The sequence below is a fragment of the Silene latifolia genome, chromosome 6 (genome assembly GCF_048544455.1).
Source record: "Silene latifolia isolate original U9 population chromosome 6, ASM4854445v1, whole genome shotgun sequence".
Taxonomy (NCBI): domain Eukaryota; kingdom Viridiplantae; phylum Streptophyta; class Magnoliopsida; order Caryophyllales; family Caryophyllaceae; genus Silene; species Silene latifolia.
This window is the reverse complement of record NC_133531.1, coordinates 486,628-630,806: the sequence shown is the minus strand read 5'-3', so window position 1 is coordinate 630,806 and position 144,179 is coordinate 486,628. Positions and strand designations below refer to the sequence as shown.

At 35.1% G+C, this 144,179-nt stretch overlaps 11 protein-coding genes and 1 long non-coding RNA gene across 20 annotated transcripts; 4 read left to right on the top strand and 8 right to left on the bottom strand.

Moving 5' to 3' along the window:
- Nucleotides 1-3,812: 3,812 nt before the first annotated feature.
- On the bottom strand, nt 3,813-7,250 carry LOC141585843 (putative trehalose-phosphate phosphatase D). 2 transcript variants are annotated; one of them, XM_074406901.1, is made up of 9 exons: nt 7,134-7,250; nt 5,771-6,022; nt 5,542-5,682; nt 5,318-5,389; nt 5,113-5,193; nt 4,858-5,016; nt 4,693-4,770; nt 4,488-4,557; nt 3,813-4,389 (listed from the first exon to the last, which is right to left on the bottom strand). In XM_074406901.1, exons 1-9 carry the CDS (start codon nt 7,140-7,142, stop codon nt 4,154-4,156), a joined length of 1,098 nt encoding a protein of 365 aa, XP_074263002.1. In that variant the 5' UTR covers nt 7,143-7,250; the 3' UTR covers nt 3,813-4,153. The 2 variants fall into 2 exon arrangements, with proteins under 2 accessions (XP_074263002.1, XP_074263001.1); XM_074406900.1 differs by having other exon boundaries at nt 4,014-4,389; nt 4,858-5,193.
- Nucleotides 7,251-29,628: 22,378 nt separating this feature from the next.
- LOC141585842 (uncharacterized) lies at nt 29,629-34,841 on the top strand. Its single transcript, XM_074406899.1, has 5 exons — nt 29,629-29,705; nt 30,928-30,986; nt 31,065-31,146; nt 31,253-31,316; nt 31,642-34,841. The coding sequence occupies exons 2-5, from the start codon at nt 30,961-30,963 to the stop codon at nt 31,731-31,733; spliced, it is 264 nt and encodes an 87-aa protein (XP_074263000.1). The 5' UTR covers nt 29,629-29,705; nt 30,928-30,960; the 3' UTR covers nt 31,734-34,841.
- Nucleotides 34,629-36,412, bottom strand: LOC141585841 (ethylene-responsive transcription factor RAP2-13-like). Its single transcript, XM_074406898.1, has one exon. It carries the CDS (start codon nt 35,828-35,830, stop codon nt 34,889-34,891), a length of 942 nt encoding a protein of 313 aa, XP_074262999.1. The 5' UTR covers nt 35,831-36,412; the 3' UTR covers nt 34,629-34,888.
- A 22,121-nt stretch (nt 36,413-58,533) lies between these two features.
- Nucleotides 58,534-64,575, bottom strand: LOC141585840 (putative WD repeat-containing protein C2A9.03). 4 transcript variants are annotated; one of them, XM_074406896.1, is made up of 9 exons: nt 63,684-63,899; nt 63,229-63,402; nt 62,514-62,600; nt 61,735-61,820; nt 61,055-61,122; nt 60,139-60,273; nt 59,948-60,058; nt 59,485-59,682; nt 58,534-59,364 (listed from the first exon to the last, which is right to left on the bottom strand). In XM_074406896.1, exons 5-9 carry the CDS (start codon nt 61,055-61,057, stop codon nt 58,864-58,866), a joined length of 948 nt encoding a protein of 315 aa, XP_074262997.1. In that variant the 5' UTR covers nt 61,058-61,122; nt 61,735-61,820; nt 62,514-62,600; nt 63,229-63,402; nt 63,684-63,899; the 3' UTR covers nt 58,534-58,863. The 4 variants fall into 4 exon arrangements, with proteins under 4 accessions (XP_074262997.1, XP_074262995.1, XP_074262996.1 ...); XM_074406894.1 differs by lacking the exons at nt 61,055-61,122; nt 61,735-61,820 and adding an exon at nt 64,176-64,575 and having other exon boundaries at nt 63,684-63,903; XM_074406895.1 differs by lacking the exons at nt 61,055-61,122; nt 61,735-61,820 and adding an exon at nt 64,176-64,314 and having other exon boundaries at nt 63,684-63,915.
- Nucleotides 64,576-68,292: 3,717 nt separating this feature from the next.
- LOC141585839 (heat shock cognate 70 kDa protein-like) lies at nt 68,293-70,447 on the bottom strand. The gene is made up of 2 exons (XM_074406893.1): nt 70,190-70,447; nt 68,293-69,941 (listed from the first exon to the last, which is right to left on the bottom strand). Exons 1-2 carry the CDS (start codon nt 70,404-70,406, stop codon nt 68,293-68,295), a joined length of 1,866 nt encoding a protein of 621 aa, XP_074262994.1. The 5' UTR covers nt 70,407-70,447.
- A 920-nt stretch (nt 70,448-71,367) lies between these two features.
- LOC141586458 (heat shock cognate 70 kDa protein-like) lies at nt 71,368-73,036 on the bottom strand. The gene is made up of 2 exons (XM_074407675.1): nt 72,743-73,036; nt 71,368-72,173 (listed from the first exon to the last, which is right to left on the bottom strand). Exons 1-2 carry the CDS (start codon nt 72,957-72,959, stop codon nt 71,368-71,370), a joined length of 1,023 nt encoding a protein of 340 aa, XP_074263776.1. The 5' UTR covers nt 72,960-73,036.
- Nucleotides 73,037-97,103: 24,067 nt separating this feature from the next.
- LOC141586456 (uncharacterized) lies at nt 97,104-97,469 on the bottom strand. The gene has a single exon (XM_074407674.1). It carries the CDS (start codon nt 97,467-97,469, stop codon nt 97,104-97,106), a length of 366 nt encoding a protein of 121 aa, XP_074263775.1.
- A 582-nt stretch (nt 97,470-98,051) lies between these two features.
- LOC141658442 (uncharacterized) lies at nt 98,052-100,162 on the top strand. Its single transcript, XR_012549265.1, has 3 exons — nt 98,052-98,098; nt 99,195-99,282; nt 99,927-100,162. It is a non-coding gene; the product is annotated as an uncharacterized LOC141658442 (long non-coding RNA).
- A 6,292-nt stretch (nt 100,163-106,454) lies between these two features.
- LOC141585838 (heat shock cognate 70 kDa protein-like) lies at nt 106,455-109,332 on the bottom strand. Of its 3 annotated transcripts, none has more exons than XM_074406890.1 (2): nt 109,032-109,332; nt 106,455-108,155 (listed from the first exon to the last, which is right to left on the bottom strand). In XM_074406890.1, exons 1-2 carry the CDS (start codon nt 109,246-109,248, stop codon nt 106,504-106,506), a joined length of 1,869 nt encoding a protein of 622 aa, XP_074262991.1. In that variant the 5' UTR covers nt 109,249-109,332; the 3' UTR covers nt 106,455-106,503. The 3 variants fall into 3 exon arrangements, with proteins under 3 accessions (XP_074262991.1, XP_074262992.1, XP_074262993.1); XM_074406891.1 differs by having other exon boundaries at nt 109,137-109,332; XM_074406892.1 differs by having other exon boundaries at nt 108,794-109,142.
- Nucleotides 109,333-111,059: 1,727 nt separating this feature from the next.
- LOC141585837 (uncharacterized) lies at nt 111,060-114,779 on the top strand. Of its 2 annotated transcripts, none has more exons than XM_074406887.1 (6): nt 111,060-111,251; nt 112,659-112,734; nt 112,920-113,096; nt 113,214-113,312; nt 113,446-113,688; nt 114,124-114,779. In XM_074406887.1, the coding sequence occupies exons 2-6, from the start codon at nt 112,663-112,665 to the stop codon at nt 114,529-114,531; spliced, it is 999 nt and encodes a 332-aa protein (XP_074262988.1). In that variant the 5' UTR covers nt 111,060-111,251; nt 112,659-112,662; the 3' UTR covers nt 114,532-114,779. The 2 variants fall into 2 exon arrangements, with proteins under 2 accessions (XP_074262988.1, XP_074262989.1); XM_074406888.1 differs by having other exon boundaries at nt 111,121-111,251; nt 112,644-112,734.
- A 1,559-nt stretch (nt 114,780-116,338) lies between these two features.
- LOC141585844 (uncharacterized) lies at nt 116,339-119,174 on the top strand. The gene is made up of 6 exons (XM_074406902.1): nt 116,339-116,942; nt 117,229-117,299; nt 117,403-117,579; nt 117,948-118,046; nt 118,124-118,366; nt 118,466-119,174. The coding sequence occupies exons 2-6, from the start codon at nt 117,231-117,233 to the stop codon at nt 118,736-118,738; spliced, it is 861 nt and encodes a 286-aa protein (XP_074263003.1). The 5' UTR covers nt 116,339-116,942; nt 117,229-117,230; the 3' UTR covers nt 118,739-119,174.
- Nucleotides 119,175-132,151: 12,977 nt separating this feature from the next.
- Nucleotides 132,152-137,061, bottom strand: LOC141585835 (2,3-bisphosphoglycerate-dependent phosphoglycerate mutase 1-like). 2 transcript variants are annotated; one of them, XM_074406885.1, is made up of 8 exons: nt 136,784-137,061; nt 135,159-135,428; nt 134,772-134,995; nt 134,028-134,146; nt 133,788-133,944; nt 133,311-133,412; nt 133,111-133,230; nt 132,152-132,488 (listed from the first exon to the last, which is right to left on the bottom strand). In XM_074406885.1, the coding sequence occupies exons 2-8, from the start codon at nt 135,424-135,426 to the stop codon at nt 132,444-132,446; spliced, it is 1,035 nt and encodes a 344-aa protein (XP_074262986.1). In that variant the 5' UTR covers nt 135,427-135,428; nt 136,784-137,061; the 3' UTR covers nt 132,152-132,443. The 2 variants fall into 2 exon arrangements, with proteins under 2 accessions (XP_074262986.1, XP_074262987.1); XM_074406886.1 differs by lacking the exon at nt 136,784-137,061 and adding an exon at nt 136,716-136,751.
- Between the last annotated feature and the right edge of the window lie 7,118 nt (nt 137,062-144,179).

Genomic DNA, 144,179 nt, shown 5'->3' with positions numbered 1-144,179 from the left:
CTAAATGTTTTCTTGTTCTCTTTTGTATTTTGGCGTTTGCTTCCAAAATGCATGCTATAATCATCATTTTGCAGCACCCATATTTGTAAAATGGATTCAGTTGTCAATTTTTAAGGTGTACGTAAAGGCATTTTATGCTGCATGCATACTATGTTTTGATTTATTAGCTAAATACACTTCACTTCAAAATTTCAGTAGCTAGTTTTTCAAAATGTTCTTATAATGCGAATATATTGTCGTACGACTCGATCACAATATCAAATATATCGTCCGATACTCCATTGTTAGTCAATTTTGATCGATGTGTTGTCAATTTGTCACGATTCTGTTTTTAAAACACCGAAATATGATAAATCAACTCGACAAAGTTAACATCATAGCCTTACGCCCTTACATATATTTGTCAAATCTAATCGTCGGTGATAAAGGTGACAAATAGATATGATATGAAAGTATATATACTCTGTAGTCTGTATTAAGACTGTAAACTCAATCTCCCTTCTATCTGATTACAAAACAATCCTACTTAATGACAATGTAGGAAGAGTAAGTATTTTGTTCCAAGTTTACTTGTTCTAATTTCTAAAGACTAGTATTGATTAAATCCATCACGGTACATGTCCAAGTACTTAAACCGAAATACTAGGTATATATCGTAGTCTTATGATGGAAAGATTGCATGGTAAAAAGAAAAAGAAAGGTTAAAGTTAAAAGTTTGCGACTGATGTTACGAACTCTTATTTGCCAATTGCCAACATAACTAACGTTCGAAGGGCCTTCAACTTAAAGTCAAGCGTCAACATCCTTGTTACATTAGACATCTAGTCTCTTAAAGACACTTTAGATGCTATTGATTTGGATTTGTTGTACCTAACTTTTTAGCTAGTTTTTTTTATCAACAGTAGTCTCTCATAATTCTGTGTCACGACAAAGGTTATACTATGCAACTGTTATATGGTATAATGATGGAAAAACGATTATTTTACGATGAAAAGTAACCATTAAAGTGACGGTTCCATGTCAGAACAGTTTGGTGTAGTGAACTCTAGACCTAATTAATCATATGTTTTGACCAATTTATTACAAATAGCTCGATTTTAACTAACTTATATTTTGTTTTTAAATCGCTTTTAATGTAAGCATAGCAGATCCACAAAGAGCACAACTGTGTATTGGTACCTCGTGCATATATGATAGATTGTAACCTACATATATCAAGGCAATTGATACATTTTTACCCAACAAGGCATAATCTTAGGCTACCATGCTCTTATGAGGGTTTGAACTTGAGACTAAATGTTATCCACTAATACCAGGCTACAATAATGCTTCCTTGAGGATTTGAACCCGGGACTAAACTGATATTTTAACCAAATAAACCAACTCATATGCATTATTCGATCAATTATACATTTATACACTTTGGACAGGTGATGCTATCTTATTTATGAGAGTTGATACTGTCACAACTCTTATCAACTACTCCACGGGCTTTTCTATTCATGTGAGAGAGGAACCGTAGAGAAGTTGATAAGAGTCGTGGCATCATCAACCCTCTTTTTGATTATTATTAGCTATTATTTGTTTTCTTACAAAAAAGTTAACAAGTTACCAATACGATCTACAGGCTCTGTTCTTTTCACTGATATGAGCTTAACTGAACTAAATGGAGCTCAGCTGAACTGAATGGAGCTCAGCTGAACTGAATGAAGTTTAAGTAAGAGATAATTTATGAAGAGATGAACTAATCTAAACTAAATAGAGCTGGATAAAGCTGAATAGAGTTGAACTGAAATTAGCTGAAAATAAGCAAGACAGAACAGATAATCTAGTTGTCGTAATTAAAATTGAAACTACGATATGCCATTCTTGCAAATTGTCTCATAATTTTTTTTATATGGTACTCAAAACTCAAAAGAGAGGAGAAAAAATATCCGTTTTTAGTAGAATTTTGGCACCAAAATACTTAGATACCAAAAATTGTCATTCTTAACGAAAATTAAGGTGCGATGCAAGCATGTTATACTATGTTAGTGCTTGTGGAATACAACCTCTTTTCTTTTCAAGTATTTATTAATAAGTAAATTTTGGCAGAAAATCTGAACTAACAAAAAGAGGATCCACTTTTTATATTAAAAATTCGGCAGTTTGCACTTGATCTTAATTAGAAAAATCTATTAACTTTTACTTTTGCTTTATTCTTGGTGCAATCTTGTTAAAAAATAAAAATTTGATCCCATAGTATGTCAGATTAGCTACATTTTTTAAATATGAAATTTATTTAATCAATGTCTCACAGTATGAGACGGTCCAATTATTTAAAAAGATAATTCATGTATTAATATTAAATAATTTTTTTTTAAATAAAAATGAACCGTCTTGCAATATGAGACTGTCTTATTATATCATTTGTGTTATTTAATATGAAATATACTACTCTAATGTCTATGGTAAGTTGGTAAGTGATACTTCTATGTCTTTTGTAGATATCATAACTTTGCACAAGAATTTGGAATATTTCATCTTTTTTTACATACAATTAGAAGTTGTTTACTAGATTATGGATCTCTTTTTGTTCCTAATATCTTATGTTTTTCTTTTCTCTTTTTTTCTATGGGCAAAAAACACATTGTTTTGTAGAAAGAAAAATGCAAGGAATATAGGTGACTAAATAAAAAACAGAAAAATTATGTAAAGTGAAGCTTCTATTGCCTAGTGACCAATGGCATAAAATTAGAGTTTTTTTTGGCTTTTGACCAATGACAATTTGAACATAAGAGAAAAAACATTTTTAGTGATTTTATTTTTAGTTCTGTTTTACTGAGTATTATTTCAACTCGAGCTCTAGCGTTCACAACACCCAAATCATCATTGGAATTAGATTTGAATATTTGGAGTTGCGGGTTGCCTATTAAGTATTAATGGATAACATACGCATCTTCATCAATCAGAAATTAAAAAAGCAACTTTTTTTTCCTAGAAAAAATTCTGAAATTCGAGATTATATGTCCAAATTAAGCGTATTTCAAGTTAATAACCTTGTCTATATTAAAAGGTCACGTGTTTTTTACTTTGTAAATGGTTACTTGTACACGTCTTCTCCTAATTAAAATGATTAAAATAAATATAGGAAATTCGAAATTACGGTTTGATGTGACAAATAAGTTACTTGACAAAATAAAAGTTATAAACAATTGCTTTCAAGTATGGACAAGTGTCAATGTTCTATATTCCATGACCACTTGAAACATTTGTTTATGGACCTCTTTGAATTCAATATGGCATCACCTACAACATTTTCCCGTACAAGTTGCTATGTGGTTAATCAACATTACTAGTAAACTTAAATGAAGTTTTTAACTCTGTAAATGCAGCGGTATTAAAATTTATGAGGGACTGTATTACCATTTTAATGTTTGTACCCGGCTTAAATTTGGATGCAATCGAATGGCATACACGTTTTTATGTAATAGAACTCCATTGTTGAAGGTTTGTGATGGTATACTCTTGTATATTCCTTGGAATTTGCTATCTCTAGACAACCATCAATTGTTTTCTCTTATGTAAAAGCATCAAAGGATTCATTGGTTGACATGCCATGGGTTACTTTATGCCATAAGAATACACAAATTCTCATTATAGACGGACACTATCCGTCTATACGTATAGACGGACACCATTTCCCTTCACAAAATACCCATTTACCATAAAGTGGGAAGCACATGGGAGTGCCCCACCTTGTCCCCCCTACCCATTTTATTAGAGGTCTTTACCCGTCTGTTCGCCCCACCCGTCTATACCAAGACCTACTGATAAGAATAATTCATTTATGATTTAAAAAAAGTTGACAGATACCATATCAGATCGAACATTAAAATTTCCACTAATACTTTTTTTTACTGTGGAAATCAATAATTACAATAACCGGAAAATTCTGATCTAATTCTAGATAAATAGAACCCGGAATCGAGGGAAAATTGATTTTCAAAATTCCCTTTTACTCCCTACATACATACTATTTCATTACGGTTATCGAAAATAAAAGAAATACTAGTAATTACACATAAATTAAACCCCTTTTGAACAAAAATAGTTAGGGGGTTGATTAATTACTTCTTATTAAAAAGACAAGCATGTCCTTGTACTCAGCTACTCATGGCTTCCGGTAGTAACAACGTTCAGATACTTGCTTCCATTCAACTAGTCGTTCCAAAAACCGCATCACTTCAGTAGGGTCTTGTAATGTGTAAGCCGCGTTTGTTTCTTTAGGAAACTTTGAAACAAGGATCCCGAATCCTTGTTTCCTTTTCCTTAACACCTTAAATGCATCTTCGTCAGTTCTATCATCTCCTATGTAAATTGGTAAGACATCTTTCGAGTTTGCAAAACCTATTCAAATAATCAATTTCAAAGGGAGAATTAATCATATGTAAACTTACTTAATATAAAGATTAAATAAAAAAGACTTATATTTTATAACAACATACCAAGTGCCTCCAACAAAAACTCAAGTGCATTGCCCTTGTCCCACTTAATGGTTGGTTTGATCTCCAATACCTATATAATTCACAACATAAATATCATGAGAATTTCATCTTAAATATTTACTCTTTCTGTCTCTAAACCAATGATCAGGACGGAAGGAACACGCTTCTATTAACCTTATAACTATATTAGATTAAATTATATTACCTTTCTTCCGGTAGTCATTTTCAGCTCAGGGTAGTCATTGAGCACCTCTTTTACATGCTCAGCTAGTTCAGGCCATTCCTGAAATTACACATACATATATATAGGTAAGTCTCCCTTTCAATAATAAGTAATGTTACGAGATTATTCGTTAAGACCGAAATTTACCTTCTCGTCTACGCAACGGAAATGGACAGAAAGACAAAACTTGTTACTTTCAACATGAGCTCCTTCAATTGTACTTGTTTTTTGTACCAACTTCTCATACACCTCAGTAATCATTGGTAGGAATTCGCTGGCGGGTTGGCACAAAATCGACTTGTCGTTCTGTTTCATTCGAGAACAAAATGTATATTTATTAGAATGTAAATATATAAAAGAGAAATTCCCATAAATTAAGAAAAAATTAACTAAGATGCATACTTTGTCATTAGTAGGTCCTTCAATGTCCATTCCGTGACTACCGGCATAGTAAAGTTCTTTCAACTTGACAAAATCATAAACCTATAAAAAGACCCACCATGATTAATTAACAAAATGTTCTCGATATCATTATAATCATGGTAAACAATGACTGGAACAGAGGAAGTACTCGTATATGTTAATGATTTCGAAAAATGTAATGTACCTTGTCTTTGCCTCTTCCACTAACAATTGCAGTTGGAAAGTATTTTGCCACTTCTTTTACGGCTGCTCTCATCTGATAAACACAAAACCATTATTTTATTATACAAAATCAATAAATCTATTTAAATATACAAGAATATATGAAATGTACATATTGTCTAATATATGTCTATATTCAATCTGTATGGTGTTTTTTTTTTTTCCGTTGACCAGGAGTATCCCTACCTCATTAGACATGAAGGCTTTTTCCGGGTCTTGAACAATGGGAGAAAGCGTTCCGTCATAGTCTAAAAACATGACTATTTTCTTTCCTTTGGATGCCTTGACAATGTTATCAAACATCTCCAATGCCGAAGGATGACTAACCTGTTTAAAATTAATGTAACTCGATAAGCAAGCGCTAAAGTTGTTGAATTGATAAATATGGTAAAACGGTTTTAATTTATTGACCTACCATCCAGGAGTCGCGTTCAGGTGATGACGGGGGTGATTTAGCAGGGGAAGAAGCCCTCATGGAATCAACCCAAGCATTAATCTTAGGTGGAGCTTGAGTTTCGAGTTTTTTCACCACTCTGCGGTACCTGTAGCGCCCAGCAGTTGAACTGGGTGGTTTAGGTACCGCATGGTTAAAGACCGGCATGACAGCTAATTTGATGCCGGTCTTAGCATCTTGAACAACTACATTCGAGTTCGTCATTTCTTTCTTCTGTTATGAAATAAATGGATCTTTCTTAAAATGAGAGAAATATAAAGAGAGGAAACAGAGAGAGAGGAGAAGAACAGAGGAGAATGAATGAATGAAGAGAGTATTTAGTTTTTTAAAGAAAGACTCACACACAAGTATAACAAAGGGTGAAGGGAAGAGGAGTCAATTTATAACTTGTTTCAAGCACTAACGGACGAAACTACCTCTTCCTTTCCAGCTCTTATCATACTTTATTTTTTGTTGCATAAAAATGGACCCTACTTTTCTATGTTCTCTTTGGGTCCACCCACCACCATTTTACTATTTTTTAATTCGGTTCTACGTTATCAGGTACTATCGAGTTTAGATATATACTAAGTATCATATCTATAGGAAACTAAAAGACCGTGTAACTGTGTAAGAGAGTTATAATGAAACTCGGTAGGATTAGATGAAAGTAATTAATCGAGTCGTGGAAATTAACTTGGTAAAGTCATAAAGACGGTAAAAGAACTTATTCAAAGTTTTTAACATTATCACAGTCGACTCAACTGGTAAGTCATAAGGGATGGACCAGATGGTACTCACGACCTTACTCAAACCCGTTAACATTATCACACTCATACCCGTTTAACTACATTTCCGTTCTTTTTATTTGCAAGGTTTTTCATAGAGACAGCTCCTTTATTTACCGTTGCCAAAATAAAAAAAGAATTGACTATGAGTGTGCTACTTCACGTGGAATTACCAAGCAATTTCCATATTTCCATAAAACATAAGTACAAGGGTGCAAGGGTGTGATTTCAATGTCGGTTTCTAGATTTTTAACTTATTAAGTTTAGAGGCAAATGGCAATATAAAGTCTTCTAGTCTTGTAGTGGTGACATTTGAGTACTTAGGTGTAAGAATTCGCGGGTTCAAATCGACTCCCCTATATATAAACCAACCCGACACAATATAGGGAGTAATAAGACTAAAATTCAAGTACATTTAAAAATTCAATACATTATGATGAACATGACTATTGTGGTATAACTAGATGCGATAAAAACATCGAAAATAATGTATACGGAGTATATAATTAGGCAAAATTAGAATAGAGTAAAAAGAGATTATAGATCGAAAGTTTTACCGCGTCCATGGAATTGAATATGCTTCAAATTGGTGAATGTAGGCGGCAGATTCTTTCTAATTAGGTAAAAGGAGGTTGCACGAGTACACAAAAGGTAGAACAAAACCTATGTGAATGTTTGAAGGTATTGTATGTCCTAGAGAAGGTATGGGTTAGTATTTATAGTGGTTGAGATCATGTCTTCATTATATGCAATATATGGTTAATTTAACTTATCTTAATGAGTTGTTTTTGATTGATTTCATTACCTTTCCCAAAATACGTGAATTACTATTAGGATATTAGGAAAGAAATAATGTTAAGATATCAGAATATACTAAGAGCGGCAATAATAGTCCGGTTTTATTGTAACCTAGACTAAATTATTATGGGAAATGAGTTGGCGCCACTGGGTGACACCCAATCTCGGCGTCACTTTTTCACTTGTAATAAACTAGTATAGATCCCGCGCATTTGCGCGGTTTTTTAGATAAGGATATTAAATAATTTAACAATTATACTATTGGTATTTAATAGTGTAGATCCCGCAAATTTGCAGTATATATAGAGGATTTATTTTTAGTTATATTTAAATATTTTAAATTGATACATCATTAATTTGTCATATTTGTCATAAACCTCGTCGTATTTTGATATGAGAAAAAAATGAACTATGAACTAATCAAGAGAATTTAGTAAAGTTATAAAATATGTTTAATGATTTTTTTTCTTTAACATAAAACTAATGATTACAAATAATATTTTTTTCTCAAATTATATTAATGATTTTTTTTTGTGATGAAGCTAATTATCTCAGTTTAATGTTTTTTTTTTATACAAAATGTGTCAAGTCATTTTCTCATATATAATAATACATAACTAAAATTTAGAAATTTATAGTTTACAAAATTATAGTAAATTTATCTTATTTTAATTAAAATATTACGTATAATTTAGATTTTAAAGAAAATACTATTATTTGATTAAAAGGTTATATTTTGATTAAATGATAATAATTTTAAGAAAGAAGTATTTTTGTTTCCTAATATAGCTTGATACCTTTTGGAAGGAAAACTTTAGAGAATTTTATTCTCTTAGTATATAGGAGGATGGGGACCCCTTTAATAAAGGATATATGTGAGAGGGTGACACTCAATTTCGGCGTCACCCGGTGACGCCCTATCATTATCCATATTATAAAATGAAATTTGTGTTTATTTATGTTAGTTATATTACTTATATACACAATTATCATAATACATTTACTCATCTATTAAATAAATCTTGTTGATTACCATTCGAGATTCGCAAAGTAGTGAATTGTTTGTTTGATCTAAATCACATGAATTGAAATTTCACACGCGCACTCTTATTTTTCTATAATGATAAATCCGCTTACCTCATCTCTCTAGGTATGGGGAAATTCTTGTAAAATTGAGTCGGGATTGGGAATATTAAAATTTTTATTACGTGTGTATAGAATTTTTTTGTCACACTGACAAATCGAATACATCGTAATTTTTGTTTAAAATCTTCCTAAAAAACACAGGATTGTCTTAGGTGTATAATTAATCTCATATATAGTAAATTTGGCAAATTTCCAAATAATTTGATTTGGAGGATGAAACCAAAAGCTAAAAACTAGTGGTCGGTCAAAATATCAATTATCATCACAAACATATAAAGACGAGGTAACGAATCAAAGTTAAGGAAACATGTGAATATGTGATGTAAACTAACAAAATTTTACATATAAAAAGGTTGACTGATAATTTGATCTCAAGTATGTAGTCGGCCATTCAGTTTCTACCAATCATCATCTCTCAATAATAACATGAGCACTAGCTACCTTATTATTAGGTAGAGATCATTGTATTATTCCATTTGCTCAAAACTTTAAATGTAATGTTGTATACGTGAAAACTAATTTTCTAAAATTGTACATATTAGCATATCTTAGTTAGCACGGTAGGTGAATCTTTTCTTTCATGGACATAATTAATCATTGATCATAACACGGAAATTTTTTAAAGTATTAAATAATTTTTTTACTTTTGGCAATGTATAATCTTAATCGATGTTTTTGTCGGGGTTTGAAGTTGAGACTCTTAAGTTCTTCATCCGAATTTAACAAATAAGCCAACTGGTAACATAAGTTCAAATTTGAAGTTAAAGATCAACACCTTTATAATCATACTCAATTACTCATCATATATCATATGAAAGCAAGCTAAAAAAACGATTATTACTAATTGCATGTAATGCTATAATAGAAATGTTAATTTCGAAACCGTTTGATATACTATATAAATATCCATGCTACCTACCTAGATGCCTAGATGGTATGCGTATGTCTCATGCAATATTAAACGTACGATAGTAGTTCAATTATGAAACGTACCCCCACTTACGATAGACAAATATTAACAATGAACATATTTGCTTTCCCAAATTTGACACCCTAAATTAAAACCAAAAAATGTTTCCCGCCCCTTGTAATTTGCAAACTATCTACTACGAAAACTATGGTTGCAAAACAAAACCGTATGCATTAAGCATTAATACTTTTTATCGCATTTTTTTAAGACCAACTTCTCTTACATAATATTTACGTGTTCAATTGGTCATGACTTTCATAATGTCCTTTCGTCCATCAATTTCATGTTAGGTTCACTAGAGAAGATATTTTGATATTAGCGAGAAACTGTCTTTCATTAAAAATTGTATTATGATTTATACAATGATGAAGCCATGAGGATCTTAACTTAATTAGAGGCGGGCGAGTAATAGTATAAGATAAATTTGAAAAAAAATTCAAAATTTTTAACCAAATTTCACGAAATTTCTATCGTCCAGTGAGTAAAAGCGTCCCTGCTATCCCTACCTGGCCTAACTTCCCCACTGGATTTATATTTGAAAGAAAAAGTTAAAAGATCACCAACTACTTTTTTTACTTAATCAGACTATAAGCAGCTAGCACGAAAGTTCATGTAAGACCGTTAAACAATGTATAAGATATATAGCCCATATTCTTTGTCTCACTTAATGATATTGTATATATTTAGCAAATTTGTTGTACCATACAAAGTTTATATATAAGAACAACCGATGTAACTAAGTATGTATACATCCAATTATTGGAATCATATTTAAGGACCATGTGCTTTAAGTCACTTTGGGACGGAATTAAATTCCCATGCCCATAATTTGACATTGTGATGTTTTTTTTTCTAAGAATTCCCACGTAAAAGGCTAAAAAGCTAGAAATTAAAATTCAACTATGCTCGATAAAATAAGTGGAATGTCAATATATATTCTTGACATTGAAATGAAAAAAGTATTTTATTTCCTTTAGAAGAAAAATAAATTTAAGAATTTAGAGTATAATATGGAAAAATTTGGTATAGTCACGACAAAGAAATTGTTGAAGTTGTAAACAATATAATGTGGTTACATACATGAAACCAATTACTACGTATGAGATCAACAATACCACTTTATTAAGTTGAAAAACTTGCGTAATAATAATGACTTAATTACTTTAAAATGACACCTCATTGTATAACTAACCCGATTTATATACTCCCTTCGTCCCGGTCATTTGTTGTCCTTTGATTTTGACACAAAGACCAAGGAAAGTGAATTGGTCAATAACTAAATTACAAGTGGAATAAATTGAGTGTCAATGATCAAATTACTCATCGAATTCAATATTAAAATAGAAAGGATAACAAATAACTGAAACACCCCAAAATAAAAAAAAAGGGCAACAAATAACCGGAATAGAGAAAGTACATATTTACATTTTACCAAAAAAAAAAAAAGAACTTTAAAATGACACCAAAGAGTGCATTTGTTTGTATGTCCTATTTTCATGACAATTTGTGTCTTATTATGCTCTTCTTCCGATAATTATCAACTTAATATGATTTGAATAACTTTTTTTAATTATTATGAGCGAAGTAATAAGACACAGGATGAAATATAAAATAAAAAATCTAATAAGACCGTACTAAAGAGAGTTAATTGAACCATAGAAAGTTGAAGCTTGAAAAGGCATAAAAGATAAACCGAATTGAATTGAAATTTCCAAAAAAATATAGAACGAGTCTCTTTAATTTATATAGAACCTCTTACTAAATAATGTGAATCGTACATTTAGGCATAGGTATGTCGATAATTGCTTTGGGAAAACCGAAAAATAAGCAAAGATGCAACAAATTTAAGTTCAGTAGTTCAGTTTAGCTCCACTCAATTTAATTAGTTCAACTCTACTCAACTTCACACTTCATTTCATTCAGTTTACCTCAACTCCATTTAATTAAGTGCAGTTCAATTTAACTTCTTCAGCCGAAAACAACATATCCTAGGACCTAAACAAAGGTCTAATGTTAGTTTCTAAAGACCCTCTAAAATCACTTTCTAGCTAATGGTGCAATCTTTATTTTTTAAGTTGGTCTTGTTTCAGATGTGTCATTTTAGTCTGAAGCAATAAGATGGGTTTTGTAACCATTTTACAGCTAAATGTGACCACCATTGAAAAATAATTTACATAAGCCATAGCACTGACTGTAGTATTGTGGTTATATTTAACCATAAAATGGTCACATATATATATCCCGTCTAAAACAAGAATTTATATTATTTATTTATTTATTTTCAAGTCCGAATACAATCGATCACAAAACCTTATTTTTCTGTTTTCGTGCGCACATTATATTCTGCTACTAGAAGATCCAAACACATACACAATACATCATTGATTCTTGGGAGATGATGAATGTATGACACGTTCAACATAAATTGTGAGAAGCAAGCAAAGTAGAGGATGCATGAACCAATCTTAGCTACCATTTACTAAAGCAAAAGAACTTTGGACTTTCTTAGGTTTCATGTTCAAAGATTCTTTTTATGTACTATCTATATACTGCCTTCCCTAAGAGACCTACGACTTTCATGTTCAAATATACTTAGGTCTCACAAGTCACAACTATTTGTCGCCCTAATTGTTACTCTTTCTGTCGGCTTTGATCAAAATACCCCTTATAAAAACTAAAAAATACAAAAAATAAATAAATGATTGGAACAAAGGAAATACTTTGGAACTTAATTGAAAAGACAAACGAGTATTTGATTTTATCACAGTATCTCTAATAGGACATATGTTTGTTAGTCGAATTTTGTTTTTTTGCTAGCAATGGGTTATGGTGGCAATACACATTTGATATATTGTTTTCGTATTTGTGACTTATTTTGGCATACCATTAATTTTTTGTAAACTTAATACACATTATTTAGATGTTACTAAATCATATCCGATTTTATTTAATTAATTAATAGAATTTACTAAAAAAATCATTAGGTTTTGCAACATAACATCACTTATTATAACTCTAGTAGTCTATCATAAACTTTGTTAAGTATACTCATATGTTGTTAATCGGGATATTTAGTTCAGTGTTGGTTCACTAAGTTCAGTTCAATCAGTTAAGATCTGTTCTATTCAGTTCGGTTCAACATTTCAGTCCAAGAGAAGAGGGTTTAAGTTCAATGACTTGTTTTTTTGCAACAAGATTGTGTAAGACTACATTACACAATATTTGATATCTCGAAATAAAAATGAAATGTAGGAATATATGCAAGGAGCTAAAGGAGGAGTTATATGCATCGAACATTTGGACATATGTAAAGCCGATTATTTAGCCATGTTAAAAGGAGAAAAAACCGACGAAACTATGCATGATGTTAGTAGAATAAGAGAATGAAACATCATGAAATGAAAGGGTAAAGAAAACGAGGTGCGTGGATGGAGAGTCCAAAAAACTTAGGCAAAATACCAAACTATTGATTCCACTTGAATCTCATTTGTCATATATATGAACCACTAAATTAATAGACTAATACATTTGTTTGACGAAATTAGAGATACCTTTTACCAAAAAAAAGTACAAAGATTCGATTAAAGAAGATGTTTCCATATGTTCAAAACCCAAAAATCACATGCATTTGCTTGACCTTGGTTGGTCTTTTTCTAGGCATATCACGCATGCAATCCCAAAGCATCTTCCCTTGCTTAATTTCATTGTATCTTCTCATTTCCTTCTCTCCCAAATCAAATCTTTGCTTGTTTAATTAGGTCGTTAGAACACATGTTAGAAAGTCCGGTTTAATACATGTCATGCTAATGTAATTGTTTGAATGCGTATTTTATTTTCGCAGTACGTCTCATATGAGAGTATGAGACTGTTCGATGTTTGAATTAGTCTATAACGTTAGAGCACATGTTAGAAAATTCAGTTTAATATATGTCATGCCAATGCAAATGTTCAAATGTGTACTCTATTTTAGTAGTACGACTCATATGAGACTGTTTTATGATTAGATTAGTCTATAAAACATACATGAATGACTAATTATGTGTTTTTTCTCGCATGTAGAATCTTCTAAGACACGGTATGAAATAATATAACCGTCTTTTCCATCACATTTAGATCAACTACGGAGTAATTAATAATCGTCCTTGTAATCTCATTCGACATATATAGATCCGAATTATGCAAACCAACAAGAATATACTCCTAGATGACTAAATCTTGGGACTCTTGGTCTTATTTATTACCTTGATTGATCATATATTTATATGCATAAATATTTTTAAAATAAGACGGTCTGATGGTCGTGTTGATTGATGCATGCAAGCAGCCAAAAGTCAAAACCGGAGGCCACGGGTTAATGTAATATTGCTTCGCTAATTTCTAATTCAAGGTGTAATTAAATAGTAAAAATGTATGTGTACGTACTTGTTTTCTTGGGCTCAAAGTAATGCCGGCACTATTTTTCAAACTTCACTTTTTTATATATTTTTTAAATAGTGTTTGTATTTAAATAAAAGGTTATATGTATATGAAAGTACCTTGCTAAATGTTTTTTATAGTTTTACCTAACTCTCACTTTTTTGACATTATTCTTGACTCTTTTTATTTGGCTTTACAAACTAAAACACGTTTTTGTGTTTAAGGTGGTTTTAATTTGTCTCTTTTGAGTGTTTAAAGCATTAGGGCGGTGTTGAATTCCACTAATGTTCACTTGTTTCTTGTATTAATCAAGTAAAAATCATTTTAATTATTATTAGTATTAGACTATTAGTATAAGAAAAGGGGTGTATTTCGTCAAGTTTCTTTACTACATACGGAGTATTTTGTAACAAAGATATATGAAACGGATAAAATGATCCGAATCGATGATAAAATGAGTTAACGTTGGTTGGATACACGTTGATGCTATTGTTTCACATAACGGCTTTAAGGAAACTCGTTTAATTATTCTGTCAACGGTTTAATCATGAATGCACACGTTCACACACACATCACATAGAAACAAAAAAAGAACACCTTAGTCACTACAGGAAATAACGACTATTAACTTTCTAAGTGAATCCTATGCAAGAATTCTCCTCGAAATTACATTAACGTATAAATATTCAATCTCTAATCACATCAATATAGAATATTTGAATTCCGTTCAAAATTCGACTTTTAATTTGAAATATTCACCGCGATTATCACCATGACACCATCAAACCCTAATTCCGAAGGCTAATACATTATACAATATACACCCATGCGCATGCATGAGTTTCCTAGGTGATGAATCAAAACGATGGAACATAATGACGTTCAAAGATGCTTTAATTTAAGTGTCGCGGATGAAGCGTGGGTAGAAATTAAAGTAGGTATTAATCATAGAATTAGATTCTAAATTCACATAAATTCTCCAGTGAGACACTATTTGGACTTGCATCTGTGGACCGGTTGAATTCCAACACGACAATGTGTGGCAAAAATTATATGGAGTCAAAATTCAACACAATAACAAATCGTTAGAGGAATCAATAATACTATATGACTCAAGTTTGTGTCAGCTGTGACATAACCTTGTTAAACATTACTATATCAAAGAACGAAAACTATACTTAAATCTATTCTTTTAGTGTAAAAAGAAATATTCTTATAACAGATGTAAGAAAGCTAATAATATCAAAAACGTAAAGAACAAACAAGTAAAATAGATAAACAGATTTACATGGTTCACTATCGATGTGATATATAGCTAGTTTTCTACCCCCCACCGACATAGGGGATATATATATTTAACGGATATTGAAGGGTTACGGATTTTGAATTCAAATTACAAAAGCTATGATAGGCATATAACTGTTAAGGTGAGGCAAAAGAGTATGTATAGAAAACTGTTTAAAACCTAATCAGAATTGTAAAAAGCTATAAATAGAACCCTAAGTCCCTAACATAAACAGATTATTAGGGAAGCCCTAATCAATTGTTGTGTAGCGTTCGAAGTGAAAACTAATAACATATTCAAGACATTATTCAACAAACAAAAATTAAGAGTTGTATTTCTTAGTATATTACGGGGAACAGAGGCGATTCTAGGATTCAGTGGACGGGGGCGAAAAATTAACGAAATTACGGAAGTTGCGGAAATATGTTTATATAATGAGAAATCTGGTTCTAACATAATAATTTCTTGTGTGATTGAGAAAAATATACACAACACAAATGGTAAAAAAAACATTGAATATAAAATGTTCACTAGAAGTATTAAACTCATGACCTTGATCAAGGAAAAACTACACACAACCACTAGACCAACATAATTAATATATTTCTTAATTACACAAAATTATACTTATTTTTTAACAAAAGGGGTGCGGGTGCATCCCCCGCACCCCTCCATAATCGCCACTGACGGGGAAGAGGTCTCGAATATGCAACATATCATCAATATAGTTTGTCTTAACAACTGAGCAAAGTTATTTTGTCCATCAATGTTATATTTCCTCTTAAATTACGGAGTACATTTTACGTGAGTGAAAAGAAGTGAAAAAAAAATACTCCATGCACGATAATAAAATTACAAAAACAAAGATATAAGTATTAGTCTAAAAATAAGAACGACTCATACCCGACTCATACTCGACTCATACCCAATTAGTCAATTACCCATCTATTCATAACCTACGTGCTCATCATAATCATAACTTAATTACTAAAAGCTAATAAAGATGGCGACATAATTAAGCCACGTTAACATAAGTAAAAGACGCCAATTGTGAGCTTAATCTGGCCTCCACCGCCACTAATTTCACTGTTAATTGTAATTAAATTCATTAAATTGCTTTTCTGCAAGATTTTCTGTTCTGAGTCTGTCACAATTAAAACTGACCACAAAACCTGACATTTTATTAACATTTCTACTGTATAAGTTTGTTCATTCTTCTATGTTTGTGTTCAGATCATTAATTACATGAATGGCGTTCCTAACTCATATATGCATCTAACTCTATGTCTTATTGTCTTTTAAATTTAATTTACGAGTATTAACATCAACTTGTAAGTAGTTGTTCTAACAGAATCAGAGGTAGTGGAAATACAGCAATATTAAACTCCGTAAATAAGGTCATACTCTTTTCTGTCTTAATTTCAGCTTATTTATATATATTCAAACAGTTCAACTTCATTTAGTTCGGTTCAACTCATTTCTTCACAAATTACCACTTACTTTATGCCATCTTTTTTTGACTTAATTTGCGCTCATTTCAGTTCGGTTCAACTCAACTCTATTCAGTCCAACTTCATTAAGTTCAGTTCAGTTCAGTTTAGTTTAACTTACCTCTTCACAAATTATCTCTTACTTTAATTCAGCTCTATTAAGTTTACTTTAACTCTTTTCAATAGAAAAAAATAGGGCTTAAGTTCAGTTCATTCATCTCTATTAAATTCAGTTAAGTTCAGTTTAACTTCTTTCAGCGAAAAAGAACAAGGCCGAAGAATTTTACCCCGACATAATAATCGTATAATCGTTTTGCCGACTAAATCAAATGATGTACACAAACGAAAAAAAAGTTTTTTAAATAAACTTATAAAAGATTGATTAAACATGTAAACTTGCGTTGTGTTTGTTTGTCAATTGTCGCCATCTTGATTCCTTTACGTGTCACAATTACATATTGCCATGCAGAATTTGAGTGTACTAATGTTGGACTATGTAAATTTAACTATTTAATTTTCTAATAAAAAGATTCTGGCTGGCTATTAAGGCTGACAGGTTCGAATCCAATTGATGAAGCTCATCCTTAAATTGTTGTTGATCAGTTTACAAAGTCTAAACAAAATGCTTAATAAACGTTGTTCAATGGATTTTTGTCATATTATGAAGCTCCCGATATGAACAATGTTGTACCTTACCTCAATCTTACCTAAAATTAGCTACTTAACTAACTAATACTCCCTCCGGCTTGCTGTTTTCTTCCCATTTCATTATAATACTCCTCACATACGAGTATATTAGAGAAACGGGAAGAAAATTAAAAGGCAGAGGGAGTAACTTACTTGCGCTTAATATTCATGAGCACGGAGTAATAATTATAGTAATCTCTAGTTCAAACCTGAAAATACAACAATGGTAAAACTTATGAGGAAAACTTTATTGACTTAATGATCGTACCCGACTCAAATCCAGACTAAATCGGATGACATACACAAAAAACCTAGTAATATATATAAATTCTTTTTCATGATTTGTAATTTAATGCAACTATTCCATATAGAGTACGTATTATTAGTGTGAATTTAGGCCAGAATGTGTATTATATAAGTTGACAAAAATAGCATATTAGAATTTGTGTCATCATATATATACTCCGTATGTAAACAATTTATTATATTATACTCCCTCCTATTCTAAATAAATGTCCCATTTGCCATTTCCGTCTATTCACATAACTGTTCCATTTGTCATATTTGGACATGGTTTTTACTTTCATACCCTTGGCTCTTTTCTTTATTTACCACCCCAACCACCCCTAACCCATCATATTCAATACTTTTCATTATTTAACTCTTATATTCTTACCCCTATAAAATAATTTTCAATATTTTAACTATATTCCTTAATTTTCGTGCCATTGTCCAAATGGGACACTTATTCGGAATAGGAGGGAGTATTTATTTTATTCTTTTTGGTATGCTATTTATTTATTTTATTAGTAACATTAATATGTGAAGTAAATAGATACGGGTATAATGCATGGTTCTACTCAATATCACCCCGTATCATTTTAAAATAGATATGTCACAAGTTAAACTACAAAATCATCCGCAATTATGGGACAGTCAATGGTGTCTCCTTGTTTGGAATCAAGATTTTTGCATTAAACAAATGTCCAACAACATTATTATTTTTTGTTAAATTAGTCGTAGACTCCTAGAGTCCTAGGTATAAAATACGTTAATTTAATCGAGAGACTATACTCCCATAGTTTCTTACATTACATATGTACATACGTAATATGGACAACCTTTGGCACTCTTGACTTTCTTAAACTCTTACATATCTTCCTTCCTATGTAAGTAAGATACAAGGATCGCATATTCTCTTCAAAGAACTATGGCACGAAATAATGTCCTAGAATATTTTTTTTAGCAATGAATTTAATTGATATGATATGTGTATCATGAGTATCATCAATCTAGGCATCTAGCTATTGAATTGAACTATTAATTTAATCAGAATATATACAAGTCTAAGTACTCTTAATTTTGTTATTCTAGGGCATAATTATAGCACAAAAAGATTGCAAAATTATTACCACTTGCCTTAAACATGGGCTTTATCACCTTTAGGAATTAGGAACAATTTCTTAGCCGTCTAAATCTTATAATCTCCTCAAAATCTATCTTATTCCAAATAATGATATGGACATATTCAGTCTACTCATTATTCTCCTAGCCTCTTGGGCACCATTTGTCCGCGGATCGAAAATGTTTAAGACATGGTTGGTTAAAACTAGTTGAAAATGTAACTGACACCTGAAAAAATAGTTGATTATTTAAAATTTATAAGCTACATGATTAGTTTTAAAGTGTATGATAAATTGTTTTGATGAAGCGAAAATTATTTTATACTCCATACAATCAATTTATTTAGGCTATGTTATTTTGAACTTAATTTTAGTTCTTTTATGTTCAGTTCAGGTCGATTTAGTTCAGTTCAGTTCAAATTAGATCTGTATAATTTTGTATTGTATATAAGTTCAGTTCAGTATGCCCATTCAATTTAGTTTAACCAATTTCAATCCAAAATAACAAGGTCTTAATTTTGATAATACCCGTGTTCCACTCAGTTCAATACACTCATTATTTCGATTATATTTGTACCGGGCTATTTAACTTAACTGCTTTAGTCAAATAAGGTATCTGATCTTTTTATCGTATGAAAAGAATATCACCTTTTTATGGATTATTAGATAAAATAACATCTTCAAGCATGATTTACTCTAATCCATATCTTACCCACCAAAAGATGCAAAGAATCACACAAGATTTGGTTGAACAAATCAAAAATAGTGTTGAAGAAAATCTAGAACAAAACCAAACAACTTGGGCCTCAAAAAACCAACCGAAATAACCGTCAAGAACGAACCACCTTGAGGGATGAGAAGATTAAAAGAAGAAACCAACTTTCGGTTGGGCCCACAATTAGGGTCGGGTTGGGCCCACAAACCGCAGCCCCACGAGTGAAGAAGAGTTAAAGAAGGGAAAACGACGTCGGAATGCAGCGACTCGCAATAAGACAAGTGGGCCTACTTTTTACTTATGGACATGTCATTCTGCTTGGGCTATGATTCATTTGGGCCCACTTATCTTGGTGTTTAGTGCCTTCCCTTCACTTATTATTAAGCATTTTGGTCACCACCATGGTCCGTCCTTCTTGTTCTACTTCTACATTTGATTATGGACCCATTTATGATTTAAAAAAATAAAATAAAATAATGTTGATATGTACCCATATGGCCATATATCCTACCACTATGTTTTCGTAATACTCGATCGCCAACCTGTGAGATATTAACATGTGGATTAAGACGACTGTTTTTGAAACTTTGTGATGCGATCAATAACAAGATAGATAAAAAAAGGATAGAAAATGCAGTTGTTCAATAATAATATTGATAGGCTATCCAATTCAGAAAATTGTGGTGAAAGATGCACCTAGGTTTACCGCTAAGTCAAGGAAAACTCCTTACAAATGATTGATTACATTAGGTCTTTACTTGGCTTATACGGAGTATATAGCTAAAAGATAGCGACAAGTAAACGTACTTACATAAGTTAAAATTATCAGTAAGAATCCTCTGTCCCACTTTTGTGTCCCATTCCGTGTTCCACTCCATACATATTTTGGCACATCAACATATTACCACATTTATTGTGTATTTTTTATTTACAACCAGTGATGTGTCAAGATGTGTATGGAGTGGGACACGGAATGAGATACGAAAGTGGAACAGATGATCTCACTGTAAAATTACTAAACTACCCCTTCTAGTATTTTTGGGGCGTACCACTTCTCATACCCCATTTTATTGTATTGTATCGTCTTGTAATTCATTTACCATCAGAAATGAAACTTACATAGCTGTCCAATCATTTTCTAAAAATGTTTTATGAAAAAAATTGCCCCATTAAGGCACTAAGGCATTATAGAACTCTTTATAAATATATACGAACGACACATAGAATAACGATATATATCTATATTAGTCGGTTATAATAAAATGTACTCTGTATATCAGAATGAGATTAATCTAAATATATTTGGATTCAAACAAGTACTCAATGTTCCATACGAGAAGGTCATATTTTACTTGGAACACATAATGTGGCAATAATAATATAGCCATCATTTTGAAATCTTAGCGTGCATGGTAATATGATGGACATATGATTGAATATCAAGTTCATATATGACTACATGAGGTGCATGCCAATTGAGAACGACCGCCAAACTTAAAACTAAGGGCCGGGCTACACATACCATCAAATCGACACATATAAATTGGTATGTTCTTTTTATGTGTAAAGGTAGGTAGCTAACTAGCAACTCCTAATTGGTTCCCACTTGTTTGTCCTACATGCTTGACTTTGACATTCATAGTCAAGCTATGGTGGTCAAACAAATCGGGCCTGAGACGATTCAAAATAACTAATTTATAACGAAATCTTAATAATCACGTCTGTATCATCACAAATAGATCGGGGTTTGTCCCACTGGAATGAAAGAACTTAAAGCCAAACTTACCCGTCTTTAAAACAGCCTGATCTATATGGTCATACCTAAATCTGAACACTCATTACATTATGGCTTCCAAATTATATTGAAAGTTGCCTAAGACGACTCAAAATAGCTAATTTGTAACAAAAACCAAACAATCAAGTCTGGTATAGAAAAGAATGAACTTGAAGCCAAACTTATTTATTTTCAAAAAGATCTAGTCGATATGACCCGACCTAATATGAACACTCATTTATCAAATCTAGTTCAGAGACATAAACAGGCGTTTTAAATTACGTGAATTAAATAAATAAATGGAGTAGGAGATTAGGAATGTGCTTGGAATAATCCAGATTAGCAACTATAAAAAGACAATTACATAAATTGCATAAAATAAAATTAAAGTAAAACCACTAAATTGAGCTTCATTGACACTTCGACATCTAAGGTAGGTGTTTGTTTAGTTGAGAAAAAAGCTAACAATAGAATTAAATAATAAATGTTTTCCGTTGGAGTTCTAGTAGTAACGGTATATGGAATAACTAACCTCCTACTACTATAGTATAAAAGATCTTATGATTAGATTAAATATGATATCTTACACAGGAACTAGATTAATTAATTTAATAAACAAATTAAGTTGTTAACCTTTGGAACATCGAAGGTCCAATGCCCCTCTTTATTCTGGCCTTAAAATTGACTCGATATGCTAGACTAATAAAGTCGTTGTAAAATTACGCTGATTTTGTGTAAGACTGTCTCACATTCAGCCATGCTATAGCCTAATAGCGCATTAACATTTGAAAAAATTATTGTTGTAAACTATCAATTTGAAAATTTTCTGTCTTATATTCTCATTTCGTATACTCGCAATTGATATTACCGTAAAATAATCTTAATTTTTTTTTAAAAAATTGCAAATCCCTAAAAAGAGAGTTCAAACTTTACTAGAAAGCAATTCCGTACCTCAAATACTTGGTGTGCTGCACTGTTGAATTGCCAGTATTGAAGGAACCACTTAAATTACCACTAACTAGATTTTGTCCCCGTGCGTTGCACGGTTTACAAAATTGCTACACCTCTAATTGCTATGGATTTTTATTACCATTTTATATAGGATTCACAATTGCAAAATAATTGTGTTATTTCGCTTCAGGGTTCAATAATAAAAGTTACATGGAAGACATAGTCAAGGATACCATTTATTCTAAAATAAATTCTCATAACTTAAGACGGGTCAAATATATACCAAATTACCTCACTTATTGCCTAGGGAATGTCAAAAGTTTTGTCATTATTACCATCCTGTGGTAGTATTTGACCCGTCTTAAGCTTAAGATGGATAGTATCCGTCTTTAGTATCCGTCTTAAGCAAAATCCTGTTATTCTATTGTCTTACTTTTTAGTCTTTTAGTCGAAGTTCTCGAAGATGTATGTTTTTTTTCAATGAGCACTTTAGGTGTAAAGTTTTCGTTAACTTAGATGGTTCATGGTTGTCATGAATAAGTGCTATTCATTTCTAAATTACAAAAAAAAAATTAGTATTAAGAATAATATGGACCATCGTTAATACGAAAGATCCTTATCTATATTGAATAATTCATATGCGTGTGGTGGTAAGAAGTCCCCTTTGAGTCAGATAATGAGATACATGCATGTACTTCGTATATCTTACTATTACTATCTTCTAATCAGATTCATGTACTCCCATCTTAATTAAATATGATCTTCTTTAACAACATGGCCGGAACTAAAATGAGACATTAAGCAAAGACTTAAATAAGACCATATATGTATATAATGAACGTTTGGATATTGTGTGTCTTACACTCTTACCTTTTAGTTTTAAGCTAATAACTTCTTATGTTCATATAACGGCGTTATGAAAGACCATTGATTCGTGGATAGACATGGTAAAATTGACTTAAGTTGAATGACCCGATCCTGTCCCAAACCAGTTACTTAAGGTGTTATTTCTTCCCGCCGATCTTAGTCAGCTTTGCTCTTTTGGAGGTTTCAGGCAGGAAGTAGGCACTGTTTTTCGTGCTCTCATGCTAGACGCCGGCCTTAGTCCTTCTTTTCTTTCGGGGGAATTGCTTAGTCCAGTCTACGCTCTTTCTCAGCCTTAGGTCGAAGTCCCAGCATGCTTCATAGCAATTAAAAGAGAAGAAGTAAAGCCCGCTTCATACCAAAAATTCTCATATAAAAAATAAAACCCTCTTTTTTAATTACCTAATTTAACTAACGGCCCTAATAAGAAAGAAGGGGCCACACTATAGACGTCAAAACACCTAGTTATTGTATAATCTCTCGCTTTGTTCTTGGACTACCCATTAACTCTAGTAATGGATTCCTAATAAAAATCGGATGTAGTTAAAAATGGACGGTAAGACATGACTACTTTGAAAAAAAACACACTCAACTATAAAATTTTAAGCAATAAAATTAAAAAACATGGAAATAAGTAATTTCTTAAAGAAACTTAATTAATTGGTAGTATATTAGAAGAAAACAAATCTGTAAATATTGAACAATATACAGACTATGTTAGATGATTTACATACCGTAAAGATAATGAAATCCTAAAATAAAATAAGTCTTACTTTAGTTAAAATATGTGAACATATTGTTCAATCATATCACGCGGTATGCATGCTTATAGATAATCATGTACCATCAAATATTAGTTTCACGAAGCCGAGTGATTTTATACACCTGAAATAAGAATGAAAACAATTAGTGATGATTCTTGTGCAAAAAAATTTACAAAAGCAATCAAAATAAAAAGGAAAACATATAATAGACATAAAATAATATTAGACACAGAAGTAAGGAGAGGAAAGTCGTATACATGTTAATGCCTTTTATATGCATGTTTAAGGGTGAGAGTTTATATACAAATACAATACAATATTGCTACTGTATATGGTAGTTGAATTGTTAAGTTAGAAGAATTCTAGTCCAAGTAGAAGTATTACATACATATAGTCGCCGAACACAATCAATCACGCACCAATATAAATTTTAATTATTAATTTATTATTTTTTGGTTTATTATTTTTTGGTTATTATTTATTTCAGTGTTTTAAGAAACTTGGAGTCTCTCACAATGCCTGAAAAAAGCCTCTTTTATATATATACATTGATTTATTGGCAAGTTGAAAATGCCAATCAAACAAAACCTTTTACTAAATTGATTAATCATGTTCTTTAGTCTTTACGTAGATTAATGTTGTAAGAATAATTTAAACGAAAACATTGTTTGTTTACTTAGTTGTTCATGTTTATTTATTACCAAACAAAGTTTTGATGGAGCTGTTTTACACCCTCAATTACATCTCGTAAAATGAATCGAAGAGGAAAGCTAGTTAGTCAAGCATACATGTAGCCAAGTATGACAGCGTTGTTCTTTTTGACTGAAATTAGTTAAACATAACAGAACTAAATTAAAATGGAGTTGAATTGAATTATGAAGAGGTAAAGTTAAGCTGAAAACAAAATAGTCTAAATGTAGCCAAAATAAAGAGTTTAACTTGGGGGTTAATTGGTTAAACCTTATGTTGAGAATCTTAGAAACCGAGTAATTAAGTAATGAAATAGAGTAACTCTGAAAATAATTACTATCGAAATTCTCGTTTTGAAATCGATTTTTTTTTTTTTTTTTTTTTATTTAGGGGCGACAACTTGAATAGTCGCTCTCGATCTATAAGACGAAATTAGAATAAAAACAAGAGTACAACTCTAGAAGATAGTATAGTCTTATTAAATGTCAACTATGATAAAAACATAAAACATCACATACATAGTTAGATTACTTACATATGTTAGATGGCTTTATTACAAAAGTAAAGAGGAAAGGTAATTTAACAACCACCTTATTAAGTTTGATAATGAAATCCACTCATGTTTTAAAGTTGGTTTTTTAACGTGTTTTCAATTTGAAAATTTAACGTGTTATGTTTTCGCCGAAATCAAGTTTTGGAAATACATGTTGGCATCTAGTCATTGTCTAAATTATTTGCACTTTTTATAGCAATGAATTTTCTGTTTTCCTCAACTTGTCAAGCAGGTGAACATCTTTTCAATGTCAATTTTGTTGGATATTCCTATATTTGTAATTTAAAGTATTAATAAGTTTATGCATCCAACTCATCAAGTTTATGAAACTCATTTTTCTTGTTCTACTTATCATATTGAAATTGACTATTAATGATTGTACTTTGGCACCAATGCTGAATAGTTGTTGATTGATTGGATTGGATTAGGGCATAGACTTTGTATGTTATGATAAAATTCAATTTGTAATGCGTCACAAGCTGGCGAGTGGTGACGTCTCACAATCAGTTAGTTAACTTAGTTGATAAGATTATTAGAGAGACCGTTGTGATCATTGTTAAACTTTGTAAGTAATAAAAGGATGAATAAACAAAAGTAATACTCCGTAGTTTTCTTCGGTAGATAGTGGAATGATACAAAATTTGTTGTTATGTATTCTTAGAGACTTTTTAGTTGAGTATAGGAAATGTGAAATGTGATCTAAAGACACTTTTCTTGAGTGTAAAGGGGGATACAAAGATAAATATGTTGTTAAGTAAACTCGATCCTCATCCACCAATCTAACTGACACCTGTGTAAATAATTGCTACTCGAAAGGCAAAAATAAAGAGTTTAGAATTAGTGTGGTAGCTTTATATATGTCGGTAAACTTTTGATAGTATTGGATAATTTGGATGAATTTAAGAGATTAGGTTCAATTACTATTCCAAAGGAGGCTTGGTAAATCATTGATAAAGTGAATAATGGTTTGGCACTAGAAGAGATATTTAACTTCCATGATGATACACCATCCATTTAGAATACGGGGTACTACTACTACTACTACATATCAATCAATCCTACTCGGATTAAACACTGAAAGGACAATTCAATTTTGGATCCTCCACTTCTACATGTACTTATGAAACCTTTTTCAATTAATCAAGTTATATCAAAGATGTTAGTACTATGTTAATTATAAGAAATATTATTCACATTATTAGTGTTATGGGTTGAAAGGACAACTCATCTTTTCGTCTCCACTTACAGAGTCCATTTTTGAAATAATGGTCAAAAATAAAATATTTGTCGTTTTGGGTCGGTTTTGAAAATATTTGTCAAAATGGTGTCTACGTAGGCTCGTGATTTCTAGACCTGAAACACGCCACTACTAATGGCGTGTTTTGTGAAGGAAACACGCCATTAGTAGTGGCGTGTCTTTACAACAATTTTTTTCCTCAACTGACTGAACTTTAAAAAAAAAAAAAAAAAAAAAATTACATAAGACACGCCATTAGGGGTGGCGTGTTTCCCCTCGGAAACCCGCCATTCCCAATGGCGTGTTTGTTTTAGTCCATTTTTTAATGAAGTTTCTTTCCGTACTCATTATAAACACGCCATTAGTAGTGGCGTGTTTTAGGTCCAGAAATCCCGAGCCTACATGAACACCATTTTGACAAATATTTTCAAAACCGATCCAAAACGACAAATATTTTATTTTTGACCATTATTTCAAAAATGGATTCCCACTTCCACATGCATTTATTTAAAAGTTTTTTATTTTTATTTTTAAATACTCATTTTGTATCGATCATTTCTTTACCTTTATTTTCAACACATACAATATACACAAAATATATGTTGCGTTGTTGCTTCTTATTATGTCAAGCTAGAATCTTCATTTGATTCATGAAAGTTGAACTTCACATTGTTAAAATATTGGGAGTACTAGACGAATATAAAAACGAATTACTTTCATACTTGCTTATTTGTTTTTAGCATTGTTCATACTTTCTTACGGAATATGAGCTAATATTCACATTAACTTGTACGTTTTCTCCGTAGAAAAAGAATCAGAAATACTATTTTACTTTTTTAGGGAGCAAGGGACTCCAACAAGAGTCATAAGTATCACATTCATTGACTTTACCCGCTAAATTAGCCGATATCTTCACTCGTAACTAAACACGGGCTTGAATTTTATTGGGTTCCCTAAACCAAATCAATTGGGATCCCTTGGACCATAAGTTCAAACTAAATCCAACGAATAAGAGTTTACCCAGCCCAACCCCCAAACTTATTATAAGGCCCAATAATAATTCCGCATCTCGTTGAAAAATATTGAACTCAAATTGAATTGATACACTTGAAAGTTGGAAGTAAATTTCAATTGAATTGGGAAAATGGAGGGAATGATGAATAAAATAAGGAAATAAGCTGCATATCCCAAAATAAACCGAGGAATTCTACGGTAAATTTCTCCCAACTTGGTACACTTTTCTTTATTTCATTTGGTAAATTGGATGATGCTAAATGATTGTTACTGCGTTTTTAGTTGTGTACTTATGGTAAATTGCGGGGTAAGGGAGGTCGGATGTTTACGGCATTAATAGATTCACGCGCTTATTAATTTAATTACGAAGTATTTCTTTTTCGATTCTGTTATGTGATCTGTCTCACCGTTTCTAGGGTTATCGACCGTTATAGGTTGTGTTCTTCCTTTACCTGTTGTACCAGTGACAGTATAATTTTACGAATATAATTTTAGGGTTCGAAATTATTTGTCTAAATTTAGGAGTTTCAAAATATGAAGTGTCTGCAGAAACAGCCTATCTTTTGTTAGAATATAAAACGAATCAAGGAACTTCAACCATCAGCTTAAGCTTTTGGTTGAGATGGTTTCTTGACATGGTATCAGAGCCTGGTGACCAAAAGGTCACGGGTTCGAATCCCACCCCCTCTATTCTATAATCAGAACAGGCAGGGAATCCCGCCTGCACCCACACTTCAAGCCCAAAAAGAAAAAAAAAAAGGGCCTTCGTGCGAGGGAGAGTGTTAGAATATAAAACGAATCAAGGAACTTCAACCATCAGCTTAAGCTTTTGGTTGAGATGGTTTCTTGACATCTTTGTTTGAAATTCGAAGTTAATGTTGCGTACATCCGACCCCTTACCTGTCATAGACAGGAGACGATTTGAGTCAGTAGGATCAAGTTATTGCAGGTCTGTTTCTGCATGCTGTCACCCCTTACCAGAGATTTTTTAAATTATCTTCGGAATTTGTGTTTGATTTCCAATGACATGCAGTTTGATGTGACTTTACCTGTATTTTACGACCCCAACTCATTTTGGGATTAAGGCTCTGATGTTGTTGTTGTTGTTGTTGTTGAGTTGTTGGTGGTCATTGTGATATTGATGTCCTAGAGGTTTTGTACTTCTGTCGGAAACCAAGAGCCAACTGACAGTTTCTAATGACAAGGCTAGCAACTATTTGCTTCCCATATAGAAGAGTTAACCATAATTTTGGAGGACTTAGATTTGGTTATGATGTCCTATGTTTTCTTTGCTGACCGTTTATGTGATATGAATGCTGTGTTGAATTTAATTACCTAATTGTTGCTTATTTGCTTCTGTGGGTTTGCAGAGTCTCATGGGAATGTTATAGAGACACGAGAGTCACAACAGCATGGCATTGATGCTCCAAAGGTCAGTATGATAATGACCATGTTGGCTTATTTCTCGAAGGAAAAAATACTCCAAGTCTACTTGTACTGATGTGCTGCGTTTAAATTTAACTTGATGTGTAATCATGTCATTCTCGTGTCATATTTATGTTTGGTAAGTGAACCATATTAGTTTTCGCTATACTTTAAGGGCTGTGGAGTCTATATTCCTACTTCGTATTGGCGGTGATCTATTTAGCTTACCCCCTATTTAATGGCTACCAGTCGGGTTTCGTAGGGCATTGGTCTTCCTTGTCTGATGACAGTGTTGTGAGAAGTGCGTTAAAAGAAATTATGAGGATGGATGCTTTAAGGACTCTATTATCTACTTTGTTACAATTGTCAAACCTTAATCACGACTTCGGTGTGTTTGTTCTCTTGAGGTTGGAAAGTTAATTAATCTTCTGTACAATTTTCTCGTGTTTAACAAAAACGCTGCCAGCCAAGTCAGTAAAATCAGGAAAGGTTTGGTCGAAAATCAGCAAAGGCTGAGAAAGTTCAGTAAAATTAAGCTTCTTCTCAGAAATTCAGCAGAATTGAACAACAAGATCACATCATTGTTACAATTCTCAATGAATTGGAAGACTAAGATCACATCAGGTTCAAGTCAGTAAGATCACACCAGGTTCAATGATAGAAAGACTATAGGGTGATTGGCGGATAGGAAGGGTACATTTGCTAAGTTGACTCCCTAATCCCTTTCCCGCTTGTTTTGTTTTACTTAAAACTCGGTTGCAAAAATAAATGTAAACTGCCTATTGGAGCATAAGGAATAGGACTTTGCTTTTTTTGTTTTTGTTTTTTTTTCTTATGATATTGTTGGTGTTAATCTGCTCATGCTACATGCCTATACAGATCAGTCACAAGATCAATTGATTGACTTTTGGTGACTATTTCCCTGGTGTTATAAACCCACTTGATAGGTATGCCTCTTTTCCTTGTTATATTCCCTTCTGTAGCTCTAGTAGCTGTAGTGTTTACTGTTTTTTAAGATCTGCTTATTACTTTTGTCTTTTTAAATTTCAGTGTGCGATGGACGCATAATACGCCAAATGACATGTATCAATATTTTTTAGAAGTTTGCTTTTCTATGCTATGTTTCTCTGACATATATATAGGATGATTTTCAGATCATGTAATGTTAGATTACTCCCATTTTGTTCCGTTTCTAAAACTAATCAGCCTGGCACCTAGACCTAGCAGAAGTAACTCCACTTGAATGATCCGGTCTGTTAATGAACTCCTGGACATTGTATTGAATATCGGCTTCTGCGTAATAAATTTTCAACTTTCTACGCCACACGCCCACACTTTTATGATATTTACAGGGTTGCCATAGCTAATACAGCTTACCTGAGTTTTGTAAAAACAAAGTCATTATAAACAGCGACATTAGATGCACTGCCACATCATAGTACACAATCGTGATGATTGCTATTGCGATTGAAACTGTTGTTTAATTGCGTGCACTGAACCGATCCTATCCCACCCAAATTTCATGGGCCCGGAAATGATCCTTATCCCTCGACAGTGACACAGTCGAAAGATACCTGTACGGCTGTACTCAATTTGTCCAAAAGCAAACATACCCAAAACTATCCAGATCAAACTGACACAACCTGTATCGGACATGAATGACCTGCTTGCGAGGTCTACTACAGACTACTAGCACCTCTGAAGTAGTTTAGTACAGGAGCATTTAACTAGCTTGCTGCCTGCCACTGCATTTCATTTGTTTACATGTTCTTTGATTTCAATTCATATCCAACATCGAATAAATTTTTTATACAGCAGTATATGGGCTGATGACATTTTCTCTCGATGAAATAAGACTTGGTTGTTTTCTCTCTCACCGTAGTAAATAGTTTAATATAAGGAGGAACAATACCAGGCTGCTTGGCTCGTACTTCCTTATGTTTTCATTGATTTACTCTTTAGGTTTTCAACATTTGAGACGGTCATACTGAAATTCTAGGGTGACTTGGTTTTCTTAGAATATTACGTACAAGCTGCTCATACTTAAATCTTGTTTCCGACAAGTATCTGGTATTGTCATAAGAGATACTAGTATGGCAGTACGCCACGCTACTTAAAAACCCTGTTTAATATATACAATTCTCATGATGACATTCATTTATTTTACAGGTGGTTCCAACTGTCTACACAGTCACACAGTGAATGGGCATAAGCTCAAATCAAATCAGGTATTTCTTATATGGTGCATTCAACCCTCTCGATAGGGTTTTTGGTATAATATATAGCTGTATGGTCACAGAGTTTAGCCTTGTTTTGCAGTTTTCTGTGACTGAGCACTTACGAGTGCTAATGCTGGACAATTTTCAGCTCTGCCTGGATTTTCTTCTTGTATGATCTTTCTCCAATGAAGGTGTGCTGATTTCCATGGGCTAAATTAACCTTTCTCATTCCATCATTCGTGTTAATATAAGCTCTCATCCCCATCATGTTTTAGGTTACTTTCAAAGAGGAACACATGTTATTACACTTCCTTACAAATGTCAGCGCTACCATTGGAGGTAATGTTATGACGTCCTACCTCATCGTCTAGTTTACCTGACTCTTCATATTATAACTCGTGTGCATCAGTGCATGTGACTGACACTCGACACGACACAAAACTCAAACATGGGTATGACACTTGGAGACCTCATTGTAAGCCAATAACAAGTGTACATTTCATAAGCTCGACAGCTAGCCACGCACCCTTGTCAAATGTTTCTAAACAAGTCCAAGTAACATAGCTAGATACCATTGTGTATATCTTCCCTTTCCACCATTGAGACTCCTTCATTTAAATTTAGTACTTCAACTTGAGCTTACACCTGGAATTGTTCAATTCAGGTGTTTTCACAGTTTCTGGAATTTTAGACTTCTTCATTTACCATGGTCAAAAGGCGATAAAGAAAAAGATGGAAATTGATAAATTCAGTTGAAAAAAGGGTACTGTTGATGTTTCCATGGGCCTTCTGATTCATCTCATTCTCAAGATCGTCTTTACCAGGTAAGTTAAATCTGTTCACAGTCCTTGGCATTTGGGGTAGGGCAGTAATGTCTGATCACAGCAACTACAGCTTTGTCACATGTTTAGAATAGATTTTTCTCTAATCTTAGTTTTTCACCAAGTAGTGGTCAATCATATTGCATATCCCTCAACACTTTTTACAACATGCCCACATGACTAATGTAAATTTAGTTGATAAATTGGTGAATTTCATTACACCCGCCCAGTATTTGGAATTTCATTACACCCACCACCTGAAACGGGTTTTGTCTCTTTTTCATGGTCGTCAATTTTTCCTCCCCGGTGTATTGATACCGTCAAATGCTGCCTTCCTATATTGAATAGAGATAATTTTCATCCTTCTATATCTAAACTTCAGAAGGATTTGATTCTTATAGGACCACATTACCGGTATCATCTTAATATCTCATATTCCTTCTTTTCCATGATACCTAATTTCTAAGTTCAACCCCTAAAAAGGGCCTACCTTCACTCCAGCCTCTGAAAATGGCAAGATATTACTGAAATATGATGCTTTATACCTTACCTACCTACCTTCTTTAGAATACCTCAATACCATGAAAGACAAAATCTCACATAAATCAGCGTGGAGTCTTATAATTAACCCACTATAAATAGCAAGTAAACGTGTATCATAGTCAGTAAACGTGATGAACTTAATCTCTGATAAGGTCAAGGTCGACATCAACTCAAAAAGCGTGTCAACTCTGAAAATTGAATCTCGGAATGAAAATGTGAAGCTATTGTTGGCCTCAGATCACGATCTTTTTGATCCATCATTTTCGGGTTGGATCATGTTTGTTTTGATCCATCATTTTCATCTATGATTCTACTGTTTTTATTTCCCAAATCTATATTGCGAGATTGATTTAACCAAGCTCCAGCCAAAACTTTTGGCTGATCCGAATTTAAAGACCTGTCGAGGAGGCTCAACATTCTTATTATAGTTATTAAGTTTATAACACTGATTCTAATTTTATCAAACCATGAAAAGGGATGTCCTAACTTTCGCTTGATAATGTCGGTACATTCAAGTACATTACACAAATATTTGTGTAACAGCAAGTATTTATGTAAAACCTTGTGTCATCGGCTTTTTCACTTTTTATTTTTTGGTGACAGTCCTTTCACACAATATTAGTGTAGATTGGTCTTACATACGGAAGATTATTTCAATATATTTACGTATATCTATTAGAAGAGTCCATCTGTGGACAAAATGAGTAGTTACTCAAAAACTATGACATGTAGTGATTGAGAATCTGAATTTTGGCAACTCGACCTAACAAATTTGTTGGTATCTCTAACTTTTGTGTGTAGAAAACCCAGAAGTCAAATTTCAAAACACACACAAACTCTTCTTTTATCTCGTGCAATGGTGGAGCCGTAGAGGCCACCTTATTTGCCTATCTTTTATTCTTATTCTCACAACCTTTTCTCCCAAATTGCATTTGAGAGAGAAATTAATGATTATATAGCTAGTGCCTTAGTGGTACTATGGCAACTGTGCGTCGAAATGCGAAAATGACATGTTTTAGAAATTGTTTTTTAGCATAATGTTGGCTCCTAGGCTTGATGTGCAGTTATCCTTTGCTGAATTCTTTACTCCCTACGTTTTAGAAATACCTTTTCAAAATATAAGGACAAAACTTTAATATAGGGGTTATTTTACCCCAGATTACAATCAGTGGGAGGTGCGGTTACTGGATTTCAGACACGCAGGCTCCCCCATTGAGCAAAATCACTATCTCGATCATGCTATAGGTATAGATATCCTGTCATGAGCCTTACAACCGCTTGGGTGGGGTCTAGGCTCGTTGTGATTACATACTCCATAGATGCCATGTGTATTTTTTGCATGAGCTTGGTAAGTTCATTGGGAGGTCATGTTATGTGTTGAAGGTACTAAAAAGCCAAAAAGGTACCAAGGGGTGAATTCTTTTGCGTATTGACAATGACCGCAAATATAACCTCTTTGATAGGTGGGTGTGCTTAAAATTTGATCGCATGCCTAGTCATTTGTAGAGACGTCAGTGGGGCGGTACAAGATGGGGTACAAATGGTACCCTTATGATTGGTGGAACGGGTATGGATATGAGCTTTTCTTGGTGGATGCCTACATTCGCCCCTACCCCACCATAGTAACATCCCTAGTCATTCATTTGTCCTTTGCCGGATGGCTCGTGTTTTAGGTCAGCCACTAAGATTGGAAGAGTAAGAAGCAATTCACGGGCTTCCACTCGTTGGTTAAGGCTCGAAAGGCTCAAACGGTTAAAAGGTTTCCTTTCAAGTCTTCGTGTCTATCGATCAAGGCTATTCCCCTATTCTTCGATAATTAGTCGACTTCAGAATGGGATTATAGCTCCGTCTTATGTATCCACCCTCCGATCAGTTGACATATTATCACCAAAACACTAAGAGGTTCACAGTTACAGCATCTTAGCAAGTTAGGGACTGCTCATCCCAACCTCCATGCTCTATAACTTGAAGGAGTACTAGTGGGATATTGGGAAATGTAAATTCACTTCATCTTATCAAAAACCCGGTTTTTCTTAGATCCCTTTTAAGGTATAAATCACTCGTTTTGTGAGAGTATTATGAAGTATGTAAATAGCATAACTTTTAAGGTCTTTTTTAAGTGATAGAGTATATTTTCGAGTGACATTATGACTACCGGCAGTCCAGCACTATTTCTTCATTTGTCTAGACACTTGGTTTTTGCCTTTTGTATTGAAGTTTTGTGCTTTGTATCGATTAATGTTTACCTTGCTCCATCAATGCCGAGATAATAAGTAAAACCAACAAATAAAAGAGAAATAAAAAAAAATACAATAACTAGAAATGGTCATCAATTACAACCCTAAATAATACTACTCCTCCAATGATCCTAGGCAAGACCAAAAAATTGCTTGCCTAAACCATGAGGATTTACATGAACATTTGAGCCTCTGCAATTGCCAAAAACTTCATTGCAGATCTCGACTCGTTCCTATTTAAAACTAATTTCTTAAAAATAAAATAAAGAAATTTGCACATAAAATACTCCTAATTATCAATACATAAAACTTAATAAGATGAGGATAATAAAGCATTCCAATCAATCTCATGAGATGGGTCTCTCTCTAACAACATATTCTCCATAGCACCCATGCCTTCACAATCACCGAAGGTAAGCTCTGATAGCGGGGATGATCCACCAGAACCCGACTCACTTTCAGAGCAGCTTTCGGCCTTGACAACTTCCTTTTTGGACTTCTTATTTCGACCCACAGTCCCCTCCTTAGCCAAGTTCTCGCAAATGGCGTCAAGCTTAGCGTCTACAGAGGACTGAAGCGGCTTATACTCCCCAATGTGGGAGCCATCATGACGTAGGTTCGGGAAATTGAGCCGAGCTGCGTCACCCCTCAGCTTATAAGCCGCTTTGTCATAAGCCAAAGCGGCTTCTTCGGCTGTCTCAAAGGTGCCCAGCCACAGCCTGGTTCGGTTCCTGGGTAGCCGGATCTCGGCTACCCATTTACCCCAGTGGCGTTGGCGGACACCCCGGTATAGTTTGGTGGGCTTTGTGGGTTGACCTGTTTGTTTAAAGGGTATAGCCTTTGGAGACAGGAAATTGGATATGTTGTTATTGGGGTGGTAGGTAGGGAGAGGTGGTGGGTAGCTGAATTGAGTCTCGGTTAGGTGGTTAAGGCCAAACATCGGGTTTGGGTTTGGGTTTGGGTTTGGGTTCGGGTTTAGGTTTGAGGTTGGGATTTGGTATGGATGGGTTAGCCCATAAAAGTGGGCTTGCTCCGTAAAGCAACCATCAGGGTACGAAAGAGAAGGTAGATAACATTCCTCGTTAGTCAGAACATTAGTAGACGAAATAAAAGGTGGTAAAGAAGATGATGAAGAAGACGAGGAGGAGGATGATGATTTCATGAAAGGGGAAATAGCTTCCATGAGCTCATTTCCAAATGGGTCTAAAGTGTAACCTGAATTATTGTTACACAAAATATCCATTGTTGCCATTTAATGAAATTAAATAAAATTAATATGATAATAACACAACCTGTTGCTTAATAAAAGTCAAGAACAGGTTAATCTAACACAACTAATATAATAACAGTAACTATAAAAATGTAAGAGAGTGAGAAACAAATAGAGATCTCTTCTCTTAAAAAAGAAATTAACTCAACTTTGAGGGGAACAAAAATTTACCCTCTCAAGTTAATGAGTTTTTGGTAATTAAAAAAACACTAAATTAAAATTTATCCAAATTCTTGAAAAAGAAAAAAAAAAAAAACTATCTTAGAAAATATGAAATTTGATTTTGGACAGTAAAAATATGCTCAAAACCAACCAAACAAAAGTAAATTTTGTTAAAGATGGTAAATTTTTTGGAACCCAAAGATCAAAAAACTTATGAAGAACAAGATTAAGAGAGTTGATTACCAGAGAGTAAAACTTGAAGCTGTGAATGATGAAGGCTCACTGAATATTGTGAAAATGGGGTGAAAAAAATGGAAGGGGATGATGAGATGATGAACACTCAAGCCTCACTTTTTTGTGTGAAATGTGTTTTGGGTTGGATTGATACATATGTGGAGGGTCCATTTATATAAGCACCTAAATTACCCTTTACTTCTATTATTTTATTGGTTTGTACAACTATGTGAGGGTATTTTGGTCTTTTTATATGTAAGTTTGTTGGGTTTTTATCAAGTTTTTTTGTATGGCGTTTTCGGGTTTCGCGTCAGTCGAACGCTGAACTTAGGATAATAAGCGATTAAACACAAATGGGTTGTATTGGTTATAATTATATTTGTATTATTGGTTTTTATTAATGAAATGATCTCTTTCTTATTTTCAAAAAAAAAATTGAATAATTTGTATGAGAGACCATAATTATTAAGCTATTTTTCGCTTGGTAAAATTCCTCACCTAATTTTAAATATTATTGCTATTATGTATATTTTTTTCTCTAATAATTTGATAATATCAAGTGTATATTACGGGGTATTACGTATTTGTCAGTGCTATTAGGTGAAAACCCAACTTGCATTACTAAACAAGTTTCAGATTGATATTTTGGATTTGGAATTTGGATTATTTACACCAAGTAGAACAAAAAGAAATAAAACAACGTGCAAATTGAGCTTAGTGATTACGTCCCAAAACTGTGATTGTTGCCAAATGCCAAACCTTACACTCATGCTCTTCTTGCATTTGTCTAGCTATGCATAATATCTCCCAATACGACACGAAAAACAAGCTACTAAACTAATTAGATTAGGAGAGTGATATTCATGATTAAGAGGTGTTAATTTATGCATCAAACGGGAGTGAGGGAGTCGCAAGAGCGAATTTGTTGTTAACGAGATTTGAAATCAGGTCATAAAGTGCAATTCATCATAACTTTACCAGTTATGATTGTTTGGTGTGAGGGAGTCACAAGAGCGAATTTGTTGTTGACGAGATTTTAACTTAAGTCATAACTCATCAGTCATCATGACTTTATCAACTATTTGTTTGTTCGGGAGTGAGGGAGTCACGAGCGAAACTCTTGTAAGACAAGATTTGAATTCACGTTATAAGTATAACATATCATAACTTTATTAGCTATGCTTGTTTGTGATGGTTTGTATTGCAATCTTTTCTGATGAAAATTTGAAATCAAATTTAGAACCATGCCCTTGATATAACGTCACCTATATCATCTCATATAGTAATTGATTAAATTCCTTGTATTATACAGTCATAGGATTATGTTAGACGCATTATTGTATATGCCAAATGATTACTTTGGATTACTCTGGAAGAGTGGACTAAATAATTAATAAATTAATAATTTAGTGGAATTTTATTTGTCAAAAGGCAGCACAACGAACAACTAACTTAAAGTAATTTGTGTTAATACAGTACTTAGATAAGATAATGGTAATTAATTTACTAAACTTAGAGTAGATTGATAAGGTTCATAATCATACTTAATTACGATCGACGGCGTAATTATCTTCAAATTAATTAATCTCATAGTGACATACATTCACGTCTTAAACAAATTCGATGTGATGATAAGCTTTGTTAGTGGAGGATTATGGGCCATTAGACAAAAAATTTAGTGCTTGATTAAGAGTTCAAAGACTTTTTTTCCTTTAAATTCTATTAATTGGAAAATGACATGTACGAATATAACCTACGGAGACGTAGAGTAATCACAATATATAAAAATAATTTGTTTTGGACCGATTTTAAATAAGGTGATTGGTCTAAAATACCTTAATTGAAAGTAATTTCATGTTAGTTTAATTTTCGGTTTTTCTAACGTGTGCACCATATTAAATTTACGAGAAAATCTATGGATAAAAAGAATCACAATAAAATGCACTATGCTTATTTTGACCATGATAAACTTTTTCCAAATTTTCAAGGTTTTCATCAAATATTTTGAAAAAATGAAAAAATTATTGTGTGATGAAGAGATGATGAGCTTGATGGTTAGATGGAGACGTATAGCTGTAAGAACTTACAACCACCGTTGGATTTTGTGAGCAACAGCACGTCATTAGTAGTGCTAATAGTTGATTAGGTGAATAATTATTATCTTTGAAATTAAATTGCATCAACAAAATTATTTTACCTAATTTGTCAAACTTTTTTTTCTTATTTCTTGGTCGACATTAATTAGAGCCAGCTTTCTTTATCATGCATACGGTTTCTGTCATATTTTCGTGTTTCATCTTGTGTTGTAATACCTCGCTTTTGACATAGCATCTTATATCATACACAAATTTGTGTAATTTATATTTAATAAATGATGTGTTAGAAAGTGAATATAGTAGGCTGTAAAATAAAACACGAAAGTAGAATAGAAGATTCGGCGTTATTTGAAGATTATGAGAAAAAGGGTGTTATGCCCCTAGGTTAAGGTCAAACCTTGCAATTTGCGGTTTTGCGTGTTTGTTCGTCTCCCTTAAAACAACTCTATTTGTGTTAAGTGTAAACCGGTCAAATACTACCATATAGCTAGATGGGATATGAGTTTTGCTTTTCGTTTTGTCCATCTGTTTAACCTATTTTATTGTTTAATCCGCCTTAAACAAAGATTTGTGTTTGCTTATAACTCTAAATAACGCTGTATATGAGTGATTTGGAAGAAACATCTTGGTGTTTAGAAATCAGAATATTGGAATTTGGAAATGATACCTTCACGTGTGAATTTTTGATTGAAAACAAAATCATTTCAAGTATCTTAAATTATTGCTCAACTTGCTCCAATTGATTAATCTTAATCATCTATTTATCAATTTTATTATCTAAGCGGTTTTTTTAACGTGCATATACTATGTACAAGTTAAATGATGCAGAAGTTGCATATAACGAGAGTTAAAACTTTTGTAATTTCTCGCACGAGCATCTATCTTACCATATCAATTACTTTTGATATCATTTTTACTTTAAACTGCGCATTTTTTTTTTTTTTTTATAAAAGACCATTTTTTAGAAGACTTACTCGAAAAACAGTTGATGATAGAATGATATGTGGAGCATGTTTGACGGAGGGATTTGATAATCTGCACAAGTGGGCATGAGGGTGTAATTAGTAAACTTTGAAGTTATGTATAAATGTCATATAATGCGTGCAATTAATTGCTTCAAACTAACATTAATGATATTTGATTCATTTTGTGATTCTGTTCAGTATTCACATGATCTCAGGTCAATCATTTCTACTCGTTGACTATGGAATTAATCTTCAATCATAATACTCTTCCTCTAAATTAAATAAGATTTTTTATTCTAAGGTCAACTCTTTGTATTTCATTAACAAAATTAGTGTGCATCATGAGAAGTAAGACTATGTTCCTAAGTTAGAATTTGATAAAATAAATAAAGCAAACGAAATTAAGTCACAAAATCTCATTGAAGACGGGCCGTCACAAGCTTGTTACGGATACCGTTTCCTCTCACAAAATGCCTATAAAGAGGTGAGTGGAAACCACATGGGGATTGGGGTGGGGGGTGGTGCCCCACCTTGTCCCCTCTCCCTTTTGGTGAGAGGTCACAAGCTTGTGACGGGATTACCCCATCACAAGCAAAACTAGCTGAATTAAGTTAAGTTAAACAAAAAATAACTTTAGTTGAAATATAAAATACGATATATAGTTTAAGGGGTAAAAGTTTATCTCTAACAATCAATACTTCATAAATCTTTAGTGTACAAGTAAATATGTTGAACTCAAAACATGGAGTTGTGACGAATGTATAATAAACTTTTCTTAACGATTGTATTTGTACAATTGTTATACATCATAAAACAGACTTCTTATATCTCTTGGTTGAACGTATTACAAATTATTGTCATTGTCATATAGTCTCGTGCGATAATTGTGAAGTGTGAACTATTCTAACCTCATTTGCTCACATCAATGCTTTCTTTCTTGACATAATTTTTGTTTAAGACAATAATATATGTTTTAGTAGTAAAACAGATTTAAATAAATACTCCGTATCATATAATAAGAGTGTAAGATTTATCAGATTATCATCAAGTTACAATATTTCATTCTGTTTTAAAATTACTAATTAATACAGACGGATATAACCACCTTAACCTTCACTGTAACTGATTTTCTGACGGGATAACAAATTTGTTGGTCGAACAGAGGAAGGGTAAAGCAAGGCAACAAAAAGGTGTAAACAAAGTGTCAAAAGAGTGGGACCAAAGGCAACACGAGAAATGTGCAGTGAGTAGTGAATGAGTCAAGTAACGCGTTTTCACAACGCTCACGCTCACGCTCACGGGCACTTCCTCCAACCGTTTTTTTTGCTTCCTACCAACTACTCTAACACATGCCACTTTTTGCCCTTCCATAACTCGTACCGAGTCTTGATTCAGAGTTTCAATGACGGAGTTAGGATTGTATTTAGGTGTTGTTTGATTGCCCTTGGAAATCATGGAAATTGTAAAAATAGAGAGTGTTTGGTTGCCAATTTTTTTGGCAAAATATAGGCATTTAATATTCCTTAGAGTTTTGAATGCCTACATAATGGGGGAATTGAACTGCCTGTAGGTAGTTGGCAACTCCTTGCAATTCAACTCTAACATTCGCAATCAAACGAATTTTCCGAATTCATGTGAATTTGTCTATAGGAAAATAATTCACACGAGTTGGATTTTTCGGTGTTAGTTTAATTCCTGGATCAACCAAACGAGGCCTTAGAGTATACACTTCAATTTCAGCCGTTCGGGAGGTCGTACTGGACCCTGTTTCTTTTTCTCCCGGTTTTTTATCACGCGTCCGAGGTCATTTCAGCAGTTAACCTATTCGATTTCAGCCTCGGATAACGAGTATTAATACATTTTTCACGATTATTCGAGGTTCGACGAATGTTGGTTTATGACGTACCGGCACCCAAAATGTCTTCCATTGCTACTCAAATTTTGCGTGGCTACTTTATCTGACCTGAGGAACTTTTTGTGTGATTTCCAGAGAATTTTGTTCCGGGACCCTTGATTCCCGAAAAACCGTGTATTATATACACTTCAATTTCAGCCGTTCAGGAGGTCATACTGAACCCTGTTTATTTTTCTCCCGTTATTTCTATCACGCGTCCGAGATCATTTCTGGAGTTAACATATTCGATTTTAACCTCGGATAAAGAGTATTAATACATTTTTCACGATTATCCGAGGTTCGACGAATGATGGTTTATGACATACCGGCACCCCAAAATGTCTTCCGTTGCTACTCAAATATTGCGTGGCTGCTTTATCTGACCTGAGGAACTTTCTGTGTGATTTCCGGAGAATTTTGTTCCGGGACCCTGGAATCCCGAAAAACTGTGTATATACACTTCAATTTCAGCCGTTCGAGAGGTCGTACCGAATCCTGTTTCTTTTTCTCCCGGTTTTTCAATAATGCGTCCGAGGTCATTTAAGGAGTTAACCTATTCGATTTCAGCCTCGGATAACGAGTATTAATACATTTTTCACGATTATCCTAGCTTCGACGAATAATGGTTTATGACATACCGGCACCCCAAAATGTCTTCCGTTGCTACTCAAATTTTGCGTGGCTGCTTTATCTAACCCGAGGAACTTTCTATGTGATTTCCGGAGAATTTTGTTCCGGGACTCTAGAATCCCGAAAAACCGTGTATATATACACTTCAATTTCAGGAGTTAACCTATTCGATTTCAGTCTCGGATAACGAGTATTAATACATTTTTCACGATTATCCGAGTTTCGACGAATGCTGGTTTATGGCATACCGGCACCCGAGGCTGAAAAGTGTATTAATACTCGTTATCCGAGTCTGAAATCGAAAGGTTAACTCCTGAAATGACCTCGGACGTGTGATAGAAAAATCGGGAGAAAAAAAACAGGGTCCGGTACTACCTCCCGAGCGGCTGGAATTGAAATGTATAATACACGGTTTTTCGGGATTCCAAAGTCCAGAAACAAAATTCTCCAGAAATTACACAGAAAGTTCCTCGGGTCAGATAAAGCGGCTACGCAAAATTTGAGTAGCACCGGAAGACATTTGAGGGTGCCGATATACCATAAACAAGCATTCGTCGAACCTCGGATAATCGTGAAAAATGTATTAATACTCGTTATCCGAGGCTGAAATCGAATAGGTTAACTTCTGAAATGACCTCGGACGGGTGATAGAAAAACCGGGAGAAAAAGAAACAGTCCTGACGACCCGCCGAACTAACGAAATTGAAATGTATAATACACGGTTTTTCGGGATTCCAGGGTCCCTAACAAAATTCTCCTAAATCACACGAAAGTTTCTCGGGTCAGATAAAGCGACCACGCAAAATTTGAGTAGCAACAGAAGACATTTGGAAATTTCGCCGTATGTCATAAAACAAAGATTCGTCAAACCTCCTGATAATCGTGAAAATGTATTAATACTCGTTATCCGAGGCTGAAATCGAATAGGTTAACTCCAGAAATGACCTCGGACGCGTGATAGAAAAACCGGGAGAAAAAGAAACAGGGTTCGGTACGACCTCTCGAATGGCTGAAATTGAAGTGTATATAATACACGATATTTCGGGATTCCAGGTTCCCGGAACAAAATTCTCTGGAAATCACACAGAAAGTTACTCAGGTCAAATAAAGCGGGCACGCAAAATTTGAGTAGCAACGGAAGACATTTGGGGGTGCCGGTATGCCATAAACCGGGCATTTGTCGGATCTCAGATAATCGTGGAAATTGTATTAATACTCGTTATCCGAGGCTGAAATTGAATAGGTTAACTCCTGAAATGACCTCGGACGCGTGATAGAAAAACGGGAGTAAAAGAAACAGGGTCCGGTATGACCTCCTGAACGACTGAAATTGAAGTGTATAATACACGGTTTTTCGGGATTCCAGGGTCCCGGAAAAAAATTCTCCAGGAATCATACAGAAAGTTCTTCAGGTCAGATAAAGTAGCCACGCAAAATTTGAGTAGCAACGGAAGACATTTTGGGGCTCCGGTATGCCATAGACCAGCATTCGCCGAACCTCGGATAATCGTGAAAAATGTGTTAATACTCGTTATCCATGGCTGAAATCGAATAGGTTAACTCCTGAAATGACCTCGGACGCGTGATAGAAAAACCGAGAGAAAAAAAAACAGGGTTCCGTACGACCACTCGAACAGCTTAAATTGAAGGGTATAATACACAGTTTTTCGGGATTCCTGGTCCGGGAACAAAATTCTCCGGAAATTACACAGAAAGTTCATCGGATCGGATAAAGCGGCCATGAAAAATTTGAGTAGCAACGGAAGACAATTGGGGGTGCCGGTATGCCATAAACTAGCATTCGTTGAAACTCGGATAATCGTGAAAAATGTATTAATACTCGTTGTCCGAGGCTGAAATCGAATAGGTTAACTCATGAAATGACCTCGGACGCGTGATAGAAAAACCGGGCTAAGAAGAAACAGGGTCCGGTACGACCTCCTGAACGGCTAAAATTGAAGTGTATAATACACGGTTTTTCGGGATTCCAGGGTCCCGGAACAAAATTCTCTGAAATCACACAGAAAGTTCCTCGGGTCAGATAAAGCAGCCATGAAAAAATTGAGTAGCAACGGAAGACATTTTAGGGTGCCGGTATGTCATAAACCAGCATTCGTCGAACCTCGGATAATCGTGAAAAATGTATTAATTCTCGTTATCCGAGGCTGAAATCGAATAGGTTAACTCCTGAAATGATCTCGGACGCGTGATAGAAAAACCGTGAAAAAAAGAAACAGGGTCCAAGATTTACCTCTCGAACGGCCGAAATTGAAGTGTATAATACACGGTTTTTCGGGATTCCGTCCCGAACAAAATTCACCGAAATCACACGAAAAGTTGCTCGGGTCAGATAAAACGGCCACGCAAAATTTGAGTAGCAACGGATGACACTTGGGGTGCCGGTATGCCATAAACCAAAGATTCGTCGAACCTCGGATAATCTTGAAAAATGTATTAATACTCGTTATCCGAGGTCAAAATCGAATAGTTTAACTCCCGAAATGATCTCGGACGCGTGATAGAAAAACCGGATAAGAAGAAATAGGGTCCAAGACGTCCTCTCGAACGGCTGAAATTGAAGTGTATAATACACGGTTTTTCGGGATTCCGGGTCCCGAACAAAATTCACCGTAAATCACACAGAATGTTCCTCAGGTCAGATAAAGCGGCCACGCAAAATTTGAGTAGCAACGGAAGACATTTTGGGATGCCGGTATGCCATAAACCAGCATTCGTCGAATCTCGGATAATCGTGAAAAATATATTAATACTCGTTATCCGAGGCTGAAATCGAATAGCTTAACTCCTGAAATGATCTCGGACGCGTGATAGAAAAACCGTGAGAAAAAGAAACAGGGTCCAAGATTTACCTCTCGAACGGTGAAATTGAAGTGTATAATACACGGTTTTTCGGGATTCCGGGTGGTCCCTAACAAAATTCACCGGAAATCACACAGAAAGTTCCTCGGGTCAGATAAAACGGCCACGCAAAATTTGAGTAGCAACGGATGACACTTGGGGGTGCCGGTATGCCATAAACCAGCATTCGTCGAACCTCGGATAATCTTGAAAAATGTATTAATACTCGTTATCCGAGGCTGAAATCGAATAGTTTAACTCCTGAAATGATCTCGGACGCGTGATAGAAAAACCGGGATAAGAAGAAATAGGGTCCAGTACGTCCTCTCGAACGGATGAAATTGAAGTGTATAATACACGGTTTTTCGGGATTCCAGGGTCCCGGAACAAAATTCACCATAAATCACACAGAATGTTCCTCAGGTCAGATAAAGCGGCCATGAAAAATTTGAGTAGCAATGGAAAACATTTTGGGATGCTGGTATGTCATAAACCAGCATTCGTCGAACCTCGGATAATCGTGAAAAATGTATTAATACTCGTTATCCGAGGCTGAAATTGAATAGGTTAACTCCAGAAATGATCTCGGACGCGTGATAGAAAAACCGGGAGAAAAAGAAACAAGGTCCGGTATGACCTCCTGAACGGCTGAAATTGAAGTGTTTAATACACTGTTTTTCGGGATTTCAGGGTCCCCGAAGCAAATTCTCCGGAAATCACATAGAAAGTTTCTCGGGTCAGATAAAGCAGCCACGCAAAATTTGAGTAGCAACGGAAGAAATTTTGGGGTGCTGGTATGTCATAAACCAGCATTCGTCGAACCTCGGATAATCGTGAAAAATGTATTAATACTCGTTATCCGAGGCTGAAATCGAATAGGTTAACTCCTGAAATGATCTCGGACGCGTGATAGAAAAACCGTGAGAAAAAGAAACAAAGTCCAGTACGACCTCTCGAACGGATGAAATTGAAGTGTATAATACACGGGTTTTCGGGATTCGAGGGTCCCGGAACAAAATTCACCGGAAATCACACAGAAAGTTCCTTAGGTCAGATAAAGCGGTCACGCAAAATTTGAGTAGCAAAGGATGACATTTGTGGGTGCCGGTATGCCACAAACCAGCAATCGTCGAACCTCGGATAATCGTGAAAAATGTATTAATACTCGTTATCCGAGGCTGAAATCGAATAGGTTAACTCCTGAAATGACCTCGGACGTGTGATAGAAAACTGGGAGAAAAAGAAACAGGGCCTAGTACGACCTCTCGAACGGCTGAAATTGAAGTGTATAATACACGGCTTTTCGGAATTCCAGGGTCCCGGAACAAATTCACCGGAAATCACACAGAAAGTTCCTCGGGTCAGATAAAACGGCCACGCAAAATTTGAGTAGCAACGAAAGACACTTGGGGGTGCCGGTATGCCATAAACCAGCATTCGTCGAACCTCGGATAATCGTGAAAAATGTATTAATACTCGTTATCCGAGGCTGAAATTGAATCGGGTAACTCCTGAAATGACCTCGGACGCGTGATAGAAATACCGGGAGAAAAAGAAACATGGTCCGGTACGACCTCTCGAACGGCTGAAGTTGAAGTGTATAATACACGGTTTTTCGGGATTCCAGGGTCCCGGAACAAAATTCACCGGAAATCACACAGAAAGTTCCTCGGGTCAGATAAAACGGCCACGCAAAATTTGAGTAGCAACGGATGACACTTGGGGGTGCCGGTATGCCATAAACCAGCATTCGTCGAACCTCGGATAATCGTGAAAAATGTATTAATACTCGTTATCCGAGGCTGAAATCGAATAGTTTAACTCCTGAAATGATCTCGGACGCGTGATAGAAAAACCGGGATAAGAAGAAACAGGGTCCGGTACGTCCTCTCGAACGGATGAAATTGAAGTGTATAATACACGGTTTTTCGGGATTCCAGGGTCCCGGAACAAAATTCACCGTAAATCACACAGAATGTTCCTCGGGTCAGATAAAGCGGCCATGAAAAATTTGAGTAGCAACGGAAGACATTTTTGGATGCCGGTATGCCATAAACCAGCATTCGTCGAACCTCGGATAATCTTGAAAAATGTATTAATACTCGTTATCCGAGGCTGAAATCGAATAGTTTAACTCCTGAAATGATCTCGGACGCGTGATAGAAAAACCGGGATAAGAAGAAATAGGGTCCAGTACGTCCTCTCGAACGGATGAAATTGAAGTGTATAATACACGGTTTTTCGGGATTCCAGGGTCCCTGAACAAAATTCACCGTAAATCACACAGAATGTTCCTCATGTCAGATAAAGCGGCCATGAAATATTTGAGTGGCAACGGAAGACATTTTGGGATACCGGTATGCCATAAACCAGCATTCGTCGAACCTCGGATAATCGTGAAAAATGTATTAATACTCGTTATCTGAGGCTGAAATCGAATAGGTTAACTCCTGAAATGATCTCGGACGCAAGATAGAAAAACCGGGATAAGAAGAAACAGGGTCCGATACGACCTTCTGAACGGCTGAAATTGAAGTGTATAATAGACGGTTTTTCGGGATTCCAGGGTCCTGGAACAAAATTCTCCGGAAATCACACAGAAAGTTACTCGAGTCAGATAAAGCAGCCTTGCAAAATTTGAGTAACAAAGGAAGAAATTTTGGGGTGCTGGTATGTCAAAAACCAGCATTCGTCGAACCTCAGATAATCGTGAAAAATGTATTAAAACTCGTTAACCAAGGCTGATATCTAATAGGTTAACTCCTGAAATGACCTCGGACGCGTGATAGAAAAACCGAAAGAAAAAAAAACAGGGTTCCGTACGACCTCTCGTACAGCTGCAATTGAAGGGTATAATACACGGTTTTTCGGGATTCCAGTGTCCCGGAACAAAATTCTCCGGAAATTATACAGAAATTTCCTCGAATCAGATAAAGCGGCCCTGAAAAATTTGAGTAGCAACGGAAGACATTTGGGGGTGCCGATATGCCATAAACCAGCATTCGTCGAACCTCGGATAATCGTGAAAAATGTATTAATACTCGTTGTCCGAGGCTGAAATTGAATAGGTTAACTCTTGAAATGACTTCGGACGCGTGATAGAAAACCCGGGAGAAAAAAAAACAGGGTCCGGTTCGTCCTCTCGAACGGCTGAAATTGAAGTGTATAATACACGGTTTTTCGCGATTCCAGGATCGCGGAACAAAATTCACCGGAAATAACACAGAATGTTCCTCAGGTCAGATAAAGCGGCCATGAAAAATTTGAGTAGCAACGGAAAACATTTTGGGGTGTCGGTAAGCCATAAACCAGCATTCGTCGAACCTCGGATAATCGTGAAAAATGTATTAATACTCGTTAACCGAGGCTGAAATCGAATACGTTAGCTCCTGAAATGATCTCGGACGCGTGATAGAAAAACCGGGAGAAAAAGAAACAAGGTCCGGTATGACCTCCTGAACGGCTGAAATTGAAGTGTATAATACACTGTTTTTCGGGATTTCAGGGTCCCCGAACAAAATTCTCCGGAAATCACACAGAAAGTTCCTTGGGTCAGATAAAGCACCCACGCAAAATTTGAGTAGCAACGGAAGAAATTTTGGGGTGCTGGTATGTCATAAACCAGCGTTCGTCGAACCTCGGATAATCGTGAAAAATGTATTAATACTCGTTATCCGAGGCTGAAATCGAATAGGTTAACTCCTGAAATGATCTTGGACGCGTGATAGAAAAACCGGGAGAAAAAGAAACAAGGTCCGGTATGACCTCCTGAACGGCTGAAATTGAAGTGTATAATACACTGTTTTTCGGGATTTCAGGGTCTCCTAACAAAATTCTCCGGAAATCACACAGAAAGTTCCTCGGGTCAGATAAAGCACCCACGCAAAATTTGAGTAGCAACGGAAGAAATTTTGGGGTGCTGGTATGTCATAAACCAGCATTCGTCGAACCTCGGATAATCGTGAAAAATGTATTAATACTCGTTATCCGAGGCTGAAATCGAATAGGTTAACTCCTGAAATGATCTCGGACGCGTGATAGAAAAACCGTGAGAAAAAGAAACAGGGTCCAGTACGACCTCTCGAACGGCTGAAATTGAAGTGTATAATACACGGTTTTTCGGGATTCCATGGTCCCGGAACAAAATTCACCGGAAATCACACAGAAAGTTCCTCGGGTCAGATAAAGCGGTCACGCAAAATTTGAGTAGCAAAGGATGACATTTGTGGGTGCCGGTATGCCACAAACCAGCAATCGTCGAACCTCGGATAATCGTGAAAAATGTATTAATACTTGTTATTCGAGGCTGAAATCGAATAGGTTAACTCCTGAAATGACCTCGGACGCGTGATAGAAAAACCGGGAGAAAAAGAAACAGGGTCTAGTACGACCTCTCGAACGGCTGAAATTGAAGTGTATAATACACGGCTTTTCGGGATTCCAGGGTCCCGGAACTAATTCACCGGAAATCACACAGAAAGTCCCTCGGGTCAGATAAAACGGCCACGCAAAATTTGAGTAGCAACGGAAGACACTTGGGGGTGCCGGACGCCGGTATGCCATAAACCAGCATTCGTCGAACCTCGGATAATCGTGAAAAATGTATTAATACTCGTTATCCGAGGTTGAAATCGAATAGGTTAACTCCTGAATTGACCTTGGACACGTGATAGAAAAACCGGGAGAAAAAGAATCAGGGTCCGGTACAACTTCCCGAACGGCTGAAATTGAAGTGTATAATACACGGTTTTTCGGGATTCCAGGGTCCCGGAACAAAATTCACCGGAAATCACACAAAAAGTTCCTCGGGTTAGATAAAGCGGCAATGCAAAATTTGAGTAGCAACGGATGACATTTGGGGGTGCCGGTATGCCATAAACCAGCATTCATCGAACCTCGAATAATCGTGAAAAATGTATTAATACTCGTTATCCGAGGCTGAAATTGAATCGGGTAACTCCCGAAATGACCTCGGACGCGTGATAGAAAACCCGAGAGAAAAAGAAACAGGGTCCGGTACGACCTCTCGAACGGCTGAAATTGAAGTGTATAATACACGGTTTTTCGGGATTCCAGGGTCCCGGAACAAAATTCTCCGAAAATTACACAAAAAGTTCCTCGGGTCTGATAAAACGGCCAATCAAAATTCTGTGTGATTTTCGGAGAATTTTGTTCCGGGACACTGGAATTCCGAAAAACCTTGTATTATATATACATTTCAATTTCAGCCGTTCAGGAGGTCATACCGGACCCTGTTTCTTTTTGTCACAATTTTTCTATCACGCGTCCGACGTCGTTTCGAGAGTTAACCTATACGATTTCAGTCTCGGATAACGAGTATTAATATATTTTTCACGATTATCGAGGGTCGACGAATGCTGGTTTATGACATACCGGCACGCCAAAATTTCTTCCGTTGCTACTCAAATTTTTCGTGGCTGCTTTATCTGACCTGAGCAACTTTCTGTGTGAATTCCGGAGAATTTTGTCCCGGGACACTGGAATCCCGAAAAAACCGTGTATTATATATATTTCAATTTCAGCCGTTCAGGAGGTCATACCGGACCTTATTTCTTTTTCTCCCGCTTTTTCTATCACGCGTCCGAGGTAATTTTAGGAGTTAACTTATTCGATTTCAACCTCGGATAATGAGTATTAATACATTTTTCACGATTATCTGAGGTTCGCCGAATGCTGGTTTTACGGCATACCGGCACCCCAAATGTCTTCCGTTGCTACTCAAATTTTGCGTGGCAGCTTTCTCTGACCCCAGGAACTTTCTGTGTAATTTCCGGATGATTTTGTTCCGGGACCCTGGAATCCCGAAAAACCGTGTATTATAACACTTCAATTTCACCCGTTCAGGAGGTCGTACCGGACCCTGTTTCTTTTTCTCCCGCTTTTTCTATCACGCGTCCGAGGTCATTTTAGGAGTTAACTTATTCGATTTCAGCCTCGGATAATGAGTATTAATACATTTTTCACGATCATCCGAGGTTCGACGAATGCTGGTTTATGGCATACCGGTACCCCCAAATGTCTTCCGTTGCTACTCAAATTTTGCGTGGCCGCTTTATCTAACCCGAAAAACTTTCTGTGTAATTTCCGGAAAATTTTGTTCCGGGACCCTGGAATCCCGAAAACCATGTATTATACACTTCAATTTCAGCCGCTCGGGAGGTTGTACCGGACCCTGTTTCTTTTTCACCCGATTTTTCTATCACGCGTCCGAGGTCATTTCAGAAGTTAACTTATTTGATTTCAGCCTCGGATAATGAGTATTAATACATTTTTCACGATCATCCGAGGTTCGACGAATGCTGGTTTATGACATACCGGAAACTCAAAATGTCTTCCGTTGCTACTCAAATTTTGTATGACTGCTTTATCTGACCCGAGGAACTTTCTGTGTGATTTCCGGAGAATTTTTTTCCGGGACCCTGGAATCCCGAAAAACAGTGTATTATAACACTTCAATTTCAGCCGTTCAGGAGGTCGTACCAGACCTTGTTTCTTTTTCTCCCGGTTTTTCTATCACGCGTCCGAGGTCATTTCAGGAGTTAACCTATTCGATTTCACCCTCGGATAATGAGTATTAATACATATTTGACGATCATCCGAGGTTCGACGAATGCTCGTTTATGGCATGCTGGCACCCGCAAATGTCTTCCGTTGCTGCTCAAATTTTGCGTGGCCGCTTTATCTGACCCGAGGAACTTTCTGTGTAATTTCCGGAGAATTTTGTTCCGGGACCCTGGAATCCCGAAAACCATGAATTATACACTTCAATTTCAGCCGCTCGGGAGGTTGTACCGGACACTGTTTCTTTTTTTATTCCCGGTTTTTCTATCACGCGTCCGAGGTCATTTAAGGAGTTAACCTATTCGATTTCGACCTCAAATAACGAGTATTAATACATTTTTCACGATTATTGAGGTTCGACGAATGCTGGTTTATGACATACCGGCACCCCAAAATGTCTTCCGTTGCTAATCAAATTTTGCATGGCTGCTTCATTTGACCCGACGAAATTTCTATTTGATTTCCGGAGAATTTTGTTCCGGGACCCTGGAATCCCGAAAAACCGTGTATTATAACACTTCAATTTCACTGTTCGGAGGTCGATGCGACCACTGTTTCTTTTTCTCCCGGTTTTTCTATCACGTATCAGAGGTCATTTCAAGAGTTAATCTATTTGATTTCAGGCTCAGATAACGAGCATTAATACATTTTTCACGATTATCCGAGCTTCGACGAATGCTGGTTTATGGCATACCGGCACCCCCAATAGTGTTCCGTTGCTACTCAAATTTTGCGTGGCCGCTTTATCAGACCCGGCGAACTTTCTGTGTAATTTTCGGATACTTTTGTTCCGGAACCCTGGAATCCCGAAAAACCGTGTATTATACACTTCAATTTCAGCCGCTCGGGAGGTTGTACCGGATTCTGTTTCTTTTTCTCCCGGTTTTTCTATCACGCGTCCGAGGTCTTTTCAGGAGTTAACCTATTCGATTTCAGCCTCGGATAACGAGTATTAATACATTTTTCACGATTATCCGAGGTTCGACGAATGCTGGTTTATGGCATACCGGCACCCCCAAATGTCTTCCGTTGCTACTCAAATTTTGCGTGACCGCTTTATCTGACCCGAGGAACTTTCTGTGTAATTTCCGGAGAATTTTGTTCCGGGACCCTGGAATCTCGAAAAACCGTGTATTATACACTTCAATTTCAGCCGCTCGGGAGGTCGTAGCGGACCCTGTTTCTTTTTCTCCCGGTTTTTCTATCACGCGTCCGAGGTCATTTCAGGAGTTAACCTATTCGATTTCAGTCTCGGATAACGAGTATTAATACATTTTTGACGATTATCGAGGTTCGACGAATGCTGGTTTATGACATACCAGCACCCCAAAATGTCTTCCGTTGCTACTCAAATTTTGCATGGTCGCTTTATCCGACCTTCGAGGAACATTCTGTGATTTCCAGAAATTTTTTACGGGACAAAGGAATCCCGAAAAACCGTGTATTATATATTTCAATTTCAACTTCAGAGGTCGTCGACCCTGTTTCTTTTTCTCCGGTTTTTTCGGTCATTTCAGAGTTAACCTATTCTATTTCAGCCTCGGATAACGAGTATTAATACATTTTTCACGATTATCCGAGGTTCGACGAATGCTGGTTTATGGCATACCGGAACCCCCAAATGTGTTCCGTTGCTACTCAAATTTTGCGTAGCCGCTTTATCAGACCCGAGGAACTTTCTCTGTAATTTCTGGATAATTTTGTTCCGGAACCCTGGAGTCCCGAAAAACCGTGTATTATACACTTCAATTTCAGCCGCTCGAGAGGTTGTACCGGACCCTGTTTCTTTTTCTCCCGGTTTTTCTATCATGCGTCCGAAGTCATTTAAGGAGTTAACCTATTCGATTTCAGCCTCGGATAACGACTATTAATACATTTTTCACGATTATCCGAGGTTCGACGAATGCTGGTTTATGGCATACCGGCACCCCCAAATGTCTTCCGTTGCTACTCATAATTTGCGTGGCTTCTTTATCTGACCCGATGAACTTTCTGTCTGATTTCCGGTGAATTTTGTTCCGGGACCATGGAATCCCGAAAAACCGTGTATTATTGTAACACCCCACGTTAATTGAAGAGTTCCAGTGATAGACTTAAATGACTAGTGCTTGAAAGAATTGAATGTACTACTCATATCAACAAAATGCACTTTCTTTTATGGGCATCCATGCGAAAGGACTCCAAAGTTAAACGTGGTTGGCCGGGATGCGCATGAGTGGGGACAAAATGCACTATAAAGAACCCGTGTTGATCTATGAGCTATGTACACAGCCTGTTGAGCTATCATAAGTAACAACTCCCGACCCAATTTGGGCCGGGATGTTTAAAGGCTAAATTTTTTAAAAGGGTAACTATAAACAAGGATTAAACAAAAAAAACTTTTTGGTTTCGAAAGATCGTCGAATACTGACAGGTTTGAAAATTATTATTCACAATTTTCCGGTCGAGTGAGTCCTGAAATATTATGCCACAAAATTCGTATCGTAATCTGTCTTTGTCATATAATGACTTTGGGTAGCATAATAACATATGGTTCGAAATAGTGACATTTAGAGGCCTCCAAATTTGTGTCTTTTAGGATGCTGTCGATAATAATAAACAAAGCAAATTGTATGTTAGATTCTATTAGTATTTTATTTTTAGAGGAAATTGAATATCCATTGGTTATTTAAGACATAGCCCATAAAGAAAAAGATTTAGCTAAAAACCTTTTCAATTTCGAAAAATCGTCCAACATCAGTCATTTGAAAGTTATTATCCACGATTTTCGGGTAGACTGAGGCCCATAATAAAATGTCTCGAAATTTGCTATACAGTCCGTCTTTGTTGGATAATAATGACTCACGGTGACCGAATTTGCATATGGTTTGAAATGAAAACATTAACCTTTAAACTACATTTCGAAACGTATCGGTGATACTAGATGAAAAAAGTTGTATGTTACACTGTATGTTGTATTTAGCTGAATATGAACAACGCATAAGTCATTATAAGACATAGTGGCCCTATAGCAAAAGATTTAGCCAAAAACCTTTCATAATTCAAAAAATTAGCGAAAATCGGTGTTCTAAAGGTATATTATTCACATTTGTTTGGTCAACTAGCCTCCGGGATAAAATGCCTCAAATTTTGCTCTACAATCCCTTTATGGTGGATAATAATGACTCTGGGTGATAGAACTTGCATATGGTTTGAAATAGAGACATTTAGAGACCTTATAACTACTTTTCATATCGAATCGACAATAATACTAAAAAAGTTATATGTTACACTTTATGTTTTATTTAGATGGATATGAACATGCATTAGTCATTTTAAGATATAATGACCCTGGTAAAGATTTAGCCAAAAACCTTTCCTATTTCAGAAATTCGGAAAACCCGGTGTTCTGAAGGTTATTATCCATAGTTTTTAGGTCAACTAGATTCCGGAATAAAATGTCTCAAAATTTGCTCTACAATCTCTCTATGCTGGATAATAATGACTTAGGGTGATAGAACTTGCATAAGGGTTGAAATAAAGACATTTAGAGACCTTTAAACTACTTTTTGGATCGTATCGGTAATAATAAGAAAAAAGTTGTACGTTACACTCTATGTTGTATTAGATGGATGCGAACATCCATTTGGCAATTAAAGACCTAATGACCCTATGGGAAAAGATTTAGCCAAAAATCTTTCCGATTTCAGAAATTCGGCGAAACCCGGTGTTTAAAAGGTTATTATCCACAGTTTTGGGTTCAACTAGGCTACGGAATAAAATGTCTCGAAATTTGCTCTACAATCTCTCTTTACTGGATAATAATGATTCAGAGTAATAGAACTTGCATATGGTTTGAAATAGAGACATCTAGAAATCTTAAAACGACTTTTCGGATCATACGAAAAACGTTGTATGTTACACTCTATGTTGTATTGAGATGGATACAAACATCCATAGGTCATTTAAAGACATATATAATGGCTCTATAAGGAAAAAAAATAACCAAAAACCTTTCCAATTTCAGATATTTGGCGAACCCGGTGTTTTAAAGGTTATCATCCAAAGTTTTTGGGTCAACTAGCCTCTCGAATAAAATGTCTCGAAATTTGCTCTAAAATCTCTCTATGCTGGATTATAATGGCTCAGAGTAGGGCTGTTAATGATACGAGACGTTCGCGAGCAACTCGAGCTCGGCTCGGTCAAAGCTCGGTCAAAACTCGACTCGTGTGAGCTCGGCTCGGGATCGGGATCTGCTCGAGAGCTTAATGAGTCAAGCCGAGCTAACGTTGGCTCGGCTCAAACTTGTGTAGTTAGATAAGATATTACTCATATTTCATAAAAAAAATTTGTCATAATTATATATTTGTACCACACATATAAAAAATGTCTCATTGATTTTCCAATATTTGTATATAAAACTTTCGAGTCTTGTTATTGAAAATATCGAGAGAGAAAAATCAAAAATTTAACAATTATATATAGGCTCGAGTTGAGCTTGAGTTTGGCTCGAGCTCGCGTTAAAACTCGCAAGCTTGGTAACGAGCACAATTTTTTCAAGCTCGGGTAAGCTCGAGCTCGAGCTCGAGATTTACTTTATGAGCACAAGCCGAGCAAGGCAAAGCTCGAACTCGGCTCGGCTCGTTAATACTCCTAGCTCAGAGTGATAGAACTTTTATATGGTTTGAAATGTTTTTTTTTTTGACAGCATTAAAGAAAATGTTCTTACAAAGTACCTACCCGACTCTCGGAGTCGGATTTATTACTACATAGGAAAAGCAAATAAATTACAGATGGGGTTGACAACCAATACATGCTTCTTAGCGGGACGATCAGAGCTGGCCAATTGAGCGAACAATTCTTTTCTCTTCTTTAACAACTGAGCCTAAGAGGTGTACCTCTGACAAGACACACTTACGCCACGAGGACGTAGAAATTTATGGGAGAGAGATCTACTTTTTGTGAAAGTAAATAAATTGTGTCTTGGAGGTTCCTCTCCTTTGCTTTGATTCCTCTTGGACGTGGTGATTCTCCGTCTCTCGTGCACATGATGAGTAGAGGGGTATCTGCAAAACAGAGGAGTAAAAGGGGCGCCTGATGGCTTCTCAAATGAGAGAATCTTACACTTCTTAGGGCGAGCTGCAAAGACGAAAGGCTGATGGTCATTAGAATCATCCTGATCTTGGGGGACATGAGTACCGGGAGGAGGGAAATTGTCACAAACTGAAGATGCGCAAGACGTCACAGCCCCAGTAGAGGACGGGCTCAAACTTACGCTAGGAATATCATTTTCTACCTTGATAACATCGGAGGGGGTAATGTCTTCCTTCATTGCCCCCATCATCTTAGAATTTCCCTTGTTAGAACCTCTCCTCTTTTTCTTCTTCCTCTTCTTCTTCTTCTGGTAACATTGTTCCTTTATAGAGTCTATCTTCTTAGTAGTCTCACCCTTAAGGATTCGAATTGTTAAAGTTGACAAATCACGTTTACGGTAAAAACTCACCGTTTTCCCTTCTAGCAACTTTTGATAATAATTTGCTGGAATCCTTGAAGTAGAACTAGTATATGGTTTGAAATGTAGATACTTAGAAACCTTAAAACTACTTTTTGAATCGCATCGGTAATAATACGAAATAAGTTGTATGTTACGGAGTTTATACTAATGTTTGATAATAACTTGCTGGAATCCTTAAAGTAGAACTAGTATATGGTTTGAAATGTAGATACTTAGAAACCTTAAAAGTACTTTTTGAATCGCATCGGTAATAATACGAAATAAGTTGTATGTTACGGAGTTTATACTAATGTTTATACGGAGTATTAAGTGAAGGACATTAAAACCTAACTGCCTTTTGGCAAAAAAAAAATGCGAGCCTTGGACTATAAGAGCAACTCCCATTTTCATTTTCCTCTCAAAAGGCCGAACTAATTACAAGTCGTCAACTAAAACTTCAAAGCCCATTTACAAGCACACTACCATCTCACCACATTGTGGCCTCTCCGAAATTCTTTTTACATCTTTACTCCGTATTGTACATTAGGAAGTCTCCTTTAAGACCGAGGTATTTCCATTTAAAGCCTAAAACGAATTAAATACTACCCATTTTAAGGTTAAAACGGTTTAAAATTTGTGATTATACACTACTTCTAGAGAGAGTTTCACATACATGGAGTAATTAATCACTTTTTGGAATGAATGTTATATAACTCTTCATTTCAATAATTTCTTTACTTTTTCTATTCTTTGTAAGTGGTATTTTAATTTTCTTTTCGTGTAAACCATCCGGCTTAGTCCGGATTCGAGTCGGACTATTAGTCTGGTAAAGCTCCCCTCATGAGTTTAACAATGTTGTATTCTCAACGCTTGATGTAAGGTTATTTTGATCAAATGTAAACAAATGAATGAGACGGAGGAGTTACAAAACGTGTGAAAGTGAGAAGCAGGACGCATTCAAACATCCTTGTACATGGGGTTGCGGACCTCCCTAATAGGATCACATATTTTGGATGAAGCATTTTACCTTTATTAAGGGAGCATAAATGCATAATATACCTAAAATAAACAGTAGAGCAATCCGTTCATCACGTCCGAGCAAACATCACGACCATTACTATAATTGGGACGGAGGAAGTAACGTTTTGACAATTCAACATCCATAGTAACCATCATCTCTCTTTACCAAAAAAAAAAAAGTAGCTATCATCTCATTCCCTCACGCAACGTTCATAAAATAAGTTCCGTAATCTCACGATCAAATATTTTGGTAGGTTTGACCGGTTTAAGGTCGGAAATAAAAAAACATGACACGATGATAAATTCAATTGTCTAACGATGACTTGTACCTTAATCACATAAATTCTCACTTGTTAGGCTAATTTTCAGTCAAACATCATAAATTCAATTGTCTAACGATGGTGACCTGAATCATTATTTATGTTCTTTCCTTTTCCTGAGTCATGGAGCTGCATAGTGACATGCTCACATTTCAAATTATCGAGTCGGAACGTGAAGAGTATTCTTTGCCTTACCCAAAGGGTCATATTAGTAAGGAATCGACTCTAAATGCAACCATTGGGGTTGCTCTTACACCTCGTATCATCCAATCGGAGTATCAATCCTTTGATTGTGGGTTTTATAAATTTTCATAAAAATATACGGATTTACTCGTATATCTTTGAAGAAGCGAATAAAATGTATTAATCTCATGTTTTTTTAGCATGAAAGAACTTTACTAAAGGAATAAAAACCAAACATGACGGAGATCATTACTCGGTAAAACACCATTGAAATACGACCCCGATCAAATCGGTTAACTGTAGTTTTATATTAACAAAACTTTACACACGATATTCTGCCCAACTTGCGCTTTACACCACATCGGAACTGTAATTGCAGTAGTTAACCACTGCACACAGCCCGGAAGGATTATCTTGGGATCATGGGATCATGGTTCAGGTGAGAACTAAGAACAACCCACACAGGATAACAGCAAAAACTCAAAATGAGCCGAGGGCACAGGCATTAACCTTTCAAAAACAATGCCCTCGGCAGCCCTACTGTCCACATTAACAAGCTACAACTACTATGTCCAATGGCTCGATAAGGGCACATATCTAAAAGATGGCCTCCGAGTATCCCATGCAACGACTTCTGTTGAACTCTAAAACACTACCGTATGTCCGATCAGCAACCCCAACAAACAGGGCTTCAGTGTCGGGACTGAAGGAAATACCGGCAATCTCACCAAAGAGGTCGATTTCTTGCTCCTTCTCGTACCCAGACTGGGTATCAAAGATATGGATGAAGTCAGCTGGCTCAGCCATGGCAAGAAACCGTCCATCTGAGGTAAATTTCAGAGCCCTAATGGCTCCCATTCTACCCTTGAGAACGTCCAGTGACTGAGACGTGTTGCGGATGTCCCAAAGCCTACATGTAGTGTCTTGATTTCCCGTGGCTAGAATTTGCCCATTGGGGTGCCAAGCTGAGGCAAAGGAGTAATCCAAGTGACCTTTGAGGGTGCTGACCACTTTTCCTGTGTTGGAATCAGAAACCAAGCACTCGGAACTATCTCCAAGGACGGCCATTAATTTGCCATCCGGACTTGTTGAGGTGTTCTAACAAACAAAGCAACCAAGAAAACATTAGAACTGCACCACAAACAACAGAAGCCCTTGAGGCTCGCTTTAAAAAAACATATGGATGTGAAACCAAGCTGCGAGGTTGTCTATACTCACATTGACAGACCATGGGAAGCAGAAGCGATTAAGGCAAATAAAATTTGCAGCATCAAATACTCTAACTTGAGCATCATTGTTGGCAGCTATGACCCACTTTGAACCGGAAGAACTTTCAGCTATGTCGACGGCATTGGTAATGGCATCCTCTTCTGTTGTTAACTTTGTGCTAAATGCCACATCTGGCTGATTCAAGTGCTGCAGATAGATACAAGTTTAAACATTAATAAGCAGATGCAGTACTTCCTCGCATTCTTATACTCCCTCTGTTGACACTTGGAACTTCTTTTTGTTAAAAATATAATTGAAAGCTTCATAACAAGAAATGACAAAATTTTAGTCTCACATTATAATCTTTTACATCTAAAATACACGATAAAATTAAGAAGCTCCAACTTTAAAAATCAAAAGAGAGGACGAAAGAAGTACAAGAGTAACAGCTGGTAAGAAATTAGTGTAAAACCTTGCAGATGAGCTCCCCATGGAAACCACCAGCGACCAAAAGATTATCTTTCACGCTCATAGTACTGATCTGCACCCTAGATAGGGGCTGAGGGAATGATCGGGAGAATTCCTGCAAGGCATCAGGATAGAAATGTCAAAACTGAATGGCAAGAAAGAGAAAACTTCTGAAAGAGGTAAAAAATGACTTACAGTAGTAGGCACTATTGGCCTTGCTGCATTAAGCACCTCTGTGGTATTCCTACGCAGTGCAGACCAATGCATAACAGAGTAGTTCTGCAAGAGATACACATCGTGCTTGGATGTGGCCCAAAGAAGATTCCTCAGCTGTAATAGGAGAGCAAAATGCAAGCGGGTTAATATCATCAAATCCTCATAATCTTTAAGTTTTTGAAAGACGGCAACAACTATACTACATCCCTGCAACCAATCACGCTTTTCTCTCTTCTATTCATCTGTTTAAAGTTTTGTAGTTTTGTACCAAGGAATACTTCCTGCAAGTGTCGAAGAAGTTTCCTTTTTATTTCTACATTGTTTTGTCTTTGATCTAGCTTAAACTGATTTTCCTACTATAATGGCAATCAGTAGCAACAACACAACTTTAGTTTGACAACTTGACCTTGGCTCCCAGTAACAACAGAAATCAGCTTGATGCAAGCAGTCATGCAGGCAAACTATCGTCCACACTGGAAAATATATAGGACATGACTAAAACCTTCTAGCTGAATATTGATACGAGATGCCAATCAAAGATAGGAATCTTAAAGTGAGCTCTTCTATACGGCATTAGTAACATATGGGCGCACCTAGCTACTCGTTATAGGCAGCCAATAACCAACTGTCCCAGAAGATATCAAAGGAATGCAGTGTACTTAATCAAATAAGAACCATCATCATGCATACGTTTGATGCAACGAAGGATATTAGTATGAAAAAAAAATCATCCCAAAAGTGCACAATCAGCAAAGTATTAGGGAGCAAGGCCTTGGAACGATAACTGAGGCGAAACATCCATAAGAATTAAACAAATAAATTAGTACACTGTCATCAGTTATTGAAAATTCAGAGATGTCTTTAAGATGTTCAGAAATATATTTTTCTGTCATACCATATAGAAACGTATCCTTTGAGCGCCAGCTGCTCAGAACACTTCCATCCTGCTGAAAAGTAAAAATTCTACTGCCACAGGTGTTAAAGCAATTTTATAACACTACAAACAACAAAGTTGCAAGCGAAATTGATATATTGATTAGTTGCAGCATGTCATCATGAGCAACAATCACAATTATTAAACATGCTAGCATCATAGTGCTCAACTCCAATATTAAGAAGCAGGTCTGGTCACCTATTGCATACTAGGTAATGCGGACCGGCGAGCTGGACATCATGACTGATCAATCCAGAACCTCCAAACTAACACAACTTGAGAGCTCATTACAAATAACAGTACATATTAGCTCAGAAGTTCACCAAACACAATCTGCCAAAATTTTAATGGAATTTATTCTAATGGAAATTTTAAGGGATTTATTCATACATGTACGAGCGCCAACTGCTAAAATTTGCATTGACACAGCTTCATGCTTTGACAGACTGTTAGTTACTATAGTTAGTTCTGATGCTGTTTTACTAGACGTATATCCATGAGATACTGTGAGTTTGCGACAGGCATTCCGCTGCCTAACTAGCATGCAATGACAGACTGATGCTAAAAGAGACTGAAGAACTATATACAGACTCAGAATAGTAAATCACAACTCTATAATGAAAACATATTTTATACTATACCTCACATGACATCTTTTAATTTGATTAAGATTTTGTAGAACATATAACATGATAGCAAGAGTAGCAATGGTTAGACCTTCAAATATCTGCAAAAAGGGGATAAAAGTAAATTCTGTGCCGTGGCAATGTGCCACGGACTTCAACAAGTAAATATACATGATCATGTAACGGAACAGATATACGACAGATAGTTCAACGGGCCAAGAATAGGTTCTTGATCTTTTCATACACTGAATTTTAGGTTAGTTGAGGAAAACTGTTGTTAGTGAGTCAGTGCTAACTTCAGTGATGTTAAACACGAGTAGTTAGGGTATCAAAATTTCTACCAGTAAAAAGTTTTGAGCAAAGTCCTAGTGATGTCTCAAGCTAGAGCCAATCTCCATACCTTTAGTAAGGATTGAGCTGCACCGCGCTTACGAGACGACTATGTTAGATAGCCCACTAATAGTCGGATAATGTACACATGGGACCTGCAATACTACGATAACCGGCCAATGAACAAGGCCTAAAAACGAACTAGAAGCGGTGTAGTGTACAAAAACGAACTAGAAGCGGTGTAGTGTACAATGATACAAACACTGGAATTGTAACGCAATCGCACCCTTTATCCTTTCTGCTGCGCGTACAAGAAAAGCTAAGAATTTAGGCTACCTATGGAATCCTTTGTTTAATAAATTTTAAGTGCGTTCTTGGTTGGAGGGAAAACTAGAAAGTTGACTTGAATGACGCGACCACGAGTAACACTAGAATCAAGGCAGGTAGCGTGACATAAGCTGTACCTGAAAATGGACGATTGATGACTTGACAAGCCTTGTGTTGAACTGAAAATCATAGAAGCTGTGACCTTTCTCCACTTGCTTGCAATCCTGCCATTACCAATGACAACCATCAACAAACATGAATAAAGAATTTGAGGGGTCCTTTACTTGATGACTGGCTTCAATAAAAAGCAAAACTGGTAGTACTAGTTAGCTTAACATATACTCCTCCGTCCCGGTCATTTGTTGTCCTTTGGTTTTGTCACAAAGACCAAAGAAAGGGGGAAGAGGCCAACGACTAGATGACATGTGGAATAAATTGAATGTGAATGATCAAATTACTCATCAATTTCATTCTTAAAATAGAAAAGACAAGAAATGACTGAGACACCCAAAATGAAAAAGGACAACAAATAACCGAAACAGAGGGAGTATGACTTTTGTACTGAAGTGTTATCCGTCGTCTAACAACTGGTATAATCAAATAAGCAGCTCCGTCTTACCCACTAGGCTAAGACATAATCCGTAGAAATAATTTACACCTTACGAACAATGTAAAACAGACGATGTCTTAGCCTAGTGGTTGAGATGGAGGTATAGTGGACAATGGTCCCAAGTTCGAATCTCACCCCCATGTTGTAGTGCCAAAAAGAAGAACTAACAATGAAAACAGATTGATTCGCAACTTGTACAGCTAATACTACTGCCGGAAAAAGAAAAAGATGGAAAAAGAGACCTTATGAAGATGATGAGGAGAAGAATGAGAAGGGATGCTCTCATAATTCTTGTATTGCTTCAACCGAGTTTCACGATACTTATCCCTCGTAAAATTCAACCTTTCCCATGGTATTCCTTGTATATCCTTCCCCTTCCTCGCCTCCCCTGCTGTCGTATCTGTCTTCGACTTCCCCTGTCACATCAATTATTTTCCATTTAATTCATTACTCCCTCCATTCAACTCCACTTTGCATGTTTCTCTTTTGCACACTATTCACAAGCGGACATTCAACTTTAATTTTCTCTCGATACATAAGTTAAAATATATTCATGTGCCTATTTCACGCCCAACAATTATCTACTCTCTTTATTTGAGTCAGCATTCACAACCCCAATTCTTTGATTTATGTCTATTCCATTCCCGAACAAATTTAAACAAATCTCAAATAATCAAAAACAATAATATAAACATACGATATCGACTAAATCAAAGTCGTCTCCAACATCAGAGCCGAAGGAATCATCATTATCGTCGCCGGAGCTGTTGTTATAAGTCCTAGGAATGCTAGAATCTTCCGAAAAGGGGAAACTTTCGTCATCAAAATCACTCGTTTCGTAATAATCCTCAACGAACTCTAACTCATCGTTTTGGAATTGAAATTCTGCCATGCTTCTCTCTTAATCCTTTAGCTAGCTACAAATTCAACTAAATTCAATCAAACATATATACACATAAATCATACTCGGTTCAATCCAATCCAATAAGTATTAGAGATTTTTTTCAACGTATTTACGATCAAAAATTTGAAACTTTTGAGTATTGGAAGCTTAATTTTAGTATAAGGTGGCGGAACCCGGATTTATAGTCAGGAAGGCGACCGTCTTTGCTAGACCCCTAATTTGGCCAGCCACTAATGATAAAAGAGTAACTAATAATGTAAAAAATCAAGTGAAAAATGAAAATACCTGTTGAAATGAAGAGTGGAATAGAGAGCACAGGGGTATGGACCGTCGATAACAGTGTATAATACTCTGGTCGAGTTGCGGGTCCAAGAGTAAGTAGGCTTCTAATGTGAATATAGGGAGATAGTGTATGTATGCCAAGCGAAGGGCAAGGGAAAAGAGAGGGTGGAGGAGGTAGTTATATAATGCGTTACGGATGGAGGAGCAATGTGGGTCCACAAATGCTTAATGGGTTATTTAATTGACGAAGGTTGGGAGTTTTAAAATGGGTAAACCCGTGGGTGAGATGGACCCATTAAAGGGACGACTCGTCGTCGGTCAGTGGTTTGTTTATGTTTGGTTGTCTATTCTGATTGTGACCCGGGTTTTAAAGCTTCATCTAGATTGTTTATGTCGGTACGGTACGCTTCAGTTTTAGTTCGTTAACTTCCTTGGTCTAGTTTTTTAAGGGCAGCCATTTTCGCCGGATTGATATTCCACAAATATTTCCATTTAAGGCGGGTTTTGTTCACCATAAGCTTAAAACGGAAAACATGACATCATTTTATAATAAAAAATAATTATTTAATGACAAAATGTTATAGCTAATGTCACAACTAAAATGATTGTTCTAATAACTTTTTATAAACAGTATTCACATTTTATTGTAAATGATTCATATTTTCCCTGTCTTAACTCTTAGCTTAAAAAGGAAATACATGTCTTAAGGGAGATTTATTATATTTGTTAAAGGGTTTATTTTTAATCTAATTTGTGTATAGAGTACCAAATACGATGAATAATATACAAAATTCGAGTAACTAGATCAATATGTCTTAACGATTTACTCCGCATACTAGTAATTGAACGGAATAGATCACTTACAGTGCGAAATTCAAGCTTAGCAATCCTTATAATTCCACACAAGACAAATTCATTTTGAACCAAAATGCAAAATAATTATTTTTTTAGTTCTGGTCATTAATTTACTTATTTTATTTTTAAAATTTTATTCATTTACTTAATTTTCTACTCGTGTATATTAAAAAGGAAAAATTGACGGGAATAATCCCACCTTTTAATCATCTTCTACCAATAATCTCACCTTTGAATAATCTCAAAACAATTCAACCTTTTAACCCCATCTTCCTTAAATACACCCAAAAACCGGCTACCTGTCAAAAAGGTTACTAAGGCACTTATCCCACCTATTTTACCTATTTTACTACTGAGCATTCTCCAATCAATCACAGTTACCTTCATCACCTCCGACCAAAATACCACCACCTCGAACCTCGGCAACACTCTCATCTGATTCCAATGCAACATCCCTTTCCATCTTTTTTCGCGGATATTAAGGCCCGGCCTCCTCGTCAAGGATACCTACCGTGTTGTCGGCTTTGTCGTCATGATTTTTTTTAACATTCAGCGCCATCTAATTCGCCGACGTAAACCCGTTATTCGATGAGATAAACTGCCCATCTCACGAATTGATGAACAAGTTCAGGATCCCCACGATTGAGTGGATGATGATATTGGTAGAGGTGAGTTGATTGTTGCTGTGAAGTGTTATAAACAAAGCAAAAAATTGAATTCAAATCATCAAAAATCTGTTTTAACTGGTGTTAAGACTAAGGATTATTGGAATAGAAGATCAAGCAGGATGTTACTCATTTATTTGGTGGAGTGGTAATGATTAATTGAAATGCAATCAAAGATCACATATTTTTTTGATGGAAAATGATGAATCTGTTAGAGTTATCAATTCGCCATATTCATGAAAATTGTAATGAAGTAAAAAAAAATTAAAAGAAATTGGTTGTACCACTTATATTACCTACAAACACCTGTTATCATAAGTTAATTTTATTTGGGGATTGTTTAATGAAGATAAGATCAAAAGGTGAGATTATTTTAGGATTATTAAAAGGTGGGATTGTTCATGGAAAATGACTCAAAGGTGGGATTGTTCCCATCAATTATTCCTATTAAAAATGCTTTGGATAGATAATTCCATCATTTACATGTATTATTGTGTCATTAGAGACATTGTGTGAGCATGAATCATGTAAGCGAGTACACTGATACGATGAAACCTGGTACACACAAACACGTACTCCGTATTATGTATGGGACTTTGGACAACCCAAACCTTGTACTCCTCTAGTACTCTTGCATGTCCTCAGTCCCACAGGACACTTGCGCTCCACTCACTTTATTTCACTGCGTCCACGTGTTTGTATCTTACTCTATCTCTTGGACTCTGGCATTCTCTTCATCTCACACGTGGAGTCTTTCGGTCTACTAATATCAAGCTAATTAGTACTTCTTCCATTCAACTCCACTCTATTTATTTCTATTTCTTACACTATTCACAAATACACATTCAAGCTCGATTTCCTCTCAATATATAAGTGAAAATATATTCATGTGGGATCTTGTTTGATTCGTCTTTACGATTACATTAAAAACATTTAACTTTTATAATTTTTGCAAATACATAGCTAACGATATTTACCGCATAAAACACGCGTTGACGAACGTGAAAAAGTAAAGTGGAAGAGTGGAGTTGAATGGAGGAAGTATAAGACCATCTTATTATATAAGGAAAATCTTTTTAATATGAAAAAACAATAATTTAGTCACAATTAAAAAAAAAAAGACCTTTTTTAAATTGTAAGACGGTTTTATTTAATTTATTGACGGCTTTGAGTTTGACGGCGTTAAGTTAACCAAGATGGAAATGGTTTAGGTTACGTAAATGGTATTATAAACGTCTTTGTCATCTTCCACCGCCCTTTTACCAAGCAAATGGAGTAATATTGTCAGATTTTGTTACGATTATTAAATGTTTCAACTTTCTAATGACTCGCCAAACTCATTTTCTTCAAGTCATGTACTTTTTTTTGTCGTTTCATTAACTAAATTACCTACTAATAATGCTTTTATCCTTTACTAAAAGTAAAACTGTTTACATTGTAAAAGTTGTTGGCAGTAGTTGTATACACTATACTTGTATGTGATAACTCGGTTAGTTGGAGATCTACTAGTTTAGAGATTTCGAGTGCCTCCTGTTTGTATTGTAATTCATTGTTGTTGGCAGTAGTTGTATACTTGTATGTGATGACATATTTAAATGGTGGTATGTAATGTCGGATTAGTATACATGGTTAATTTACGAGTTGGTGAATTTGGAACGAGTGATATTATTATTAATGTTTGTTGAAAAGTTGGTAAACAGGTTTGGATTGCAATCTTTTGTTGTTATCAAGTTTGAGTTTAATATTCGTACGTGGACTAATCTAAATCAAAATCTAATCTAAAGAAATCAATATTTAAGGCATTAATGTTGTTTTCACCTTCTAGTTGGGTGGCACTATCAGGTGTCAATTGGTAATATTTAATTACTTGATTGATTTGGCACGATGACATTTTATATTCAATCTAGTTGCTATACTCTACTTACTCGTAATTCACATGCAATCACCTTGTAGATATTTTCATACTCCGGGTCGCCAATTATTTTACTTCCTTGGATTCAATATAGTGCTGATCATTTGCAGGCTTAGGCGGTACAAACTAGGATTATCCTCTCCAAAAAGTGTCCGACTGACCTCAATATACTGTCCATGTCCACTTTAGCGAGCTAAAAGTAATGGCCAACGTTTAAGCCCATGAGAGCTAAAATCCCAGACTCACAGTAGATAATGTCTACTAGCAAAAATTTAGAGTTATTGGGGACGGAAAATTTATCGAATGAAATAAATTCCGAGCTATTTAAACAAAAGTATCATTTTTCCATCATTCGGCCATCCGCCAGTGCAGGAAACGTGACTAAGTGGAAGTGATGAGCAATAAGTAGACGGTTTTTGACATGCTGTGAGATGAATTAACAGACTTACTTCAGTCTTCCAAACTTACTACCAGAAATTTGCAGTTGCATAATAATAGTGAGTACTAATAAACAGACTTACTTCAGTCTTCCAAACCTTAACATCTTGTATCATAAAGCATCAAAACAGCATGATTCAATCAACAAGAATAGTACTAGACGCAAGCATAATGACTGTATTAGACCTCCCTGATATTCCTGCTGCAGTTCAACATCAACAAAAAGCCATGACCCGTTTCGAGTTACTAATTAAGATGCAAATTTCCCACAAATCCTTTTGAGTTCTCTCAATTTAACTTCATAGTCGGAAATTTCTGAACCATCTGAGAACAAATCCAACCATCTAAATGTCATGTCTATGGCTACCCTTATCTTTCCTTCCTCTGTCTTGTCGCCGATGCTCCCAACATCTTTTAATCTCTCTGAAATCTTCGTAGTGTAGGTCTCTAGAGCATTCTTAGCTTCCACCAGCTTCCTTTGCTCTTCGTCTTGAGCCTTGTATTTTTCAGCATCATCCATCATCCTCTCGACCTCTACCTTAGAAAGCCTCCCACGGTGATTTGTAACAGTGATTTGATTACAAAGCCCAGTGCCCAATTCCACAGCAGAAACGTTTAAAATGCCATCCAAATCAATTTCAAAGCAGATGTCAAACTCGGTCTCTCCTTTTGGTGCAGGAGGAAAACCGGAAATCCAAAACTGGTCCAAGAAATTGTTATCTTTGGCCATCAGTCTCTCACCCTCATAAACCATGAAACACGCAGAGGTCTGATTGGTTATACCAGTACATGCATCTCCGTACTTCTTTACGGGGATGGTTGTATTCCTCGGAATAATCACACATAATGTGCCATCATAATCATTCCTAAAACCAAGTGATAAAGAGGTGACATCCACAAGAACAATATCCTTGTTAGTACCACCCATGCCACTTAAGAAGGCAGCATGAGCTGCAGCACCATATGAAACAGCTTCATCAGGGTTGATGCTTTTGTAGAGCTCCTTCCCGACGAAAAATTCTTGCAAGAGTTGCTGAACCTTCGGAATGCGGGTTGATCCACCAACAAGGACAATATCATGAATATCCCTCATCTCCATCTTAGCATCCTTCAAGCACATCTTCACAGTGTTTATACAATTCTGGAATAATTCCAAGTTTAATTTCTCAAAACGAGCACGAGTTATTGTTGAAGTAAAATCGATGCCCTCATAGAGGCAATCAATGTCAATAGTGGTTTGGGTCGCAGATGAAAGGACTCTCTTAGCTCGTTCAGAAGCAGTCCTTAAACGTCCACGGACCCTTGGACTGTCACTAATGTCTTTTTTATGCTTTCTTTTGAAATCCTCCAAAAGATATGTCACCATTTTGTTGTCAAAGTCCCCTCCTCCAAGGTGAGTATCTCCACTTACCGCCTTCACTTGGATTTCACTCTTCTCTACTGATACCAAAGAAACGTCAAATGTTCCACCACCCAGATCAAAAACCAACACATTCCTTCTTGCTTCATTCTGATTTGAAGACATTATGTTATCAAGACCATAAGCCATGGCAGCAGCAGTTGGCTCATTGATAACACGAACCACATTAAGCCCTGCAATGGTTCCCGCATCTTTGGTAGCTCGACGTTGTGAATCATTGAAGTATGCAGGCACAGTGACAATAGCATTCTTCACTGTGCAACCAAGGTAAGCCTCAGCCACACCTTTCATTTTCGACAGTATCATGGCTGATATCTCCTCCGGAGTGAATTTCTTCTCTTCACCCATATAGTTAACAACAATCATCGGCTTATTTTCTTTTCCTGAATTAGTCCCGTCTATAACCTTAAATGGCCAAAGTTTAACATCTTCTTGTATGTCAGTATCACTGAATCGTCTACCTATAAGCCTTTTGACATCTGCTCAAAATTAACGATAAGTAGTAAACAGTCAATAACTACCCCCAATACCACCACGAACAGCAAACACATTGTAACCAAATTCTCGTGTGTACTACCGCAAAATAATTCTCTTGAAACCAAATTTAACGATGCAAAGGTGACATCGAAACTACTATCATCCAGTGTCCTTATCTCATTTACCTTTGAAAACTTTGTTCATATGTTTAAATTAAATTAAAAAAAAAAAAAGAGGAAAAGAAACAAACCAAAAATAGTATTGAGCGGGTTCCTAGATTCTTGGTTAACAGCGGCTTCACCAATGAGACGTTCAGAGTCGGTGAATGCGACACAGGAAGGAGTAGTACGGTTACCCTGGTCATTAGGGATGATCTCGACACGACCATTTCGCCAAACTGCCACACATGAGTACGTCGTCCCAAGATCAATTCCTATCACTGGCCATTCTCCTCCTTTTCCTGCCATTATCCTTTCTTTTTGCAACACTTTTCGGAATCACAAATTCACAATGCTCGTAGCAAGAGAGGAATAATGTAGTTTTATGGCTGTTTAGTTTCTAACTCTACTCCATTAAGTACTGGTTTAGTAATGGTTGGAATTTAATTTAATTGTTGGTCTTCCAAGACTCCAAGAGTACCAATGAAAAGTCATAATATTCGCATTTTCCCATAAGAAAATCAGTTTACAAGAACACTAATATATGAGGTACACTAATTATAGTGTACAAGTTACAACGGTCTTATACAATAATTATAGTCAAGGAAATAAATGTAGGTAGACTAGGCGCCTCACTACCTCGTCCCAAGGTTTGAGATCTTGATTAGTTTTGTGACCCGGGAATTTACAGCTATGAGGGCAATAACATTGGTTGTAGTGTTGTACTTCCATACCATGATACCATCATCAAATAATTGTAATAGCACACTTTATTATTGTTAAACTATTACGGAGTATCAGTTTTTCATATTGCCGGGAGACGTTACACCGCCTCTGCTCTGCTAATACCAACATTCGTCCATCCGTCATTGAATGAAATAAAAGGGACAAAGGAAATAAGGAGATGGTTTTTCATAACATTGTCAATGCAAATATGCAATATCGTGTAATGAATAAACAAGCAGAAGCACTTAGTAGACTAGTATTAGTTTACACAGTGGTACGACCAGAAACTTGACGTTGCAAAATTCAACTCCGTCCCAATCATTTGTTTACCTTTGATCAAAATACTCCTGACAATGAATATAAATGGTAAACAAATGATTGAGATGGAAAGGGTACTAATAAACATACTTAAGTCAGTCTTCCAAATAAACTATAACATCCACTATCATAAACATTAAACACAAGCTACATGACTGTATTAGACATAACCTTTTTGAGATGTTTGATTAAGTGGCAGAATCCCCACAAATACTTTGCAATTCTCTCAATTTGGTTTCAAACGCGGAAATTTCAGTAAGATCGGAAATTTCAAACGCGGAAATTTCAGTAATTTCTCAAAACGAGCACGAGTTATTGTTGAAGTAAAATCGATGCCCTCATAGAGACAATCGATGTCAATAGTGGTTTGGATCGCAGATGAAAGGACTCTCTTAGCTCGTTCAGAAGCAGCCCTTAATCGTCCACGGACCCTTGGACTGTCACTAATGTCTTTTTTATGCTTTCTTTTGAAATCCTCCAAAAGATATGTCACCATTTTGTTGTCAAAGTCCCCTCCTCCAAGGTGAGTATCTCCACATACCGCTTTCACTTGGATTTCACCCTTCTCTATTGATACCAAGGAAACATCAAAGGTCCCTCCACCAAGATCAAAAACCAAAACATTCTTCTTTCCAGCTTTGTTTTGGTTACCAATCATGCTATCATCAAGACCATAAGCCATAGCAGCAGCAGTCGGCTCATTAATGATACGAACCACATTGAGCCCTGCAATGGTTCCAGCATCTTTGGTAGCTTGACGTTGTGAATCATTGAAGTATGCAGGCACAGTGACAATAGCATTCTTTACGGTGCAACCAAGGTAAGCCTCAGCCACAGCTTTCATCTTCGACAGTATCATGGCTGATATCTCCTCAGGAGTGAATTTCTTATCTTCACCCATATAGTTAGCAGCAATCATCGGCTTCTTGTCTCTTCCTGAATGAGTCCCATCTATAACCTTAAATGGCCAAAGTTTGATGTCTTCTTGTATGTCACTATTGCTGAATCGTCTACCTATAAGTCTCTTCACATCTGCGAAAATTATTAACTTACGATAAGTATGAATAACTACCACCAGTAGGTCAGTAGCGATGAGGTCAGCAACAATGAACAGGTAGTCGGTACCAAATTTTAATATAGTTTAAATGTAGCATCCACCCAATGACCCGACCACCACCAACGTTAGAATTTTATGGTGTACGCACTACGCAGTATATGCCCATATTTCACCGAATTGTAACATGTACCCTCAATTTTCTTATACTCCTTAAACTCAATGATTATTTCCAAAATTACACAAAGTATGACAATTCAAGTTTCAAAATTACGCAAAGTATCACATTGTTTACAAATGATGATTACTATAGCATTGACAACTCCAATCAGATAAGTAATCAACAAAAGCCGCAGAAACACAAGAAACTTGAGCACATATAAAGATAGGGGGTATATCGTAGAAAAACCCGTCAATTTAAATATTTAATTACTGCACCAAAAATATTACTCCGTATTCGTATAATAATCGTCGTATGTTTAGAGTAATTGTAACAACTAAAAAAATTAAGTATGGAATAAATTAAAAGGGGGCAAAAGAAACAAACCAAAAATAGTATTGAGAGGGTTCTTGGTAGCTTGATTAACAGCGGCTTCACCAATAAGACGCTCGGAATGAGTGAAGGCGACACAAGAGGGAGTAGTACGGTTACCCTGGTCATTAGGGATGATCTCGACGCGGTCATGTCGCCAAACAGCGACGCATGAGTACGTCGTCCCGAGATCGATTCCTATCACTGGCCATTGATTTACTTTTCCTACCATTCTTTCTTTGCCTTAGATTTACGGAATCAATCAAGAAACTTAATACTCAGTAGCAAATTAGAAAGACGAGGAATAAAATTGGGCGTTGTTTTGATTTTTGTGTTTCTATCTAGAACCCTACTATGCTAATAATATTCCGTATCTTACCGTCTAAGACTCCCAATTCCCGCCAATTCTATATGTCCATCTGGACCAGTCAAAACTTGACCCATCCCATAAACCCGGCGCTGTTTATCATGGTTAAAGACTCGTAAATTGACCAGTGATCTAAAATGACCCGTTATTTTATGATTAATGCCCGAACCAAATTGTTCTATCCGATGGGTCAAAGATAAATAAAAAATACGGTATTGCTCTTTCACATACACATTTTACTCTTTCACATACGCATTTTACTCTTTTGACCTTTTCATTTTCACAATCAATTTTCCATCCTCACCTTTTCCTTACAATACATTAACAAAAAAAAAAATACTTGCCACCAATAACTCCACCACGACTTACCACCAATTCTAGTCTTCCACCCTCTCAAAAACACCCCTACCCAGCTGCCCATGACTCCGGCTACCACTACCGGCTGCAGGTCTGTTTACCGGTTGCCATTTTCGACCGTCAATCGTCGAAAAGCCTACGCGTATGAACATAGTACCACGTGTGCACAAGAATTAAAACTCATCCACCTCCGTCTCGCCGGCGAACACCCCCACTCTCCGTCTGAGGCCTTATATGTCGTCGCCTGGCAAATTAACCAACCCTTACCCATAATAAACTTGAAAAGCTCAACTTGTTAAACAAAATTATAGTAAAAAAGAGAAAATTTATTCAAAATTATTAATGATGATTATATAAACATGTTTTACTCCTATTATCTAATTCTAAGTCATAATGAAAAATTTTGTCTGATTGGAGTTGCTCTATTGATACGATTGAGAGGCAGTGTACACATTTTTTTGGTTTTTAAAACCTAGGGTTTGCAAATTAAAGCATGGAAAAAAGTGTTCTATTGACTAAAATAAGTATACAAGGATACGCTATATATGTAGGATAATGGTGAATTTGGTGATCTATAATTGCAGATTTTAGAAGTAATTTGATTATAGTTTGATGAAGGAGAAGAGACACAATTTGGGGGTTTTTGTGAAGAGAAGGGCATAGTATGGAAAATTTATGAAAAAAAGTATGTAAAAGAGTAAAATGCGTATGTGAAAGAGCAATACCCAAAAAATATTTATACTCACCCCGTGTCCCCGTCTCTGTCAATTCTTTACATTTACTTTTACACTAATTATTCTATAAGACTACTCTTATTATAAGACTAGCCCAATTATTAAAAAAAGCCCAAATATTTTCATTTGTCTCCTCTTTTCTGGTCTCTCCCCTTCCTCGTACTATGTCCCTCCAACAATCCTTCATGACATGCCACACAGTCACACTCCCTAGTCATGCCCTTAAGCCAAGAGGCGTCATTCATCGCCGATCACAAACACCCTCCATCTACCTCGCCCACTGACATCAATCTGACACCGCTAAGTGCCTCTCCACACAAATATTCATCTCAAAACCGTAAGTTTTTTACTTAAATTCACTAAGCTGTCAATTAAGACTATAGGTTATTAAACAAAAAAATTTCTACTTTACACAAAAAATAAAGCAAGGAGTTGAAGTTGTCAAACTAGAAGTACATGTTATTAAACTAAAATCATGCGGAGTACTTTGCAGAACGAAAGTAGGACGCTTAACTTACAATGAAGAAATTGGCAGTCATGATTAATGAAGTTTTCAAAATAAAGTTGTAGGTCTTCATGTTAAAACTCTAAGTTCAAGAGTCAGGTAAGAAAATAAGCTTTTGAATATTTAAAAGTCATATATTTTAATCAAAGTTCAAAGTTTTGAATTTAAAAACTTAAATACTCAACTTGAAACAATTACCAAATAGCAGTCAAACGTTCTCTTAGAAATCGTAACTATCCATCTTGAAATATGAAATTCAAATATCAGCTCGATGGCGACCGCATTTTTTTTTTGTCTTGGTTGACGGTAGGAGAAAGATGGTGGCGTGGTTGCAGAAATGGTTGAGTCGGTTGTTTTAGAGATGGTGGTTGCATATATGGCGGGGACGAAGAACGCAGTGGGACGGAGTAGTGGTTCACGGTTGGGATGGGAGGAAGACTTTGAGTTGTCTTATTACTATATTTTCTTAATGTACTGTTTTGTTGGGCTGATCACTCCTATTGGACCCGTCCTATACTATAGGACGGTCCTATAGGAGAGTTGCTGATCGGGCGCTCTTATATGAGACAATAATGTTCCATTCATACATGACTTTCTTTTACAAATTACGTAAGAAATATAAGGCATTGTTTGATTACCATCTCGAAATTATATTATACGTAGTATGATATTAAAAAAACGCATGATTGGATAATTTTTATGCCTAATACTTCCCCCTTTTCATTCATTCCTATACATATTCCTTTAATGGCCTTTCCATTCATTTCTATACATTTCTAATTTAGTCCAACATTTTACATAAATTAGACAATATTGCCCCTCTCTAATTTATAACATCCAACATGCTAATATTGATTTCTTATATTAACATCCAACATACTATTCTAAATCAAATTGGGTCTTCAAGTTGGGAGAGTCACGAAACAAAAGTCAGTAGAAAGCGCAGGCTGCGCGGTTGGGGGCGCAGCCTGCGGTTTTCAGCCTTGCAACGCGTTTGTGCGAGAGCCATATCTCCCTCGTTTCTTGGACGAATGAGGCGTGTGACCTACCGTTGGAAAGATAAGAGCACAAGATTTCACCTCCACTTTGCCTTGCGTCGATACGAGCTCTATAACTCGAGATATACGCGTTTGAAGTTGACCCTTCTGAAACCGAGTTTTTAATTTTTCATTTTGGCCCTTGTTTGTGTATGTCAGGGCTCAATTCTTCCTTTTGTTTGCTTCTCTCTACTTTATACTTAATCCCTTGGCTTACCTTTTCCTCTCCTTCTTTGCTTTGGTAAGTTATAAGCTAAGACTCTAAAATTACAACCAAACGTGCAAACCGGCATATTACAACAAGTCCAACTAAAACCCGGTATCAAGCATGTTTATTGTGATAACATTAAGTTATTGACTCGTCACAATTTGACACTATTAGTTACCCTGGTCGTTAGGGATGATTTCGACACGATCATGTCGCCAAACCGCAACACATGAGTATGTCATCCCGAGATCGATTCCTATCACTGACCATTTGATAAGGTTATTTTTAGTCGTTGGCCTATCAAAATAAATTCTAAATAATAGTAACTGGTAGCTAGTGGCAAGAAAGGGTCGAATACACAGGGAGACGAGGTGATTAATCTAGTTTGTTTATATTTAAGTTTGTAACCAATTTCTTGAAAGTTTGTTTGTTGAATTCTTTAACTAGTTGCAATAAAAGTAAATAAAGACGAGTTCAATAATATTAAAAGAGTCTAGGGATCAAGTTCACTAGGTAGTCATCTAGGGGTCAGATTTAATTCATTAACAGAGCTAATTACGTTATTGTTTAAGGTTATATGATCGGTCGATTCAATATTCCCTTTAGATCTAATTTAACATGCGAATGCTATTATTAAATTATCTCTATTCAGTTATCACGACCTATATTGATCCTAACCCGGTCGCTGAAAGTCTCAATTCGCTATACTAGTCAATTAATCATGGCCAGTAATTAACTAACTAGACGAAGAACAATAAACTGAACAAAAACGAATAAGCAATTTAACTATCAATTTATTAATTAATCCCTTTTCTAACAACCTAGATCCTCATTCACCCTGGATTAGAGGCTTAGCTACGCATATTAGAAAGAACAACAACAATAATAGAAGACATAATTAAAAGCATAAAAGATGAAAAATAAATGAATGATTAATAATTGAGGAAATATTAACAATAATACCGTAATAGAGAGTGCTAGATCCAAAAATAAGAGCAAAAAAAAACTAAGAGTTTTTAGAGAGTTTATAGGGTAAATTCTATGTAGCTAGATAAAATAAAGCGTAAAAATAACTTAAGGTACGAATTAGATATTTATAATAAAACATAACCGACTTAAGAAAATTGCGAAAAATCTGCAAAGTAGTGTGTACTTGATCGAGCCCGCTTGTACTCGATCGAGTACACTCACAGTTGATCGAGCTTGTTTTTGCTTGATCGAGGATCTTTTCGGTTTTAGCTCTTCTTCGTGTTGTATTATTCACTTCTCTTCCTTTATTCTTTTAGATTCACGTGTCATGCTCTGTGTATTCTTTCATGCCACTCCGCGGTGCTCATTTCAATACTTTGCTCCACAAATGCATCATTCCTGCATTAAACACCGAATAGCGGAAGTATCGACATTCTAGTATAAAAGGCATGTAATTAATGGAAACTAGCATGAAAATCGTATCAAAAGTAACTAAGGGAGACATAAATATGTATAATAGTCGGAATTGAACGGTTCATGATTTTGTGTTTCTAACTACAACAAGTATAGAACCATACTACGCCATATCTCTGTATCTTATTGTGTACTACTCCCAAATGCCGCCAATTATATCTTTCCACCCATACATGACTTTCTTTTACAAAAGTCTCCTCGCCTTTGATGCGGGGAAGAACCTCAATGATATTGGTAAAATAGCGGGTCAGTCAAAATTTTATGGATCTGGGTGTTCTGTAGTGGGTTCCGCAAAGGGCATAATCTGCCTATATAGTTGTACGGAGGATTGTTTTAGGGTATGGAACCCTGTAAGTCATCTCAGAAGTCTATCGTGAGATGAATTGTAAGATACGATATAAACCTATGTCCAATTCTAGTAGAACTATAATGTTATACATTATATATATTTATGTTTTGACATCGTATGATAGTTTGGTCATTGGTGATGATGATATAAATATAAGGAATGAGCTTTTCGATTATCGCGTACGTTTTTGTAGTTTTGTACTACTAACTTAAATACCCACCAACCTTAACAAAATTTCTTACGTACCATGGAATTTAAGGGCCAAGTTATTGGATTTTTGATTTGTTTTTTTCTTATATAATCCCCAATAAATTAAAAGAATAAGTATATCTAATATTTTTCCTATAAAATCACGCAGTCCAAATAATTAGGACTAAATACAAATCCGCACTTATTTTGACCAAACAATTGCTACAAAATAAATTAAAAATAAATTAACTAGTTACTACGTAAACAATTTGCGCATTTTGGAACTAGCAGTACCTAATAGATGATCTCCTAATCTATATAAAAGTATAATAGAGGAACCACCATACATTAATTTGTACACGTGTCACCTCCTCAATGAAAATTTTCCCGCTCACAATTCACTCTGATTAACCCTAATTATTTATCGTTGTTTACTCTGCCGTCATTCACCCTAAATTGTTTAACCACCGCATTTTACTACGCCGTCATCTCTTTACCCTTAGTCCCTCATACACTTATCCCATTCATCATCTTTCTTAATTCAAAACCATTATCTATCTCCATCTGTTCACTTTGGCATGCACATCTCTAATTATTTGCACAAACGGACATCAACCTATCGTCCTCTTCCTCGATTCTTTTTCGCCCCTATGATTCTGTAGGATTTATGCAATCTCTCAACAACCAATTCATGATTTTCACCAGGTTAGAATGCTCAACTTTTAATCTTTTATAGCCGACTCCAATTTGTAACCAAATTTAATTTATTGAATTTTGATTATTCGCTTTACTCTGTATATAACTTCAATTCATATGTTAATCTATTAAATTTCGCAATTGTTGTACACCATGCCTAAATCATTTGTTCGGACATCCTACGGGTTTAGAGCACCATTAAAAGTGTGGAGTTTTTTTTTTTTTTTTGTTTTTTTATGGACTGCAAGTTTTTGGCAAAATGGTAATCTACTACTACATAGTAGATTTTTGGGTTTCATATTTATATTAATATACCATTGTTTGACAATATTTTGGTGACATGTTTTATATTACGATGAATTTGAACCATTCTTGAAATATTGATCTTTGTTGAGCAGTGAACATGAAAATGAAAAATGATGAAACGGTTCATGTAATGGGTTATTATGAATACACAAAAAGTACTGGAAGGATTTCTCATGGTATACTGGCTGCTTATGTGGAACACGTTTCATTCTTCTATTCGTCTCAATCATTTGTTTATCTTGATTAAAATACCCTCACAAACAATAAAAAGAAAAGGTACACAAATGACTGAGACAAAGTGAGTATTTACGAGTGTTTGCAACGAGATATATGTGTATAAGATTGGATTTATTGATTTAATCTATATTGGTAATCTTTCTCATAGTTTATTAGTAGTTATTTGGACATAACATCGGAATTTTGAGTCTATTTTACTCACTCTATACATATCATTATATGTTTCTACAAAAACTTTATAATAAATGACTAGAACGGAGGGAGTATATATATATTTACGAGTGTTTGATCAGTTTTATTGTTTTCTGAATTTATTGTTTAATGTAGCTGATCATTGAAAATGTTACTAAATAATAGAGGAAGTCCACAAGGAAGGCTATACAGGGAAGTCACCAAGGGTTTAGGTCTACTTAAACTATAACGTTACTCAATGAGACGCCACAAAAGAATGTAAAACCAGTCGAACTATTCAAGCGGAGCCCGGAAAAGTTAAATATTAGGGGTTTGCCTAACTGCGAATTACTTAAATTATATACTTTTATACAGAGGTGATCGCTTAACAAAAGTATACTGGTGGACATAAAGAAATCGTAGTTCGAACGATTAACTACTTATGTTTAGCACACGGGAGATTTAATTATGTTTAAGATTAGATAATGACGTTTTCTTTTTTTGTGTGTGCAGATTGTACATGACGGGTTTATAATGAAGTTTGTCACAAGATTATGGAGTATAATTATCAGTCATCTGCCTGAGCTTAATTGCCTTAAAAGTCATCGGTCTATCAATTTTACGCTTGACCCGTAGTAGAGTGCATACTTATCATCACTGACAGACTGCAATCTGAAATAATCAATGAATAGGTTTCATGAGAGAGTCTCTCGATAGATTTATTAAAAGATTATTTTACAATTTCAAGAAAAAAGTTGTACTAAAGATAATAAAATAGGTACAAACCAAGATTAAAGATAAAATGGGTACATTTATTATGTAAATAGGTACGAAATTACTATGTAACGATCAATAACAAAAGGTTTACAAAATACAAATAAAAGAGTACGGAAGAGTCGTCTCTCATTAACTTATTGAAAGACCGTCTTCCCAAATTTTAGTGTATTTTCCATGTACTAAAGATCATTCATATAAGATATTGTACATTCAAATCAATACAAGTTTATAACTAAAATTTGAAAATTATTTATATATACCATTTATATATATCCGTGCAATTTTGCACGGGTTCTAAACTAGTTTTTCATGTTCTTCGTCCGGACTACCTTAAATCCCATGAAATGAAACCATTTAACTTAGCAATTAATGAACTCCAACTATCTACCTTCCCATTTTTCAATGTTTCACAATTCAATTCACAAACCCAATTAAACCACCAAAGCCAACTGCGTATCTCATTCTCAACGAGTTCTAAAACCTGTAAAATTTATGGAATTGGCTATGTTATCATGTTGTGGTGTTATGCGACCTCAAATTTGCGGTGACACTTAGCCCTGATAACAAAAGGCTCGTAAGAAAAAAAAATTAATCAATATCTATATTGCCATAATATATCATCAATATATATTTTCCACAATATACTAAACATTTGCCACAGATTATTAGTATTTTGCCACGAATATTGTTATGTTTATTAGTGTTTTGTCACGATTAATTTTATTATTATTATTATTATCATCTTCATTTTTTTAGCTACTTAATTTAAATCAACCTAAATAAGTTTTTCAAAATTGAAATTTCTATATATTTATTTGTAAACTATAATCCAAAGTAGATTAAATGGTTAACATTGTTTTGAAAGATTATAGGTAGAATTATAAACACTGAAAAATAAATGATGATTTTGTGCATAAAATTTATTCTAACACTAAAATCCCAACATTTATTTGATATTTGTTTTTATGTTTAATTTAATTTTATATTATATATGGATTTTTGTTTAATTTTCTTAACAAATAAAAACCAAGTTTTAATATTTATTGTGTTTTAGTTTGTGTGTAATTTGTTGTCACACTCTCGATTCAATATAAATCGCAATTCTTTTCAACCTTTTTTCCTTCTTCACCCGTATTATATTTGATTTTGATACCCAAGAATATCAACGACGCCTCGCACAAATTCAAAATTTGCAAACCCGTAGTATGTCGATGACTCGCCCCACCACCATTGCCAACACCCACACCGATTTCGACTTCGACGACACTTTGTCGGATATCTCAACATCTCCTAGGCGATCTACTGACATCGATCGATTTCAACATTCGTGCCTAGGAGGATACGTCGACGGGACTCCCCTCCTTAACATGTCAGACTGACATTACGAGGAGACAGCTTATCGCTGGGGGTCCAACAACAACCACTCTTGGTCTTATCAATCTAAGGCGGAAGAAAACAAGTCCAATTCAATCCGCATAACAATAAAAACAGTCCAATTTTTACCATTGTATTTTTCACTATACACGGAGTAATTTTTACGGAGAACCTTTTTTGTGTTTCCTTAGGGAATTTATCTTTAACATGAAAGCCTGCATGGGAGTCAAGGAAACCTAAAATTTGGTGCCGAGGGGACCAGGTGGAATTCAACAATGCCATGAATCTTGTTTAATAATTTGATTGCACCATATTGTGGGAAATATCAGTATACTTATCAAGAATTCGGATTATAACGAAATTATAATTATGAAAAAAACGAGTCATAAATGAAATTACATAAACAAAAGGAGTAGAGATTAGAATCAACCTTTGATCCTAGCAATTTGGCCTAAGAACAATATCGAGATCGATATTCTCCTAATCGTTGCACCCAAAATGCTTTGAGAAATGCCTCTTTTTGCTAGAAAAGATGAACCCAAATTTCTAATTTTTAGGTTTTTGTGTGATGTGAGAATTGTTAAGAAAAATGAATGAATCAAAAATGATCCTCCCTCTAACCTAATATAACCGAAATTAGGAGAGAAATGGGGAAGATATTTTTTCTTTCTTTTTCCTCAAACCGTGTAACTCCAAATAAGGAGAGAAATCTCCTTATTTTCGGTTGGTTTTACATTGTATAAAATGCGTATATTTTATCAATTGTCATTTATTTCGTCACGTATTTAATAAGTCCACACACAACAGCTTGTAGTCGATTTATTAATACCGGTCTGTAATAATTTATTATGAAAATCTCGTATAATATATACTTTAACTATAAATATTGCATATTTATAATTTGCTAATTAAATATAACCGATTACGTTTAATTACGAATTAACATCTTAATTCGTTTAAGCTAACATTATATACATTAATTAAATATAACAGTTTATATTCAATTTACGAATTTAACAATTAATTCGTCTCAGCTAATATTATTTAATTGTATTAAATAATCGTCTCATCATCACATTGACTAACTGTTTAGTCAAATACATGGACTAACCTTTTAGTCATATAAGGCATCAATGTGAATAATCACATCTCTCAAACACATCCTTTAGGTGTGTCTTTTAGGGACCAGATGATCACCGCCATCAGTATGATAATAACGTCAAACTTCTAGCAAGCCAACCGTTATTAAGTAAACGTTAATCAACTGATAAAATACTAAGTATACCCTTGTGAACCTATAAGAGATTTATATATGTTATCACACTAACTGTGAAGTACACAAACTCCAACACATATGACATGATGCCTACTTGTATAAATACATCTCAACATGTGACTTTTCAGTATTTTACTCACTCCACTACCTTCACTCTTCACTTATTTTATCACACTCCTTAATTATGCATTAATTTTAATTAACTAAGACGGAGTAAATGTACTTATTTACCTCAACTACTACTCTCCATAGCTAGCTTCTTGTATAATATCTCCTTATTCGGTCAATAGTTTAGACCATCCCCAAGCAAAGGTCGTACTAATTAGGTCGCGACCCGGTTTTACTTTTAATCTCACCTTATTAACCTTGACCCACTTTCACCCTCCCAAGCAGAAGGTCACGACCTAGGTCATCAACTCAATCATTTCCCACTTTCCAACAATTTCAATCATTTCTCACATAATTACCCCACTAAAGCTTTTCTCATTTTTTCCAATTATCATTTAATTTATATAACTTAATTTTATTTTTATAATTTTATAATTAATTTAATTGTAAAATAATAATTACGAGTAGATGATAAATATTTTATCTTTAATTCGGATATTAGTAAAAATATTAATTTAATTTTACGGTCGTATTTTAACGAAAATCTATTCAATGTAATAAACGTATTATTATTTTGAACAACATAATCGAGTCAATATGGTAGCTTTAATACGGAGTATTAAACTAACTCCCAAAAAAAAAAAGTTTTAACATGGCCAGACCACAAAGACACAGCAAACCAAACTCTCAAATTAATCCCCCTTTTCCCAAATTCATTGCCCCCCAACCCAGATAAACAAAGAATCCCAAAAAAAAATTCTCAAATAAAATCCCAAACAAACACATCAAGATCACCATCATCGATCTTCAACAACAGCCGATCTTCACCATCATCGATCTTCTATTTCTTAATCAATCAAACACTGTTAACATCTCCTATTCAGATCGTCACGACTCACGACCGTCATCTTGAACGATTACCATCACCGTCGTCAATCAACACCGTCTTCACCATCACCTTCACAACCCCATCAGGTAGCCATGTATTTATCTTTATTTTTTTTCTGTTTTGAGGTATTTTTGATTTTCTTATTTATAAAAATATTAAGAATATAATGTCAAAATATATCAAAATTGAGCTCATTTAATAGACAATTTAAAAATATAGTTCTTTTTTATATGTTCATATTTTTTATTGTTTTGATTTACCGTATAATTCTCATTTAGTTTCTTATTAACTAGTTCTTCATATATTTCTCTTATTTGGGAAATTGCAGGCATGCAGGGAAAGTAGCAGTTACTTTTACAGACAAGGCAGGCTGAAGTGTGTCCTTTTATTTTTGAGTAACCAAACAGAACATGACACCTAGCAGGTCACGGAAGAGGTCGAGGTCACCGAAAAGGTCACAAACTGACCTTTACTTGCCTTGGCCACGACCTGGGTCACGCTAATTTTTCCCTTAATCATGATTAAGATGACCTAAGCAAGGTCACGACCTCCTTCACGACCTTGCTTGGGGATGGTCTTACACTTTTTATTTTTGATTGTTTCAGTCAATAGTTTATACTTTTTTTTTCTTTGTTAGTTTTACTCTCTACTTTATATTTTTATGATATTAAAATCAATTACTCTCTCTTTATACATTGGTCTTTGTGTATAAAACATATGTAAACATTTTGTTAGGATGGAGGGAGTAGACCTCAACATGTGACTTTTCAGTAGCTATCTATTTCTTAAGATCGTCTTACATTGCGGGACGGTCGGTCTTATTGTATAGAAAGATAAATTAATTTATTATTAGTAATAAAAATTGATAATAAATATGAAATAAACATAAAAATTTGACCATTTCCCATAGAACCCTTTTATTTTATACATTCTTCCCAAATATTCCTAGAATTTAACAAACTTTTATTTTCTTTTCATATTTATTACCTCCGTCCCGGTCAATTATTGTCCTTTGATTTTGGCACATAGACCAAGGAAATCGGAGGGGGTCAATTACTAAATGACAAGTGGACCAAATTGAGTGTGAATGACCAAATTGCTTATCAAGTACATTCTTAAAATAGAAAGAACAACAATTGACTAAGATATTTCATAATGAAATAGGATAACAAATTACCAAAACAGAGAGTATGTATCTATAAAATATAATTAAAATGCTACCCTAAAATGACAAATAACGCCACCTAGACAAAGCCACGTAGGATCAAAAAAGTCACCTAGATTAAAATTTAATGTGACGTGACATATTTAAATATGATGTTGCATATTTTTAATGTGACATGGCCAATTAATGTGACATGGATTATCAATTTTTTATTACATGACATTAATTTAAATCATTTATCTATAAATTAATTTAATTCACTTATATCTATAATATTAAAGAATATTATCATTATTCTTAAATTATTAAATATATTTTCTTCCAAAATTTATATAACCCTTACAAATTTACATCAAATCTCATAATTTATAATTAATATTGACATTTTAATTGAAAATTTTGTAATAAAACATGTTAATAAATTTTATAATTTATAATTAAAATTAAAATTTTAATTGATTTTTTTTGTAATAAAACATGTTAAGGAATTAATTAAACCTCTTCATATTACTAAACACTCACCATCTTAACATTTTCCTATTTAATTCATTGTTTTTAAAATATTTGTAATAAAACTTGTTAATAAATTAATTAAACCTCTTCATATTACTAAACACCCGCCATTATTAACATTTTTCTATTTATTTTTTTCTTAATTAAACATGGTAATAAATTGATTAAAACTCTTCATAATACTTAATACACACCAAATTAATTAAGTTTTTTTCCTATTTAATTAATTTTTGTAATATAATATGTTAAATCTATATAATATAGTTAAAAAGCTACTTAAAGTATCAAATTTTATTATATATATCTATACAATATAGCTAAAAGGCCACCTACTAAAGCATCAAATTTTATTCCATGTGTCATTTTTACAACTAATTTATATATTTAGTCTTTGAATTATAATAAATAAATATAATAAAAAAAAAGACTTTGAAGTATACTTGACATCTTAAGAAAATCAGATTGTTTAGGTGGTAATCTACGTAATCTATCTATAAAATCACATAAAAAGCCTAGATTGAGTAGTTAGTACAATGACACATGGCGCGCAACATTTACATATTAGATCAATTTTTTATTTTATATTTAAAAAAAAAGTAAAAATAGAAAATGAAAAGGCAAAGTAGTAATCAATAGACTAATTATTCATCGTATTTAAACACTTTCATTTACCATGCATTATTCCACTTAATAATCATAATTTAGTGCTAATCTTTTTATATTCAACCGTTATGAAAAAATCATCTATAAAAGAAAATAAATTGATAAATATTCTAGCATATTCCTAGCAAAAAATAATAATAATGAAAAGTAACATAAAAAGCCTAGATTGAGTAGTTATTTTTTATTTAAAAAAAAATAAAAATAGAAAATGAAAAGGTAAAGTAGTAATCAATAGACTAATTACTTATCTTATTTAAACACTTTCATTTATCATGCATTATTCCACTTAATAATCATAATTTAGTGCTAATCTTTTTATATTTTACCGTTATGAAAACATTTCACATATAAAAGAAAATAAATTGATAAAAGTTCTAGCACATCCCTAGCAAAAAAAATTAATGAAAAAGTTTGTTTATCTTCACCTGATTATTTTATTTGATTTATTTTTCAACAATTCTCATATCTTTACTTTGTGGTGTGTAGGAATCAAATGGACAAGAAATGAAGTGGTAAGAGAGAAGTATAAGAAAAGTGGAGAATTCGACAAGCATTTATATTATATAGTTTGTTTTAGGCATTGTCGAATGTATATAAAGACACTTTAGATCGTCGACGATTGAATATAATCATCAGCAAATGGTGGTCAAACTTTGGTGAAGGAAATCATCAACAAATTACTGACGGAAAAAGACTGTTACTGATGGATTTTGCCCGTCTGTAACCCGCGTTTTCGTAGTAATATAACTTGACTAAATTGTAATTTTAGTTTTTTTAATCTCTTTTGAATAGTGATAGATTGTTTTGCGGATGTTTTTAATATATTTATCATTGTTAATGTGTAATAAATTTATTAAGATTGATATTAACAACAAATTACAAATATTACTAAGGCGAGATAGTGTAAATATAGTATTCTCTATATATTTAATTAAGTTGGTTAGATAGGTAAATCTATATTTTCCTTATAATTTGAATACTAATGAGATGAGATTGGATACATTTGATTTTTTTGTCTTATTGTTGCTTTGATGATAAGATGGAAAAATTACATTGTATATATCGATTTGCGATAATCTGTTTATATTAATTCTCTTAGTATAATTACTTATATTTTACCCCAAAACAACATAATACTAATGAGTAGAATATCTTTTCTACTTTTAATTTTCAATGTGAGAATGGATGTTTTATCTATTTACCCATCTTATTTAAATTATTTTTAGTTGATTAAACGTTAAAATAGTTAAGAGAAAATGAGTGAAGAATATTTGAAGTCTTAAATATCATCATTACTTCCAAACTAAAAAAAGAGGTATATAAACTATGTTTAATACCACTTATTATTATTTTAATTAATACGGAGTATCATCATTTTAATAAAGTTGACTAACAAAAATATCAAATTTGACGTTGAACAAAAATGATATCATTTGGTTACAAAAGTAATGAGAATGAGAATAACAAAATAATAGGTTACAATAAAAAAGACAATACTAAATAATGACGTAAAATCGTAAATAACTAAATATCAAGCTACTACAAAAAGTAGTAAAAAAAATTTACGCCAACAAATTAATAAAAGTTAGAGCTTAACTCTTACACTTTCACAATAGGTTATCTCCTATTGAATAAACCACATTCCCTCCTTTTAATTTCCTTATCATAATATTGCAATAATTAGAACCCTATACAAATGCTTTGTGTGTCTTTCCATTTTTCTAACTTTTAATTCTTTCATAAATTTGCCATAAATTCAAATTCACCGTCTTCTTTAAAATCCCAATCTTTTACTTCCATAAAATACGAGTATATTAGTATGAGATATCGTAGAGGGTCTCATGTGTCAACTTTATTTTTTTTATCAGTTCATAGAAATGGCTCATTTTCTTGCTCAGTAAAACATACCTAAAATATGAACGGCTAAAATAATTAGAGAGATAGACCACGAATGAAAAAATGGAAAAATCATCAAAAAAACTAAAGGGGAAAATGCATGAACGATCTTTAAACCGAACCCGTGAATTTCACGGGTCACAAAATTAGTTAATTTTTATTTACTAATTATTATCACATCATCAAATTTTTAAGAGGTATCATGGGTACAAGTGTACAACAATGGCAACAATGGGACCTCAAGTTTACCATAGGAGATTCTTAAAACTAGGGGTAGGTACCATGAAAAATTAAGGATATCATGAAAAATTTCCAGAATCTGAAAATAATTCAAAAATACACATAGATGGACTTTATTTAGTTCCCCTCACCGGTCCTCATTTTATGAAGTTTTAGTGGCCAATTCAATTCGATCTAATTGAAAATCGGTTAATTTAGCTCCAGATTAAAATTTATGTTTTAAAAGACAAATCATTAAAATATTATAAGCAAATGAATAAATTAAATCGACAACAAATTAATATAATTAGACGAATGAGAATTGAGAACCTCGTAAAGCACAAGCAAACAGCAAATATCCACATTGTCGTCATTTTCAGTACTTATTGCATGCATGTAGTAGTACTGTTACAAACAAGGACAGCAATACAGCATGGACCAAATGCATGGAGTTACGTAAAACAAAAGGACCAAGAAAAAGCACCATGCAAAAATAGCAAAATGGCTTTTAAAAAATAAAATAATATAAGGAGTAAGAAATATAGCACTCTGTAAACGTAAACGTAAATCAGTGTAGTAGAGAAGTAGATCGCCCACAGGCCACCGCCAAAAGCCATCAAGTACGTAAATGTTCTATCGACTAGATTTGCATAGATAAAAAATTTAATCACGTTTTCAATGACGCATAAGCTTAGAAAATACAACATATATATAACATTATCACTTTAAAAAGACAATATCTTAATAAATTTCATCACGTTCTCACATTATCTTTTTGTTTTTTCATACCCTTTACTTAATGTATTATACGTACCGTTTTTTTTCATGAATCTTAATTGTGGATCAACATAAACTCTTTCGTTTGTTACGGTTATACGTAGTGTAAAAGATAACTGGAGTGTCCCCCAAGGACTTAACATGCAAGCACGCACGGGTATGAAGGAATCCTTAAATTTGTTGCACAGGTTGAGCTGGTTGTGAGGTACACCTTCTTCAGTTGTAGATGTCAATGGCAAAATGGTCCCAGGATAAGTGGGTGAGGATTGTGATGTATATTTACTGCGTTTGATATAATGACGTCCATGGTCCATTCATATGCACTTTAATTGATATTATTTTCAAGTGATTTGACATCTTTTTTTATCTCTCTTAAAATAATCTTGTTTAAATGGTACTCTTATTATATTTTAAATAAAAATACACATATTAGCATCTACAACTTTTATAAGGCGGTTGTACTCACGTTTTTATAAAATAATATTTTTTTAATAATTACTTTTTCCAATTAATATGTTTACGATTTGTTTTCGATTTACACTTATTTAGTTTAAAATGATTATCTTACACAAGACTAATTGTTATGGTTTTATACTATCAAATATCAATATAAGTTTATTTTTTAGTCAATGTTATGATTTTATGTCATCAATCTATCGCTGATCATTCTTAGTTGTTAGTTCCACCAAAAAGGCTAACTTTTTTTATAATAATTATACTCTAGTCTTTACGTCCCCTAAATCGGTATGTGCCTATAAATAACGAGATAGCTGCTTTGCAAGATGATTTTTTCAAATGACTAAAGTTTACATTCTATTAACAATAAAGTAATATTAGAGGAACAAATGAGAAGCTCGTAAAGCAGAAGCGAACTGCAGATAAGTCCACATTGTCAATTGCATGCATGCATGTAGTACGTACTACACTACTACTGTTTACAATATGATTCTATCGACAATAAAGTAACTGAAAGTGAATTGGAATCTTTATTTAACATCGTCTCTACTACCAAATAAAATATGGATAATGATAAATACAATCCAGTGGGTTGTATACTGGATTGTATTTAAGAAACCAAAAAAAAAAAAATTCTTAATATATACATTAATCTTATCTTAATAAAAACAAGAACATTTAAAGGATTTATGTGCAGCCACTTCATCATAGCAAGTTTTTTTTTTTTAAAATTCCGAAAATACGGGTCCCACAGAGAAAACTACGGAATTAATTACAAAATAACGTCTGTTCTGATGTTATTTGCGAAATTGTTCGGAACGTACTAATTTAATTATTCGAATACAACAACTAATGTAGTCTACCATGAAATTTTCCAACATTTGGAATGATATTAGACTATTTTCGTTAATTCTACAATTATGTTTCTTCAATTTAATTGTAAACTCTTTTCAAAGTTGATAACTATTTCCATTTTATAGTGATATTTATATTGTTTGCTTTTTATTATTTCCCATATATTGCATTTATTATATACTATATACTATATACTATATACTATATACTATGTTTCATGTTACAACATCGAATTTGTGGGGTTTATATCACATATTTAAAACATGTGCAAGTTTCAATCCCTTGCAAATTTAGCACGTGTTTTATTCTATTATCAATATATAAAAGAAATACAAATTAAAATATCCATGTATATTACTTAACATTTTTTAAATATTTACAGTGATTTCAGTGATTATAAATTCATACCCGTGCAAATTGCACGGGTTGAAAACTAGTTGTATTGATTAATGTATAATTTAGTTCTTAATTCCTAAATTAATACCTAAGTTAGAAGGTATTTAATGCTTAAATACAACCCATTAAGTTGTATTTAGCATTACCCATAAAATAATACCATACGCTAATAATGAACTACCTACTAAAATACCTTGGCCACCAACCAGTGAGCCATAAAAGCTTCTCGTTGTCTCTCTTCCCAACATCATCACTCCTTGTCTCTTATCTTCCAACTTCTACCTCTTTCTTCTTCTATTTTTTAATAATAAATAAAAAATGGGTGTATTTGACTTTAATACCCAAAAATATCAACGATCAGCCGTGCAAATCGATCTTATTAATAGTAATAAAAATAAAAAATAAAAATAACAATTGGACTATTTTTCATGAAACCCTTTTATTTTATATATTTTTTCCCAAATATTTCTAAAATGTAACAAATTTTTATTTTCACTTCATATTCACTATGAATTTTTAATTATTAATTATTGTCAAATCATCAAATTTTAACGTTTCATTAATATTAAGATGTGTAATGGGTACAAAAATAGGACATCAAGGCATGAGAGATTTTTAAAAGCAGAGGTAATATGGGAAATATGAAAAATTAAAGGTACCACTAGAAATTTTCATAATTTGAAAATAATTCAAAAATATACATAGATGAAATTTATTGAGTTCCACTCATCGGTCCTCATTTTATGAAGTTTTAGTGGTCAATCCAGTCCGGTCTAGTTGAAAGATCGGTTAATATAGCTCCAGACCAAAATTTATTTTTATTTTAAAAAAATCATGAAAAAATCATAAGCAAATGAACATTCAATCGTCAATTTTAGCATAATAAAGTATAATGGCTTTGCACTCTTATAGTCTTATATGTGAGACGGTTTAATAAAATGATGTTACATTACAACGAATTTTTTATGTTTAAAAGACCATTTATTTAGTACTCGGTATTAATAAATAATCCATCTTTTTATATAATATGAGAATCTCACCCGTGGTAGTTGACGATGGATCCAACCCATTCCAATAAGTCATGTGAAAATTATTAAACAGTGAGAGTATTTCTACTTCATATGTAGGGGCCCACTACTCAACCATAGACTAGGTTGTCTATATAGGGGATATGTGTTTGGAAGGGTCTAGAATTAAGACTATGTTTGACCTCTCATATGTGGGGATACTATGTTGGTGATTTTGATTACAAAGTTATTTAAGTGTATTCGGGTTTTCAAGCCGAAATCGGTATGAGCTTGTGATTAATATAATGTGAGTTAGGGGGTGCGGAGTGCACACTCATATAATCGAAATTACCGAGTTCATGGTTAAGTGGATATAATTATGATAAATGAAATTTATCTTGATTGGCGGTTGCATGGTTGGATTTGGTACGAAAACCAACATGCTTATCCACATTCTTTAACGGTTTATATGTACTTACATTCTGAGTATATATATAGAGAAATGTGATAGTAATTCTACACATGGAAAATCAGATTTTGGTATACAAAGAAAATTATAAAACTTCAAAAAGTATTTCTCTTTATCTTTGCCTAGATGAAGAGGGCCTCAACCGTCTTATCCTACAAGGGATTTCGTGTAACCCAAGGCATGAAATAGGGTCGAAATACTCTTAAGGAAAGCGTGCTCTTCGTGATTCGGTTGATATCCAAGTTTACGATCATTATCATTGTTACCCTATACCAAATTTTACCAACATTCTTAAGAGTATTTTTCGTTTTGTGATGATGATCAAAATCGGTACACGGGATATCAATGAAAAAGGCTGGTAAAAGTTTTGAGAAATTTACGTTGAAAGTGAGAATTATATAATCATGGAAAATGATACGAAGATGAGGTTGAGATAAGACACAAGCGGTTGGCAGAATTATCACTTGTCCATTACAGATAAGTTACCGTATTGTTGTATTAGTCGCATGTCCTTGCTATAATGGATAATCATATAGATTTGGGCTTGTTACTAATCAATCATTGCATTATAATTTTATAATCATGTATAGAGGAGTAGTTTCATGCATGCATTATGTTCCATGAAATTACATTGTCAGATGTTACCAAACATGTTAGTATGTATTCGGGTACTTAATGATCTGATTTTGTTAATGGTAATCATGGTATGATCACTATGGGGTAAAGGGTTTTTACTGAATGTTTATTCTCGTCTTTGAGATTGATAGTGATGACTTCTGATGAAATGTTGGTTGATCTTTATTGATTCTTGAAATTTTGTGGCCATTTCATGCTACTGATTTGGTCAATGATTTAGGATCAAAGGCACTAGTATTTGAGTTCTTTTGTTTCTCTGGTCGTATGGGTTCGAGTACTCATAATTAGTTGGTTGCTTCTATGAGTGTCGATAATATGGTGTAATCTTTAAAGATTTTCTTCATGTTATGGGTGTTGATGTTATTCATGTATTGTCTAATTTTATTATTTTCACATTATAGTGTGATAAATGTTTATAATATCAACTCACCTTGAGATAGTATATACACGGAAATGTGGGATTAAGTGGTATCATACAAGTATTTGTATGGCTTAATCAAGAGTCTAGTGTATTGATACGGAATGGTGTCAAGATCCGGTTATATGGACTTGAGACATCAAATTTTGGTTCAAGGAAGTTGGGATATTCATGAAAATGGACATATTTATGTCAAGTTCCGTCTCATGTTTTCCATCATTGTGTTTTATTTGGGGCAAGTTTAATGAGATGAGTATTATTGTTAAGTTAATTTGAACAAAAGTTGTTAATTGATCTTGTATGTCATTATCATGGTGAATATGATGTTTTGATCAATGGATATTTGATCAGTTATTTAGTGTGCTAACTGTTTTGTAATGATTGTTTAACATGTCAATAACTCGTGTAAAGCTTTAAAGTTTGATTATTTAATTATTTTTACCATATAATCTCGGGAATGATGGTTTGTGATAACCATGGTGAGATTATGGCGTGATGGTGGTTTAACCATGTAAGAGGTAAAATCAATAGCATTGAATGTACAGTTATTTGACGAGTCCGGTAAAGGAGTAGTCATTTGTTGTAAGATTATTGACAAGTTGATCTTTGGCATAGACCAAAGATGATTGATTACCTTGTAAATTTAAAGATGGTGCAATCATCATTTCTTCTATGAAGAACATGGGGAGGTAAAATGATCCTTGGATTAGGATCAAGGGTGAGAGTATGATTTTATTATCCGGTTTAATACTCTCAAAGGTCGAGTGTGACGCTTTTATCCAATAATAAAAGTGGAGTTATGACTCGAGTTTTCACAAGGGCTTGATTATTGCGGTTTGACAAGTGAGTAAGTATACTAGTATAGCTAGTACGTACTCATCATTGGCAAGGGATTAAGCAAGTGTGAAAGTGTATAAAGTAAACCATGAATTGTGGTTTGTCCTATGTCGGTCTTTCCTTCGACTTTAAGAGGGATAAAGTTATGCAAATTGACTTACCAATGTAGATGGTTATTTCTACAAATGGTAGAGTATTATTGCTTAGGGGACGCACCATAAGCTTATGGGTTTCCAAGAAGCGAATTTGCATTATGAGTTTGACATTGGAGTTGGTATGCGTAGTGTTAGCATAGCCGGTTAAGGCTAAGTAACTAAGGAAATAATCTACGGTATTACTTAAAAGTATTAGACCAATTTCACCCATGATTTTAGATAGTGAATAACGGTGCACCGGGGTGTTTGTTATAACACGGTATATGGACTATCATAAAAGGGGATTGATCTTGGTTGTGTTTTGTGAGATCTCAATGTATCTAGTGGATCACTTTGCATAAAGGATCAACTAGGGACTTGGTTAACAAGTCGGATATCGGGATGGTAAAGCCTATATTGATCTTTTGTGGTAGGACACCCAACTCCCCTCTAATATATGTTAGAGGCTGAGTTCAATGTGGAAAGCCTATTATGAAAGATTAAAGCACATAATTTAATATATAATGTCCCGAAAGGATGTGCTTGAACCTGCAAGAATGGTAGGATCTTTGAAAAAATGGTATTGCAGGCCATGATTAAAAGAATCCACCTATATGAGTGTGAAGTGTAGCCGCTTCTTAAAGCTCAGGCTTGGCTTTGTATGCGCTCATGAATGGATATGGATACATGGCTGTTAAAAGTGTCAAGAATAAACTTTTTGGAGTTATTTGAATTTATGTGTATGTTATCTTCATGTATTCAAAATGGGTTGAAGGGTTCAATCCGTGGGACACCCTGATTCTCGAATATTTGGAATGTGTAATGTACTAATGTGGAAGTTTAATCCTTGGGACACTTTCATTTATGCATAGATTTGTTTGTTTTGTTGCTTTATTGGAAACAAGGGATACACTTAAATGGGGGAGGAATGTTGGTGATTTTGATCACAAAGTTATTTAAGTGTATTCGGGTTTTCAAGCCGAAATCGGTATGAGCTTGTGATTGATATAATGTGAGTTAGGGAGTGCGGAGTGCACACTCATATAATCGAAATTACCGAGTTCATGGTTAAGTGGATATAATTATGATAAATGAAATTTATCTTGATTGGCGGTTGCATGGTTGGATTTGGTACGAAAACCAACATGCTTATCCACATTCTTTAACGGTTTATATGTACTTACATTCTAAGTATACATATAGAGAAATGTGATAGTAATTCTACACATGGAAAATCAGATTTTGGTATTCAAAGAAAATTATAAAACTTCAAAAAGTATTTCTCTTTATCTTTGCCTAGATGAAGAGGGCCTCAACCGTCTTATCCTAAAAGGGATTTCGTGTAACCCAAGGCATGAAATAGGGTCGAAATACTCTTAAGGAAAGCGTGCTCTTCGTGATTCGGTTGATATCCAAGTTTAAGATCATTATCACTGTTACCCTATACCAAATTTTACCAACATACTATATTTCCCAAATCCATTACCCATATAAATCATGAACCAAACGAGTAACATCCAACAAACAAGTCATAAAAACTGCTTTCCCCTTCTCCCTCAGAATAACAACATTATTCACACACTATACATAATAACATCCAAAATCCAAATATCAAAGTAGGAAGAACCCTTCTCCTCTCCCTCATAGAGTCATAGGTAAGAACATTATTCACACACAAAACATAATATAATAACATTCAAAATATCAAAGTAGGAAAAACACCCTATCTCCTCCTCCCTCACAAGTAAGAACATTATTCACACACAAAACAAATAACATCCGAAATATCAAATCCAAAATATCAAAGTAGGAAAAACCCTTCTCTATAAGAACATTATTCATACATACAAAACATAATAACATCCGAAAAACCCTTCTCCTTCTCCCTCGAAGTAAGAACATTCTCATTCTTCATACACACAAAACAGAAGCCCAGGTTACCAGATTCTTTCGACTATATGTAAGCCAATGACATCACTTCCAGCATATTTATTTCATCACAATATTTCTTAAAATAATTTTAAATTTCAATATATCATAACCTCTCTTCTCTCTTTTACTTTTCTTAAAATAATTTTAAATTTCCTTCCCTTTCTATCTTCTACCTTTTCTTCTTTCTTTATAATAATAATTACTCAATCGTATCCATACTAAAATGAGTAGTATATTCGACTTTGATACTCATGAATATCAACGTCGCGTCGCACAACTTCGAGATTTGCAGGATCAGACTATGTCGATGCCTCACATCACCACCACTCCCACCACCTGCGACAACTTCGACGGTCTGTCGGATTACTCAACCTCCCCTAGACACTCTACCGACCTCGAACGCCTTCATCAGTCGTATTTAGGAGGCCACATCGACGGCTCTCCCCTCCTCAACGTGCCAAGGTGGCGTTACGAGGAAAGAGCTTATCGTTGTGGTTTCAACAACAACGATTCATGGTGCTCTCAATCTAGGGCTTCAAAAACGAAAGAATTTCATCGCGACCCGGTGTCTAGAAAGGTGGCTTTGAAAAGCCGTGCCAGTACTTCTAGATGTATTGAAAACACGGACAACCGCACCGGCCTAACCATAAGAAGTGAGAGTCGGACTAACTCTCAGGAGTCGAGTTTTCATCGGAGTATCTCCGATAGTTCGACTTGTCATAGTCATAATGATAGGGAGCCGGTAAAAGAGGAGAAGAAGAAGAAGAAATTCTGGTCATTTCTCGGGTTTGGACGCAAGTAAGAACGGGGCAGAATTCACCTTAATTACACCCATTAATATTATTATTATTATTATTATTATTTTTTTTTTTTTTGCAAGAAGTCAGAAATTCTCATTAAAAGAGAAAAATCGGATCTTACAAACAGAGACCCACTAAACTAAATATACAAAGAAAACCAGAAAGACGTAAAATAAAAACTTAACCAAGGAGCATGGATAGCATGGGAGAGTTGTCAACCCCCCTGCTCCAAGCATACATTCTAACACAAACATCATATTTGAGCTTACGTATAAGCTGATCAACTCTTAGGCAGCCACCATCAAAGATCCTCCTATTTCTCTCCTGCCAAATATAATAAACTGCAGCAGCAAGGGAGCAACAAACAGCCTTTCTTCTCCATCTAGTCCCACGACATAGAGCAATTTTATAAAGCTCATGTTTAAGACTAAGAACGCCTCTAGTAACACCCATCCAAGCCAAGACCTGCTGCATCAGGTGCCTAGAGAAAGGGCATTGAAAGAAAAGATGCTGAGAAGATTCAGCAGCAGAACAACACTGTAACATTTCGATTTTGTTATGTTTAATTGATGTGTCAAGTGGGTGTTAACCGTGTTAGAAATTTGTGACATCCGTAAGTACGATATACAATACCCTTTTTAGGAGTGAGTATGGGAGCGAACTTCGGGACGAAGTTCATTTTAAGGGGGGAAGACTGTAATACCACGTATCTTATATAATAAATTAAATGGGTTTTTATATAATAAATTACATGGATATTATTATATATTAAATATTATACATTTTATGATATTAATTGAGTCGGGTAATCGTTGAATCGATAATTACGCTAAACTATCGTAAGTTAATTGAGACAGTTTTATATAATTCGAAAGGTGAGCTAATCTGTGAGCTGGCCCAATAACACAACTCGGCCCAATTAACCCTAAGCCCATTTAACACTAATTACCCTAACCCTAAACCTAATTAACCTAATCACTACCCTAATCCCTCCCTCATTTCCGCCTCCCTCTAAACTCAGCCGTCTCTCTCCCTTCCTCACCTCAAAACTTCACCCTCACGCAAAGCAAGAGAGAGAGAGTGAGCTTGGGATGTTGGCGGCGCTGCAAGGATGAGCCTGGGATCTTTGTCGACGGTCGGGGGTGGCCATGGTGGCTGTGTGGTGGCGGAAAAAGGTAAGCGTTCAACTCTTTCCTCTGTTTTAGTTTTAATGTCGAGTTTTTGGTTGAGTGTTCGTGTCTTATAAGGGTGTCTATGGTAGTCGTTGATAGAGTATAATGGTAGTGTGGTGAGAGACGAGTGTCATGGTGGTTGTTGAGGTTGTTATGGGTGGTGGTAACGGCCGTGAAAGGCGGCAGGATCAAGGGTAGTAGAAACGAGTTTTAAACTGGTTTCAGGCGGGTTTTTGGTTGGTCAGAGTTGGGTGGTGTCAATATCGACTAAGGGAGGTCGACAAGGTGGTGTGGGGGTGTCAGTGTTCGTGGGTTGGCGGTGAGCAGGGTCGTGGTTGTTGGACATGAGTTAGAGGATAGCTGCGGTGGTGGTAGGTGGAGAATCAGGGGTGGTTGGTGAGTCACGGCAGTGAACTAGGCCATTTGGCGGCACTGGTTTGACTCGCCGGAGGGAGTCGACCAGGTGGGGCCTGGTGGTTAGTGATAGGGACGAAGTGGGTGTGGGGACTGGTGGTTGTCGCGGTGGTGAGGTGGCTGCGGTGGTGTATGTGCGTGGGTGAAGGGGGACGTGTGAATGTCGAGTTGTTTTTATTATTTCGAAGCGGGTTTTTCATATTTAAATCGTTACAATTCGTAACGAGTCGTATACTTAATTAATTCATTTATTTTCCGAGTCTTCTAAATAATTAATTAATGTAATTCCCGAGTTGATTAAATAATTGAAGACGGGTTTAAGTCGGGAATGTTTGAGTTGTTCGATGTTGGATTCGGGTTTTCTTAAAATCGTATAATTCGTTTAAATTATCGGGTTGGTTTAAGTTCCGAGTTAATTATAATAAAATAATAATTAATTAACTAGAAATGGGATTTTGAGACGGGTTGTTAAAAAGAAAAGGCTACTTTATCGGGAAAGTTTTCATTCCAAGAAATTCTACTTTAGTAACCTTCTATTTTGGGAAGTTGGGTCAAATACCAATCGGGTTATTTTAGCTATCAATTGGGCATAAGTTTGGTGTCGGGATTGTATTTCGGGAAGCTTCTATTTTGGGAGATTGATATACTTGGTAGTTAGTAATTATAAATATTATAATTGTTTTAGGTGACGGATTCGTGAAGGATCGATAATCAAATTCATTGCTTTATTTCTGGACTGCTTAACTGCTTAATTGGATTTGCTGGCACTTGAGGTAGGGGAACTACACTTGTCTTATTATCGTTATTGATCGAATTGTGTGGACTGGATTCCTGGTTGTCGAGTTATATTATCATTTATATTGGGAAGGGTGATTGACTGAATTGATTGTATTGAGTATGATATCACAACATCGGGTAACTGGCATGATTTTATGATTCATCAGTTCATTGATTTATATATATTGTTTTGCATCAATTTATTTTGAACATTCATATGCATTGGAGTTGGAGGATGATCGTATTGAGTATGATATCATTGATTATTCAGGGTATGTGATACGGTGTGGAGATTATTCAGGGTATGTGATACGGTGTGGAGATTATTCAGGGTATGTGATACGGTGTGGAGATTATTCAGGGTATGTGATACGGTGTGGAGATTATTCAGGGTCTGTGATATGAAACGGAGATTATTCAGGGTCTGTGATATGGTGTGGAAGTTATTGATACGGTGTGGAAGTCATTGATATGGTGTGGAAGTATTCAGGGTCTGTGATACGGGGAGGTGGAGTATGTGACGAATTGGAAATGGAGTTATGTATTTTGTTGTCGTACTTATTTTGTTTTCCCTACTCAACCTCGTGGTTGACCCTGTGTATTCGTGAACACCTGTGATGATCCGTTTTATGGGGAGCAGACTTGACAGGTTTAAGAGATAGGACGGGAGCTTGATGGGCGTGAGACATTGGATCAGACGACTTAGTGGCTAGATCATCATCTAGAAGACTTCCACTTTTAATTATGTCAGTTCTTGTAATTTGAGTTGAAAAGAGTGTTTGTAATAATTAAGTTAAAATATTATATAAATTGCCTTGGAGTTTAATTTGTTATTCACTACCTCGGGAAACCGAGATGGTAACAGTCCGTTTTATTAGAGAATGTCTTGACGAGGACCTCTTTAATAAACCGGGGTGTTACAAACACAGCACACACCTATTGGCAAGCAAAATACCCCTCCTGCAAATATTATCAACCGTGGCAAGAGCCTGCTGAGAAGCAAGGGTGGCCACCACAGCATGTTTGGGTATAACAATGCTATCAGTGAGAGGTGTTAGCCATTTAAGCACATTATGGGAGCCACGAAAGATCTGATAAACATCCTTCAAAGGCAGTCTCCCAGTAGCATTCCAGTCCTGAAATAGGGCTTGAACCTTCCCCCTAGACCCCACCTTGTCAATAAATTCATCTCTGATATGTAATATCTTCTGCCAAATGGGAGAGACACAGGAGGAAGCAGCAAGCTCCCAACAAGAAAGGCGCTTGAAAACGTACTCCTTGGACCAGTTCATCCAAATGGAAGTACAATGATAAGAGTAAGACCAGAAAACCCTCAGCATTAACGTTTTATTCCAACTCAGAATCTCCCTAATATCAAACCCACCTTGTTCTCTACTCCTACATACTTTGTCCCAACTATAAAAAAACATTCTTCTCTTGGATTCAGTACCCCAGAAAAATTGCCTACAAGCTTTCTCCAAATTCCTAGCTACTCCTTTGGGCAACAATAAACAGGCACACCAAAAAGCTTCAACCCCAAAGATAGCAGAGTTGATGAGTTGAATTCTCCCAAATATATGTCAATCAAGACTAGCCCAATCTCCCAAATCCCCCCTTAATCTTTGCCATAAGAGGTTGGAAAAGATCAATCAACCAAGGGAGGAATGAAGGGGGTACCAAGATATTTGAACGGGAATGACCCTACAACAAACCCAGTTTCAGATAGGATCATGGCTTGAACATCACTCCTGACTCCAGCAAAGTAGATATTAGTCTTACTTACATTAGGAGTAAGACCACTACTACAGATACAACCTATAACAACGGTCAAAAACCGTTGTTATATAAAAAAGCGGACGTTGTTAAAGCGTCCGTTGTAAAAGGTTTTAACAACGGTTGGTTTTTTTTAAGGAAACCGTTGTTAAAAATATTAACAACGGTTTTAAGTATAAAAACCCGTTGTGGAAAGTGTGACTAAATTTTGGGGGGAAAGTTATAACAACGGGTTATTTATAAATAACCGTTGTTGTTTGTTCTTAAAAAATAAAAAAATAAATAAATTAAATATTACTAGCTATAAATATTAAAGCATCCTTTACTAACATATTAAAGCATCCTTTACTAACATTCATTAATTGAAACAACATGGCAATGAACCCTAATTTTATCAACAACGAAGAATGGCTTACACAAACGATTGAAGATGATGGGAAGGTTCTCGCCGGGCTTCCCGCCGATCAACACCCATTAATCAAAGCATCCCTTGAACATCAACGGAATTATTGGATTAAGAGGCGTGAAGCAGTCCGGCTTGTCAACAAAGCCTCATCATCATCATCATCTTCATACCCTCGTCGGCTGATACTTTCAACTTGGTCAGCACCAGAGATATGTTGAGTTGTACTCTTCCAACCTTATCTCCACATGCAAGTCGTGTCCTTGCATATATTCAATCTGTTATTGCAAAATATGAAGCCAATGACCCGGAAGTTAGCGGTATACCCGAGTGGCGTGATTGGTGGCAGGTTGAGAAGCGTTTTTTACGCTTAACCGGGTTGTTCCGGCTTATTATACATCTTTTGATTTCTGATAATTGCTGTAATGTATTTGGTTTAAAATTAAATGAAATGATCATTTTGAAAGTGTTGAGTTATGCTTGTTTGATTTGCTTCCATTTTTTCAACTCCATAGATCTATCAGTCATCATCAAGATCTGATTATGGCACAACTTCCTAACATATATGGCACAACTTCCTAACATATATATTAATTAAAAAACAACTCAACCCACACATTAGTATAAATACATTGCATTATCTCAACTAACATGCATTTCCATTATCTCAATATATTCTCCAAACCCTAACTCGCTAAAACATGCTCGATCCGTCTTCAAGGACGCAAAAGAAGATGGAAATGAAATAATTAGAAACACATACATGGAAATGAAATAATTAGCAGATCTTTGAACGGAACCTAATGGTCGATAAAAACACATACATTGAAATGAAATAATTAGAACAATAAAATAATGACGATGAAACAAACCTGATAATTACAGAACGTACGTAAAGAGACGATGAAATCAACAATGACGGCGAGAAGATAAAGCGGCGATGAGAAAGAGAGAAAGAGACGATGAGAAAGTGTGTGTTTTGTGTTTGTGTTTGTTTGCTGGGTTTGTGTTTGTGTATTAAGGTTTGTGTTTTGTGGCTGCAGCAGACTTGTGTTTGTGTGGTTTATAGTATGGAAGGTATTGACAACGGTTATTAAACAACAACCGTTGTGAAATATGTTTTAACAACGGTTGTAGAAAACACCCGTTGTTAAATAAGGTTTAACAACGGGTTTCAAAAATAACCGTTGTTATTACTTTTCACTAACTTTGCGCCAATTTTGCGCCAAATTATTAACAACGGTTCCTCATGTGTGACCCGTTGTTAAAACTAATAACAACGGTTTTTATAACCATACCCGTTGTAATTGATTTTAGTAAAATTCGCGCCATGCATTCTACAACGTTTATTGTGATTTTCGTGAATATTCGTTGTTAAAGGGGCGTTGTAGTTGCCTGGATTTGTAGTAGTGGACCAGAATACCTAGAGAAAAGGCTTAAGCAGTTCTTTACTGCAACCACAGATGGAAGATCACCTCTGACAAATACAAGCAGGTCATCCGCAAAAATAAGGTGGGTCAAATTAAGTTTAACACATTTGGGATGATAGCTAAATTGAGGAGCATCTTTCAAAGTCTGAAACAACCTGGTAAGCACCTCCATACAAAGGACAAAAAGAAGAGGTGAAAGGGGATCACCTTGTCTTAATCCTCTCTTACCCACAAAAAAACCTTCAGCACACCCATTAATTTTTAGTGAAAACCTGGAGCTTGTAACCAAAGTAATGATCCAGTTGCAAAATTGGGGTGGCAAACCATACAGAGGGAGAATAGTCTTCAGAAAATGCCAACTAACAGTGTCAAAAGCTTTCCTGATGTCCACTTTTACCACACACCTAGGAGTTTTATACTTCCTGCTGTAACCCCTCACCAACTCAGTTGCTAACATCGTGTTGTCAAATATGGACCTATTAGTGACAAAAGCAGCTTGTTCTGCCCCAACAATGAGAGGCATAACTTTTTTAAGCCTATTAGTCAGAATCTTGCTTATAGTCTTGTAAATGGTAGAACAACATGAAATTGGTCTATAATCCAGAACAGTAGAGGGAGAGTTACCCTTTGGGATAAGCGATATAAGAGTTGAATTGACTTCCTTTAACAGCTTGCCAGTAATGAAAAAGTCCTGAATAGCAGAGGTGAAACTACCCTGAATGACTGGCCAGGCATCCCTGAAAAACCCAGATGAATAGCCATCAGGGCCTGGGCTCTTATTTGGATCTATAGAAAACAAAGCAGCCTTAACCTCAGCAGTGGTAACAGGGGCAACCAACAAAAGACTTTCATCATTATTCAGACAATGACCATTCCTCATAATAGTATCATCAAAATCCTGCACTGCTACATCAGTCCCAAGCAGGCCAATATAATAATCCAAGAAAGCAGTAGCAATCCCTTGTTGATCAGTGTGAGCAACTCCCCGAGTATCAAGAACTTTACTAATATTAGACTGATTCCTTCTCCCAGCAATCTTAGAGAAAAATAGGCAAGTCTTTGGCATCCCCATTTTAACCTCAAAAGCTTTTGCCCTTTGATAAGCAATACTTAGCTCAACCTTCCTAAACTTACAGTACTGCTGCCTGTGCTCCTCTTCCTCAAGGCAGAGATCAGCGTTAGTAGGAGCATGTTGTAACTTCTCTTGGCAGTGATGGAGCTGCTGCTGTAGTAAGTTGACTTTTTCAGTAACCCCAACATACTGGCTTTTGTGCAAAGATCTAAATTTCCCTTTCAACCTACGAAGATACTGAACCAGCTGATACATACCACATCCCTTAATAGAAGTTCCCCATTCCCTTTGAACCAAAGCCTGAAAACCCATGTCCTCACTCCAACAATTAAGGTATTTGAAGGAATGTCTCCTTGGAGGCTCTGAAAGGCCCAGAGAGAGAACAAGGGGAGAGTGGTCAGAGATCCCAGCAGTTAAAACATCAACTAATGAGTCAGGATACTCCCTAAAAAAGAGGGCATTAGCTAAGGCTCTATCCAACCTCATCCATTTAGTATCTGCCTGTTCCTGCTTATTTGTCCATGTAAACCAACACCCCTGAGTTCGAATTTCTTCCAAACCAGAATCAACAATGGCCTGATTAAACTCTTCCATAGCCAGAATCTGAGGGGGATCAGAACTGACCCTTTCCTCACTATTACGAACACAATTTATATCCCCAATGACCAACCAAGGTCTAGAACAATGAACATTACTTGCCATAAAATCCCAGAGAGGCGATCTTTGAGCAGGATGATTAAACCCATAAACAAAAGTTACCTCCAGATGCACCCTACCATGACTAACCAGTAAATGAATCCACTGACTGCTACTATTAAGACACTGAATTGAAAAAGCAGAGTTCCTCCAGAGCACCCATATCCGCCCATTGTAGTGGGAAGAGTAGTTATCCTGAATGAGAAACTGCTTAAAATTCTTTCTTTGAATAGGAGCACATTTATTAACCCTCACTCTAGTTTCCACAACACATAAAATATCTAACGCACATTTATTAAACAAAGAAATAACCTCTAGTTGCTTTATCAGCTTATTCATACCCCTAATATTCCACATCCCAATCTTCATGGAGAAAGAATTGGGGGTGGATCCTCTTCCTCACTAACCACCTGTTCAGCCCAAGTTGGACCCTTTGGGAGCTGAACAGTCAGAACCCCTGGTTTCAACTTATGATATCCCACAACTTGACTAAGAGTTGGAGCATCCCTAACATCATCACATTCCAGAAGACCAAACTGGTTTAATGAGACAGGGATTGGAATCTGGGACTGCTGCCCATCTTCCCCCTGAATATTAAGATCCAGAACGTGGCTAGTGGTCCTAGAGCTATTGGGCAGAGCATGAGCTAGATTACCACCAGTCTCATGGTGATCCAAGGAAGCCCTACCACTAGTCACCAAGGGAGCAGGTGAAGTGATCACTGGTCCAGGCTGAATACCCCCACCTGTGTCAGGGAGCAGGTGAAGTGATCACTGGTCCAAGGAAGCCCTACCACTATTATTATTATTATTATTAGGGTTATTATTATTATTATTATTATTATTATTATTATTATATTATTATTATTATTATTATTATTGTAATGGAAGCCAAGTAAATGGCGCACTTTTAATTATGTTTGTGAAAGTTGTCAAAAAATTTGGATGTTTTTTATGGTTTGATTTTATTTGATGCTACATTGAGCCTCGAAAGTTGCGTTAATTCGATATATCGTGGGCTAGAAAATTTACTCCTCGATAAAAATAAATTGTTCTAAAATGCTATAGCAACTTGAAGTTGATAATTATACGCGCTTTACTCGATAATACTACATTTTAGCGTCATTTTCGTGATATTTACCTCAAGAACTTTAAATTATGAATTTTGTGATTTTATCGACAATATACTACTTAAGTCTATGAGTATTGTGCACTAAATAAGCGGGGGATGGGTTGTTCAGGTTGTATTTTTGAAATAAGGGATTGGTGTTAATTGATCTTGGAATTCATGATGAATCCATGGATATCCCCATAATCGGTTAAAACTTATGATCTTTTAAAACCTACATACAACTAATTTGTCATTGTCAATCCGTTTTGTTGGTGTTGTGTGGAGTTGTCCCATTTTTTAATTAAAAGCTGATCAGTCTTCAGTGATTGATTTGCATGCACAGTACGTCTATCTTTGAATTGTGTTTGCTTTCTCATTCGCGAAACTTTGGTATCGATTGATTTGCATAAACAGTCTATCCGTTTTGTTGCTGTTTTGGCTTGTTGTCCTCCATCGCCTCACTCTCAGCTTGTTTCGGTGTTGTAACTAGTGTTATAAGCTAGGCCTATACAGGGTACTCCCTCCGTCTAAATCATGGATTTGGTAGGACTTCATAACATCATGTACGCCATCACACCAAGTAGACAGTTTTTCGTATTATTTTCAAGTAATGAATTAACAAGCAGCAGCAGTTAGTAAACTAGTAGTACTATCTGAAACTTGAAAACAACATGATAAAATCACTAGAGGCGCAAGCTTAAAGAGAGTATTAGACATAACCTTTTTGAGATTTTTAATTTTTTTTGACAGAATTCCTACAAATACGTTGCAATTCTCTGAATTTTGTTTCAAACGCGGAAATATCAGTCAGATCTGAGTTGGATTCCAGCCATTGAAATGTCTTCTCAATGTCTTTCTTTATATTACTTTCCTTTGTTCTGCCGCCAACATATTTTAATCTGTCTGAAATATCAGTAACGTAAGTCTCAAGAGCGTTCTTAGACTCTACCAGCTTCCTTTGATACTCGTCTTGAGCTTTGTATTTTTCAGCATCATCGATCATCCTCTGGACCTCTTCCTTAGAAAGCCGCCCACGGTGATTTGTCATTGTGATGCGATTCCTAAGCCCAGTGCCCAGCTCCACAGAGGAAACATTCAAAATGCCATCCAAATCAATTTCAAAACAGACGTCAAACTTGGTTTTGCCTTTAGGTGCAGGAGGGAAACCGCATATCTCAAACTCGTCCAAAAAATGGTTGTCTTCAGCCATGAGTCTCTCACCCTCAAAAACCCGAAAACATGCAGACGTCTGATTGTCGCTGGCAGTAACTCGTATTTTGTTCTTCTTCACGGGGATAGTTGTATTCCTTGGAATAATTACACTCAAGGTGCCATTGTGACTCTTAACACCAAGTGATAAAGGAGTGACATCCACAAGAACAATATCATTACAAGTGCTACCAACACCAACACCACTTAGGACAGCGGCATGGACTGCAGCCCCATATGCTACAGCTTCATCGGCATTGATGCTTCTGCAAAGCTCCTTTCCATCAAAAAACTCTTGCAAGAGTTGCTGAACCTTGGGAATCCGGGTTGATCCACCAACAAGAACAACATCATTAATATCCGTCGTCTTCATCTTAGCATCCTTCAAGCATGTCTTCACAGTGTTTATACAATTTTGAAATAATTCCAAGTTTAACATCTCAAAACGAGCACGAGTTATTGTTGAAGTAAAATCGATGCCCTCATAGAGGCAATCGATCTCAATAGTGGTTTGGGTCGCAGATGAAAGGACTCTCTTAGCTCGTTCAGACGCAGCCCTTAAACGTCCACGGACCCTTGGACTGTCACTAATGTCTTTTTTATGCTTTCTTTTGAAATCCTCCAAAAGATATGTCACCATTTTGTTGTCAAAGTCCCCTCCTCCAAGGTGAGTATCTCCACTTACCGCTTTCACTTGGATTTCACCCTTCTCTATTGATACCAAGGAAACATCAAAGGTCCCTCCACCAAGATCAAAAACCAAAACATTCTTCTTTCCAGCTTTGTTTTGGTTACCAATCATGCTATCATCAAGACCATAAGCCATAGCAGCAGCAGTCGGCTCATTAATGATACGAACCACATTGAGCCCTGCAATGGTTCCAGCGTCTTTGGTAGCTTGACGTTGTGAATCATTGAAGTATGCAGGCACAGTGACAATAGCATTCTTCACTGTGCAACCAAGGTAAGCCTCAGCCACACCTTTCATCTTCGATAAGATCATGGCAGATATCTCCTCCGGAGTGAATCTCTTCTCTTCACCCATATAGTTAGCAACAATCATCGGCTTCTTTTTTTTTCCTGAATCAGTCCCCTCTAAAACCTTAAATGGCCAAAGTTTGATGTCCTCTTGTATGTCATTATCGCTGAATCGTCTTCCTATAAGCCTCTTCACATCTACAAAAACGTATTAGAAAACTCAAAATAAGAATGAATAATTGCCACAATTTAGTAACATATTGAGTAGAAATTTCTTAAGTGCACTACTACACACACAAGCCTTTTTGCAGTAAACTGAAATACTCTCTGCACTACAGTTTAAATAATTTTAATCAAACTGTACCATTCACCGGACCACTACCAACGTCGGGATTTTCTACAATGTACGCCTATATTTCACTGAATTCCAACATCAACCCTCGATTCTCTTTATAAATATACTCCTTAAACTCAATGACTAGTTTTAAAATTACCCAACATGCAGATCATAGTTCTAATCCTTTAAAGGTTTAAGTTTTGTCATTAAACATTGTTTGTTGATATGATGAGTAGTGTAATGATTATATTGTTGACTCCACTTGGATGAATAACAACAAAAGTTCCCAAAACATCAGAAATTTGAGTTTAGTGGTTACTTAAAGATTATTCCTTGAATTCAAGGTTACAATGTATGATTATAAAGTTAGTCTATCTTAGAATTCAAATAAATACAGAGCATAGCCTAGAAATATCCTTAAATTTAAATACTGTACCAAGATACTTCCCATATTGTTTGGGCAAACTCTTAAGGAAAAGAGCATACAATTGATATGCACCTTAAAAAAGTGTGTTTCAAAAAGTAGTAAATTGTCTCCAAACGTTTGGGTGAGGTGCAATTTATCCCCAAAACGTCTTCTCAAACCTTTGGAGGCAATTTATAACTTTCTTAACCCGACAAAAAAAACGGGACGATAATAATTCCTTATAATAATTTCCTATTAGGGAAGTAAAAAGAGCACAATAAATATGAGGGAATACGATTATACTTAATTAAAGGGAGCAAAAGAAGCAAACCAAAAATAGTATTGAGAGGGTTCTTAGTAGCTTGATTAAGAGCGGCTTCACCAATAAGACGTTCAGTGTCCGTGAATGCAACACAAGAAGGAGTAGTACGGTTACCCTGGTCGTTAGGGATGATTTCGACACGGCCATGTTGGCAAACTGCGACGCATGAGTACGTCGTCCCGAGATCGATTCCTATCACTGGCCATTCTTGTCCTTTTCCTACCATCCTTTGTTTTGGTTAGCTTTACGGAATCAAGAAAGTAGCAAATTGCAATTAGCAAGATGAGGAACAAGGCGGTTTTATCTCTCTCTCTCTCTCTCTCTATTACTATATAGAAAAGAGGCTTTAGAAGAAAGCTGTGCTAATATAAAAACTTGCCTTAAAATTTGACAAATTAAGAAATTAAGAAAGATGGAATATACGTGAAAGAAATTAGACACAGAATCATTACCAAATTTGCATTTAAAAAACAAGTACATAATAAAAAAAGATTTAGTACGATGATACTTAATGTACAATACAATTGTATAATTGACCGGCTCATAATCAATGAGCTTACCTTAAACCAAACAAATACAAAATTAAGGAAGATGTAGAGTATAATTTTGCAAATTTGCATCAAGAATAAGAAGCCTTGCAATTGTACAGTATAATTTTGGAAATTGAGTTGAACTCCTTATAGAATAGACGTATGTGTATAGAGGTGGGAGGAGAATGAAACCTAAATCCTTATTTCATGGCTTTGCAATACAGCTAGCTAAGACAATTTCCACATATACGGAGTAGTAATGACGGCCAAGCTATAAAAAGACGACGGGGACATGTAAACTATGCGAGAGGTTTATGCATACAGAATACAACAATCAAATAAGAGGAAGCAACCCTTGTTCAGAAGGTGAGATGATAAATTAATAATAGTCCAAATTTAGGAGGCAGAGGATATTTTTACGAGCCTCATTGTAAAATGCAATGGAAATCCTCTCATCTGTTGCTCACATATGGAAGGCCAGAAGGCAGAGGACCGGCCGGATCACCATTGTATGTACCTACAAATTACACTCAGATGCTCAGATTCCCATTCCGATTGACAGTAATTAATTAGACTCGTACAGTTAATTAGATTTTATAGGCTAATCTAATCAAATCAAATCAAATCAAAACACGAAGGACCCTTACTTGTTACACACAATACTAAGCTATGGAGACGGCGACATTCAAGACACCAACTCAATAATCATACTTGAGTCAATATTAATCCCTCCCTCCTCTAATCATTTGTTTACCTTAATTAAAATAAATAAAATAAAAGGTAAATAAATGATGGAGATGGAGGATATATAATTGAAATTAAATCAAATCAAAGCCACGAACTTGGTGTTACGCGCATGCGCATGATCTAACCACGGAGGAAGTAGCGGTGGTGTTGAGGTAGGGTTTTGGGAGGAGAGATGTTCACATTTGACTTTAAAAAGCATACTTAAAGTGAGGCTCCATTGACAAATAAAAGAAAAAATCAACCGAAAAGACTGACCCGCAAAAAAAAAAAAGCGCGGGAGATAAAGGTGACAAATGAGAAAATAACAATAAAAACAGTCCAATTCAATCTACAGCGCATAATCCTCGTGTCCTTATGTCATAAATCACGATATTAGCTATTAAGCACCCTTTAAAAATTATCGATTTTTCTACATGTTCTTTTATAAACTCATTAACAATAATTTAAAGAAAAATTTTTAAGAATATATTGTGAAAAATTAAGGTGTCTACTTACTTTTACCATTGAATCTTTCATTATATAATTTTTCTTTTTTGTAGTATTTTTTTAAGGTATTCGTTTGAAAATTGAATAAACGTTAATTCAGATACGGAGTACTAGTGTAATAGAGGCTACACAGCCCTACACAAATTTATTGTAAAACATGTTTAAGAACAATATGGTTATGTTTAATTCTGTTTTACACTAATTTTGTATAAGACCGTCTTAAACAAAACTAACCGAAACATTAATAAATTCACATGACAAAATCTTCCAACTTGCCATATCTTAATCCTTGACCCAAAACCTGTATTCCCACCAACTCTACATCTGTTTAGACACATAACACACCTCCCTGTGATCTTGACCTCTTTCTCTCATTTCCATATTTTTGCAGTCTTCTATTACTCATATTTTCTGCTTATATAAACAATTACCCAAATTTCTGCTACCTTAACTTTAATCAACCAAGGTTTTTTTCTTAACCATTTAGTAATTTTTATATTATTATTATTCCTTGATGTTTTATGTGCATTTTTTTCTTAGCATCATTCTTAATTGTTTGTACTGTTTCATTGCTGCCCAATTACCCATTTATTGTTTTATTGAATAAATTTTAATTAAAGTTTGGTTGATCATGGTGTTTTCATTCATTTGTATGTTGATCAAACTTTGATAATACTATTGTTTGTGTTATAAGAAGGTAGCTGTAGTCTGTAGACCACATGTGATCAACCATTGAATTGGTTTGATCCGACGTTATATTAATATGAGACCGTCTTACACAAGACTTGTTATTATTGAATAAATGACTAGATACTCTTCTATTGTGGATTTGTTTAGGATTTTGAACATCATGGATTTAGTTTGACTTCTTTTCAGCAGAATAGCAGATGATCCCATTGATGATTATAATTGTAGAATCTATTTTTTCGGAATAATTAGATGCTTTGATACTTCTGATTTCGACAAAACTGGAGCTTGTCCTTATACCGTACTCCCTCCGTCCCGGTTATTTGTTTTCCTTTGGTTTTAGCATAAAAACCAAGGAAAGAGGAGTGGGGCAATTACTAATTGATAAGTGGAATAAATTAAGTGTGAATAATCAAATTGTTCAACAAGACACCAAAAAATGAAAAAGGACAAGAAATTACCGGGACAGAGGGAGTACTATTTTAGTTTTGGTTTTGTAAATAGTCAACTCATTGAAGGTCAATTCTATTCAGTTGTTGATTTGATCTTAAGAAAATTGCTCCGATCAAAGCGAAAAATCGATTATTTTTTCAGCTTTACGATATAATAGCAATTTGTTCAGAATGGCTCTTAAAAGTTGAAAATTTGAGACCCCTTTTAAGTTTCTTTTTCATGAAGTAATATAGTTGATCATCCCGTCAATAGCGCCTTCTCTAGTGTTGTAGAACTGAAGGCTACATACATCCGAATACCATCTTGCAGCGGAAGACTCATTCAAGGCAGTGGTATAATGATGATGGTTTGATCTTAGAAAATGAGTCTTATTTTGCGCTCTAACAGTTACCGTATCACAAGTAAGCCCTTAATATGGCTGATTAGTGAATACAGCTATTCGTAATCATAATTACACTCTTATGAACACATGGTACATACTGCATAGGTAGTGGTATAGTTCTAGCTTCTATCAACATGGAATCTGGCTAGTTTGTCGGTTTCTCCATGTTGTGCATGTATGTATGTCTATCTGCATTGGTACAATCCATGTGTATAGACGGATGTCTTAATCTAGTCGAGCAAGTTAGAGTATCAGAATAAGATGAATAGGCAGAATTAGTAGAACAATTATTGTGTTTTTCAATTTTATCTAATTTTGTTGCCAACTGCTATATAGACGAATCTTTTTCAGAAGCATGAGTACAGATTTAAAGAAATCTGCTTCAGATCGAGAAAAAGCCTCAACCCTTGAAGAACGGGAGAAGAAGGTATTCCATCGGATGTCAATTTCGACCAACATTTTCTCGTATTTTACATCACGTCGTACGTTTTATATTGATTATATGGAGTACAAATAGATTTTCAATAAATTAAACATAATGAATTATAAATTGTATTTGGAGAAATTAATAGTCAAAGTTGACGGTAAGTGACTAAGTTTGAGGCTTTGCAGATTGCGGAGGTAAGAGCAGCTATATGTCCATTGCCAGAGACGCTGTCAAGATTTTCTTCTGATGATTCAATATCAAGATACCTGCGGGCGCGAAATTGGAATGTTAAGAAAGCAACTAAAATGCTGAAAGAAACTTTGAAATGGAGAGTGCAGTATAAAACTGATGATATTCGTTGGGTATGTGCTTTCCTGTGTTCAGCAGTAACTTCCGTTCGTTCAAAAGAATTGCTAATTCAAGTTTTAAATGGTTTCTGAAGGTATTTGTTCAACGTTATTATGTTTCCATTGATGTAGGAAGATATTGCTTCTGAAGCAGATTCAGGGAAAATATATAGATCGACTTCTGTCGACAAGAAAGGGAGACCTGTCCTGGTCATGCGTCCCTCCTGTCAGGTGATTCTCGTAATTTTATACGGAGTACAATAAAGGGGAAAAAAGTCTGACTTACAGATGTTAACCATGGAGTTATTATTACCTTCTTACGATTTTTTGTATATGACGAGTGGACTTGTTGCTCGTTATGCAGAATTCCAACTCTGTGGCAGGGCAAATCAAATACTTTGTATATTGCATGGAAAATGCCATCCTTAATCTGCCACCTAATCAAGAGCAGATGGTCTGGTTGGTGGATTTTTGGAATTTTAGCCTGTCGAATATTTCTATCAAGTCGACCAAGGAAACAGCCTACGTGTTACAAAATCATTATCCAGAGAGACTCGGAATGGCTATTTTGTACAACCCTCCCAGGATGTTTGAACAGTTTTATTCGGTACCTTTCTTACTCACCTTGCTTCCTTAACCTGTTTATCTCGAGTTTCTCGAGTGCACACCTTTAACAGCTAAGCATTTCCGTTTTTTTTGTGTGTTTCGAAGATTTCTGATGCAACTTTATTGAACTAAATGAATACATTTATCTGTTTTTATTCAAATAAAGCGGAAAACCGACCAAATTTCTATTATAAGATGATCATTCTTCCATTCGTTGCCTTTTTGTGCGAACTTTGCTACCCCAAACGGCAAAAATTTAGGTCGAATCCAGCAAAAATGCATGTTGGAGTGAGTGTCGACAAACCGATTTCAAGGGCTTATCAAGCGGCTCAGATCATTTACAGCTTTATGATGCAAATGGCTGTCTGCTTCTTATTTGACATCAACCGGCATTTTATCTGGTTAAGCTTAGAGAATGCTACTGTCATTATTTCAGGTGGTTAAACCCTTTCTGGAGCCGAAGACTAGAAACAAGGTCAAGTTTGTCTATGCTGATGACGCCAACAGCATAAAGATCATGGAGGAGATCTTCAACATGGACCAGCTAGAACCATCATTTGGTGGAAAAAGTACAGAAAGTTTCGACATTCAGAAATACGCGCAGAGAATGAAAGAAGATGATGTCAAAAAACACACTTTCTTGGAAAAAGGACTCGGTCCATTTGCTTCCACCAGTAGCAATGGTCTAACTAATGTTGGAGATGAGCCCTCCGAGGAAGAGGACGATAGTGATGATCAGCGTTCATCCTCGTCAAAAGCTGGGAAGTCCCCGGGATTTCCCCAGGACACAAGTTTGTCGGTAACTAACATGAGCCTTGCGGATGTTGGAGATGTCAAGGCATAATTTAACTATGACGACGATTGACGACCCAACAACGGTATACAAACTAAGCAGCTGATCTGACTTGTGAGTGAGTTGTGACAACCACCTTTGGTTACACTGTGGCATAGTGAAAATATATACCTCTTTGTGGAAATAATATTGCTTTGGATGTTGTATGTGTACTATTGTAAATCAAAGCTTGTCCCTTTTCGAGTTATAAAAATAAATGAAGAATGAGGGTTTGCCGATTTGGCCCCCATCTTATACAATACGATCTTTAGAAGATTTACGTTAGAGCTACTAATTATGACTTGGTGTATGTGGTTATCCGGTCAATGCACTAAAGATATGGTTTTTGCAGCTTCCTCTCTATCGGAAAATTAATTGTTTGACTTTTTGCTATATAACTAAAAACCTCGCAAAGAAAATTGTGTCACAAGAGTAGAAAACCAGTAAATCATAAGAGAAACCAACTTATGTGAGCTTGAAGCTTGGAGGAAATTTGAAATGAATCATAATATTCCTCCGTCTCAATTATTTGTTAACATTGTTATTTGGTTGTACGCACGTGTCAAGAAAAGTCGGCCATTAAATAGTTGCACTAATATATAGCCAATCCCATGAGAAAGACCAGTCTTCTTGAAGTAACAGTATAACTTAGCATTCAATTTTAGAGTAGAAGAAAGTGACATAAACATTAATACAAATTCTTGCTTCAGATAAATCATTTCCGTCTTGTCAAAAAGATAGGATTTTGTGACCATTTTATGATCAAATATAACCATAATGGTCTAACTAGTTTTACAACTTATGATAACTTGTTTTCAAAAACATAGTTACATTTTATGTTCCAACTAAAATGAGCCGTTTGAAGGGAGACGGACTGAAACATTAAAGGATGAACAAGAGTGAAGTTGTGGACGTACACTTGTGTAAGATGCACACCACATATTCTTACATGTTCCATAACGTACCATATGGGTTATAAGTATGTGCTTCATTATTACTACTCTTTAATTAATAGCCCCATAATATTCCCATGTTTCTATATCATGCATTCATGCCACAAGGTTTACTCTTGATCAAACCAAGAGCTTAATTTGCTTGAAGTTCTTTCAAGAGCACCATATAATGATATAGAGAATCCCAAAAGAAAAAAAAATAGTTAAATTATTGATTTTACCATTCGAAAATCTCTGGATTTCAGCAGAAGTAAAGATATTATACTATAAAAAAAAAGTTCGCTATCCAAAATATCATTTTTGGCGCCCTGGCTTGATCATAAGGTATTGTCTTTGTCTTAGTATCTCTTCGAACATGAGTCATTAATTAAAACAAAGAAAGGTCGTTTTTAAATACTTGGTAAGATTTTCGTAGATATTCACTCTAGAGATAATTGTCCAAGTATGTAATCTATAGGTGTCGGTGTTGTATGTTTATTATTTTCTTAAATAATTTCGTTAGGTTAATTTTTTTTAATAAACTCGATCTTTAGGGGAATTTATTAGATTTATTTATCATCAATTATTAGTAATGGCAAAGCCATATTTTCATTAAAAAACATGTAGAATTCCGACAAATAAACGTGAGATGAATGACTAAAATGATGAGGAACACATAAAAGAGAGATGTGTGATAGCTGGAATAACTAACCTAACTAACTCCACTATAAAGTTTGAAGCAACCTGTCATCAATTATATGTATTGATTGGATTCACTATTTATGTTATCTTCACTTTTCAGGCTTTTTTATCATCACATAACGTGCTGCTATCAATCTATGGTTCATATCATAATATGTAATCATTTTTGTGTATTTCCACTACCTAAGTCGTCAAATGAATTTGAGAGGCTCGGTTCTAAAAAATCAATTTTAATTTCATATTTTTTAATAGGAAAACTAAGTTATAGTAGCACATAATACTCAAATAATCAAACCTAACATACAGTTATCGTACTGCTCTTGTGGTTCATTATAAAAAAAAAAAAAAAATTAACAAAAATGATTGGGTTTAGGCTGCGGTTTTGAGTATTAGTACTCCGTATTAGTATATCGACTACTTGTAATTTAATTAAATGGTAAAACGTTTAATGTGATGATTAGTAGTAACACAAGAATCTATTGACTTTTGAGTCCGTTAAATATAGAAGTAGAGTACTATGAATGTAGTTAGTTTTATTCTCTGTGTTTAGCATTACATTACCAACCAGTCAACTACTTAACCTCTCCTTTCTTTGTTAAGCCTGTGCCGAAGAAGTCTTAGCCTAGTTATGAAGATGAAGAAAATGTGAATGATAAGAATACGACTTCAAATCCTGCTTCTTCATTGTATTGTACCGGCCTTCTGCCTCCTTTGATTCACTGCTACACAATTACTAAAGAATTTGCTTCTTATTTTTACCTATCCTCATCCTCTCCATTTTATAAGCAAGTAAGATTTTTACCTATATATACTCGCTATCTTTCGACTTTCATAAGCATTTTTTTTTAATGTATGGGATTTCATTAGTGGGAACTAATTATTTAAGTAATTTGATGCTTTTTCTTACAGTTGAATGATAAAATCTTGTTACTGACTTCATGGTTTTAACCCAAATGACTCAACTCGCATTAACAAATACTCTGTATGATATTACAGGGTGAAAATATGAATTATCAACGACTTCTATATGTTATAGTCTATTAATGTTAATGAAAATGAACACTTTATTTTACAGCAATGAGTACAGAATTGAAGAACACTGCTGCAAACCATGAAAAAACGGCGACAAAAGAACAGCAGCAAAAGGTACATACCAGCATTTTCCTGCTGTCAAAATTGACAAATCATTGTTTGCACATCTCTGAGTTTGCCTGGTTAATTCGACAGTAATTTGGTTGCTTAATTTCAGATTGATGAGGTGAGATCGGGATTAGGTCCGCTGCCAGAGAACTTGAGTTGTTACTGCTCTGATGCAATCATTGCTAGATTCCTGCAAGTGAATAATTGGAATGTTCAAAAGGGTACTAAAATGTTGAGAGAATGTCTGAAATGGAGGTCAGACTACAAGCCTGACGAAATTCTATGGGTATGTGGTACACTTCTTATGCAGAAAACTAGAACAAACAAACGAGTCATTTGGGTCAGTTGATTATAGGTTGGGATAATTTCGAGTGTGCTCTTATTGGTCATTTCTGGTAAAGGTCATCTAGTGCACGAGTCTACTCATTTTCAGCTCTTTGGTTATGAGTTGGGTCAATAAGGTCATTTTCAGACCTGAACTTAACCGCAGCACAAAAAAATGCTCCGGAAGGGCTCATTAATAAAGGTTTATTAATGAGCCAACTCATAACCAAAGAGCTGAAAATGAGCCCTTCCGGAGCATTTTTTGTGTTGCGGTTAAGTTCAGGTCTGTGACACTCAATATGTTGAAGTTGTCTGTTTCCAATGATACAGGAAGATGTTGCTTTTGAAGCAGAAACTGGGAAAGTATACAGAACAGCCTCCGTGGACAAGAAAGGAAGACCGGTTATTGTCATGCGTCCCTGTCGTCAGGTACTCCAATTTGCTACATCCCTCAATAGAAGGGAAATTATCAGTTTATGATTCTGATTTCTGGTGTTTTGATGCAGAATTCTAGCGATATACCAGGCCAAATGAAATACCTGGTATACTGCATCGAAAATTCTATGCTTAACATGCCACCAGATCAAGAAGAGATGATATGGGTGGTTGATTTTTGGAATTTCAAGCTTTCCAACATTTCAATGGGTGTGTCCAAGGAATTGTCTCATATCATGCAGTACTACTATCCAGACAGGCTAGGTGTTGCTATTTTGTATAACCCTCCTTGGATCTTTGAACAATTTTACAAGGTACACTCTCCCCTTCTGTTTTTACGTCCTTATGTCGCTTCAAGGATATCGTGAGTCGATGTATTGTCATCTTGAATTCCGATTTGTTACTTTTCTCAGATGGTAAAACCTTTTCTGGGAGCCCGCATTCGAGACAGGGTCAAGTTTGTTTATTCAAATGACAGCACTACAATGAAAATCATGGAAGACATTTTTGAAACAGAGCAGTTGGAATCTGTTTTGGGCTCAAAAGCTGCAGACAGTTTCGATATTCACACATATGCAGAGTGGATGAAAAAAGAAGATGAAAAAAGGCAGTTTCTAGGGATCAAAGATAATGAAGCCAGAACACTGTCTGATAAAGGTGACCCATCTGAGGAAGAGAGGCAATGAATGGTGAACAAATTACACCTTCGACGACTGCTTAAGGTTAATAAGACTGAAATCGAGATCTCAGTTTGTAACTGCTATGACCTATAAGCCTTCAGGATTCTGAATTTCTGATCATGTCAGAGAATGAACTACCTAGTACCATTATTTATTTATTCGTGTTTTATTTTTTTGGCGTAAAGGTAACAGAAGTGCAGTTATCTACCCTTGTCAATTGTGAGACAAGTATAACGGGTATTCTCTTATAATAATTTAGAGGGTTACTCTAGGGATATAATTGGTGGTGATTTTCAATTATACTGGTGGTCTAGAGGGTACTAGTTTGTATTCCTAAATTATTGTCGGGTCCAAATTCGATGTGTAATTTGGTACCGGTTACGTTGTATTGGCACTATCTTTATAGTGACATTATTTTATTGTGGATTCAGTCTTTTCGGTTGGTGGGTTTTACCTCCGTCTTGGAGGGTTTTGCTCTGGGTATTGACCTTAAATCTTGTCTCAACTTATTATTAGCTTGCGGTTTATTTAACTTTTTCATTATATATCGATCGGTGCTCTAGTTGCGTGTGGGAGATTGGAGCTAATTTCCCAACAAGTGGTATCAGAGCCACTTCGGCTCGGTCCGAGTGGTCTGGTGGTTTGATCGGTAGGGATGTCAAATATGGGGTCTCAGTTTAGAGTACCAAAATTTGATGGTAAAAGTAGTTTCACCCTCTGGCAGAGGAGGATGAAGGATCTCTTGGTACATCTTGGCTTGGCTAGAACCTTGAAAGGAGATGAAGGCAAGCCGGAAAAGTTGAGTGGTGCCAATTGGGAGGATATGTGTACTAAGTGTGCTAGTACCATCAGTTTGTGCATCTCGGATTCCGTCATTAACTGTGTTCTTGACGATGATTCTCCATCGACGATATGGGAGAAATTGGAAAAGCTTTACATGGCGAAAAGCTTGACCAATAAGTTGTTGCTAAAGCGACGGTTATATCGGTTGCGGATGGACGAGGCGGAAAATCTCATTGGACATGTCAATTTGTTCAATGGTCTATTAGATGAGTTGAAGAAGATCGATGTTAAGGTTGAGGAAGAGGATAAAGCGTTGTTACTCCTTAACTCTCTCCCGGATGCATACGAGACTTATGTGGATACGATTCTGTGCGGAAAGGGTACCATTACCATAGAGGAAGCACAGGCAGCATTGTTGTCCTTTGATGCGAGGAAGAAGGACAAGGATGGAATGTGAAGCGACATCTCAGTGATGGTTGCTCGCGATGGGAGAGGACGATCGTCTAACAGGGATTATGGATCGAAGCATGGCAGGTCTCGATCCAGGAACACTTCTCGGAATGATGGAGTAAATTGTTACAAGTGTGGTGACATTGGGCACATAAGGCGGAACTGTCCTAGGAAAGATGTGCCGGATAACAATGGCGACGTCAACTTGGCTGCCGGTGAAGGGAGTAGTGATTGTTTCCTTACTGAAGAGTGTGACTTGCGGTCACGGATAAGAGCGATGCATCTTCCAAGGAAGATTGGGTGTTAGATTCTGATTGTGTCAATCACGTTTGTACCCGGAAAGAGAGTTTTGTTAAGCTCCATGAAGGCGTGTCTGGGAAGTTGAAGTTGGCCAATAATTCAACAGTGGATGTCCTTGGTGTTTGGGTGGTGAAAATCAAAACTTTTAGTGGAGCGGTGCATACTTTGGACAAGGTCGCTTATGTCCCAGAGTTGCGGCGGAATCTAATCTCACTTAGTCAGTTGGACTCTCAAGGCTATGAGTCTAAAATTCACGGGGGAGCGGTAGTGGTGACTAAGGGTAATATGGCCCTCGTGAAGGGGAAGTTGCGTCGTGGTTTGTACCGTCTCGCGTTGAAGACCTCAAAGGTGACTGGGAACGGAAAAGACGTCGACGTGTTACGTTCGCGGTAGAGGTGGCGAAGGTAAATTGTTTCCGGGTTGCGGACGGGGCAAGGGTAAATTCATGTTGGTTATAAGGTGGAGGGGTGGAGGTCCCTCTCCGGAGTCATTTGACGCGGTGACTCGGTTGCGGCTGTACACTGTGCATTGACCGTGGTTGTGAGTTAAGGTGAGGACTGGATACTAACTCGGGTGTGCAGCTGGTATTTGAAATCGTTCAATGATTAATTCCTTGGTATCTCCCTTGGAATAAAGGGGGAGAATTGTTGGCATTAAGTCCAAGGTCGGTAGTATTTCGGTGCGAAATAATGGACTTTGGCAACCCTTAATTCACAGAAACATGTTTTGTTTGCTTGGTAGAAATTGTGGACGGAAGAATTCAATGAGTTAGTATACATGAATAGTGTGTGCATTGAATTTGTGTTAGAAACATGTATTCTGCATGTTTGGTTTGTCAAGTTTAGTGGCTGCAAACTTGACTCTAAGGTATTATAAATACCTTGCTCGTTCACTTGATTTCTGGCAGAGGGAGGGAAGCAAGGAGCACTCTACATCGAAATTGTGAGTGTATTCTTGGTATTGTGCTTCACTTGAATTTGTTGGAGTAAGGTACTCACACAAATAAACAAGGGGTTGGGATTCGGGTAACGGTTCAACCGGGTTTGAGCTAAAAATATATATGAAAATTAAATAAATAAAATGTTAAATAATTATTTTCCACGATCGATATTTCATCATATATGGAATAGTAACAATCTCGGTACTGGTTTCGCTAGTTAACTCGATTCATTTGAATGCTTCCCGGGAGGTCACCCATCCTAACACTACTCTCACACGCTTAACTGTAGAGTTCTTTTGATGTGCTAGCGAAACTGAAAGTTAACTTTGTTGATATGATTAGTACTTCGAATCCTTTTAAGTTTATTTTTTTTTCTTTCAAAATTTACCTTTAGTACTATTTAATTCCAAAAATGTTACATGATTTACAAATTTTGCGGGTAAAACATTATTTTGGCCAAAACAATAAAATTTTCGATGTTACCCTCCCGACAAATGATTATGACGTCATTTTTTTGCCGAAATTAGCGAAACCATTTTCTCTACAAAGTAAACTTAATCGTGTTTTCCTAACTTTTTTTATTTTTTTAGTTTATCGACATTCTTATTTTCACTTCTTTTGTACTCATTTTTTCGTATATTTTTTTACGCAAATGTTATTGTATGACCGTTGTATATACGATATGAAAAATTAACCATTTTTTGCTAAAATAATGACCAATTTTGTCTTTTTTCCCCCCAAATTGGTCACTATAACCAAAACGTAGTCACTTTTTACTCAAAAAACACGAAAAATATTGTCGTACAACCGAAACGCTTATTTTATTAAACTGATTTCTCATTGTTATGATTTATCGTTTTTTTTCCTCAAATTTTTCACATTATTTGCACATGTGACTCTAAATTATTATAAATTGTATATTTTCCCTATGATGTGCTCATTTTCAATAAAAAAATTCTCCATATTGAATTTTGGGTAAATTGATAAAAACTACCAACTTTAGTCATCTTTTTCATAATCAATACGAACATAATAAATAATTAGTAATCATTGCCAAAATATTAACTTTTTTCTATGATAGGTATCAAGTCCTCTTCTTACTCTAATTTTTTTTTCTACTTTAAAGGTGTTTTCATCTAAGAGAGAGATTTTGAAAGTGGGTGAGTGGACATTTGTACTTGAATGATGTTTTTTTGAACTTTTTCGAGTGGGTTGAGATTAGATTTTCAGGCGACTTAGTACCGATCGTAGAAAAAAGTTAATAGTTTGGTATTGATTGCTAATTTTTTATTATGTAGATACAGATTATGAAAAATGATTCTTATATTGGTAATGTTTATCAATTAACCCTTAAATTTTTTATATTGATAATTTTTCCGATATATTTTTTTCTTAATTAATTTGTGGGAGATCATTTTTTTCCTTTCATTTCTCAGCACACTTATTTTATTTAATCAATTTTGTAATCTAATTGTCCTTTTTTTTCACTCCTAAAACAAATTTTCCCAATTTTTTTTCTCACTAAATTAATTTTTTTATCAAATTCAAATTTTTCTATAAATATCTTACAAATAAAGTTGTAAATCAAATTTTAATAATCCAATTTGACAATATGTTAATTTTCGATTTATCAAAAATAGATGATAAATAACTTATTTATTTAATTTTATATACTATGTCTTTAAATGAGATACGATCATTTAAGATTGTTATTCAAGATTATAATATTTTAATTAAAAAAATTAAAAGAAATTCACGACTCTAATAAACAGAATTATATATTAAAACAAATTTCTTAAATTAGAAATGTTTTGAAAAAACTGCAAAACGTAATTTGTGATTTCTAAAAGAATAAAAAAATTTAGACGATAATCTTTTCTTTGATTGCATATAAGTTTATAAAGTTTTAAATTTTTTTATTAAAGTAAATAAAAAAATATTAATTAAATTAATCAAAGTGTTTGCAAAATTTTATATTTAAATGCATTTTCATATTATTTATATTTGATTAAATTTCTTTTAGATTTTAAGTTTGCTTTAACATGAAAATATCTTAATTTATGTCGGAAAAGCTACTCGCCATGGGAGTTTGTTAGTTCGTGGCTAATTTTTTTTTTTGCCACGGAACAATTCGTGGCTAATTATAATTTCGTCACGGGTGTGACATAGTTTGTGGCTAAAATGATTTTCTTTCACGGGTGTAGCCTATTTCGTGGCGCAAGTGACTTTTTGCCACAGGAAAAGTTATCCCGTGACATTATTTTTTTTCTAAAATAATGAATAAATTTTTCCTGTGGCTAAGCAGAATGTAGCCACGAATTATAAATTCTTGTGGCATAATTCGTGACGCAAGTGACAATTTGTTGTAGTGAGAACTCACCATGTAGATGGACTCCTCAAATAAATAACATAAGCTCTTTTGAGTTCATGCATCAACATGAATGAGATTTATAAGAGAAGAAAACCCCAGGTTGTTCCTTACAGAGGAAAAACATTAATACATTTGAAATTTACTCCTGCAAACATCAATGAGTTATAAAGACACATCATGATGGTTTTATAAAAGGTTGTCCAATTCCAGGAATAATATCAAATAATAGCTTTAGCAATGAGAGTTATAGGGACACGTTATGATGGTTTTATAAAAGGTTATCCCACTAGAAACTCTCGTGTTCTCTACAACTTCAGATACCTCTGATCCATTATCAGTAGAGGAATTCTCAATAGTTGGGCAGAGGAAGGACCACGGCCACTCTGTGCGATAAGCATATTAAGAGCTACGCCCTCACTAGGAGCTCCAGTGTCCTCTATAACTTCAGAATTTCTAGCAATAAGGGAATCCTCAATAAGGTGGACAGATTGTTTGTTCTCCCTATAATACTCGGACTATAAGAGCTTTCAAAAGCCTAGAATAGTGTGGAAATCGAGTCTTTGAGGAACGAGAGCAAGTTGAAGATCTTGAGGAGAGAGAGGAGTAGTAGTAAGACCCGCCTCCACAGAAGATTGGGTGTTCTCTATAGCGGGGAAAGAGTTAACAGATTGTAGGTTGATATGGTAGAAATCCTGTCCTTGAGCAACGAATCTTCAATAACAAAAGTAGACTCCAAGTCAGGAGTAAAAAGAGTAGATTGGGCAGATTGTATGTTCTCCTCATAATACTCTATAAAGTTACATAAGAAATCCCAAAAGCCAATTGTGTAGAAATCGAGTGTTCGAAAAACGAGAGCAAGTTGGAGATTTTGAGGAAAGAGAAGAGTAGTAATAAGGCCCGCTTCAACAGAGATCTCTGAAACATCACTAGTAATGGAATCCATAGTAAGGTGGGCAGGGTCAATATATCACTACAAAAAAATGTGTCTTTAGCTACAGCAATAATCCGTCGCAAACAAGTGGAAATCCGTCGCTAAAAGGTCATTTGCGACGAAATTTGCGACGATGAATGCCGTTTGTCGCACAATTTAGTAGCAAATGGAATTATTTGCGACGGAGTAGGTAGTCACAAAGTTTTTAGCTACAGAATTTGCAACAGAGTTTATTATCATGACGGAATTTGCGATGAATTTAATTTCAAAAAACTATTTTTCTTTTGCGATGGATTTTGCGACGGAATTTTAAAACAACAAGTTTTTTTTTTTTTTAACTTATACTTTCTATCAAGTTCAATTTTTACAAACACATTTGCAAATAGACCCTTATAATCCCTCTTTGTATCAAGTTCTTTCTTATACATCAAAATGAAAGAATACTTATAAACATATGGAATGAGTGTAATTCTTCCGACGTGGGACGAAAAAAATCTAAGGTCCGTCGCAAATTCGTCGCAAAAAATAAAATCCGTCGCAAATTCCATCGCAAAAATATAATCCGTCGCAAAGTTCGTCACAAAAATAAAGGCCATCGCAAATTCCGTCAAAAAATTAAAGTCTGTCGCAAATTCCATCACAAAAAATATAAGCCATCGCGAATTCAATCGCAAAATAAATTCCATCGCAAATTCCGTCGCAATGTTTTGGCGCCAAACACCCGCCAAACTACTTTGTCGCAAGTTCCATCGCAAATACAAGTTCCCTCGCAATTTCCATCGCAAATGTCATTTTTGCGACAGTTTTTTGTTTCCGTCGCATAATGCTCTCGCAAAGAGCCTTTTTTTTTGTAGTGTATTGGGTGTCCTCTATATCTTGAGAGGACTCCAAGTCATCAGTAAGGAGATCATTAGCATTGTGGAAAGAGTCCACCTCATGTGTCTCAGCGAGAGCGTCTTATGCCACAAATGTATAAATCGTATTCAGACACTCCCCAAGAGTCGGAACATTCAACCATCATCTCTCTTATCTCCCCCTATACCTAGCATAGGGTATTAAGGTCATTAAGGGAGGTATGTGTCCGAGTTTGAGGTAAACACAGAAATTGTGGGTCATGTGCCCCAATCTCTTCTCTTGGCACGGTCACAAGACGGTAAGTAGATTCTATAGCCCCATAAATAACGATTTCTTCGCTTCTGTTTACTAACCTCACTTCACCAATATAATCCACTTAAAAGAGAGAATCCAACCAACAAACTGAACAATTGGAGGTACCACCATGGTATTAATTGCATACGATTCCAAATAATTGTCCAACAGATCAAGAAACGCAAGGAAATATGCGAGGTCGCTTAAAGGTTGAAGAAAGACATTCATGCAAAAAAAAAAAAAAAAAAAAAAAAAAAAAACCAGGATATGAATAGAAGTGACACTCCAAATCCCACAAAGTGATATTGCCCGAATATATTTGGAAGGTAAGCCAGTATCAGACTAACTGAATACCATACTTTTTTTCAGAATGGGGGAATGGTGTGTGACAAATCAATTGGTCTTGCTTGTTTGCGACGGGTCGAATAGTACCAAATTATGGGCAAAACGGTAGAAAAGTATTGCATGTGGGTTGTGTGTGATATACACATCATAATACCAATGGACTCAGTTGACTGATTGGATATTTAAAAAAGATTTAAAAAGAAATTGCTTTCCCGAGACAAGCTTTTTACCACAAAAATTGAAAGGTTACACATTTAACCTAATCCAACCCTCATTTTCACCATTTCATCTCCAAAATTCATCCTCTCTCCTTTCATATTCCCTTTCTCTCTCTTATTTCAGAACTTTCAGATTTTTTAACTTCTTACAAATTAACTACAAATCCAAACAACATAAAAATTGGTAACATGACAAGGAAGACGACAGTATAAAGGGCACCACCTAAGAAGAGTATCAAAGTGATTAATGTAAGCGACGATGTTCAATGAGGTTTTCTCATTTCCATAGATTTTTTCAGTTTATATATTTGGTGGTTTTTCTTCATAGTTTATGGTTTAATAAGGTTACACATATAAGTGATGGTTTTCGATTTATATATGTTTTTAGTTTATGAAGTTAATAAAGGGACACATGCAAGTGAAGTTTGTTGATTTAGATTTTAGATTAGTTTATTTATTTATTTTGTTAGATGATGAAAAATTGAGCAGTAGTATAAAATGTTACCAAATATCAGTTGTTTGTGATTTTTTTTCAAGTGGTGATAGAGCATAAACTAAGTTGAAGTTTTGTTTGTCATCATTTTAAAGTTTTGGTACACATTTTTTAGGAATGCCAAATGATAATATATGTTAATGGTTATATATTAAATTACAATGAGTACATTTTATTATGTTTATAAACTTGTATTCTTTCTTACCATATGCAACATATTGAGTTAAATTATGAACCTAGTGAAGTTCTTGTGTCATATAAGATGTTATTAAAAATGACGTGTTTGTTACCATTTACCTAGAATCTACCGAATTAAAGGAAAATGGTAAAGTAAAATATCGAACGGAAGTGGTGACATATTAATTTGAAGTGTCTACATATTCGGCGCATATTATCTAATGTTGTTATGTAAAATATGTAGCTAAAGTGGTGACATATTATTCTGAAATAGTTACATCTTAAACAAAAATGTTGACATAGCGATTCTGGTTGTTTATTTGCAGTCAATGGTCGTTAAAGAAAAGACAACAAATTTAAAAGGAAATTTCACCCAACGTTACACTCAAGCTGCGGGAGAAAGGGTATCGCATGCAATGGTGTTGGCCGCAAAGGGAGATGTTAAGGCCAAGAAGCGCTTAAGTAATCAGGGCGGGGAAATGGGATAGTAGTTGTTTGTATTAAACAATGTAGTTTTGTTTGTTATTTATGGTGTTTAGGAAGATATTTTGGATCATTTTGTTGACAATAGTTCTTTGATGAATACTAGTATCATTTGCTTAGTGTGGATGTTGATTTTGTGATAAAATTTAGTTTATTAAACTAAGGTGTGGATGTTTGATCACTATGACAATGTATATCTTTAAAATGGTTGTTGATAGTAATAAGATTCTTTAAAATATGATTTGACAAAAGTTATTCAATATTAAGGTGCATATTATGAGAAAATGTTTAGTTATCAACCTGTAAAAATGGTACTAAATTGGGTTAAAAGGGTAACAAATAATATATTATATTTCTCACGTAAATATGTTACCATTGTAGGGAACTATGTTATTATTTGATACTATATAGATCAATCACTTGTACAGACACTCAATATGTTGTCATGTTTTTGAAAAGATGTAACCAGTTTAAAAAATATAACCATTTGACATATTATGTCGGTACTTCAATTATAAAGATGTAACCATTTTAAAATATCTTATTGATAATGCAAAGCTAATGTAACTAGTTTCACCAATCGTCTTAGATTTGCAAATGATAGTGTACTGTGTTTTACAACATGTTTACAGAGTTGTCCAATATGTTACCAATTCAAAGATAGTAACATAATGATCAAAAGTATGAACATTTTTATTACTCATTTTACTTATGTACATAATAAGCTTGTTCCATGTTCGGTGTTACTACACATCTTTGTTGATGTGACCAAGTTATTAGCCAGTGTCGGTAAAATAACACTATATCATTATATCAACATAAAATGTCGCACCATTTGTGGTAGCTTCAACCCATTTGGTAACATGGTGATATTAGGTGTAGCAAAAGTTAAGAAATGCATATAAGTGTTTCTTATACATGTCAAATATAAGCTCCATTTTCTCTGATGTGAACCGCAACAAGGGACTTCGAAATGTTATTACTCGTGCAAGTTGATAGGTTGACAAAATAAAGAAAACTGTAAACATTTTGAAAATATATGTCTACATATTCTTATATAGTACAAATACGCATCTCCTAAAATGATACGATTAATAGAATGTCTCTCCTAACATGAAACTATTCAATAATTCTTTCATCTTTGAGTGCCCTTGTAGAGTTGTAGAGTATATCTGAAATCAGTAGAAGACATTGTCACCATATGGATTTTAAGATTTAAATATACCTTAAATATATTAGCATAAAATGTAAGCTGACAAACAATAAAGTCCATATTAGCAAGAAATGTAACCACATTACCAAGAAATGTGACTAATCCGTAAAGACAGCCTTCAGAACCCATGAAGATCATTATGAGTTCTTGGTTATGTCATTTGGCCTCACTAATGCTCCATCAACATTTCATAGCCTAATGAACTCCATTTTCAAGACTTATCTCAGAAAATTCATTTTAGTTTTCTTTGATGATATACTCATCTACAGTCCAACATTGGAGGATCATGTGAGTCATCTGAAAATAACACTTGAGATACTAAGGAGACACAAGTTGTTTCCTAAAATGAGCAAATGCTCATTTGGTGTTCCTAAGGTAGATTACCTTGGGCATGTTATTTCTGCTGATGGGGTGGCAACAGATCCTGCTAAAATCAAAAGTATAATGGAATGACCAATTCCTAAGAACATTAAAGAATTGAGAGGTTTCTTAGGCCTTACAAGCTATTATAAGAAATTTGTCAAAGGTTATGGTATTATTAGCAAACCACTGATGAACCTACTGACGAAGGAGGGATTTATGTGGACTCAAGAAGCCACTGTAGCTTTTAGACACCTACAAGAAGTTATGAGTTGATCTCCTATACTGAGATTACCAGATTTTTCTGAGAACTTTGTTGTGGAAACTGATGCTTCTAGTTTGGGAATTGGAGCAGTATTAACTCAGGGAGGCCACCCAATAGCTTATCTTAGTAAAGCATTATCCATGAAACATCTAGCTTTATCTACTTATAAGAAGGAGTTACTGGCACTGGTGTTAGCTGTGGATAAATAGAGACCATACTTAGTGGGAAGGCACTTTATCATCAAAACAGATCACTTTAGCCTTAAATTTCTCTTGGAGCAGAAAATCAATAGTTCATTCCAAAGTAAGTGTTTACCTAAATTACTTGGACTGGATTATGAAGTAGTTTACATAAAAGGCAAGGAAAATATTGTGGCAGATGCACTCTCAAGGGTGTCTGGAGCAGAACTCGTGGCTGCCATGGTGACTCAAGTCAGATCAGACTTGTTAAAAAGGGTGCAGATGAGCTGGCAGGACCCTGAATGTGATCAATTGATTCAGTCCCTGATGAATAATACAGCTACAACTAATAAATACCAATGAAAGGATGATCAACTCACTAGAAAGAGAAGATTGGTTGTGGGCTCTGATGCTACATTAAGGCAAGAGTTGCTGAAAACAATGCACTCTTCATCTTTTGGGGTCATTCTAGTGTACATAGAACCTACAAAAGGTTGAATTCTTTGTTCTATTGGAAGCACATGAAGAAACACATCAGAAACTTTATAAGGAAATGTGGGGTTTGTCAGCAGAACAAACATTTATTACAGGCTCCAGCAGGCTTGTTGCAACCATTGCCCATACCTGAAGCAGTTTGGGTAAACATATCCAAAGATTTTGTTGAAGGGCTGCCAAGATCACAAGGGAAAGACAATCTTGGTGGTGGTGGATAGATTTAGCAAATATGCTCATTTCTGTCTCTTATCTCATCCATTTAATGCTGCTACTGTGGCTAAGGTCTACTTTGAACAAGTTTTCAAGTTACATGGGAACCCTCAAACTATCATCAGTGATAGAGATAAGATATTTTTGAGTAAATTTTGGCAGGAGTTATTCAAATTACAGCATGTAGAGTTACTCATGTCTACTGCATACCTTCCTCAAACTGATGGGCAGACTGAAGTGGTGAATAAATGCTTAGAGACTTATCTCAGATGCATGAGTGGTGAGAAACCTAAAGAGTGGGCAAATTGGGTGCCTTTAGCTGAATGGTGGTACAACACCAACTACCATTCTGCTACTGGATTTACTCCTTATGAAGTGGTATATGGACAATCACCACACCTACATGTACCCTATGTGAATGGTGACATCTTGTTCTTTGCAAAGTGGACGGAGTCCAAGGCTAGGGAAGAATGTATTACTATGCTCAAGTTTCATCTAACACGAGCTCAATCCAGGATGAAGAGTCAGATAGTGACAAGCATAGAACTGATAAGGTGTTTGACATTGGTGATTAGGCTTATGTCAAACTACAGCTTTACAGACAACAGTCAGTGGTTTATAGGTCATGCAATAAACTTGCTCCCAGGTATTTGGGCCCCTTTGAGATAATTGGAAAGATTGAGGAAGTTGCTTACAAACTGGATCTTCCCACTCATTCTAAGATACACCCAGTATTTCATGTATCTCAGCTTAAGAGACATCATGGAGAATCTCCAACCACAGTTACTCTGCCAGAATTAGATGACAGTTGCCTGATCAGAGCTGAATCAGTGGCAGTGTTGGAGAGGAAGTTGATGAAGAAAGGGAACCACGCTATTGTGTACTTGCTCATACAGTGGTCCAATGGGTTAAAGGAAGATGCTACCTGGGAACCTTATGATGATATAGAAAAGTGATTTCCTGATTTTCAAATTGCATAAACTTGAGACAAGTTTCTTGTTAAGGGGAGTGGTTTGTAACAGAATTTCTGTTACAAATGCCACGTCAGCAGAAAACAACTGGAAACAAGCTGGCAGTTAGCTGCTAACAACCTTTCCCGCTCAAGTTCTTTGTATAAATAATAGAAGAGATGATCATAATCATTTTTTAGCTTACATTTTACACAAATTCTCTCAACAAATTCTCTCTGTAATCTTTAGCTAGATCACTGATTACTTCATCTGTAATCTTGTTCTTAAGCTAATACAAATTCAATCTTTCAATCGAATTTCTTTCTTCAATTTAGGGTTCCTTTGATTGATTTGCTAATTGTAATACATTTTCGTATTAATTTCCCTAAGTGTGTTACAAGAAACTGGGAAAGTATACAGATCAGCCTCCGTGGACAAGAAAGGGAGACCAGTTATCGTCATGCGTCCCTGTCGTCAGGTATCTCTTCTATTTGCTACATCCCTCAATAGAAGGGAAATTATCAGTTTATGATTCTGATTTCTGGTGTTTTGATGCAGAATGAAATACCTGGTATACCCAAAAAAGGCGGTTTCTAGGGATCAAACATAGAACACTGTCTGAAAAAGGCGACCTATCTGAGGAAGAGAAGGTGATGAATGGTGAACAAATTACACTTTCGACGACCGCTTGAGTTTAATAGGACTGAAATCGAGATCTCAGTTTGTAACTGCTCATGTTTTATTTTAGCCTTGAGGATTCTGATCATTTCAGAGAATGACCTACCTAGTACAATTATTAATTTATTCGTGTTTTATTTTTTTGGCGTAAAGGTAACAGAAGTGCAGTTATCTACCCTTGTCAATTGTGATTCATTCCTCCTCTGCTGTTTTTAGAGGGTCAGGGATGTTATAAGACATGGAGCTTCGAACATGCAATCAACTTTTGATCACGAAATCAGTCGTCGAGTTAGCAACATGTGTATGGCTAACATTGGCTCAAAATACAGTTGCACTACAAAGCGACAGCGACAATGTGGTTTCAAGTAACCCCAATTGGATAAATAAAAACAATATGTAGTGAAATTCCAAAAGGAGGAACAAGAATAACTCTCAAAGAATCTTTCAATTAGCATAAAAATTGTTTATCAGTCTGTTACAAACCATCATACGCACCACACTGGCAATACATATGAGCTAAAGCCTAAAGGTGATTACATAGTACTCTGTAGCTAAACACAACCAGCTACTATGGATTTCAATCTATAGTTGCGTCTTCCTATATATATTTGTTATCCCCTTACGGTTCGACTGTTCATGCCTACAACCGCTGGTTACTGAAAATATAATTTAATAGGCATTTCTGAGATGAGAAAGGAAGGTCTTGCCTAATTGAGTCCCCTTACTGAAGCATATCATCCAACTTCTGCCTGTATGCAGCTAATCTCTGCAGCAAAATAACAGCAAAAACATGATTAACAACTATAGTTTAATTTTTTAAGGATATTAACAACTAAAGTTAAATGGTCAAAACTAGCTACTTTCATAATTAGTGTGTATCTTGAGATTGTAGTCAAAGTTGGCATCGTATGACTACAAAAGTCAAATGTAAACAATATGAATGAGGTAGAGGGCAAACTGATAGAAGCACAAAGAGAAGGATGATAAAATAGCACGCTGCTATTATTTAGTACTCCCTCCGTCCCAATCATTTGTTTACCATTGATTAAAGTACCACTCTCATAAAGAATAAAAATGGTTTACAAATCATTGGGATGGAGGGAGTAACTGAAAGCTCAGATAGTCGGGTGTCAGTTTTTAGGTTGGACATGTTCGTTTAGCAGAGCAGAATAGCAGATTATTTTTGATAATCATCTACTAATTGGATTCCAATTTATAAAAATTCACCCCCAAACCCCAAAATCATTTTTTTGGCCCCATTCCAAACAACTCATTCTGACTCAACCACTGATGGCGCCTCACAGGTGGAATCCTGAATACAACTGAATTTTATTGGGCAAACTTCATTTACATATGAAAGAATGGTTAAGAAATTTAAAGATTCATACCCTGGTATATGCATAGACTCCGGCTTCAGTAGTACCTACAGGACTTCCCCTTCTCATGAACTTCCCCTCTTTACAAATGTAAAGTAGTGGTATTCCGGTGGATAATTCGAGGCTAATAACCTGAAGCAAGTGTATCATTAATTAGAAATAGAAGCGACATAACTACTGGGATTTTTTCAGAAGAGAACAAATAAATATACCTCCTGTGATGTTAGCTTATCAAGATACATGATGATGGATCTAAGTGAGTTCCCATGAGCAGCAATCATTACATGCTTTCCAGATTGTAGTTGAGGTTCTATCTGCAAATTACATCTATATTCAGTATATTGCTGATTAGCTACATTAAATCAGATTCACAGCATTTTCCTTTTAGGACAGTCAAAATAATTAACTACATTTCCATATAAGCTGTAACGGTCAAATGTCTATTCGTATCAGCCGTCTTTGGCAACCGTTTATATGTAAAAAAAATATTGGGGCGGAAAGTCAGAGTTCTTTACGTAACAGCCGATATTTAATACCATGCCCCCACGTGAGTGTGGCGTTCAGTCTTCTTTTGCATATCATCCATCTTCTAAAATTGATCCAAAAGGAAATGCAGTGAATCCAAGTGAATACAGGAAGTATAATAGTTCTAGATAAATAGTTAGGGGAAGTTGCTCGCAAATGCCTACATTCTCTTTAAAATACGCGACTGCTCTTTCCGCACACATCTCCAAGCTCTCTCCATTTGGTGGAGGTATGTCATAACTACGGCGCCACTCATGCACTTTCTCCTTCCCATATCTTTCTGCAGTTTCCTGCTTGTTGAGCCCTTGAAGTTCCCCATACCTACATGAACATACCTATCACATATTAGATAAATCGGAACAGCAGAAAAGAATGTAGAGAAAAAAGAGTGTGACAAAGCATACATTCTTTCATTTAGCTGCCACGTTGTTATAACTGGGATTGACTGCTTTCTGGTCTCCTCACTATAAATCTCACTCCACAAATTTGCTTGTTCGTTCTCATTATGCATGATTATGGGTACCTGGTGCAGAGAGCATTATTTCATTTAGTAGTACATAAGGGTTCGTTTGGATACCACTCTAGAAGGAAGGAGAGGGAGAATGGAGCAATGTCATATCCTTTCTAATTAGAAGCATTTCAAATCGACTTTGTAGGAGGGAAATTAATGAGACTCTTCATTCGCCTCCCCTCCATTTCCTCCCAAACCACCCAGCTAACAGAACAAGGGATATCCCTTTCCTCTCCGTCCAACCATGGGTAAGGGTTTGCAAAAGCTTCTCTCAGGTTAAGAAATGTAAACTAGAAAGCGAATACATAAAAGTCACCTAGTATAGTTACAAAATTCAAGGAGAAAGAAACCAGAAAGGCATACAGAATGCAAAATTTTACTCCAAAAAGAATTCGAAACAATTTTAATTTCACTATTAACTTGCTAAAGCCCTCAGTACCCATCCACTTGAATAAACAATACCAGGGGCAAAACAGCAGAACTAAACAACTTGGAATTGTAAGACTCTCAGAGTCTCAATATTTTCCTAACAAAAACGATTTTCATGAATGTCAATTGGGTGGGAATCAACATCGTTTTATCATACAAAGTCCAAGACAGACTACTTTTAACAACAAAGTGCCAACAGACAGCTTACCTTCTTACGACGGTGCTGCGTCATGGCTAGCATGGCAGTCATCTGAGCACGAATAAGTGCAGAGGTATAAATCATGTCAATAGGAATATTGCTGATCCTCTTGCCAGCTTCAATTGCCTCCTCAATACCCTTCTTGGTAAGTGCCACGTCAACGCAACCAGTAAACAGATTTTTCTCATTCCACATTGACTCACCATGTCGTATTAGGATAAGAGCCGCTTCATCTAATAATGAGGTTTAAGAAGAATACAAGCTATTACTAAAAATACTGATAAAAAACAGGAAATTAGAAATTACAGGCAGAAATGCATGAATGCAATATATTAGTACCCTGTTCAGAGTGTTAACAAACTCTTAAAGACACTCTGCTAATCCGAAAAGGCTTACTTGGTTTCTTTAGTTTTTCACTGATCCTGTTAGACGGCAGTGACATTGTATCTACAACTGACGCTTGAGAAGTTGAGGCCTGAATTACGCAAGAATGCTTCTGAGAGGAGCTAAAACGGTTCCACATAGGATATCCATTGCTAAATTTGCATTCCTTTAGGCCTAACTTCACTGGCACACTGAGAATATCTTGACGACAGCCAAAACTACTGCTAGGGCCAGAGGTTTGGAGAGCACCAATAGCTTGTTGGACCACCAAGGAAGCCATTTCTGGGATAGTGCAAAATAGATTAATAAGTCAACAACTCTCGTCACAAAAATGGAAATGATGAGCTAATGTTGGAAGAAAATAGTGTACTGATTTGTGAGAAGGTATATCAAACAGCAATGTTCAAAGAATGCACAATCCAAGAGGAGCATACAATTGCATTCATTGATGAAAGGTCATATGGTTCAGAAGAATTAACAAGTAAAATCTCGCAGCAATACTCATAAAAGCATTAGAGTCGACATAATCACTAGGAGGAAAACATGTAAGGTGGGACATGACTCCAATCCCTTAAAAAGCAACAAATAAAAACAAAAACATGGGAGGACTTGTTAGCATGAGTTTAAGCTATTGTAACAACAGAATAAATTTATCTCATTTACTAATACACAGCGCAAGATTCAACTAATATTCGAAAATATACTGCATCAACAGCAATGCTACGCACTTTACAAAAGGGTATGTATCACACAGACACACTATACAGACTATACACATCCCTGAAGGAACTAAAGGATTGAACCTGTCATATGAAAATATGGAAAATGTACATTCAACAGTGCCAAATTGCTAACGTATCCTAAAGACATAACCAATCTGCAGACTCTCCACCTCAACCCAAGCAACGACATCATTACCAGAGCGCCTCAAGGGCTCCAGCAAAAGTGAGGTCGGAGGGTTGAACCGACCTACAGAACCTTAACCTTTGTCAACATATACAGAGCGACTATTTCTAGCTGACCCATTTTGAAAAGTTGCCTCCAAAATTATAAAATAATCGAGCACCAAAAGAAGGTGAGCACTCTAATAATAACGAGGACAATGGTAAGAACAAACAATAACAAATAGATGTATTCCAATTGCAATGGCAAGAGATAATACTTGTATTTGATAGCTAAGGCAACTAACAAAGTAAGAATTGACATTCTGCAACAATCCCGTATCTAAGCTACTGGCCGAGGTAGCTGACATCGGCAACAACTAACAAAGAAGCTCTTTAAATAGTCTGAAATGCAACAATCGAGCTAACAAACAACCTCGCCATCCCCTCCGTTTTAAAACACCGTGCTAGGCTGCTAGCTGATACAATCTACACCCTTGATATAATAATACTATAATTGCTGGGACCGTAACTAGACATTAGTATGATATTATCCGCTTTGGGACATGTCCACTCAAATTTGTTCAAAATCAATCAAAAACCACAGGATAACTAATCACACTACACATTCAAATCACATAAAAAAATATAAATTACTCGTAAAACAAGTAATTTCAAATAAATGTACCAGTATATCAATTAAAAAAAACGGGGCGTAACGACTAAAACAAGGAAAAAGTGAGAGAGAGATCTTACAAAGAATATAACAAGAAAAGTTGAAATGATCGATGAAACCAAAGGAAAGAAAATGGCAGATGGAAATTGGGAATTGGGAAATGAAATGATAAATGTGGAAATTCCAATTCCAAATAACAGTAAAACGAACTAAATTGTGGGGATTATATATATATAAACAAAATGAAGGAAGGTGGGTTGTTACTTGTTCGGTTCGAATATACCAAACGCCAGAGTACTTTGTAGTTTCTACTCGTTTTCTCTCTCGTTGACCAAACTTTTTTGTGAAAAAGATGGGAAAAACGAAAGGGGATGGTGGGATATGACTTGTAGATGGGTTATTTGGGTCGAGTTCGGGTTAACGGGTTATATTATTTTGGGTTTTTATCTTAATTCGGTCATTTTGGGTTACTTTGAGTCGGTTAATTACGGGTTGAGTTTTTTCGGGTTTATCGAAAAAGTTGAATTACAATTTTTCGAGTTATTTTTGGGCCCCGGATCAGTCTTTCGGGATCGAGTCAACTTTATCTGGTATAAATAAGAAATAGGAAACTCATACTAGGTTCTATATTCACAAAATTTTCGAATGGTGAAATTATGAGTTATGGATATATGGGGGTATAATTCATTTGTCGGTAGAAGTCTGGAAGATAATGAAAACTTGATATTTATATTGTTTGAGACGGTTTTATAGAATTTAACTACACATTTGCAATATTTGATTCATATTGTATGAGACGGCTTTATTATACTCCCTAACTCCTTCGATTATCTCTTAGAACAAATTTATTTTTGCTTTAAATGGTTACATAATTAGCGTTAAGTTAACTACATTATATGCGAAAAGGTCGTCTAAAACTTCAAAACGATCTCACATGAAGAATTTTGGGCTTAGAATAAAGTAAACACTAGAACCTGGTGATGCCATTATTTGAAACAATAATTCTTCTCGAAAATCCGACACAAAACAATTTCGGTGCAAATCGCAGAATACTATTTCGACGAATAGTTTTAGCTTGTCGATAATTAGTTTAAGATTCTTTGTGTTAGCTACTCCTCCCACAAGCTAGCCTTTCATGAGTGAAAGAGACCAAAAAGGAAGTTGTACTAAGGATAAACACCCAACATAACAGCCCTTCATACAAACGGAGTACCAATTACTCGCCAAATTAAAAATACATACTCGTATTTCAAAGTGTGCTCATTGGTGTCATTTGGACGTGTTTATACTTGTATTGTTAGTATTAGAAAGTTAGAATCTGGGCTATTAAGTTTTTGGCCTGAAAGTAAATCTCGGTAAATTGACCTGACACCCGAACAAAGGACACGAACATGATCCAAAATTCGAGTTGACCCAACAAATAAGTTAATTGTTGCAAATTACCCATTATACTTAAATAACTTGATGATAATAGATCCGAAATGGCCTGACTCGAATTGGTCTGACTCGAATTCTTACAAATATTTGTAAAATAAGTAGATATGAATAAGGCATTTTCAGATATTTAATAAAGCTCACCCCAATAATTCAATTGTTCGTGGGCCAAAGTTAGCATAAGCTTCACTCATGCCTAACCCAGAGCTCATATTTGACCCTTGGACTTCATCATTGGTTGACCACCTTTGACTTCGAGTCGGGTTTAACTTTGACTTTTGTTGACTTTACTTGACTAGATGGTTTGACCTCCTTGACTTAATCAAATGCATGAGCCTTAATCCTACCTTCTTCAAGTTTCTCATACAATATATCAAACCACTAATACAAGGTTAATCAACTATTGCATTCACAATACAAAACCCGTATAAAATTGTCATAAGTTGACAAAATTACAACCAATTGTAACAAGGGTTACTTATTACTAAACAAAAACTAAGGACCCATAATAAACATATAAACTCGACACAGTATAGTACTACTAAGAAGAGGATTTGTACCAAGTATTTGGAAGCGAGCATTATCATACCGATCATCGAGTCCCATGAGAAAATCATGAACCTGTTTTTTTTCGCGGTGAGAATCCATGATGCTTACCCAATCACATGGACACGAATTACAGGAGGATGGTGGGAGTGGATCAATGTCGAGAATGTCGTCCCATCGTGGTTAGCCTCCCATAGTATGTCATAAGAGACTCGGTGGGTCCTTGGCGGCAAGCAAGGAGATCATAAAGCAATCGATAAATACGAGCATCGTTGTTTTGACAAAATCGGTTTTTAATATCGTTCCATACCTGCTTGGCTTCAGGACGGAGGGAAATAGTCTTTCGAAGCGAGGAGTCAATGGAACTGAAAATCCACGCACTGATAATTTGCTGCCGTGTTTGCAGGTTTGGTCACGGTACCATCGAGATAGTCGCTCTTCCATTTTGCAAGTAAAGCAAGAAGAAAAGCTCAGGACCATCCGTCATAATTGTTGCCATTGAAGATGATTTGAGTGATGTTGTTGCTCGGATTTTCGACATGAATAAAGGAGTAATTTTGTGAATTCGAAGTGTCGATTAATACATTGTTGTCGGGGTTTGTCATGATGAGATTTCGAAAAGATGAAGAAAAACGCAGGGAGTGAAATTTGTGTAAAATTATATTGACCTCTCTGATACAACAACAACAACAACAACAACAACAACAACAACAACAACAACAACAACAACAACAACAACAACAACAACAACAACAACAACAACAACAACAACAACAACAACATAGCCTTAATCCCAAAAACATCTGGGGTCGGCTGACATGAATCATCCTTTAGAACCGTCCATAGGTGAACGCACACCTCAAAAAGCGAATTGTCGTAGTAGCAGGCGCTACCATTGGATACATGAGTTAAATAGTTTAGAATTTAAAATGTGTACTCACTACGCTAAATATGTTATTTATGATATACATTACTTTTTAGGAACCTATGGTGGTGAAAGTAATTGGGGTAGGCTAGCATATAATGAAAAAAATACCCATTTATCAAGATTACACATATATGACTGATCATTTAAATTTAAATTCCATTATAATATGTTTATTAAAGTGTCTATTTGTTCGGTCCAATTTTTTATAACTATTAATTATCAACCTAAATGTGATCTCGTTTATTGAAATTATTCGATCATTACTAATTATAAAACCCTTTCAATAGTATTAAACACTACATAAATACGAATTTTAGGCATGTAATTTATAACTAGTTTAGATCCCGCGCAATAGCTGCGCGGTATACATTAATGTTTTTTCTTTGTAATGTATTAATTATAAATAGTATAGACCTCATGTATTGTATGTACGGTATCCATAGAGTTTTACTTTTCGGTAGTATTATTTATGGAATTTAGATTGACAATTTATTTATTTTTCATGTTTCTCATCATTGTATTTTAATTTGAGGAATAAAAATTAAAATTGTAAGAATTATTGAATTGAGTATTTTTTATGAAAGTTTTCTTTTTTAAGAAATAAATGATGTTATTTTATAAATATTTAGTTATTTACTAATAACATTTTTTTCAGCCACAACTTTTTATCATAAAAAGTCAATGAATTTTTATCATAAAGTTCTTTTAAAAAAGAAAAAATATTTACCATAAGAAGTCAGAGGATAAATTTGTGCATAATGTGAAATATTGAATGTTGTAAATATTTAAATCTAAAAGATTATGTCCATTTATAACAAATCGTGTCCATATCTATAGTATATGCTAAAAATGTGAAATATTGAATGTTGTAAATATTTAAATCTAAAAGATTATGTCCATATCTATAGTATATGCCAAAAATACCAAGACCTATTCTAGAAAATATGTTTAGGCGGGAAAATTTAGAGTTTCGCCTATTCTTTTAGTAAATAGGGGATTTGACGCTATTACTACCCTTCTCTTTCGACTTTTGTTGGCTTTGTGTTAAAACTAAAGGTAAATAATTGTTCGAAACGAAAGCAGTATAAAATAATTTAATTAGGATTATCATTAAACTACTACTATAGATAGAACTATGTTACAACCAGGTTAGCTTTCGTTGGCTTTTGAGTTAAAATTAGGATTATCAATTCGGTAAGAGTACATGCATGTTGATGTCGATTTGTAATTTTTTTGGGATTAATGATAATTTTAGCGTGTTTGTGACTTCTTAGTTTCAATTTGTTTTCGCTAATTAAAGTCCTCTAATATTTTTTTCAAAATATTTAATTTAAATATTTTCGCTTTGTTAATTTTCCAAAAAGAGATATTTTTTTCCGTTTTATGCAATAATTAGTCCAATCCTAAAAAAAAAAAAAAGAATCGCCATCTTTTTTTGGTTATTATTAAGTCTTATGTTTGCCTTAATTCCCAATATTTTTGGCAAGTACAATTATTTTAGAATCGCCATCTCACTTGCATTTGTAATATGGGCATTTTTCTGCCAGTTATTCATTCAACCCTCACTGATTTGGGTCTTTTCACTACAATCGCATCTGTGTGTTTGACTGTTCTATGGAATAACATCCTATGTTTTAAAAGTCCCTATATTCAATGAAGTTTTCTCATGTTAGGCCTAAGGCTTATTGAGGGTCTTTTTTGGTTCGGGGTGTGGTTGGCGGATATAAATGAAGAAACTCAAATCTATGGCGGGATATTGTCATACTATCGTTTGGTCAGCATTCAACCTCAAGATGTTGTACTTTATGATCCTCAATATATGGAGAGTTGATGGAAATCTTTGGTAGTGTGCCCAATTGGGATTGATTGAATGAGATATATAGGTTTGAGCCGTCTACCGATGTGGATTTCCTTAGTGATGCCTTAGTCCGTGATATGCTTATCTCGTTGTTGGGTGGTCTTCTGTTGATAGTTTTCCTCGTATACTCATATGAAAGAGTTTTTCGTAAAAAATTTAATGGTACTATTTTTATATTTTTTAAACAAATATATTTTTGTACATATTAAAATCAAAGGAACCTCGTAAATGCAAAACGTCATATATAAAGAAATGGAGGGAGTATAACATATTATTACACAATTAAATTAATATGATATTGTAACAATAAAATATTTAAAGCTTATTTATATTTTTAATTTATATGTCTGTACAATTTTACATGAATCTTAAGCTAGTAAAAGATGATAACATTTACAAACGTTATAATAGTTATAGTGATATAATGTGATTTTTTTTTTTGCGAGATAATTTATTTTTCAATAAAATCGTAAAATCAAAATTTAGAATTTGCTTTGATGTCTAAATATTGTTTTATAAGTTACTTTAAAGCTAAAAAGACAAATTTTAACGTTTGTAGTGGTCTAGTTTGTATTTAATGCTACAAATTAAACAATTTTTTTTTTGTTTTTTTTTTTTTGAAAGGGAAAGTTTTTTTTTTTTTTTGTTTTTAAATAACAAATAATAGTATGACATGCTAAAAATGTTTTAAAAGAGAGAATGATGTTATAAATTGTTTTTTTTTTTTTTTGTCTTTTGCTAATAAATGACTTGGTGATGTAGAGGTGAGTTGTGTAGATAATATAAAATGTTGATGTGGCATTAGAATAGATGTTATTTTGTCTTTTTAGACTTGTCTACTCTTCTTGGTAGTTAGTATTTTTATTTGTTTATTTTTTGGTAGTTAATATTTTAATCTCTTCATTTGTTTAATATATTGACAACGATTTACTTTTTTTTAGGTATTTAATATTTTAATTTTTCATTTATTTACTTTATATACAATGATTTTTTTTTTGTTCTTCTGAATGAGATGAATATGAACTAGTTTTATGACCCGTGAAATTACGGGGCTAACTATGTTATCGATAATGTCATGCAAACCCGATTTTGCGATCGCACTAGGCTTAAGAACAAAATAAACTTGTAAGAAAAAAAAATTATTAATCAATACGTATAGTGTTATAATAAATCATCAAAGTATAATTATTGTTATGTATATGACCACAATTTGTTAAACGTTTGCTACGGTTTATTAGTATTTTGCCACGGATATTGCTAAGTTTGTTAGTGTTTTTGCAACGGTTATTGTTATTATTGTTTTATATATTTTTTTCTTTTTTTATTATACTACTTCCGTCTTGATGATTTTTCTACCATTTATTACTCTCTCCTATTTTCTTATATCTTCCCCTTTCTTTTGGGCACAAAAATTAAGAAAGGGGAAGAAAGAAGGAATAAAGTAGAATAAAGTATTGTAAGTGGTGAAATTTATAGGTGAGAGAAAATAATAAAGAATGAATGATGAATAAAGAATAGATAAAGGAGAGTTGTTGGTTTTTTAGGAGAGAGAAATTAATAAAAAAATGAATGAAACTTACCAAAAAAGGAAAGAGGGAAGATAATCAAACTTGTGTGAAAAAGGAAAGAAGGAAGATATAAGGAAATTGGAGGGAGTATTATTTTATTAAAAACAGTTGATTTATCTAATTAATTCAACTTAAAAGAAAATTTTCAAAATAGAAACTTCTATATTTTTATTCGCGAATTATAATTAAAGGTAGATTGAATGATTAACATTGTTTTAAAAGAATAGAAACTTGAGGTTCTATTTTTTTTTTTTATCATTTCTAATACCGGATTTGTTGCTGTCAGTGTACTATCTAATCTATCATTTTCTCCAGCAAACTCTTTGTCTCTCGGTATTTGTCACACAACATTCACCAATTCTGAAAACTTTGGTATTTATTAAGTTTATTTTTTGCTTACTTTCCAAATATTTTTAAACAATATCACTTTATGGGATTTTTAGTGTCAATTATGTCCGTATAATGGTCGTTTTGAATACAACTATTCTTTCAACCTTTGACAGACCTCGGCATATTCTCTTGCGTTTCTTGAGTGTGTTGGACAATTGTCTGGAACTGTATGCAATTAATTCCATAGTGATACGTCCAATTGTTTAGTTTGGTAGTTGGATTGTGTGGACACAATAGATTATATTGTTGGGGTGCTTGGTTAGTAGAAAAATTTGAGTAAATCCTTATTTATGGGCCAGTAGAACCTAGTTACCGTGTTGACCGTTCCAAAAGAAGAGTTTGAGACATATGACCCACAATCTTTGTTTTACCTCAAACTCGGACACACAACTCCCTTGATGACCCTCGTACCCTATGCTAGGTATAGGGGGTGATACGAGAGATTATGATTTAATGTTCCAACTCTTGGGAGTGTCTAAATACAGTTGGAGAGATAATCGAAGAAGGTGGATATGTCTTCCAAACAACTTTAATTCTTCTATGGTAGAGTCTACATTACTACAAATATAGGCAATAACAACGCCCCTTGTACAATACATATTAACGCAAAAACGTAATAACGTTGTTAATGGAATTATTTTATTTTCGCGAAATTCAGTGAAAAGAAATAATAACGGTTAAAAGAAAAAGAATCATTATAATTCTTTATAGCAACGGTTAGATAAATTAGAACCGTTGTCATTAATGAAGTA

Coding starts and splice junctions, on each gene's coding strand:
- LOC141585843 (XM_074406900.1), bottom strand. Junction 5,683..5,770: donor CTGAACGCGACTCCTGGATG/GTAGGTCAATAA, acceptor AATTTTAAACAG/GTTAGTCATCCTTCGGCATT. Junction 4,390..4,487: donor GTTTTTGTTGGAGGCACTTG/GTATGTTGTTAT, acceptor TTATTTGAATAG/GTTTTGCAAACTCGAAAGAT.
- LOC141585842 (XM_074406899.1), top strand. CDS start 30,961: ATGGGCATAAGCTCAAATCAAATCAG. Junction 30,987..31,064: donor ATAAGCTCAAATCAAATCAG/GTATTTCTTATA, acceptor CACAGAGTTTAG/CCTTGTTTTGCAGTTTTCTG. Junction 31,147..31,252: donor TCTGCCTGGATTTTCTTCTT/GTATGATCTTTC, acceptor ATCATGTTTTAG/GTTACTTTCAAAGAGGAACA.
- LOC141585841 (XM_074406898.1), bottom strand. CDS start 35,830: ATGGCAACAATGGATATTTTGTGTAACAATAATTCAGGTTACACTTTA.
- LOC141585840 (XM_074406894.1), bottom strand. CDS start 63,878: ATGGCAGAATTTCAATTCCAAAACGATGAGTTAGAGTTCGTTGAGGAT. Junction 63,403..63,683: donor ACTTTGATTTAGTCGATATC/GTATGTTTATAT, acceptor TTGATGTGACAG/GGGAAGTCGAAGACAGATAC. Junction 62,601..63,228: donor CTCCTCATCATCTTCATAAG/GTCTCTTTTTCC, acceptor TGGTAATGGCAG/GATTGCAAGCAAGTGGAGAA.
- LOC141585839 (XM_074406893.1), bottom strand. CDS start 70,406: ATGGCAGGAAAAGGAGGAGAATGGCCAGTGATAGGAATTGATCTTGGG. Junction 69,942..70,189: donor CCCGCTCAATACTATTTTTG/GTTTGTTTCTTT, acceptor AATTTTGAGCAG/ATGTCAAAAGGCTTATAGGT.
- LOC141586458 (XM_074407675.1), bottom strand. CDS start 72,959: ATGGTAGGAAAAGTAAATCAATGGCCAGTGATAGGAATCGATCTCGGG. Junction 72,174..72,742: donor CCCTCTCAATACTATTTTTG/GTTTGTTTCTTT, acceptor TAATTTTCGCAG/ATGTGAAGAGACTTATAGGT.
- LOC141586456 (XM_074407674.1), bottom strand. CDS start 97,469: ATGTTACAGTGTTGTTCTGCTGCTGAATCTTCTCAGCATCTTTTCTTT.
- LOC141585838 (XM_074406890.1), bottom strand. CDS start 109,248: ATGGTAGGAAAAGGACAAGAATGGCCAGTGATAGGAATCGATCTCGGG. Junction 108,156..109,031: donor CCCTCTCAATACTATTTTTG/GTTTGCTTCTTT, acceptor ACGTTTTTGTAG/ATGTGAAGAGGCTTATAGGA.
- LOC141585837 (XM_074406887.1), top strand. CDS start 112,663: ATGAGTACAGATTTAAAGAAATCTGCTTCAGATCGAGAAAAAGCCTCA. Junction 112,735..112,919: donor TTGAAGAACGGGAGAAGAAG/GTATTCCATCGG, acceptor GAGGCTTTGCAG/ATTGCGGAGGTAAGAGCAGC. Junction 113,313..113,445: donor TCATGCGTCCCTCCTGTCAG/GTGATTCTCGTA, acceptor CTCGTTATGCAG/AATTCCAACTCTGTGGCAGG.
- LOC141585844 (XM_074406902.1), top strand. CDS start 117,231: ATGAGTACAGAATTGAAGAACACTGCTGCAAACCATGAAAAAACGGCG. Junction 117,300..117,402: donor CAAAAGAACAGCAGCAAAAG/GTACATACCAGC, acceptor GCTTAATTTCAG/ATTGATGAGGTGAGATCGGG. Junction 117,580..117,947: donor AGCCTGACGAAATTCTATGG/GTATGTGGTACA, acceptor CCAATGATACAG/GAAGATGTTGCTTTTGAAGC.
- LOC141585835 (XM_074406885.1), bottom strand. CDS start 135,426: ATGGCTTCCTTGGTGGTCCAACAAGCTATTGGTGCTCTCCAAACCTCT. Junction 133,945..134,027: donor TGGCAGCTAAATGAAAGAAT/GTATGCTTTGTC, acceptor ATGTTCATGTAG/GTATGGGGAACTTCAAGGGC. Junction 133,413..133,787: donor TCGCGTATTTTAAAGAGAAT/GTAGGCATTTGC, acceptor TGTAATTTGCAG/ATAGAACCTCAACTACAATC.